This window comes from Magnolia sinica, chromosome 1, assembly GCF_029962835.1.
Source record: "Magnolia sinica isolate HGM2019 chromosome 1, MsV1, whole genome shotgun sequence".
In the NCBI taxonomy this organism is placed as follows: domain Eukaryota; kingdom Viridiplantae; phylum Streptophyta; class Magnoliopsida; order Magnoliales; family Magnoliaceae; genus Magnolia; species Magnolia sinica.
Genome location: NC_080573.1, coordinates 96,266,586 through 96,410,764, shown reverse-complemented (window position 1 = coordinate 96,410,764; position 144,179 = coordinate 96,266,586). Strand labels below are relative to the sequence as shown.

The 144,179-nt window shown below is 38.3% G+C and overlaps 1 protein-coding gene across 2 annotated transcripts; it reads right to left on the bottom strand.

Moving 5' to 3' along the window:
* Positions 1-57,629: 57,629 nt before the first annotated feature.
* LOC131252016 (uncharacterized protein At3g49140-like) lies at positions 57,630-115,708 on the bottom strand. Of its 2 annotated transcripts, XM_058252978.1 has the most exons (11): positions 115,546-115,708; positions 115,342-115,444; positions 115,024-115,243; positions 72,529-72,631; positions 72,346-72,413; positions 72,122-72,256; positions 71,885-72,007; positions 71,255-71,605; positions 69,147-69,299; positions 65,693-65,788; positions 57,630-57,866 (listed from the first exon to the last, which is right to left on the bottom strand). In XM_058252978.1, the coding sequence occupies exons 1-11, from the start codon at positions 115,619-115,621 to the stop codon at positions 57,759-57,761; spliced, it is 1,536 nt and encodes a 511-aa protein (XP_058108961.1). In that variant the 5' UTR covers positions 115,622-115,708; the 3' UTR covers positions 57,630-57,758. The 2 variants fall into 2 exon arrangements, with proteins under 2 accessions (XP_058108961.1, XP_058108957.1); XM_058252974.1 differs by lacking the exons at positions 57,630-57,866; positions 65,693-65,788; positions 69,147-69,299 and having other exon boundaries at positions 70,658-71,605; positions 115,024-115,237.
* Positions 115,709-144,179: the final 28,471 nt, after the last annotated feature.

The following is a 144,179-nucleotide window of genomic DNA, read 5'->3' as shown; positions in this document are numbered from 1 at the left end:
TGTGGGCCCATCTAACAATTATTTTGATTGTTGGATGGGATTCCTATGAAACACTTGTTGTCTGTGACGCCACCTTATTCTGCGTGTGACATCCATTCCACCCACATGATTGTTGGATAGTAGGGCTAGTTTGGATATGTATGGTGAGAATGAGACAACGCTTGATTGATGGAGTGGATGTTACACTCACAACATGGTGGGCCAAAGGGTTTGCTTTTTTACTTATTGCGTACAACAATTGTTGTAGTAGATTCCAGTCCTTAGTTATTTGTCTATTGGGTTTCGCTTTGTATGGGTGATGGAGAGGAACTCTGTTCCATCAAACAATACACCCTAGCCATTTGATTGCTTTTTTACTAATTGCATACAACAGTTGTTGTAGTAGATTCCAGTCCCTAGTTGTTTGTCTATTGGGTTTCGCTCTGTATGGGTGATGGAGAGGAACTCTATTCCATCGAACAATACGCCCTAGCCATTTGATTGGTGAAATTTTGTTTGTTGGATGTATGACCATGAGCTTTAGTAACTATGGAGAGAATTTGCATTAGATAAGATAAACTGATTAATAAATTGATTAGAAAAGATTTGAACCTCCAAAGGAGATAGAAGACATATAAACTTGCGTTGTCTAAATATTGGAGTGCCAATTTACATAGATTTTAAGGCACCTTGCCATCCGCTTTCCTTTTTGCATTTTTCCTTCTGTCTAATAAAATTATCATTATTGTTCAAGCTAAAAATTATTAAAGAAGCCCCAAGGGTGAAAATATATAAGAGTCTAGGAAGGCAATGGATAAGAGTCCCCAATACAGAGAGAAGACCTATAAATTCTTCCCTTAGCTAGTGAATTGACCATACTATTGCCCTCTCAAAGGAGTTGTGAAAAAAGTAATATCCAAACAGAAGGTACCTAGTTTAATACTATTAAGGATAAAAACTAGATTCAAGTTATCGTATTGGTAGAGTCAACCTCCACCAAGGACTTGTATTTGCCCAACCTAGAATAAAATATCTTTGCCGTTAGTTGATGCCAACAACTTTCCTCTATTTGAGGAGCTAACACTCATCAACCCAGAAAAAAGTAAGTTTAATAATGCCTTAATCATCTCTAACAACTCCGACTATGGATGGCCTTGGATTACTAAACAAGCTACTATCCATTTAAGTTTCCACCAACCTTATGGAGGATTCTAGACAATGACACAAGAAGGTGGTAGCTAGAAGACATCAATCACTCTCTCCAATCATGGATGAGGTTTTATTTGGGTGTTCCTTTGAACTCTTCGTTGACCCAATTCCAATTAACCAAGGATATCTTAAATGCCTCCACTATTTGAACAACCCCACTCAAGCTAAAAAATGCCGAGAAAGGAACACCAAGTAGAGGAAGTTGTCTTGTAATAAAGGAAGAGATGGTCAACAGATTCCGTCCTTCAACTTTAGAAGCATTATCGAAAAAGCTTGTTACTACTTACTACACTTTTTCCCTCTCGTTTTGTTAATTATTTAGTCTAATATTGCGAAGGATGATGGCTTACTTGGTGAATGTAAGAAGCTAAATTCATAGAAGTTCTAAAATAATTCTAAGAGATTGATGAAATATGCTTCCTTGTATAGATCCCTTTGTTTATCAAGTATGAGGTTTTGAGTAACGGTTTTTGTGAGCGTATCAACCAGTCCCCAAAATGATAAGATATGGGGCGTATTGAACATACAAACCTGTATTGGTCAAAAAACTTTTCGCACAAAAAATCTTTAAAAAATATTGGGAAAATAAGTGAAAATTTTAAAAATTGTTGAAATTAAGTGGAACCAACTCAAAAAATGCTAAAATTAAGTAGAATCGACCCAAACGTGGGTGCATGTTCCATCGCATGGACCCAATAGACCCGAACCAAAGTCAATTAGACCCGATTCTTATTCGGGTCTGAAAGATGAGATTTGAACCTGATCCAATTTCTCAATGGGTCCAGAAAAGGGGACCCATACCTCTTAATATGAAGTTAGGTTCATCATGTACTTGTGAGTCCTAACTAACAACTCTAAACAAAATTTTGGCTTATTTGATTGCCTAACAACTCTAACAACTATGACTCTGGATGGCCTTGGATTACTAAACAAGCTACTATCCATATAAGTTTCCAGCAACCTTATGGAGGATTCTAGACAACGACACAAGAAGGTGGTTGCAAGAAGACATCAATCACTCTCTCCAATCATGGATGAGGTTTTATTTGGGTGTTCCTTTGAACTCTTCGTTGATCCCATTCCCATTAACCAAGGATATCTTAATTTTCTCCACTATTTGAACAACCTCACTCAAGCTAAAAGATGCCGAGAAAGGAACACCAAGTAGAGGAAGTTGACTTGTAATAAAGGAAGAGATGGTCAACAGATTCTGTCCTTCAACTTTAGAAGCATTATCGGAAAAGCTTGTTACTACACTTTTTCCCTCTCGTTTTGTTAATTATTTAATCTAATATTGCGAAGGATGATGAATTCTTACTTGGTGAATGTAAGAAGCTAAATTCACAAAAGTTCTAAAATAATTCTAAGAGATTGATGAAATATGCTTCCTTGTATAGATCCCTTTGTTTATCAAGTATGAGGTTTTGAGTAATGGTGTTTGTGAACGTATCAACGAGTCCCAAAAATGATAAGATATGGGGTGTATTGAACATACAAACCTGTGTATTGGTCAAAAAACTTTTCGCACAAAAAATCATAAAAAAATATTGGGAAAATAAGTGAAAATTTTAACAATTGTTGAAATTAAGTGGACCCAACTCAAAAAATGTTAAAATTAAGTAGAACCGACCCAAACCTGGGTACATGTTCCATCACATGGACCCGATAGAGCCGAACCAAAGTCAATTAGGCCCGATTCTTCCGGGTCCGAAAGGTGAGATTTGAACCTGATCTAATTTCTCAACGGGTCCAGAAAAGGGGACCCATACCTCTTAATATCAGGTTAGGTCCATCATGTACTTGTGAGTGCTAGTACTAACAACTCTAAACAAAATTTTGGCTTATTTGTTGCCTAACTATTAGTTGATGGACATTCATAAACAAAATGCACCAATAATCATTGAGGTGGAGTAATCTTGATGATATTGGATGCCAAACCATTGATATGTTCGGGCATATATTCATTACTCCAATTAGATGAGGTGATTCAACCCTTGGGGGATGTACAATGGTGAGTTTTCATTTTTCTAGAGACATTGATACGAGATTTAAATAGAATGGGTTCGTTTTCTATCTTCTAAAACTTTATATGTTCCATTTCAATGGATATGAACTGTTCATATGATTTGGCTCTTCTAGGGATCCCAATGCTTAATCTGATTTGTGCCATTTTTAATGACCAAAACTCATTTGGTGATTTTGTCCATTTTTAGTGACTAAGCCCATTGATGTGTTAAGTTGATCTATATCATTCATATTATTGAGGTCGGTTCTTAATGATCCATACCCTTAACTTGGCAATAACATATTCAGTTTTACAAACCATTAGAATGATTAGACCTGTTTTTAGTGATTCAAGCCATTCATAAGATTGCATCATTTACCATGATCCAAACCATCGATATAATGAGGCACATGTTTAGCAAATCAATTAGTGGATTGCATGCAAGTGATCCTAATCATTCGTATGCTTAGGCCTGTTTTGAGTTACCTTTTGGGTTGCTGGAATATAGTAGTTGAATTTTGGATGATAAATCATCACTATGTTCATGCTCATATTCATTAAACTTGTTAGTTGAGCTGATTCGACCCTTGAGGGATGCGGATCCATTTTCTATCATTTAAAATGTTAAATATCATGTGGACCATTTCTAGTGATTCAAGATATTATTATAGTTTGGTCCAATTTAAAACTGTCAATATGTCGGTAATTTTATTAAATTCAAGTAGTTCATATGGTTGGCTCGTATTTAGTGATCCCAAACATTAATATGATTCGGTTTCCTTCCACTATGATCCAAACGTTTCATATGAATTTTCCCATTTCAATGGATAGAACGTTTGACATAATTAGGCCATTTCAATGGCTAGAAACCTTTGACATGATTGGGCCATTTCAGTGGATCCAAACCGGTCAAATGATTTTGCTCATTTGGTGATCCAAATGCATGATTTGTGCTTCTTTCGGTATCCAAAGTCATCATATGATTGAGGCTACTTTCAATGACCCATGCCGATGGATATGTTAAGTTTTTCTATATTATTCATATTATTGAGATCAATTCTCAGTTATCCACAATTAATTTTGTAGTCCTCAACTTTACAAACAATTTAAATGATCGGGCATGTTTTCTCTGATCCTTCATTATTGCTTCTAGTTTAGTTAATTGAGGTGATTCGGTCCATCTTATTTTCTCTTCTTTAGTGATCCAAACTCATCATATCATTGAGGCTATTTTCAGTGACCCATGCCAATGGATATGTTAAGTTGATCTATATTATACATATCTTAGAGGTCAATTCTCAGTGATCCATACTATTAATGTTGTAGTGCCCTCTTTAACTTTATAAACAATTTAAATGATCGGGCCTGATTTTGTCAATCCTTCATCTTATTGGATACAATTTAGTTGGTTGAGGTGATTTGGCCCTTGGGGGATGTACAATGGCGAATTTTCCCTTTTCAGAGACTTTGGTTCAAGAGTCGGCTATGGTTGGTCTATTTTATAATTCAAGCCATTTTAGTGATCCACACCATACGTATTAAGGCATACGCTTAACAAATCAATCAGTGAATGTCGCATGAACCAAAAGTTATTAGTGATTTAAATTTTGGTAATGATTAGGCTCATTTTCAGGGCACAAACCTTTGATGTGCTTTGAACCATTTCAAGTGATCTCAACCGTTCATATGCTTAGTCTTGTTTTATGCGATCCATACGCTACATATGATTAGAGTTGTTTCGATGATGTAAATCCTTCATTAGTTGAAGTATTTTTTAGTGATCCAAACCATTTGATATACTTATGTCTCTTTTCACCAAACCAATCCATTAAGTTCATGTTTAATACTTAGGCCTCTATTCATTAATACAAGACTTGATATAGTCGGGGTTGTTTTCATTGATCTAAACCCTTCATTTGATTGGATCTAGATCGGTTTGATATATTAAGGCCTCTGTTTACCTATCTTATCACTTAATGCTAAATACTCATCCATTAAGTTCATGTTTAATACTTAGGCCTCTATTCATTAATACAACACTTGATATAGTTGTGGTTGTTTTCATTGATCTAAACCCTTCATTTGATTGGATCTAGATTGGTTTGATATATTAAGGCCTCTGTTTACCTATCTTATCACTTAATGCTAAATACTCCTTGTTGGATTGCATGAGCGTAGAAAAATGTTAGGAGAGGAGGTATCTCTCGTCTTAGAATTGTATTCATTTTCAACAATCCAAACTGGTTACATGATTGACCAGTTTTTAATGATTCAAATTATTAATAAGGTAGAGTTTGTTTCCAATAATATGAACCATTCATATGATTTGGTGCGTTTTCCAATAATATGAACCATCATAATCATCTAATACTTATCCCAACTAATTGGGGTTGGCTAGATGAATCCTTTTTCACCATTCCACTAACAAATGCCATTTCAATTGATCCAATTCATTCATGTGGCTGACTGGTATTAACTGACCTAATTCCTTAATATGATTGGGGTTGTTTTTAGTGATCCAAACCCTTCATATGATTGAAGCTGTCAATGTTGTCGAATCGCATATGCAATCATGTGCGATTGCATATGCCTATGCCTATGCACATATGAGATCAGGCAATCGCATGTGCAATCGCATATGCAACCGCATATTTATTTTTATTTTTTTGAAAAAATTTAAAATATGGAAAAATATGGAAAAATTCAAAAAAATGTAAAAAAGAAAAAAGAAATTAAGGGTAACTTTCCTGAGTTAATAAATAGCTAATTTTACATATTTAAAATGCGATTGCATGTGCCTATGCACATATGCAATTAGGCAATCGCATATGCAACCGCATATTTAATTTAATTTAATTTTTTGAAAAAATTTAAAATATGGAAAAATATGGAAAAATTCAAAAATGTAAAAAAGAAAAAAGAAATTAAGGGTAACTTTCCTGAGTTAATAAATAGCTAATTTTACATATTTAAAATATATTTCAGAGAAATAAAATCAATTAAACAATGAATTAAATAATAAGTGCTTGAATCTTGATATTCTACCTTCCAAGAGAGGGAATGTAGGGGGGGGGGGAGAGAGAGAGAGAGAGAGAGAGAGAGAGAGAGAGATTAAAACCACTTGGAATTAAGAAATGTAAGAGAAGAATAGAGTAAAAGAGTTTTGGACTTTAGAGTGAGAATATTGCAAACGGGGGAGGTTTGGAAGCCTTCTTATAGACAAAAAGTTGTTTTTTTTTTTTTTTACAATAAAATAAAATAATGTGCCAATCGTTGGCCAATATGCGATCGCATATGTTGTATGCAATCGCATACATCCCATATGCGATCGCATATTTTCGCATATGCCATGATAGCATATGTGATTTGCATATGGATTCGGATATGTGGTCGCACATGATAACAATGGAAGCCGTTTTGAGTAAGTTGAACAAATTGAGATACTAAGATACGTGTTCAACAATCAAATCTATTGATGTTTTGTAGCGGTAATTGGATGCAAAATGCACCAAAATCACTGGGGTGGGGGAGTCTAGATGTTGAATAATAGATGCCATACTATTGATATGTTTAAGTACGTATTCAGTGATCCAATTAGTTAGAGGTGATTTGGCCCTTGGGGATGTACAATGGTGATTTTTTATTTTTATTTTTTCTTTTTTAGATACATCGATACAAGAATCGTCCATAATGGGTCTGTTTTTTGTGATCCAAAATTTTGTTTCACAAGGACCATTTTAGTGGATCTAAAACATTCATATGAGTTAGTTGTTTTGGTGATCCTGATACTTCATATGATTTGAGTCGTTTTTAGCGATCCTGACTCATCTTATGATTAAGGCCATTTTTGGTGACCAAGCCAATTGATTTATTAAGTTGATCCATGTCGTTCATATGATTGAGGTTGGTTCTCAATGATCTACATTGTTAACATTTCAAGGCCCCATCAATTTTATAAACCATTCGAATGATTGCACCTGTTTTCTGTTATCAAAACCATTGATAAGATTGCTTCGTTACCATGATCCAAACCATCGATATAAGCAGGCATGTGGTTAGCAAATCAATTGGTGCATTGCATGCCCCAAAGTCATTAGTGATTCAAGTAGTTCTAATGGGTGTGCTCATTTTTACTTTCAGTGACAAAAGCCTTTGATGTAATTGGGCCATTTTAAGTGATCCTAGCCGTTCATATGCGTGGCTTGTTTTGAATGACCCATACCCTTTGGGTTGGAGGAATATAGCATTTCAATTTTGTATGCCAAACCATCAATATGTTCAGGCCCATATTCATTAATCTAGTAGTTGAGTTGATTTGGCCCTCGGGAGGTACAATGGCGACTTTTCTCTTTTTAAAGACTTTGGTACAAGAGTTGGCTATAGTGGTTCTTTTTTTCTTTTTCTTTTTTTTTTTCTTTTTTTTTTCTTTTTTTTTTTTTTTGTCTAAAACATAAAGTACCATGAGGACCATTTCTAGTGACCCAATCTATTTTTATACTTTTGTCCAATTGAAAATTGTCAATGTGTGGGCTCATTTAATTAAATTCAAACTGTTCATTTGTTTGACCTGTATTTTGTAAGCTAAATTCTTGATATGGTTGGGTTTCTTTTTACAGTGACCCAATCTATTTTTATAATTTTGTCCAATTTAAAATTGTCAATGTGTGGGCTCATTTAATTAAATTCAAACTGTTCATTTGTTTGACTTGTATTTAGTAAGCTAAATTCTTGATATGGCTGGGTTTCTTTTTACAGTGATCTAAACTCTTCGTATGATTTGGCCTATTTCTAGTCATCCGAACCTTTGACATGCTTGGGCCATTTCAATGGATCAAAACGTTTGATGTGCTTGGGCCATTTCAACGGATTTGGACTTCTTATATAATTCGGCCCATTCAGTGATCCAAATGCATCATATGATTCGTGCAACTTTTAGTGATCTAAACTGATCATCTAATTGAAGCCGCTTTCCATGACCCATCCCAATGGATGTGTTAATTTGATCCATCTTATTCATAATATTTGAGGTTGGTTCTCAGTGATCCACACCGTTAATTTTGTAGGACCCTCTTTAGTTCTATACACAATTCAAACGGTCGGGTTTCTTTTACAGTGATCCAAATTCATATGATTTGGTCCATTTCTAGTGATCCAAACCCTTTGACATGGGCCATTTCGATGAATCTAAAACATTGACATGCTTAGGCCATTCAGTGGATCCAAACTGTTCATATGATTCGGCTCATTCGGTGATCTAAACTCATTCATACGATTGAAGCTACTTTTCATAATCCAAACTCATCATATGATTAAAGTTGTTTTTCATGATCCATGGTAATAGATACGTTAAGTTGATCCATGCCATAAATTTTGTAGGACCCTCTTCAGTTTTACTAATGATCCAAAATGTTCATATGATTTGGCCCATTTCTAGGGATCCAAACCTTTGACACGCTTGGGCCATTTTAATGGATCAAAACCTTTGACGTGCTTGGGTCATTTTAGTGGATCCAAGCTGTTCATATGGTTCAGTTCATTTGACGATCTAAATACATCATATGATTTGTGCTGCTTTTAGTGATCCAAACACATTATATGATTGAAGTCACCTTCCATGACGCATGCCAATATGTCTAGTTGATCCATCTTATTCATATTATTGAGGTCAGTTCTTAGCGATCCAAATAGTTAATTTCGTAGGACCCTCTTCAATTTTACAAACAATTCAAATGATATGGTTTCATTTTACACTGATCCAAACTATTCATATGGTTTGGCCCATTTCTAGTGATCCAAACCTTTCACATGCTTACGCCATTTCAATGGATCAAAACCTTTGACGTGCTTGGATCATTTTAGTGGATCCGAACCATTCATATGATTCGGCTCATTCGGGGATCCAAATACCTCATATGAGTCGTGCTATTTTTAGTGATCTAAACTTATCATGTGATTAAAGCTGCTTTCCATGACCCATGTCAATGGATATGTTAAGTTGATCCATCTTATTCATATTATTAAGGTTGGTTTTCAATGATCCATGTCGTAAATTTTGTAGGACCCCCTTCAGTTTTACTAATGATCTAAAATGTTCATATGATTTGGCCCATTTCTAGGGATCCAAACCTTTGACATGCTTAGGCCATTTCAATGGTTCAAAACCTTTGACGTGCTTGTGTCATTTTAGGGCCCGTTTGGCCGGGTGGATTGGAAGGGATTGAATGGTATTAGGGTGGATGGCATGGATTTCAAGGTAATAATGGTGTTGTCAGTGGATTTTCTTAAGATCCATGGGATTGCTATATCCCGGGATTGCTATATCGAGTCTGTCTGGCACGCCCAGCCAATCCTGGGATTAAACCTTCCCATCCCTTCCAATCCCTCGAACCAAACACGTCCCAAGCAAATTTGAACGGATTAGGATGGATTGGATGGGATTTAAAGGTAATGATGGTGTTTTCAGTGGATTGTCTTATGATCCATGGGATTGCTATATCCCGGGATCAGATCACCCAGTCTGTTTGGCACGCCCGGCCAATCCTGGGATTTAACTTCCAATACCATCCAATCCCTTCCAATCCGCCCGGCCAAACGGGCCCTTAGTGGATCCAAGCTATTCTTATGATTCGGTTCATTTGATGATCCAAATACATCATATGATTCGTGCTTTTAGTGATCCAAACCGATTATATGATTGAAGTCGCCTTCCATGACGTATGTTAATATGTCTAGTTGATCCATCTTATTCGTATTATTGAGGTCAGTTCTTAGTGATCCAAATAGTTAATTTTGTAGGACCCTCTTCAATTTTACAAACAATTCAAATGATATGGTTTCATTTTACAATGATCCAAACTGTTCATATGGTTTGGCCCATTTCTAGTGATCCAAACCATTCACATGCTTGCGCCATTTCAATGGATCAAAACCTTTGACGTGCTTGGATCATTTTAGTGGATCTGAACTGTTCATATGATTTGTCTCATTCGGTGATCCAAATGCCTCATATGAGTCATGCTACTTATAGCGATCTAAACTCATCATGTGATTGAAGCTGCTTTCCATAACCCATGTCAATGGATATATTAAGTTGATCAATCTTATTCATATTATTTAGGTTGGTTCTCAATTATCCATACTGTTAATTTTATAGGACCCTCTTCAGTTTACAAACTATTCAAAGGATTAGGCTTGTTTTCACTGACCCAAACCATTCATACAAATGCTTCGAATATTGTTGAGTTTGTTATAGTGATCCTAACTTTTCACATGATTTGGCATGTTCTGGAGATCCAAACCTTTGACATACTTGGGCCATTTGATTGGATCTGGGCTGTTCATATAATTGGGCTTATTTGGTGATTGAAATGCTTCATATGATTAGAGTTGCTTTTAATGATCCGATCGATTGAAATGCTTCATATGATTGGAGTTGCTTTTAATGATCCGAACGATTGAAATGCTTCATATGATTGGAGTTGCTTTTAATGATCCGAACTAGTTACATGATGAGGCCATTTTTAGTGACCCAAGTCAATTGATATGCTAAGTTGAACCATATCATTCATATGATTGAAGTCGGTTTTTAGTGATCAATTTAATTATTATTGTATGGCCCCTATGAAGTGTCACAGACCCGTTCAAATGATTGGGCCTGTTTTTAGTGATCCAAACCATGCATACGATTGCTTTGTTACCATGATCCAAACTATTGATTTGATAAGGCATATGCTCAGAAAACCAATTAGTGAATGCCACATGCACAAAAAATCATTAGTGATTCAAGTTGTTCTAATGATTGGGCTTGCTTTCCGTAACATAAAACCCCCAAATCTCAGCTCGATCCGATGCACAGTTTGTGCGTGGTGCTCCGCCAAAGTTTCAGCCCTCTTGCAGGGCCAGATTCTGGAAATCTCCTGTAGAGAGAAAAATGGCTGCAATAGATGATGGATTTGAAGCGTAGATGATTATAGGAGAAGAGAAATATGGATGGAAGAAGGTGAGGGCGAATCGGGATAGGTGTGGCTTCCCACCACGGTAGTCAGCCCTTCAAGGAAAGGAGGGTTTCACACCCAATTAAATCTTCACAACTCAGAAATTTAGAGGAGCAGAAAAACGTAGCAATTTTATTAATCTTCCTTGAATAAAAAAGATTACAAGGGGTGCCTATTTATAATAAAACCTTATACCCCAAAACTTGCGCCATGTGCGCAACCTATAACTTGGCGATGAAGTAATAAAAAATAACAACTAATCAAAGCAATCTAAACCGTCCGTGATACTCCTAATAACAATAATAAGCAAAACCCAACATACTAAATTAATTGGAATAGTGGGCCACGATCATGAGAACCCATAGTAGGATTCACATGGCTATCGGGTCCACTCCAATGAACCAAAATGCAGCCCTCTAACTAGGAGGCCCTCCCTGGACATTGTCATCAATCTAGATCGTTGGTGGGGCCCTCCTCCTTGTGTACATGCGCGGGGGGGGGTAGGGCATCATTACTTTTAGTGATATATGCTCTAAATATCATTGATGTCGTTTTCGGTGATACAACATGTAAAATGATACTGCCTTTTAATTGTTCTTTGTGATGGATGTCTTCAAATGGAGGCTAATTTGAATGAACGAAATGTATGAAGAGATACATGAATATATCCATGAGGTCTACCAAAAATTCTAATAGGTGATGCAATATGTACAATGATAGTGCCTTTTTATTGTTAATGGGGAAAAACCCTTTAACTACAACTCCTAACTTCATGAAATTATTATCATCAAAGAAATATCTTGGATAACCTTTATGGTAGATGACCTTGGAATGGGAATTCGTCAAAATTTATGTAAGATATTAAATGAAAAGGTGAGGATTTACCAATGAAGGGTTGTAAAATCAAAGAAACTATGGGAGAAATGATCATTTACCATGTCTATTCTTTTTTGTATGGTCATACAAAGCTCCACCAAGGATGGTGGCATTCGCTTGACTTGTAGAAAGAAAGAGGGTGCTGACAATCAATAATTTGCAAACAAGATCTCTTATCCTTCCTAACATATGTATAATTTGTATGGGAGATGCAGAGTCAATTAATCACCTGATCATTCACTGCATATTTGCTTGAAAGGTGTGGGACTACTTTCTCAATGCTCTCCATACAAGCTTAGGTGAAGCCGAATTCTATAGCGAGCCTTCTATGGTCCTGGCATTCGGTAGGGGCGGGAAAGTGGGGAAAGCTTTGTGGGGATTGTTTTTTTATAGGAGATATTTTCATAATAGGACCTCTTCGCATGTTGTGGTCGTTAGCGAAATTAAATGTAATTTTTGGGTTGGGCTTTTTATGTAAAGGTAGTTAATCTTGCTAATCTCTCATCTGTTTTTCAATTGTAGAGGTGAGTTGTTTTCTTTTGCGCATTTTGTGTGCTTTTAATGAAGCTCTCTCTCAAAAAGTTAACAAAACAAAAGAATGCAAGTTGAAATGATCCATAGCTAAATTCTTTTGTTGGTTTTAAGTTTTACTTAGACAAAAAATACAAAATGAAAAGCAAGAAGTAAGAAGGACATAAAGAAATAAAGAAAAAAAAAAAAGTAAAAAGGTAAAAATGTAACTCTAAACAAAAGATGGTTATTGAGCAAGATTTCAAGTAGGTGAAATAATGCCCCAATTTTTTTGTTGGAATGACCATTTATTAATCAAAGAAACTCCATATACAGATTAACTTACTGATCTCTAAAAAATACATTATTTGAAATTACCAGTTATGAATGATATTTTTGTTCGAGGCAAACCAATCTTCATGCTAAGGGTCTTTCCTGTTTTAGGATACTCTTGATCTTAGTAGGGTTTGACAGTTTACACATATAGCTAATTACACCCTAAACACAGAATACAAAACTTCACTAAATGTCGAATATCAATCCCCTCTAATAAAAGGATAGTCAAATCCATACTCAAAGATGAACCTACCCCAATCATTTTTTTTTTCTCCTTTTACTTGGATCTTTGAAAGATGTAAGGTTTCACTTCCTAAAACCCATCATGATTTTGAGCGAACAACTTTGGTCGTGGGGGGTTGTGTTCATTATGAAGCCTGTGCCCATCCATTCCTTTCAAGCTTGATCTTGCCCCTATAAGCGTAAGCTCGTGACACTTAACAACTGAGTTTGATTCCCTCCCTGCGGGTTACCTAATGCATGTGGTTAGCGGGTGGTTATGTGCATCCCCAGGGAATGGTCTCACCTTAAAGGGGTATATATAAAAGTTCCCTAAATCTGTCACGAGTTTGGGCGAATGGCTTTGGTCCTGGGTTTGCTCCCCACAGACACGAGTAAGATTCCCCTCTCCGTGGATTGCCCAGTCACGAGTTTGGGAGCTTTGGTCATGGGTTTGCTCCCCACAGACATGAGTTCGATTCCCCTCCTTGTTGATTACCCATCATGAGTTTGGGTGAACGACTTTGGTCTTGGGTTTGCTCCCTACAGATATAAGTTCGATTTCCCTCCTCGTGGATTACCTGTCACGAGATTGGGCAAACGCCTTTGGTTGTGGGTTTGCTCCCTACAGACACGAGTTCTATTCCCCTCCTTGTGGATTACCTGGCACGAGTTTGGGTGTATGGCTTTGATCGTGGGTTTGCTCCCCACAGACACGAGTTCAATTCCCCTCCCCGTGGATTACCCGTCATGAGTTTAGGAAAACAACTTTTCTCATGGGTTTTCTCCCCACAGACATGAGTTCGATTCCCCTCCCTGTTGATTACCTGATGCACGTGGTTGACGAGTGATGCATGCATCCGCAGGGAAATAGTCGCACCTTAAAGGGGCAGGGACACCCTGTTGTTATATATATAAAAATCCCAAAACCTGTCACGAGTTTGGGCGAACGGCTTTTGTCGTGGGTTTGCTCCCTACAGACACGAGTTCGATTCCCCTCCTCATGAATTACCTATCACGAATTTGGGCAAACGCCTTTGGTCATGGGTTTACAACCCACAGACACGAGTTCGATTCCCCTTCGTGGATTACCTGTCACGAGTTTGGGTGTATGGCTTTGGTCGTAGGTTTGCTCCCAACAAACCCAGGTTCGATTCCCCTCCCCATGGATTACCTAATGCATGTGGTTGGCAGGTGATTGCGTGCATCCACAGGGAATAGTCTTGCCTTACAGGGGCAGGGACACCATGCCGTTATTTAAAAAATTCTCAAATTTACAAGTATGGTGTTTGTCATCATTGCTATAGCAAAATTATGAGGGTAAGAAAGAGTACAAAAGGGAGAAAACAAAAAACTTGAAGGAGCTAAGAAAATGAAGAGAGCTTAACGGGGTATTTTTAGATGTTGGACTTTACATAGAGCTTAACCTTGAAGTGAGCTTAGAAATTGTCTTTGAAACTATGGAATCCAATGGTTTGTTGGTTATTTCACATCATAATGATTGTTTTTTTGGCCAATTAACCTAAAGGATGTCTAGTTCTAATAGTAAGGGTGCTTTTCTAAACTCCTTCGAAAGTTATTCTTTTTTATAAGACCTTAGGTTTCATTGGTAGTGAAAGACCTTAAGAGTGTCGCAGAAAGTTGTTTATCTCAACTAAAGACTTTCAAAATCTTAACGTCCATTTTGTCATCACTCCTCAATCCTCACTAATGGTGCACTAAAATCATCCTACAACTTGTATCACTTAGTAATTGCTTCAATATAGTAAGAGTACTTTTCTGAACTCCTCACTCATGGTGCGTTAAAATCTCATCAAGAAATATTTCTGATTTCAAGGTCGAATCAAGACCGCAACCAATCTACTTCGAAGGTGTCACTTTGCTTCGTAAACTCTTTGTGCACATGGTGGCAACCATGTTCTTGTCAAGCAATTGTTCATTTTTTGAATGAAGGTCATTTTCTCTTCCGTTTAAAATTTTATTTTATTTTATTTTATTTATTTATTTTTTTTTTTTTTGTGCGCTCATTTGTGCGCTCATGCTTTTGATGTTTCTGAAACAACTAACATCCTACAACTTATCACTGACCAATTACTTCTAAATCGATTATGCATGTGTATCATTTTTTCCTGTTTGACCCAAATATTGAGAAGAACCAACACCGTTAGAGCCTTTGATTCTTATGGGGTGTTTTCAAATGTTGGACTTTACATAGAGCTTAACTTTCAAGAGAGCTTAGAAAATATTTTACTTTTGAAACTATGGAATCCAATTGTTTGTTGGTTTTTTGACATCGCAATGGTGTTTTTTTTCTAGCCAATTAACATGAGGGACATCTAGTTCTAATAATAAGGGTACTTCTCTAAACTCTTTTGAAAGTTATTCTCTTTGTAAATTCGAGCATTTGAAAGTAAGATCATGACCAATCTAACTTAGATAGTGTCACCTTATTGCATAAACTTTTTATACAAATGGTGACACTCCTCTTCTTAAGCAATAGCTTGTTTTTTGAATTAGGATAATTTTCTTTTCCACTTAAATTATTATTTTTCGGGCCCCTTGATGCTCATAATGCCTATTAAACTAACATCACAACTATGATCACCCATTCATGATCATATGGTATTTTCAACAATTGCTCATACTACAACTTATCACTAAGCAATTGATTTGTATGGTCTTTGCTTGTTTGACACAAATCGAAGAAGAAACAACATTGTCGGAGCTTTTGACACTTCTAGAGTGTTTTCAAATGCTATAGTTTACATAGATCTTATCTCTCAAGATACCTTAGAGAGTATCTTACTTTTGAAACTATGGAACTTGAATGGAGTTTTGGTTATTTCACATCGTAATGATGTTATTTTTATTATCCAATTAACCATAAGGATGTCTAGTTCTAAATGGTTACTTTTTCTAAACTCCTTTGGAAGTTTCTCTATGAGAAGTCCTTAAGCAAAAGGCATTGCATTCATTTTTATTCTTGAATCTTTATCCTATCAAGCGTCGAGGAGTGGTAATCCATGAAAGAATTGGTGTATATGAAAACACCACTAATAAACGACCCATTTGTGGGAAATGGTTAAGTGGGCATGAAAATATTAAAATGTGTACCTTTGAATAGAGACGACTTGTGTTGGACATGCACACCACAAAAAAAGTACTACAAGATATTAATCGAATTTATCCCTTTGGCCTTAGTTACTGTAAGGCACTGTTGGAAAACTTTTCTCTTAGTGACAACACTCAGATTTTGCATTGAGAATAATGGCGAAAAATGTAGCGAGTAACTTCATCTAAGAATTCGTCTTCAGACAACACGGTCAAAATGTCGTCTTAATGTCTAGTTAACAACCTTTTTTTTTTTTTTTTTTTCATTTTATACGTACTATTGATACATCTAACATATTTCTGTTCGTCACAATAGTTTTTCTACACCTTATTATTATGAAGAAGTGGTAGTATTGATATCTCTAACATATTTTTGTTCATCACAATAGATTTTCCATACCTTATTAATGTGAAGAAATGGTTCAAGGGCTGGCCGTACCTATTTAAAGTTACCCAGCTAGCAGTTATTCCTACTCCAATATGCATTTTGCTGTATTGGTGCTCCTTTCTACTAGTTAAAACATAGAAAAGTAACAAGTTAAAAAGCTTAAAAAAAAACTTATTTAGGTGAGTTTCTTTTAGCACATAAGTTACTTTTACAATGATGCTTACCAAACTAACTCATGTGAAAAAAGCTCTCTCTCTCTCTCTCTCTCTCTCTCTCTCTCTCTCTCTCTCTCTCTCTCAGAATAAGGAAAAAAGCCAAACTTCTCTTATCAAAGAGCACTGCATTCTCCTATCTCATTTTTAAAAACTGGTAATGGTGGTAGTCTACTAGTTTTCGATTGAGTATTTACACTATCAAGCTAGAGGAACAACTGTTTTCTGCAGTTCTTTTTTTTTCTTTCTTTTAGAAATTTATTAGAGCAAGAGACCTTTGTTATTCTAAGCATCCTATAATGAAGTTTGCTTTGATAATGGGAGAGGACATCGATATAGTAAGTACTACTTGATTTTTAGATCATTGACGTATAGAATGGATTATTTTCATGAAGTTGTAGTTGTTTCTTTATGGCTCCCTTTTGATATCTCTTGAGATTTTTCATGTTGGAAAAAATTATCTCTAACACTACAATTGTCAGAGCATGTTTATGAAAACACTACATTTGCTACCAAGCTTCCTATAATGAAGTTTGCTTCAATAATGGGAGAGGACATTGATATAGTAAGTACTGCTTGATTTTTAGATCATTGACGTCTAGAATGGATTATTTTCATGAAGTTGTGGTTGTTTCTTTGTGGCTCCCTTTTGATATCTCTTGAGATTTTTCATGTTGGAAAAAAGAAAATTATCTTGAAAACTACAATTGTCAGAGCATGTTTATGAAAACACTACATTTGCTACCAATGAATGGTGTCTTTTCGAGTTAGAAGTATTGCATGGTTATCCAATATTATAATTTTACGGAATCTTGTATTCAAGTGGTCAAATATGTGTTTAGATGCCTTGAATGGTGTTGAGTAGTTCTATCAAGGAAATACTGTTGATATCATTTACAGTAGAGTTGAATGGGTATGATTTGATAGTCTAGTTGAGCTGCTAACCTTGAAAGACCATGCCTATACTTGCTAAATCATTTATAATTTCCTTGTTGTTTGTAGATGTTGCATAGGAGGGTCCTTGCATTGGCTCCAGTGGTAGACTCTTAGGAGTTTCAACACCTGGTCAAGGGTTCGAGTACCCATAGGCAGTGAAATCCCACTACGGCGTGAGTGCGGTGGTGTGTGTGCGTGTGTTTTAAATTTTTATTTTTTATTTTTAAAAGAAGATGTTGCGTAGGAAGAATGATGATATGAATCTGAACTCCTCTTGGAAAAGGAGTTAAAAAAAAGGAATTAGTTGCTCTCTCCCTCATACATAAACAAGGGATCATGTATATATGGATGTGAGTGTGTGCACACGCGCAGGGGTGCGTACACACACATGCATATATACATGATCCCCTGTTTATTAGCTGGTGAACTTCCACAATAGTGATGCATTTTCTATTACTTGCATGCTTATGTGAAAGCATGAATCTAGAGCATTTAGCATCCGTTGAGTTCCAATAATTTGTTTCCAATTGGGTATTGAACTTTTTAGAAATTTAATTACGTCACCTTTGGAAGATCAATAGCATGTAATATTTGCTTGGATGAAGCAGTATGTTGTTATTATCATTTACTCTAAGCACTAAACACTATGGGATTTTGGTTTTGTTTGCACCTACTGAAGATTACCTTGTGCTTTTGCCACCTAAAGTGCAGAAAAAGGAGTAATGATTACTTCTTTTGCTGAAGAAGATATTTGTAAAATTCAAATGGATGGTGTGGGACCAAACACTTTCCTGTCAATATCAACGAGACTAGAACATGATTCAAAGTCTAGTCTTGTCAATATTGACAGGAGATAATTAATGTGTGGGTTTTTGCATTTTGAGCTCCATGAACAGTCCTGACACTTGATTGGGTTGGGTTGAGGTTTCGCAGATTCAGACGTTAGGACCCAACTGCACATGTGGGGTTAAGCAAATTCGGGTTGGCTTGGGATTAATCACATGTATTTTGGTCAAGGTTTCATTAGCTTGAAAATCTTTTACATGCTCTCCAGTTTCTATATAAGGCAATGATGCTTTCATAATGACTATTCTTGCTAAAACTTCGGTTTCTTTTTTTCTTTTTTTAATGTTTTTGATATCTTATATAGAAGTCCAAGCAATAGAAATGGTTGGCATATGAGATGCTTCCTTGGTACTTGCTTTTATGGCCTTTATGTGGCCTTCCAATCTCACATGCTATTTGAACATAGATCTTCTTAGTGAAGGAAGCCACAAAATCCCCTCCACAGCCCCAAAATCTTTACTTCACTTAGACTGGCAAAAGTTTTAAGATCGACTGTCCACCAGACATCAACCTTTCTCTTTCGCCCTGATTTTACGAGGCTTGTCATGGCAGAGGTTTGCATTGAAAGCACTCTCATGGCAACATTATCCCATTCCCATCTAATGCTAATATTGTCTCAAATTAACAGAGAAAGGGAGAGAGGCTAAAAATGAATCATGATATTTTCTTTCAGCAAGGATTGGTGGCTGATACAAGTTTGTCTTTTCAAAAATCCTCAATAAATAGTTTGCCTTTCCAAAATAATCAAAAGATAGACACAATGAAATTTATTAATAGTTGTATTACTTGGTTTCAACTGTATGGATTGTGATGATCTAATACGCTGATTATGTTTGATGTAAACCAAGTCTATAACATAAACTGACACAATAATGGTTACTAATGTATATTCTATTTTGGGTAAACAGATTTTATTTTCAGTTTTATGGTCAGTATGCTTGTTTGTAGATCAATCAATGCAGGCTTTTCTGGTTATGAAACTTTTATTGGTCCTGCAGATATTCATACTTCAATTGAAACTTTTAAGATTAACCTGCGTAGCTGATCTTTATGCAATTTTGATATGGATGTCCTGCCCTGGTGAGTAGTTTATTTTGTCCATAATGCATAGTGACAGTGAAGATGTTCTCTGGCAAGTAGATGTGGATTGGATAGTTTTTCTTTTTACGATTCTTCTTAACTACTTCGAAGTTGAGAATGTGAATGATATTTTCATCTTGAATTGCAAGCACGACACAAAAAAGAGCTTAATATGTTTCTGCCTTTATGTGGCCTTCCAATCTCATATGCTATTTGAACATAGATCTTCTTAGTGAAGGAAGCCACAAAGTCCCCTCCACAGCCCCAAAATCTTTACTTCACATAGACTGGCAAAAGTTTTAAGATCGACTGTCCACCAGACATCAACCTTTCTCTTTCGCCCTGATTTTACGAGGCTTGTCATGGCAGAGGTTTGCATTGAAAGCACTCTCATGGCAACATTATCCCATTCCCATCTAATGCTAATATTGTCTCAAATTAACAGAGAAAGGGAGAGAGGCTAAAAATGAATCATGATATTTTCTTTCAGCAAGGATTGGTGGCTGATACAAGTTTGTCTTTTCAAAAATACTCAATAAATAGTTTGCCTTTCCAAAATAATCAAAAGATAGACACAATGAAATTTATTCATAGTTGTATTACTTGGTTTCAACTGTATGGATTGTGATGATCTAATACGCTGATTATGTTTGATGTAAGCCAAGTCTATAACATAAACTGACACAATAATGGTAACTAATGTATATTCTATTTTGGGTAAACAGATTTTATTTTCAGTTTTATGGTCAGTATGCTTGTTTGTAGATCAATCAATGCAGGCTTTTCTGGTTATGAAACTTTTATTGGTCCTGCAGATATTCATACTTCAATTGAAACTTTTAAGATTAACCTGCGTAGCTGATCTTTATGCAATTTTGATATGGATGTCCTGCCCTGGTGAGTAGTTTATTTTGTCCATAATGCACAGTGACAGTGAAGATGTTCTCTGGCAAGTAGATGTGGATTGGATAGTTTTTCTTTTTATGATTCATCTTAAATACTTCGAAGTTGAGAATGTGAATGATATTTTCATCTTGAATTGCAAGCATGACACAAAAAAGAGCTTAATATGTTTATGCCTTTATGTGGCCTTCCAATCTCACATGCTATTTGAACATAGATCTTCTTAGTGAAGGAAGCCACAAAGTACCCTCCACAGCCCCAAAATCTTTACTTCACATAGACTGGCAAAAGTTTTAAGATCGACTGTCCACCAGACATCAACCTTTCTCTTTCGCCCTGATTTTACGAGGCTTGTCATGGCAGAGGTTTGCATTGAAAGCACTCTCATGGCAACATTATCCCATTCCCATCTAATGCTAATATTGTCTCAAATTAACAGAGAAAGGGAGAGAGGCTAAAAATGAATCATGATATTTTCTTTCGGCAAGGATTGGTGGCTGATACAAGTTTGTCTTTTCAAAAATACTCAATAAATAGTTTGCCTTTCCAAAATAATCAAAAGATAGACACAATGAAATTTATTAATAGTTGTATTACTTGGTTTCAACTGTATGGATTGTGATGATCTAATACGCTGATTATGTTTGATGTAAGCCAAGTCTATAACATAAACTGACACAATAATGGTAACTAATGTATATTCTATTTTGGGTAAACAGATTTTATTTTCAGTTTTATGGTCAGTATGCTTGTTTGTAGATCAATCAATACAGGCTTTTCTGGTTATGAAACTTTTATTGGTCCTGCAGATATTCATACTTCAATTGAAACTTTTAAGATTAACCTGCGTAGCTGATCTTTATGCAATTTTGATATGGATGTCCTGCCCTGGTGAGTAGTTTATTTTGTCCATAATGCACAGTGACAGTGAAGATGTTCTCTGGCAAGTAGATGTGGATTGGATGGTTTTTCTTTTTACAATTCTTCTTAACTACTTTGAACTTGAGAATGTGAACAATATTTTCATCTTGAATTGCAAGCATGACACAAAAAAGAGCTTAATATGTTTACCAGTGAGTGCATGATTTTGTTTTCCGATCTTATCTAATAAGTTATTTTGATTTTTACAACCAATGTGGCATGGCTGTTTCCAGCACAATGAAATTGGCCTTTCAGTAATATTCTACAGATACTCTGGTATTCCCTTATCAACTTTGTTTTTAACAGTATTTCCAGTCTTCCTTTAGAGTCATAGATTCTGCTCAATTTTTATCCTTGGATTCGAGTCTTAGTGTGGGGAAGAAAATGTTGATCTTTTCTCCTTTGCTCTGGAACACTTCCTAACATTCATGTGCCCGAACATGCACAAGAGAGGAATGCACCACATTCAGTCACATGCATGCACATGCACAAAAGAGGTATGAACAACCACATTCAGTCACAGGCATGCATATGCCTACACATGCACAAGAGAGGCATGCACAACCACATTCAGCCACAGGCATGCAAGTGCCGTGCCTGCAGCCACCCATTTTTTTAAAACCAATTTGGCTGTACACACACAACACATGCATAAACAGCAGTTAACCCCTCAAAAAGTCATCCGAGTTCAGTCGTATTTTCCTTGAAAATGCTTCTATGTGGTGCAATGCATAGGGATTGCATGGTGCAAGTGACAAACATGGTTTAAATAGGACTGTTGATCTAGTGGGCCATTGTGTGGATCAACTCTGCCAAAAATCTAGGTGATTCAAGACTTCAAGCATCCAATTGTTGTGAGTTTTAATCCATTGTTCTAACCGTTCCTTCAGCAGGTCACTTGCCAGATGGATTCAACAGAGCACTCCCGTTGTGAAGGATCCATAAAAGGCAACCTCTAGGACCGAAAAGAAAGTCCATATGCCAACCTCTTGTTAACTCCGAAACCTTAACAAAAAGGATCTGTAAATGTAACCATGATTGTCAGCATGACTCTGGATACATTTGGTCGCCACAATGAGGAGGAAGGTTAACTGCAATCTGCCATTTTTTTTTTAAATATAAAAATCTCTCCTTGTTGACCTATTAAGGTTTTGATTGGAAACTGGTATATTTTTCTAAATTTTGCCTCTCACCTCTCCTTTGAAAGGCCTAGTTTCATTGGAATTCCACTTGAAGTTTTTTTTTTTTTTTTTCCTGGTCTATTCACTCCTATCTAATGCATCATTATTTTCTATTTACCATCATCTAAGGCTACTCAGGCAATTGAACTGTTAATCTGAGCTGTGCAATTAATTACACACCAATAATTGTTCACTCTCTTCCAACTACATTTCTTTATAGGTCCATCCCTATCAGATCATGTCATTGGAATTCCTCTTGAAGTTTTTTTTTTTTTTTTTCCTGGTCTAATCACTCCTATCTAATGCATCATTAGTTTCTATTTACCATCATCTAAGGCTACTCAGGCAATTGAACTGTTAATCTGAGCTGTGCAATTAATTACACACCAATAATTGTTCACTCTCTTCCACCTACATTTCTTTATAGGTCCATCCCTATCAGATCATGTCATTGGAATTCCTCTTGAAGTTTTTGTTTTTCCTGGTCTAATCACTCCTATCTAATGCATCATTAGTTTCTATTTACCATCATCTAAGGCTACTCGGGCAATTGAACTGTTAATCTGAGCTGTGCAATTAATTACACACCAATAATTGTTCACTCTCTTCCACCTACATTTCTTTATAGGTCCATCCCTATCAGATCATGTGGGTTTTTGTATCTTTTTCTCTACATTACTAACATCTCTTTGTACAGGTGTTGCCATTGGATTTACTTAAGCTCTAATATCGTTCTAATTTTTTTTTTAAAAATAATCTTCGATGGCTGTTTCTAATTTATTAATTTTTGGCAGAGCTATACTGTAATCGGTTACTGCTTTAATTTTTGACATTGTCATTTTCTACATCCATTGATGTGGTTTTAATGGATGTCTTGTTTGCATGGTCATTTTGTGTGAATAACATGTAGTCCTCTCTTGATAGCTAGATATTAGGTTACACATGCAATGTGATACATTGCATATGATATTAGGACTCCTGTGTGACCAATGTGGGTTGTGGGTCACGTTGATTTTTTGTCTTGGGGCTTAAAGTTGAAGTGCACACCCAATGAACGTAGTGGATTGCAGCCGAACGACATGGTGTACCAAATGGAGCTCGATGCTCTACTTGCTTGGTGTTGTATTTGCTGCCTATTTGCCAACCACAGGTGGAGGATGTTGGAAAAAACTTGCCACATGGAACAAGGTACAATTTGTGGTAGGAAATCAACCAAGACCCAATCTTAACAGGTTGGGCTTGGGCTTGTGATATAGATCCACTGACAGGCCTAGGTCTAGATCGGGCCAATCTGAGGGTCAATTGGCCCAACCTGGCTTTAGCAATTACATTCATAAAAAGGATCTTAGCTAGACAAATTTCATTTCAAGGTTGTTATAGTGTGATATTTTCCATTTACAACACCATTGTATGAATCATGTAAAACAACTTAGCGTTGCGGGTGTTGGGATGTGAGGTTCCACTTTCTTTGGCCCCCTTTCTATATTATTCAAAAACCCAAGCAATACAACTCATAAAACATCTAAGCTTTGTGCGGCCACTATGTTGTATGTTTGACGTTTGATCCGTCAATCATGTGGTAAGTTCACCGTACGTACAAAAGATCTCCCAACAAAACACTGAGATGGACACGCCATTGGGAACAATGAAGGCGGTATTGAGGTTCTATCTTTTAGAGAGGGTTGAGATTAGGTGATGTGGTTGATTGACGATCTCAATTGCCTAGTTTTTAGTTTTTAACCATGTATGGGAGTTTAGGCTTTGAAGAACAAACCCAAGGTTCTCACCTTGTATGGTGGATAGATAACAAATAAAATCTTCACCTAGGATTGAATAGATTTTTACGCCATCCCACGTTAGGGATATCAATGGGATAGTTCTATCTAGATAGTTCGACATGCATGCTCCTAATAATTAGATAGAGGAAAGCTCCAGACTGAAACACTTTGATGGACACTTCCCAATCACACAAGTATCTTAGAGTGGTTTCGGACTTTCTGGGATATTTGCTTTGAAAATTTCGAGTTTCCAGCCGCTGTCAAAGAACTATGATTTGGACATAAATTGTCCTGGTAAATTTGCTTGGAACTTTCTTCTCTTGTTTCCTTTGAGGCAGGTGGTGGATCTCTATCCAAACAGAACTTACATCTGAATTCATCCTCTTTCCCTGAATTGGTGAAGCCCTGAATTGGTGAAGCTTTAATATTTTTTTACAGGGTGCTAACTTTGGATAGTTCACGAACTTGTTTTTGAGGTCTCACATACCTGGATGAATGGAAAACACAGATATCAACTTGATTCTCAAATTCTGTGGGCCCAATTTTTGTCAGAAAACCATGGGATCTGAACATCCCCTGTCAGCCTGGGGGTCAAGTTCAAATCCATTCCATACATCTGGTTTTGGGGCGAGACCCATACTATCCAATGTGGACAGTGGGGACACCACCTTATTGTTAGGGGGCCCACCAATGACACAATCTCTCTCTCTCTCTCTCTCTCTCTGAAATATAGGGCCCACAAAGTGGGCCACGATGTGAGATAGCATGCACCCCACCTTGTGGGGTCCACTATGATATTTTTATGTCATCTGACCTGTTTATAAGGTTACTCAGATCTGCAAGAAGGAAAAGTACATATGTCAGCATGATCCAGAATTTCTGTGGGCCCACGGCCACTATAGTAATGTTATTTTTTATCCAACTTGTTGACGAGGTCTCACATACCTAGATGAACGGAAAACACAGATATTAGCTTGATTCTCAAATTCTGTGGGCACCAATTCTTGTCAGAAAACTGTGGGATCTAGACACCCCACTTTATTATTAGGGTATGTATGCGGTGGGCCCCATAGTAGTGAGGGCCCACCACTAACACGGTCTCTCTCTCTCTCTCTCTCTCTCTCTCTCTCTCTCTCTGAAATATAGGGGCCCACGATGTGAGAGCATGCACCCTACCTTGTGAGGTCCACTGTGATATTTTTATGTCATCAGACCTATTCATAAGGTTACTCAGACCTGGAAGAAGGAAAAGTACATATGTCAGCATGATCCAGAATTTCCATGGGCTCACGCCGTGGGCCTCCACCATAGTAATGTTATTTTTTATCCAACTTGTTGATGAGGTCTCACATACCTAGATGAATGGAAAACACAGATATCAGCTTCATTCTCAAATTCCGTGGCTCCCAATTCTTGTCAGAAAACTGTGGGATCTAGACATCCAACCTGAGGGTCAGGTTCAAATCCACGCCATACATTAGGTTTTGGGGCGCGACCCATATTGTCCAACATGGAGAGTGGAGACACCCCCACCTTATTGTTAGTGTATGTATGTTGTGGGCCCCATAGTGGTGAGGGCCCACCTCTTACATGATCTCTCTCTCTCTCTCTCTCTCTCTCTGTGTGTGTGTGTGTTTCTATCCCTGCCTCTCTCTCTCTAAACTATGGGGTCCCACAAAGTGGGCCATGATGTGAGATTGCATGCACCCCACATTGCGGGGTCCACTGATATGTTTATGAGGGATCACGTACACCCCACCTTGTGGGGTCCACTAAGACAGCGTACACCCCACCCTGTGGGATCCACCATGATATTTTCATGTCATCTGACCTGTTCATTAGGTCACTCAAATCCGAAAGAAGGGAAAGTACATATGTCAGCATGATCCAGAACTTCTGTGGGCCCATGCCGTTTGGGCCCACCATAAAGTTATTATTTATTTTGTGGGCCCATGCCATGGGCACCCATCGTAACGTTATTTGTTAACGAACTTGTTTTTGAGGTCTCACATACCTGGGATTAGCGGAAAACACACGTCAACTTGATTCTCAAATTCTGTGGGCCCCAGTTTTTGTTAGAAAACCATGTGATCTCAACATCCCCTGTCAACTTGGGGGTTAGGTTCAAATACATTCCATACATCAGGTTTTGGGGTGGCACCCATGCAATCCAATGTGGACAGTGGGGACACCCCACCTTATTGTTAGGGTATGGGCCCCATAGTGGCGAGGGCCCACCACTGACATGATCTCTCTCTCTCTCTCTCTCTCTCTCTCTCTCTATTTCTATCCTTGTCTCTCTCTCTCTCTCTCTCTCTGTGAAATATAGGGGCCCACAAAGTGGGCCGTGATGTGAGACAATGTGCATCCCACTTTGTGGGGTCCACTGTGATATTTTTACTCTCTCTCTCTCTCTCTCTCTCTCTCTCTCTCTGTTTCCATCCTTGTCTCTCTCTCTGAAATATAGGGGCCCACGATGTGAGACAACGTGCACCCCACCTTGTGGGGTCCATTGTGATATTTTTACGTCATCTGACCAATAATAAAGTTACTCAAATCTGGAAGAAGGAAAAGTACATATGTCAGCATGATCCAGAATTTCTGTAGGCCCACGGCTATGGTAATGTTATTTTTTATCCAACTTGTTGATGAGGTCTTACATACCTGGATGAACAGAAAACACAGATATCAGCGTCAGTCTGAAATTTTGTGGGCCCCATTTTCTGTTAAAAAACTATGGGATCTTCATGTCCCCCATACATCAGGTTTTGGGGCAGGACCCATACTGTCTAGGGCCGATGAAAGTCAGGCAGGTTCAACCCAACTGACCCGACATTGGGTTGGGCTTGGGCAGGATGTACTGGGTTCAGTTTCGGGTTTGGGCTATGCAAAATCAACCCAATAAAACTTGGGTTGGGCTCAAGTTGCCCAAAACCGATCTATATAATTATAAGTTATAAATTATAACTGAATATAGGTCCAGGAAATTCCAGTGCCATTGGGTCTCATTGGTCCACACATTTTCGACAACTCAAGCTAACAAGATACACTGGATTTCTCTCCCAGATAGATTGTGTGCTACAGCACATGACTTTCAAAGTAGTCCTATATTCTAGTTTGTTTGTTTAGAAAAAAATGAAGTTCTTTACGATAAATAATAGCTACATATATAATTAATAAAATTATTTGTAAAAAAATAAGACATGTATTGAAATATAATAGACTAATATAATAAGAAAAAATATTAGCATGTATCCACTCATTGTACTGTTAATGCAGGCTGCAGATTAGGTACTACCGCCTCCTGTTGGGAGCTCCATACAGGTGGCGGCTCCGAGGGCCACCGAGGGGCCACCGTGATGTATGAATTTTATCCACACCATCCAACCATTTTTACATATCATTTTAAATTATGACCCCAAAAACAGTTAAGATTCAAGGCTCAAATGAACCACACATTGGGCATTAAACTCCTACTGTTGAAAACTACTTGGAGACCACATGTTTTGTATCGAGATGATATTTGCTTTTTTTTTCGATTCACCCAGGTTCATATGACCATATCAACAGGTTGGATGGCAAATAAAAAACACTGTAGCCTAAGAAGGTTTCAATGGTGTGCGTCCTTAGCACCACTGATTCCTGTGGTGTGGTCCTTTGAGACTTGGATCTGGCTTAAAGTATTCTAAAATGATTTGATAAAAATGGATGGACGGTGTGGATAATATTCATACATCACGGTGGCCCTTCAGTAGCCCTCAGACCCTCCGCCAGTTCCGAGCTCCGAACATGCAGGGGTAGTACCTAATCCGGCATCCGTTAATGTGAAATCCACCTCAACAATCAGGTGTGTAACCTCATTTTCTATTTAGGACACAAAAATCCTCATTTTCTATCTAGGACACAAAAATCAACCCCATGGTTCAGGTGGAACATAAGATTGAAAACCATGTACATAAAAAACACACCTTCCAAACTATTTTCCATGGTGTGGCCCACATCAATCACGTATGGGGGTACGTTTTGGGCCTCAGGACTAACTTTTGGTGTGCAATTTAATGGTTGATGTGGATTTCAAATGAAGGTCAGGTCTAGGTCCAAAACTCAAAGTGGATTCTTAAATGGGTTGCGTACATGATGCTCCTAAACCAAACCTAGGCCAACCCTAACCGTTGGGCATTTGAGCTTCTAAAAACTCAAGCCCCATTTTAATCGGGCTTGATTTACTAGGTACAATATCCTATAAGCCTGGTCCGGTCGATTAGTGTTTGAAAGGGTAATTTTGTATGTGGTGTGGCCCACACTAGTCATGGATTGACTTGATGTTTAAGCCCAAGGCCCACCATGGAATGGTGTATCTGACTGTTGGGGTAGATGTTCGACACGCATCATGGTGGGGCGCACCTAAAATTTTGATAGGAAGTTCCCATGAGCTCGACCGCATAGAACCATTTTCCCGACCTCATAGGAAATCCTATGAGGTCGAGCTGTCTGGCCCCACCGTGATGCTTGTTGGACATCAACACCGTGCATTGGATGGTTCCCCTTTAAATTATGGGATATTCCAAAAATCAGCCGTATACGAAACTCAGATGGGCCATACCATCTAAAACATGTGAAGACATGCCTAAAACATATAAAAGCACTTGGTGGGGCCCACCTAAAATTTTGATGCATTTGAAACTTGATTTGACCCCTCATCCAAGTGAGACACACATAATGGATGGGCTAGATTTGTGAACCACATCTCAACGGGCCTAACAAATGATTATGAATGTTTCAGTCGGAGGGTAACCCCTCTCAACTTTTGAAAGGGTAATTTTGTATGTGGTGTGGCCCACACTAGTTATGGATTGACTTGATATTTAAGCCCAAGGCCCACCATGGAATGGTGTATTTGACTGTTGGGGTAGATGTTCGTGCATCACAGTGGGGCACACCTAAAATTTTGATAGGAAGTTCCCATGAGCTCGACCGCATAGAACCATTTCCCGACCTCATGGGAAATCCTATGAGGTCAAGCTGTCTGGCCCCACCGTGATGCTTGTTGGACATCAACACCGTGCATTTGATGGTTCCCCTTTAAATTATGGGATATTCCAAAAATCAGCCGTATACGGAACTCAAGTGGGCCACACCATCTAAAATCATGTGAAGACATGCCTAAAACATATAAAAGCACTTGGTGGGGCCCACCTAAAATTTTGATGCATTTGAAGCTTGATTTGACCCTCATCCAAGTGGGACACACATAATGGATGGGCTAGATTTGTGAACCACATCTCGGTGGGCCTAACAAATGATTATGAATGTTTCAGTGGGAGGGTAACCCTTCTCAACTTTTGTATGTCGTGTGGCTCACACAAGTCATGGAATGACTTGATTTTTAAGCCGGAGGCCCACCATGGAAATGTGCATCTCTAATGTGGTAGATGTTCGACTGGCATCGCGGTGGGGCCGCATAGGACCATTTCCCATGTGTGTGTGTGTGTGTGTGTGTGTGTGTGCGTGCGCGCGCACGCATGCGCAAGTGCATGCGTGATCTCATGAAAGTTTTAGGAGTTCTTCATGCACCACTCACAATAAAGTCCACATTATCCCAAGCACTTCCGTACAATTTCTTGGCCTATCCATCATGTGCCTGCTTTCGGTTAAGGTTATCAATGAGTCGGGCTTAGGCTAGGCACATTAAAAATTTTGAATAAGCTCAACTGTCGAGCCCCAACCCAAATAATTGAAAATCTTGCTAAGGCTAACCCAAGCCCAGCTTGTTGACAATTCCATCATCAAACTGCTTATGGACCCCACATGAGAAAACCCCAAAGAAGGCCTACACTAATTAGGTGGTGTTTCCCACTTGCCCCAGCAATGGAGCAGTGATGTGTTGGGTGTTGGGGGGCCACACTACTAAAAATAAATAAAAAGTGAAAGAAAACTGAAGATCAAATGGACCACACCACAGGAAAAGTTGGATAATGACACCCACCATTGAAAGCTTACTAGGATCGTAATAGTATTTGCCATCCAACTTGTTGATGAGAGTTCACAGTCCTAGATGAAGGGAAAACATATCAGCTTGCTCCAAAGCTTGTGATCCATACGAAGTTACAGTGGGTAATTCAATCGCTATACTATGTGGTCTACTTGAGCTTGGATTTACTTAATTTTTGGGAAATGCCCTAAAACGGAGCTAGAAAAACTGATGGACGGCATGGATATACAACACATACATCAAAGTGGGCCCACAATGCCCCCACATCACCACACCAACCCTAGGTAGCGTAGGCAACGCCACCTGATATGCATAGAGTTTCTTTCAGAAAATTTACAAAAATACTACCTCATTTAAAAGTCTCAGCTTCATGGATGGGGATCCGGTGGAAGTGGGTGGGATCCCTCTGACTGTGAGGCCCACTTTTACGTTATGTCTTATATCCACGTAGTCCATGCATTTTGAAAGCTCGTTTTAAGGCATGATCCTAGAACTTGAGCATATCCAAATCTTAGGTGGATTATAATATAGGAAATAGTGGTAATGGATCATTAAAAACTTGAAATGGGCCACAAAGGGTTTTTTTTATTTATTTATTTATTTATTTATTTTTATTTTTTAAATCAAGCTGATATTTGCGTGATCTCTTCATCAAGGTATTTGTGACCTAATCGACAGGTTGGATGGCAAATACATTCTGATGGCCTGCATGAATTTTTTAATGGTGGGAATTCAATCACTATTGTTTCTGTGGTACGGTCCACCTAAGATTTGAATTTGCTTCATTTTTTAGTCCATGCCTTATTTATATTGAGCTTTCAAAATGGATTGAAGGTATGGATGCAAGGAACATACATCACAGTGAGCCCCACAGTTAGAGATCCACCAACCTCTGATCCACCCAAACTATCCCCAGTTTACACGTTTCTTTTTCAGAAAGGCTTTCAACAACTGATTATTAGATTTGGCAAGGGTAGTTAGGGTTGGTTGTGCAAGGGGTGGGTGGCTTGGGTGGGTCATGAAAGCCAACCCGAGCATGTCTGTCATCCCATGTTAGATTCAAGGCTCAAAACTCAGCCATATCCATTATTCAAGTACACCACATGATTGAAAACAAGGTACAAGGCAATGCTCACCCTTGAAACTATTTCCCTTGATGGCACCATTTGAATCACATGTTTGATTTTTGGGCCATAAGCCTATCTGTAATAGATTGGTGTGGCATCTAATAGAGTGGATTTTATATAGCCATTATAGTGGACCCTATAGAAATCAAGGGTGAATGTATCTTTTAATTGCTTTCTTTTGGTGTGGCTCATCTGAATGATAGATCAGCCTAATTTTTTGTCCAGGTGCCTAACGTGGGATTACGTAAATATCTAATGGTCAGATTTCACATGTATATTGCAGTGGCCAGTGGGCCCCTTAAAAAGGTAACATCACCCAACTATTCCTAATTTTTTGGTGATATATTACAAACAAAAAAAGACACCTATAATGTCCGCCTTGATTTTAACTCCATGCAAGATCCACCCCAACTATGGCATGCATCACAAAACGGAATTAGCGACGGTCCTGGTCTGTCGTGCTGTCGCAATATCGAAATGGCAGATTCAATCCATTGCTAAATTTCAACGGTTGACGATGGATTTCTAAAATTTAACGACGAATAGGGTGCATCGCTAGTCACAAGAGTATTTTAGCAAGTCTTGTTCCGTCGCAGTTTTCTATCACAAAAAAGAAACGACGGACGGATCCGTCGCTTTTTAACGACGGTGTTCAAAATTTTATCGACGGGTATGGTCCGTCGCTAGACTCAGGAGAATTAGCGACGGCCTTGTCCGTCGCAAAAAAAACGACGGATAGGATCCATCCCTAATTCACGACGGTGTTCTAAAATTTAGCGACGGGTATAGTCCGTCGCAAAAAATGAACCTACAAATGGCATGTCACTAAAGACGGTATAAAATTTAGTGACGGGTATGGTCCGTCGCTACTCACTGGAGATGACATCCCATTGCGAATTTTTAAAATTTTAGCAAATAAAAAAAGGTTGGCGTCACACCTAATAATCATTTCATCATATCAAATGCATTACTAATCCATTCCTATATATTACAAAATCCATTATTTTTGTGTAAAGTCAATCTTATGTCAGCACACATTATTGGAGCAAACTTCTTGTTCAAGCATATTGATTTTATTTGTCGAAAATAAATTACAGATTAAAAAAAGTAAGAATCTTACCTACTTGTGACACCCAAATCGTATTCCTTGACTCTTATCGAGGCCACTGCCAAGGTAAAATAAAATGTCACAAATCTCAAGAGATACATAGGTAGATTGATATTGTATCTATTTCTTTTAGAATCATCTACTCCACTTGAACATTCAAGCACAAACAAAAAAAAAAGAAAAAAAAGAAGAAGAGGATATCAAGTATGGTTGCCGAAAGAACCTTTTTTCTCCGGTGAAAACCAAAGATTCTAATAAAATTTCAGTTATTTTCACTTATTTTTACCTGGTGAATCTCTTATTTTAATTTTTCCTAAAACCCATTTTAGGATCCGTTATGCTTAACTAATCAACAAAATTCCATGTTTATCCAATCAAAATTGCATGGCACACAACTAGAGTTGGAGAATCATGACGGAAAAAAGATCTTAGAATGTATATTTGTTGCATTTTGAATTCCTTGCACCTGATAAACAAGCAGTTATTGTAAAGAGAAGTAAATGCATATAGCATACAAGTAATAAATAAGACAAGCAAAAGTTAACACCATGACGAGTATGGTTAAGGTTTTAAGTAACACATCCATGCAAAGGAACTGAAACAAGAGCCAAAACTCGGTGGTTATGGACAACAATTCAACTGTTGAAACTTGAAAACTATGAAATTCAGTTAGAACATTAAAGAATAGCAAGTAAGAAGGCATACAAACCTTGTTTGAAGCTGTAACAACAAATGCTACATTCTCTATAAAAAATTTGTAGCCTAAAATGATCTATTAGTAGTAGGCCAATGGAAATGGTATTTATTAGTAAGGGCCATTTTTCACATTTGGCAGCTCAGAAATGGCTGGAAATAGATTCCTTTAGGAACTCATTTCATGTATTTAAAAAAAAAAACATTCTCAGAAGTTGACTATTAGATTCCACAGAGAAAATACAACTTTCTAAAGGGTATTGACTCTCTTGTTGTAGATCCGATCTAAGACTGGTCAGATCTAAACTTCATTAACACCAAGGGCTCAACTTTAGTTTTGATCAAATCTGGTGTAAAACCAATCAGATAAAGTTCACACATCGAAATTATTTGAAAAAAAAAAGTCTTAGAAGAATCTCAAAGGTAGTTTCCTTTTGAAGAAGGTTACACAAAGGACGAGAGACGGGATTAAAGTCCTTTACGAACCTCCAATAGAATCCATCGTGTCTTAAGAAGGATCGCACATCACGTATGCTCTTAGGTGGTGGTAGGTTAGAGAATAGGTTGATTTTCGCTTTATCTACCTCAATTCCATTGGATGATACGATGTGTCCAATGACTATTCCCTTTTGAACATGAAGTGATATTTCTCCCAATTTAGCACAAAGTTCTTTTATTCACGTTTCTTCAGCACCAATTTTAAGTACTCAAGGTACTCTCTGAAGAAAGAACCAAAGATAGAGAAGTTGTCCACGAAGACCTCTAAAAACTACCCCACCATGTTAGAAATAATACTTAACATGCATAACTGAAATGTGGCAGGAGAATACACAATCCAAATGGCATCCTTCGGTAAGTGAAAGTGTCAAAAAGACATGTGAATGTAGTCTTTTCCTAGTCCTTTAGGGCAATCTCTTTCTAATTATAGCCCAAATACTCGTTAAGGAAGCGGTAATATGAATATCTCACTAACCTTTTTAAAATCTGATCAACAAATGGCAAAGGAAAGTGGTCCTTCCTCATGACGGTGTTCAATTTCTGGTAGTTAATGCACATTCTCCAACCAGTAGTGACTTGAGTTGGCAAAAGTTCATTATTTGCATTGGTTACGATGATAATCTCAAACTTCTTGGGTACCACCTGAGTTAGACTCACCCATTAGCTATTAGATATTGGATATATGCAGTGTTCGAGTTGTCGGTATCACTACAAGTTTTGCTGGCTAGAGATAAAGTTATAATATTGTTATCACCGATAACCGGAAATGAGGAGAAAAATGCAAAAACATGGAGATAATGGTGAAATTATTTAATGAAACTTCAGGATATGCCTAAATACACATTCGTATATTTAGAAATTAAAAATTTGTAAAAAAAATGCATTAAGTAATAAGTTTTCATTTAATGGAGCCCAAAAAAGCATATGTTTCCATAAAAAATTACTATAATAATAACCAAAATAAATTTATCGAAGTTTCAAGTTGACCACACTATATGAAACTATGGGAATAATGATTTCCACCATTGAAATCTTCATAGGGCCCAGTGATGTTTATTTGTCATCCAACCTGTTCATAAGATCACAGAGACATGGATGAATAAAAAATAGAAATATTAGGTTGATACAAAACTTTTGTGGCCCCAAGAATTTTTCAATGGTAAACATTCAATTCACACAATTTCATGTGGTGTGGTCCACCTAAGCTTTGGATATGTTTCATTTTTTGGCTTGTGCCTTAAAATCATCTAATAAAATGGATGGACAAAGTGGATCAAATACGTAAATTAAAATGGGCCCACGGAGTTTACTCAGTACACAATCCACTTCTGTTAATTTATCGAGGTCGATGGGTCAGGAAGCAGATTGGCTGGTGTACCTCACACCAACTATTGACGTCCGCAAGTTCTGTGGGTCTGATCATGAGGTATGTGTTATATCCAAACCGTTCATCCATTAGAAGAGCTCGTCTTAAGGCTTTAGACGAAAAATAAGATAGATATAACTATCAAGTGGACCACAATGCAAAAACCAATGGGGGATTGAACGTCTACCATTGAAACCCTTTAAACCTTTTTGGGGCCACAGAAGTTTTGGATCAATATGAAAATTGTTTTTCCTCTTCATTTCGATATTTGTGTTTTTATGAACAGATTGGATGCAAAATAAACATTATGGTGGGCCCTAAAATTTGTTTAATGGTGAAAATCATTATCTTCGCTGCTATGTATGGTGTGGTCCATATAATGTTTGGATATGATTCATTTTTTTAGATAATGCTCTAAAATGAACTCTAAAAATAGATGAACGGTGTAAATATAATAAATACATCACTGTGGGGCTAATGTAACTTTGATCTCCTTTGAACCGTTCGTACAACTCGGAGCTCGAGGAGCATCAGTGCTCGTCTTCGCATGACACATACCTACAGCAGCTATATAGCTGGTGTGAGGTACACCAGCCAATCCGCTTCCGATGGATCCCTAATTGTGGGACCCATTATGAAGTATGTACCTTACATCTGCACCGTCCATCATATATGATAGCTTATTTTAGTGCGTGATCCGAAAAATGAACCAGATTCAAATCTTCAATGGACCACACCGTAGGAAACTGTGTGAATTGAACGCATATCATTAAAAACTTCTTGGTGGCCACAGAAATTTTGAATCAAGCTAATATTTATTTTAACCCTTCATCCATGCCTTTTTATATTTATCAAAAGGTTTGATGACAAATAAACATCATCGTGGGGCCTAAGAAGGTTTCAATGGTGAAAATCATTACTCTCATTGTTTCTTGTGGTGTGGTCCACTAGAGGTGTGGATATGCTTTAATTTTGGGATTTACCCCTAAAATGAACTAGAAAAATGAATGGATGGCGTGGATAAATCACATACATTCATAGTGGGCCCAGAGAGTTTACTCAGTACGCTGAAGTGCACCATGCGCCCGGTCTGCTTCTATGGTTCTGAAGCATAAAAGAGAAAAAAAAAAGAAAAAAGAAAAAAAAAGAGGGGTTTTTGTCTGCGAAGAGGGGGGAATTTCGATTGATGGTTTCAAAATCCTATCTCAATCTCCCAAAATCCCTAATTTTTCGCCGAAATCATGTATTTGTCACATCAATCTTCTAATCGAACAAAGAAAAGGGAAAATTTTAGATTTCTTTACCTCTGTCAAAGACGAGAGCTGTCGATTGTTGCCCACGAGATTCTTTTCATCTGAGTTCCGATCAACCATCAACCAAGTATTACCGAAATGAAAGGTTTTTTTTTTTCAATTTTTTCGCCTTTTACCTATTTTGTCACAAAAAATCCAAAATTATCGATGATATCACCGATATTTTGCCGATTATCGAGAGAGAAACAAAAAATGGGAGTTTCGGTGTCGCTAGTTTAGCGACACTGATATTATCGGCGATATTATCGACATTTCGTCGACAATGCGAACATTGGATATATGATACCCACATCCAATAGCTTTGACACCTCAACCTTAACTACTTCATATTTGGATTTAGACAGCATTGTGGTTATTTAAATGTTTTCGCATTATCTTCAAGGTGGATGCAGTTAGTACAAATCAGAGGGTCAATTTCCTTGAGGTCTGCAATAGTTCATCAAATGGCTCCTTAATGTTCTTTGAGAGTAAAAATTAACACACTCTTGTTCCTTTATCCAAGTGGGAAGAGATCACCATTGTATATTTCTCATCTTGACCCAAAATAGGCATATTTAAGATTACTTGTAACACCCTGAAAATCGGGAGTCGAGCAGGAGCCTAACTCTTGAGTTCCAACACATCACTTATGCAACATAGATAATGATGATTAATTGTTGTCCATATTAGTACATTAAACATGAGTGAGATTATACCAAATTAGTATATCATACTCCAAAAATAGTTAAGTTACGCAAACGGAAGACTGTGATAGTTGTATAATACATATAAATGGATGTGAGTCCCTAGAGTATGAACATTTCACCAGGTCAAATACTTACATGTATAATTCCCAAAATAACAGAATGATAAAATGTGATATCATCTATCTATATCCCTGTAGCCCCGATGCGCAACTCTAGGTCTACATAAACCCACCAGAGAGTTGCATGTAGGAGAACTCTTCCTCATCATCATAAAAGTCAGGCTCCATCTTGTAGGCTTCGATGTCACCTGCAACTACAACAGAGTCTGGTTGGTGTTTTAAAACGTCGTCCCAGAGTCAGAGTGAGTGATTAACTCAGTGGAGCTATAAGGCAAAGGTTAACATGTTATCAATTCAGTCAAGCAGTAATGATAAATCAGTACAACACTCATATCCTAAGTACTCTTGTTAATGCAAGAATGGTATGTTGTAATGATGCATGCCCTCGCCTGCACTCCCTCAACGACATCATCTCACGATCGCACATGGCAAACTCCCTAAACGTGCGCTTTCTCGCCAAAGCACATGCAATGCGGTGCATGGTCGTGTTAGCCAAGTAATTTATTTAAGTTTATTCATACAACAGATTCGGGAAGCTAAGGTACCTCCCTTTATATCGTTTACCCAAATAATGATCTATCTAGGGTCGTCAATCCTAGTTAATCACATACAATAGACAAGTTCTTGGTCACTACGGAGACGCTCGTCACTTCAGCACAGGCTTAGTTTATACTAAGGTCATTATGGAAAGACTCGTCACCTTAGCATAGTCCTAGGGTATACTCGAGGTCACTACAGGAAAGGCTCGTCACTTTAGCGTAGGCCAACAGCTCGAATACAGTGTCCCATACCACCGTATTCGGCTCACGAGTTTGGATTGCTCGCTGGTCACTATGGGGAGGCTCTTCGCCCTAGTGTAGGTCGACAGCACGACCACGGTATCCCATACCACCATGCCCGGCTCATCAGTCTCAGTGGATCGAGGTACCAAGGTTAAACGGGCTTTTCACTGGTGAGTTTAGTACCTTAGATTCAAATAGTGGCGTCCATACATGGTGAACATACATTGGGCCAATCGGGTTACTTGACAAGCTCGACTGGTACGAGCGTACGTTGAATTAATCGACATGGAGCACATAAGCACTCCGCGTGGTCACGACTCAGATTCCTCGCACGTATCCGTCGTGGCTAACCAGTATGGCCACCGATTGTAAACCATTACCATTTGCTTGGACTACATCGTGGCCCCAATCACACTCCAACCAATAGCATTCATATGTGATAATCCAAGACAACATGTGACAACCAAATCTAAACATAAATCTCATTTGAGCATTTCAACAAACACATACTACACATGTCATCATGCATATGTATTTCATTTGTAAATAACATAGTAGTAAAATAGGTTACATAAAGGAAACTGTAAGTATGTATAAGGGGATTAAGAATCCTATCTCAACACCCTCATTAAGTACATTATATCAAGCATTTTCTCATTCAGGCATTTTATCAAACACTTAGACTACACATATTACACATATGTAATAACTTAATTAAAACACATATTATAGCAAATTCTTTCACCAAAGAGTTGTCACACATACAACAATCAGGTATTCCCAAACATCCATCATAACAAGCACAAATCATAATTCCATATTCATTCAAACATTTAAACAAACACATGAAATGCATTATTTTCAACATAGTTCATATATATGTGTAATACGCGGAAACATCATATCTAAGCATATGTGATAGCAATCGAGTTAGTTATAAATCATTAACTGACTTTGAAAGCCTTGAAAACCATAACCCAAAAGTTTATTGGTCGCACCTTTCGCCGGTAGACTCGTAACGAACTCAGTTCGAACACTAATTCTTCATCTACGGTACAACGGCTACCTAAATTATGAAATATGTTAGTTATTTCGCCTATCACTCTATTTGGATATCTACATCAAATTAGGGTTAGGATTTTTTACCCAATAATAGGATCGAAATCGCCAGTATGGCGACACGGATGAGGTGATTAAGCACGTGGAGTGGTGGGATAGAATTCTAGCGACAATCCCTAACTCTCTCTCTTCTCCTTACTTTCTTCTTCTCTCTTGTCTCTTCTCTCTCCTACGGTTTAGAAATTCGTATGGAATAGAAGAGAGAGGGTTTAAGGCCCTTACATAAGCTCAGAACTGATGAGAATGGCCCCAGGGCCATGGTATACTTAGGTTATAGCTAAAAGTTGGCTGTTTTGGTACAACGGAGCACATCTGGAGGCCCCTTTTCTACATACAGTCTAGAGTAAGTTTCTTGACATTGAATCTAGGTCAAGTTAAGTTTTCGGTCCGATCGGATCTACAGATCGACCGCAAAGGATCAGTTCAACGGTCACCGTTACTCGATCAGGGTCACAAGTACACTGACATGTGTTAAAAATTTTCCCAGATCTGAGAGTGTAGTTGGGTTAGAATCTGATGGTCTGAAACCTTAGATTTGGCCTGCAAGCAAATCGCTCAATTCACTTAAGTTCTAGTTCATTTTTAAAGATATTCGCGTTTCTCACACACTTCGCTCCGGGCTCAAGTTGTGCGTTTCTGGATACTATTAGGACTTGATTTTTGAGATGGTCGTCGAACCCAGTAACGCGGTCGTATCCGTATAATTTTGTGGTAATCGGACTTTCGATGCGGGGTCCAGGTCGGATACAAAGTTTCATGATGCTCCTGAGAGCAACGGGGTTTTGAGATTGATCCTATGTTTTTAGGTAATGTAGCGTTAGCGATTCTACTAGTTTTGGGTCTTGTAGTTTATATTTAAAGTAGTTAGAGCTAATTTCATAGATAATCTAGTTTAACACTTAGTTAATTCTCGTCTAATTTCTAAAGAATTTGGTCCTCTGTGATTTCTGCCTGAGGTGGTACTCGGGCCTTTGTACGAATTTTTTCGAGACGTTACATTAGTAGGCAAATGTTTTATAGGTCAAGCTTCGGTGCCTTGACATTAGACGATAGACGTTTTGAGTCAGTTAAAGGTAGTCTTTCAATTTCATGTCTCCACCAGTTAGTTTCGAGTACTGGCATTGCATTAAGCAAGGAATCCATCACCCTAATCATGTCATCTAAGTCAGTGGAGTAGGGCCAAGTATGTCTCTAAGGTGCTAGAGTATAAAGTCAAAAGTTTCCACGAATGAATTTATCAAGTTAATTCGTGGATGTCATCATCATCTTGTTGTTTGCACATATTAAACACGTTTAACTCAAGTGTCATATTCCTAAAGGACAATTTCTCCAACAATTGATTATAGCATTTGATGTGGCTAGGAATGATCAAGGATGACAGGAAATTGAGTGTTAACATCAATGATGGGCTGCGTATCCAAAACAATAAAATCTACTGGATTGTAGAATTTATTGCGTTAGATAAGTATGTCCTCTATCATCCCTCTCGGTATATGAATCAAACAATCAGTGAGTTAGAGTGTGGTCTTTTTGGGTTTTAATTCACCTAGGCTAAGTTGTTTGTAGACTAAGTATGAGATCAAATTCATGCTCGCCCCCAAATCAAGTAGTGCATGCTCAACCTGGTTGTTCCCCATTACAATGAGATATTTGGGCTACCAGGATCTTTATATTTTTGGGGCACGTCTTGTTTGATGATGGCACTCATGTTTCTATCAAAAATATTTTTTCCTGGACATTGTGCCATCTCTTGGCCGTACAGGAGTCTTTTAAGAATTTGGCATATGATGAGATTTGTTTTATGGCATCTAACAAAGAGATGTTGATTTTCACCTATTTTAGAACCTCTAAGATATCCTACGTGTTGGGTAGAAGAAGTTTTGATGAGATCAGCCATTGTGAGAATGGAGCAAGCGACTTATATTTTTTTCCAGTTCTTTCTCATGTGTAGTGTCGCTAGGTCCATCATCTCTCTTGGATTCTTCTGAGAGGCTTCTCAACCCTCATTGAGATACTTTTGTCAATTATTTTTCCACTTCTAAGAGTATGAATGGACTTTACTTCCTCCACATGTTGGGTGGAAGAGTTGGGGTCACTTATCTCACATTGTGATTTCAAGTTAGGTGGAGGTTTGGGCTTAAAGAGTCCCCTTCTCCCTTACAGTTGATTGTGACTCTAATCTTTGAATGGAAGATGCCATAATTCCTAAGGATGTTTTAATATCCTGGAATGCTTGCATATCATTCTGATTGAATTACTCTTGATCGTTCCACCTTCGGTCTAGATCCTCTTAGGCCCTTTTTTGTGTTAATAGTGGAATGACGATCGAAGGAAGAGAACCTTGAGGATTTTTATCTGCATTGGTTATTGGTCCATTCCTCCAACTAAGGTTCAGTGGTTCCACCAACTAGAATTGTATGTGTTTGAGATGAGAGCATTGAACGGCCTTTGATAATTATTCACGGCATTGGATTGCTCATGTAACAACTATTAGAATGTAGGAATTGTAGGACACTTTTGTGTCAAGTGTATGTTTCTTGTGCAAATACCTAAAACAGTTTCAACAGTCTCCTTGGGTTTGACCATTTTTACCTTCTTTAATTCCATGACCTCGACCTTTCTCGTAAGGTTGGCCACCCTAGCATTAACGTTGTCTTCTTCCCTTAAGATGTATATTCCTACATTTTCTTTGGATTGAGTTGACTTGGGATTGGTTGGCTTGGCTGAAGTATTCCATAATTGCGCATTTTCAGCTAGCATATCAAAGTAGTCCCACACGTCATCAATATCTTTGTTCGTGAATTCTTCATTGCATATCATCTCTACGAATTGGCGTATGGGCAAAGTCAGTCCATCATAGAAAAAGCTTATGATTTGCCAAACTTAGTAATCATGATATGGGAAAACACTTATAATATCCTTAAACCTCTCCTAGCATTAGAAAAAAGTTTCTTCCTCTTTTTGCAAGAAGTTCATGATGGCCTTTTAAGAGTATTGGTCTTATGAACCAGGAAGAACTTTTTAAGGAATTCCCGAGTCATCTCAACCCATGTCCTAATCAATCTTGATCTTAAGGAGTGAAGCCATGACTTGACCTTCTCTTTCAGTGAAAAAAGAAACTATTTTAATCTAAGGGTGTCATCCGACACATTGTTGAAATGTAAGGTTGCTACAATCTCATCAAACTCTTTGAGATGTAGGTATGGACTATCAGAATCTAGTCTATGAAATTTTAGAAGTAGTTGGTGTAACGTCTCGGAAAAATCCGTACAAAGACCCGAGTACCACCTCAGGCAGGAATCACTAAGGACCAAATTCTTTAAGAATTAGATGAAAATTAATTAAGTACTAAACTGAATTAATAAGAAAATTAGCTTGAACTACTTTTTATATGAACTGCAAGACCCAAAACTAGTGGAATCGCTAATGCTACATTACTTAGAAACCTAGGATCAATCCCAAAACCCGGTTGCTCTCGGGAGCATCGCGAAACTCCGTATCGGACCTAGACCGCGCGTCAAAAGTCCGAGTAACGCGAAACTATACGCTTATGACCACCTTACTGGACTTGACAACCATCTCGAAAATCAAGTCTAAATAGTATCTCGAAACGCACAACTTGAGCCCAGAGCCAAGTGTGTGAGAAACGCGAATATCTTTAGAAAATAGATTCAAACTTAAGTAATATGGGTCATTCACTTGCATGCCAAACATAAGATTTCAGACCGTCAGAATCAGACCCAACTACACCCTCGGATCAGAGAAATTTTCCTACATAGGTCAATGTACTTGTGGCCCTGATCGAGTGATGACGACCGTTAAACTGAAACAGGTCCACCACGGTCGATCCACTAATCCGATCGGACCGAAAACGTAACCTGACGTAGATCCATTATCAGGGGACTTTCTCCAGACCGTATGCAGGAAATGTGCCTCTAGATGAACTCTGTTGGACTAAAACAGCCACTCTTTGCTATAACTTAAGTATACCATGGCCCTAGGGCCATTGAGACCAGTTCTGGGTCTATATAAGGACCTTAAACCCTCTCACTCCCATGCCATACGAATTCTATAAACCCTAAGGGAGAAAAGAATGAAAAGAGAAGGAGAAAGTGAGGAGAAGTGAGAGAGAGCTTGAGATTGTTGCTGGGATTCAATCTCGCCACTCCACGTGCTGAATCACCCCATCAGTATCGCTATACCAGCGATACCGATTCCATTTTGGGTAAGAAATCCTAACCCTAATCTATTTTAGGTATCCAAGTTTATGAATCGGCAAAATAGCTAACCTATTTCATGATTCAGGTAACCGCTGTGTCATAGACAAAGACGTGGTATTCAAACTGAGTTCGATACAAGTATATCGATGAAAGGTGTGGACTATAAACGTTTAGGTTATGGTTTTCAAGGCTATCAATGTCAGTAATGATTTATGACTGACTTGATTGTTGCCACATGTGCTTAAATACGACGCTTTCCGTATATTACACATATATATAAATCATGTTGAATATAATGTATTCTATGTGTTTATTGAAATGTCTGAATGAATAAAGAATTATGATTTGTGCTTGCCATGCTTATTATGAATATAGAATCCCTTGTGAAAGGATTCACCATAATATATGTTATAACTAATACACTACATGGATGTTGTAATGTGTAGTCTAAGTGTTTGGTATATTGTTTGAATGAGTAGTTGTTTGATGAAATGTGATTATTAAAGGTGTTGAGATAAGATTCTAAATCACCTTAGCGATTCGAATAGATTTCTCCATGTAATTTATGTTAGGCTTAGTGATCCATGTATAAAATACTTATGTATGATGATATGTGCACTATGTGTTTGTTAAAATGCTTAAATGTGATTTATATTTGAATTGGTCGTGAAGTGTTGTGTTGACTACCATATATGAATGCTTATTGTGTTGGAGTATGATTGGGACTGATACGCAGTCCAGGCAATCGGTAACAGGTTCCAATCAAGTGGCTGACTTAGCTTCGCCACACGGACACATTCAATGAATCTGAGTCGTACGGTGATTATCGACAGTGGTTAGGCCACATGGAGTGTGTATGTGCTCCATGTCGATTAGATTAGCGTGAGCTCATACCAATCGAACTTGTAAAGTAACCCGATTGGCCTAATGTGTGTTTACCATGTATGGACGCAACTACTTGAATCTAAGGTACCACGTACTAATGAAAATTCGTTTAACCTTGGTAACATGATCCGCTAAGACTCATGAGCCGGGCATGGTGGTATGGGACACCGTGGTCAAGCTGTCGGCCTACGCTGGGGTGACGAACCTCCCCATAGTGTCCAGTGAGTAACCCAAACTCGTGAGCCGAATACGGTGGTATGGGACACTGTATTCGTGCTGTCGGCCTGCGATCAGGTGACGAGCCTCTCGTAGTGACCTCGAGCATACTCTAAGTCTACGTTGAGGTGACGTGCCTTTCTGTAGTAAACTAGAGTATAAACCAGGCTTGCACTGAGGTGACGAGCCTCTCCGTGGTGACCTGGAACTACTTATCGTATGAGATTAACTAGGATTGACGACCCTAGATGGATCATTGTTTAGGTAAGTGACGTATAGGGAGGTACCTTAGCTTTCCAAATATGTTGTTTGAATAAACCTAATTAAGAAATGGGCTAACACAATCATACATGCATTGCATGTGCTTTGGCGAGGAAGTGCATGTGTCCGAAGTGGTGCATGCCACGATCATGAGATGATGTCGCTGAGGGAGTATAGGAGAGAGCATACATCATTATCGCATACCATTCCTGCATTAGCAAGAGTACTTAGGATATGATTGTTGTACTGCTTTATCATTACTGCTTGATTGAATTGATAACATGTTAATTAACCTTTGCCTTATAGCTCCACTAAGTTGATCACTCACTCCCACTCTGGGATGGTGTTTTAAAACACTAACCAGACTCTGTTGTAGTTGCAGATGATGATGAGGCCTTCGTGACAGAGCTTGACTTCTATGATGACGAGGAGGAGTTCTCATATATGCAGCTATCAGGCAGGTCTATGTATACCATGTTCTGATTGACGAGGTTCTAGGGATGCTGACTAGATGCCATTACACTTTACCATTTTGTATTTTGGGGACACACATGTATATTCATTTTAAACATTTTGGGAATTGTACATGTATACATTTAAACCTGGTAACATGTTCACACTCTGGAGACCTACAATAGTTCACATGTTTTATATATCTATCACAGTCTTCTGCTTACTTAAACTTAATCGTCTCTGGAGTATGATATGCTGATTTAGCTTAATCCTGTTCATGTTTAAATGTACTAATATGGACAACATTAAATCATCATTTTCTATGTCGCATAAGTGATGTGTCGGAACTCGGGTTTTGAGCTTTTGCTCGACCCTCGGATTTTGGGGCCTTACAGTTAGATCACTTCCAACTTAAAATTCATGTTTCCTACATTATGTGGAAAGATCATGTAGGAAGGTGTGCTCGTCCTAGCTAAGTGCAAGTAATCACATAGTATTATAGTTGGAGGACCATTGTGCACATCTTTCTCATCTTGTTGCTTATCGGCACAATAGTGCGGTTGATTCTCGGCCGATTTAAAGGATCTTAGGTATTGTCTAATCCATCAATGGATAGGCAATCTTTCAACTAATCCTCATTCACTTAAGAGACGGAGAGTGTTGTCACGAACTCACTTAGGCATGAACCACTCTCAAACTTAATTTTAAACCTAAACCTGCTAAAATAAAAACTTCAGAAAAATAAGAAAACTGGAATAACTAAAGCAAGATGGTTGGAAGGATAGTACCCGATTGGTAATTCTAGGTTAGATCCCGTAAAATGAACGAACAATGTTAGTATTTAAAAATCTCAGAAAACCTAGTCTAGAAACACAATGAAAACTAATCATAATCCTACACTAATTCTAATACTAAGGTATTTCAAAAAAATGCAGCTAAAGTCATCGACAACGACGCAAAAAACTTATTCGAACCCAAGGGTTGACAACCCCAAGTGTAGGGCTGCGATGTAGTACTAACTTGGTGAGACCGAGGTCGAACCCATAGGGACTTATATTTGTGAGTTTTCTGGAATATACTTTAGAGTTAAAATTAAAACTAAGACTAATTTATGAGATTGAAATTTTAAGAAGTAATGATGTAATTTGAGTAAAGTAAACATAAAAAATCAAATAAAAACATAACATTAGAGTGCTAAGAATCCACTTATAGTCATTCTTAATATCTAATTCACTTGATCCAATTGGATTACTCAACTGGAATCGAAAACCTATCCTATCTAACCAGATAATAGAGTAGTTAAATTATTATTCATATACCAAAATAGATTTGAATTTCATTTGAATTGGTTCCTATATAAAGTACCAAATTATTGATAGTAGGGAATTTAAAACATCTATCGTGCCCTTAGTCTATACGATAGATTAATGGATTTTACAAATTAATCCCTTGCAAAATACATAAGAGATCACTCTTAACTTTTCTAAGCATCCAATGTGCCCGAAGTCAATAATAGATTAAAGTAACCTAAAAATAAATCTTTATTCAAACCAATAACATGAATCAAAGTAAACAAAGACATTAAAAACAACTACGAGCTTCACCTCTTAGCCCTAGCTAAGAGATTTAGCCAACCATATACATGATTGAACTAAACTCAAAAGAAAACATAAAAATCAAAGAATCGAAGGATTTGAGGACTCCATAGAAGCTTCGCAACTCCTTGCTCTCTCTCCTTTATCCTAATTCATATATAGGAAGGCTAGAATCACCCATTTAAATAGAAAAAATTCACACCGACTTGGAACCAACTTCAATTTTATGCACTTATGTTACGCTTTTGTCGCATTGATGATAACCTTCTATTCCAGCCAAGCATACCTTCGATCGCACTGAACCCTATTTCAGTTGTAGCTGAATTTCACCAAAATATGTCTAAAGTCTCTATCTCCTTCAGGTCGCACCAAACTCTCTTTCGGTGGCATCGAACATGGCTTCGGTCACACCTAAGCGTCGAGCCGAATTATCTCTGAAAAGCACAATTTCTTGTTGGGCTGTTCTGTGCACATTCGGTCGGACCGAACCAACCTTAAGTGGGACCGAAAAGTCTATTATTTCTATTAATGCACTTGTGATTTTTCAATATTTTCTCTTTCTCTTTTGCACTTGGTTTTCTTGAATCTTTGGTACTTGAAATATTCATTAATCACCTTCAAAATTTTAAATCTTTAATTAGTCATTCTTTAAGCATTAAATCTTCTTTTTAATCATTCTTTTCATCTTAGCTCTCTAAATTGCCTCACATAAGAGGACATACATAATTAGATCAATTAAGCGCATCTATGCTTATAAAACCAATGCACAATAATGGAGAAATATATAATATTTCACACTCAATAATGTTTGTTTCATAAAGACCTGATATGTAAGTCTAATTTCTCTCTACGATGAGAAGAAACTAGAGATAAATGCATCATGCATCCATTCCCAAGTTGGGATTGAATATGGTGGTATTGAGACGTACTATTTAAAGAACATTCTAGTTAATGATGACCCAAATAACTTACGACTGTATTGCAAAATGTAGCATAATTCTTCATGGCCATGAGGAAATGAATAAAGTTGGAAGAATTAGTACCATTGAAATTATGAAAATTAGGATGTTTAAAATTAAGTGGGAATGGTATACTTATGACTTCTTTGGGTTAAGGCATCTTGTACACAAAATTTTCCATTTTCTCCTCGTCTTCTCTTACTACAGTAAATTGATTTGTAACTATTATGCCCCAAATTTGGTTTCTGACACACATACACCATAATTAAAATATGGTGCTGACAACCTTCATAGAACCCCATTTCTGACACTTAGCAGCCATACACCAAATCCCGAAGGCGACGTTCCACAAGGAGGATTTAGGGATAACTTTCAAAATCGAGCATAACCATAAGAACTCCACAAGTAACACATATCTTTACTAACAACAGGATGATACGGTGCTGATAAAAAGAGGGTCAATAGATTGAAAGTTAAAAAATCTGGACAGAAAATAAAACTCATGCTCTTGGAGATTTTGACCCATGGATGGATTATTTCAACAGGTCGAATGTCAATTTTCACTGGTTAAAAAGAAGGGTTGATAGATTGAAAGTATTAAATCTGGACAAAAAAGAAGACTCATGATCTTGAAGATTTCGACCAATTGATGGATTATTTCGACAGGTCGAAGGTCAATTTCGACCAGTTGAAAAGAAGGGTCAACAAATAGAAAGTGGCAAAATCTAAACAGAAAATAATACTTTATGCCACTTACTCAACCACTTAGTTTTGATCAAGGCAATTATTTAGGGCCGAGTTTAAATAAATTTATGACATTAGCCAATCTCCAAGTCTCACCTGTAGTAGTAAATCGGATATTTCAATAATATTTAAATATTTCTCGCAATTAAATAAGTCACCATCACATTACATTCATACAAAAAATACATTAATGTGCATCACAAAAAATACATTAATGTGCATCTCTATAAGGAAAGTATGATACATTATTTATTTAATATTGGAAACTTGCACCTCCATCAATTATGCCGTGTTTGTTTGCACTTAACAAACTTTACTATTTTTCATTCCTCTCCACGTGAATGAATTCTTGTGTTCTTCGGTCTTCCGGCTAACCTCTTCTGTCGTAAGGGTTTAATTTTCTCACAATACTTCATGAATTCGTTTGATATTTCCTATTCTCTCTGTTACGTCTGAGTACACGGATTCATTATATGTGATTTGGTAATTTTACGCCATATAGAATGGGGAGCAATAGGTATAATGATGAAGATTATACTTTATACATGCTGAAAGAACATGCGAACAAGGCAACCTTTTGACGTCAAACTTGTGATATATACACGAAATCTCACTGAGCTTATCTGTGTCATTATAATCTCCCACAACATAATACTCGTTTCGAGAAACTGTATGACAATGGACATCACGTGCCTTCAGTAGAAGACCATTTAGTTATTCCTTCGCCCATGGTGTCAATGGTCTAGTAAATGATGATGTAGATTCTCTTCTCTTGTAGAACATTTCTTGGATCTTAAATATGATCTTCTCTATTAATATGGCTACAATGTATTATTTTGCTTCTTTGAACAAAGCATTAACACACTTCGATATACTAGTAGTGACCAAGTTGAATCTTTTCATGAAAAATGCAAAGATACCCATATTTTGTATCCTATTTTTGTCAACCATGCATGTATTGAGTGGTTAGCCATTTTGATATCGTGCATATACTTTTCAAGGGCATCCTTTCTGCACGTCACTAATTATACTTTTCCAACAATTTGTCTTTAAATGTGTTAACCAAGTTTTTTTTAGATATAGTAGGCGCAATAGCCATGGATTGCATATCGAAAAACTTCAGAGACTTCTTTCATTAAAATTTTATGTCAGTCTGATATAATGAAAAGACCCGAAAGATACCTTAACGTACAATTGAGGTGGGTAAGGAATCAATTTTAACTGCTACTGTTTTCCAATTTCTCGATATTAAATGTTATCGATAAGATTTGATTGTCTCCACCCAAGGTCGTTGCCATGAATAGAATACCCTTGTATTTACCTTTTAGGTGTGTCCCATCGATGGCTAACACTCTACGTAAAAAAAATTTAAAAACTTCTAACGCACTGTTCGAGTGCAAAAAAAACATCTCTCGAACCTACTTGTCTATGGGTTAACAACCACAACAGTCACCGTCCCTGGGTTGTCCCTCTTCAGCTCATGCAAATAGATTGGGAGTTCATTGTAATAGTATTCATAATCTCATTACGCGCTTGATTACGATCTCCTTAGCCCACTATGTCTTCTTATAGCTGATAAGAATATTATATTTCTAATGTATAGCCAATATAATGTCACTCAACCTTAATCTCATGTGCTGCTCAATGTGACTAATAACCAACTCACTAGCTAATTTACTACTTGCTTGTCAATGATTGCTCTTCATCCATGACATGCCACATCTGTATTTGGACGTGCACATCCTTATCATGAATATCCCCATATCATTTACCCTAGATGCATGTACCCTCCATTCACAATTATCTTCGAAACACACCATGATAAATTTCTTGGATGATGAGTACATGACCTTGTATTGAAAGTTTTTACGAATTGCAAATTGGGTCAAAACATATTGGCACCAGCTATTGTCCTTAAACATTTGTCTAACGGCTATCTCAATCGGGTCATCCAATGAATCTGAATATTCTAATAGATATGCATTGATAAATGCGTCATCCTTGAAAGGCACATTAACTTGACCAGTCATAAAGTTTGATTTTCAAGACAGCTCGGGCAGTGGAATATCGCTTAGACGTATACATTCTTTACCGGTGGTGGATGTTGAAAGCACATGTATTCTTGTAAATAAAGGTGATGCAATATATTCACATTTGAGGTTAAGGTCAGCTACCCAGCTAACATCACGTAGGCACATTAACTTGACCAGTCATGAAGTTTGATGTTCGAGGTGGCTTGGGCAGTGAAATGTTGTTTAAATGTACTTGTAAAGGTGATGTCATATATTCTCATATATTCACATTTCAGGTTAAGGTCAGTTGCCCAGCTAACACCACATTCATCACATGGATTTTCAACTACAGGGGAATCATGTTTAACGATGACATCACCACTACAACCAACGGGGTCTTCGTGTATTGTCTTATTAGTACGATGCACTGTCTCTATGATTAAAGGCATGAATGTATTCGGATGCTCCAATTGTGCTGCCAAGAACACTCACACATCTTCGTCTTCTTCGATTTTAGATTAAGGGATTGATTGGTTTAAGCATGTTTCATCCTAATATCATGATCCTTCGATGTAGTCTTAATAATCTTGTACATTTTAAATAGAAGCTTCTCTGATGTAGTCCTGACACTAAGTAATATTTTTTGACTTTTAACCCTTATACGTGTATCTATTATTTTCACATATTAACTCTCTACTATAAGAGCATACGATGATTCTCATAGCCATTAACTGAAAACAAATACACCAAAATATTCTCAGCGAATCGTTACATATTAAAGTTTTTTTTTTTTGTCAAAAGAAATTGAGAAATTTCCCTCTGTAGACTTCAAAGAGTACAATGAAATTGACTGAGTTCTCTTTGAATATCAATGTACTCGGTCAATTTAGAGAGAACTCAGTCAATATTCACCTGTACTAGGTGAATTTGCACTTGTACTCAGTTAATTTTCACCTATACTCAGTCAATATTTACTCAGTGAATTTTCACATGTACTCGGTCAATATTCACCTGTACTCGGACAATTTTCGTTGTGAAAAAAAATTCATTCTTCATTCTTATCTCCCACAGTCGTTGTTCTAGCGAAACACGAGTTCAAGAAGAAGAAGAAGAGAAGTTAAACACAATTCCAAAATTGAAAACCCTTATTGACAATGATAATAACTGGAGATTTCAGGATGAAAAACAAAGAGAATAAGGTTTTTTAGGTATAGCCAAATGAAAAGGAATATGACCAAAAAAAGAAGAAGGTATTTTTGTCCAAAAGAGGTCAGTCTGTACAAAATAGGTTAGAAATGGAAAATCAAGTTTTGGAGGTTTAGTTAAGCTGGTCAGTTACAACTGAAGCTACATAGGGAAATTTCTCTTACTCAAAACCATCTCTAGCTTTTTCTCAGAGGTGGTGTTGTCCCAGGTGTACCATTGAATAATTGAATTGACCATCTAAATAGTGCTAGGTGAGAAATTGTTAATCGGGTGTTGTGGTGGTACCTACAAGTCACATATGAATGGATCAAATCTCTCTCAGACATCTAAATGCCACACTTAGGAATAGAATTTGAAAAGGCATTATAGCCATAGAATGACTTTTTCTTAGCTTTTGGAGAAAAAAAATGGAAACATGGGTTAAGAACCTAACCAATATGCTATATGCTCCTAATCAGATTAAGAGCAAGAAAGAATCACGTCAATCGAATGATCCTAAAACATTGAATGGAGCCAATTTGCTACAACCTTTGTTGTTTACGAACCATAAATCACATAGTTAGAATCATCAAATCAAAGTGTTGCCTTAGAATCATAAGAAATACCATGTAGGAGTTATCTATTAGATGTTTTAAGAAAGTGATTGGATCTATTTTATTTCTCTGATTAATCTTGACTAGCCATTTTCTTGCTAGTGATTGGAAACTTATGATCATCGGATTGGCATGATTTTGCACCATGGCTTGGTTTTTATTGTATGAATGAATGAACAATTTAGATCAACAATAGGTTACTCAGTGTGCCATTTAAAAAGATTGGGGACATTAGCTTGTATGTGAGTTCCTACATTTTCTTGCCAACCGTTCATTTCAAATGAAGGTGTCAAATAGAGGCATAACACTTACTGGAACCACTCTCCTCATTATTTAGAAATGAGATTTTGACCTCTCAGATCATGTGTGCTCTAATATATACATGAGTGATGTAAGATGTAGATTGGTGATATGAGATACATGATTGACTTTGAACGACTCAAAATTTATGTGCACTTAGAAATGTGATTGGTATTTAAAATTTAACTTTTTAAATTAAGAATAAAAATAAGTCAATAACTGAGTTAGTAAAAATACTATTGGTTGAGAGAGATTGAGGGATTGATTCTTGTTGTCATGACTCTTAGTTGTGGGTGAGGTCGGAGGATTGATTCATGGAATAGTAATAATAACTTTTTACCAAATAAAAACCAAAAGAGAAAGAAAACCTTAGGGAGAGAAAGAGAGATGATATTTTAGGAAGGCTTAATTAGGTAAGCACTAACCCTAGGATTTATTTCATTTTTTGTCATTTTGTTCATCTCTGCCCGATCTATGCGATGGACGGTGTGGATTGGCCACACAATCAATGCATAGAAACATACAAAAATTTTAAGAAAGATATGATTGGAATTTCATATATGGGCAATGTTATTTTAGAAATTAGTTAAATTGTTTGCATCCGACGGTGTTAAGATGGATCTAAATGGATCATTTGATCCTAAGAGCCGAAAGATATCAGAACCCTATTTTTCAAATCGATTTGATCAATGGATGAGCCATATTGATATGATCTAATCATATACATGAAATTATATAATAAGTTGTGTGTGGATCATTAATGGTGTTAGATCTAATATGAACCGTTTATATATTGATCAAATCATATGATGATCATTGTGAATTAGATCTAACTATGGGGATCATTTTATACCTTAAATTCTAAGATGGTGATCGGACGGATCAAATCTGATCTCTACAATTTATGATTAATTTGGGATAGATTTAACTTGTTATACAGAAAGTATGGGTAGATATAACTGTCTGATGGCCATAAGGATGAAAGGTTATGATAGTATTTATTAAACTTAGAATTAGATTTTGAAAGTATGGATGGTCTGGACCTAAACAATCTATTGGCTCATTTCCAATTTGGAATTTTGTGATGTCAATGGATGGTCCAACTATGTCCCTTATAATAAATGAATCATTTAAAACAAGAAGAATTAAGAAAAATAAGGAAACTTTCAAAGTTATAAATTTCAAATCATCTAGAAAATTCCACCAACATCGGTTCGATCAGTCGAGCAATCATTTCGACTGGTCGAAAACAGCCCAAATAGTCCAGTAACTTAATTTCGAAAACCAGAAGGTGTTCGGCCAGTCGATAAGGCATTTCGACCAATCAAATGGTATTTCAACCGATCAAAGATGTACTTTCGATTGATCGAAAGGGACAAAAAATATCTAGCGAATTTTGTTAAAAATCGGATTTAATTTGACCAATCGAAGTAGGTTTCAATCGGACCTCGACCGATTGAAGGTAGTGTCGACCGATTAGGTCGACCATCAACAATACGCTGGAAATTTTTATTTGTTTAGAAATTTGATATTTTCATTTTGAGAGGTAATTTAGTGATAACCCTTGATCATTTAAAGATAATGGGATGGTAAAGCGTTTTGGTTAGTCAAGTGGACCCCACATGAAAAGATGACTAACTATAAGTATTGTGGGTAGGATAAAAGAGAATTCAGAATCTAACGGTTGAATTCTCTGTGGGTTGTCCCAAGTTAAAGAATTGATTAACTAGAAGTGAATTGATCGAATAAGTTAAGTAGATATAATTATGTAACGCCCCGAATTTCAGGACCCGAGTATATGACCCGTGTCCCAAAAACGTATCAGAATCCAAATCACCAGATTTTTGGTGAGTGATCCCAGCATATTTCCTCTCAGTTGTGATTAAAATAGTCATATATTTGGTTTGCTATTTGTGATTCTTTGTATTGAGTGCTTTGTTGAACTTGTTTAAAATTGAAATATATATACTGCTATATATGTAACAATTGTGAATATGATGTATCAGTTATTCTCATACATCCATGTCAAACATCACATATCTGCGCTGAATACTTGGGGGCATTCCCTAGATGACCTTAGGTACTTATAGTATCAGGTGACTTAGGAGACCATTCTTGGATGCCCATAATATGTGGAAGCCTACCCCAAGAAGGGGAGATGCGGGTTGATAGAATCCAACTCAAGCAAATGGATTGATCAACCCACTTGATGTATTCATGCATCTCATAAAATTCATGCATTCCTATTTTAATTATGAAGTGCATGAACTATGATGGGTTCACTCATTGGGCCTGGCTAGTTGACGTTATATTGATGAAAAAATTGTAAAGATTTAGTGGACGATAAAACAATTACTCAAGTTCAAGGCAGGAAGGTGAACCAGTGGTCGATTCACAAGGACAATGGCCTTATCTTGATGAAGACGAGCTGAATGTGTTGAATCAGTAACATTATTTAGCCGAATTATGATTAATTTTGTTTTTGAGCCAAATTTTAATTGGATAGTTGAGAAATCTTGAATATTTTACAGTATATTAGTCAATGGTTTCAATAAGCCCCAACTGAGTGAGTTGTAGTACAATGCTTAGCTTTTGTTAATAATATAGATATGTGGATTGAATGGTTATAATTTCTTGGTGGTTGATATAAATGTATGATTGGAATGATTAAATTAAAGATGTCTTGTTGAATATTGAGATTGTGGAGTAAATGTAAACTGAGCCTTTAGAAAAGGATATGAAGAAACAATTTTTAGTACATTTGGTTTTTGAGTTACATGCCGTAACTCAGATATGAGGGTACACATTCTGTATTCAAATTTTGGGGCGTGACAGACTTAAATTGAAATTTTGAATTTTCTACTTAACCATCTAACTTTTAGATTAAAAGAAGTTAAAGATTTGTTTTTATGCATTTGGTATGCGCAAGCAGACGCAGGCTGTGCTGAGTTGGGTGGAGACATAAACTGTGTTGTACCAGCTGGCATGGGCAATGCTTTGGATTTTTTTAATTATTATTATTATTATTTCGTTACATTGGCTGGGCTTAGGCTAGCCTAAAGTATTTTATGCTGCAATTGGGTAACATAGAGCTCAGCCGTGCCCGGCTGGCCGTTGACAACCCCAACCCTAACCATATGCAAGGTGGGTTGCATACTTGCATAGAGACCTCCCTGAGGCATTACTTTTAGTGACATAAGCAGAAAAACTTCATGTGGATTAGATCTGTCCCGTCCATTAGGTGTGCAATCTTATGTTTGAACCTGAGCCCAAAAATCGGGCCGATTCAACACTCAGATGAGCTACACCATGGGAAAAGTTGAGACAGAAAGTCCTACTGTTAAAATCATCCAAATTGCATGTGGGGGTGCACACACGTTTGTATATGCCATCCAATCCACTCATCTGACATGCCGCGCCAAGATGAATCGATTTCTTGAAATCAGGACATTCTAACAAACCCGTGGGCGACACTATGTGACTTTATAATTTTAGGCATAATTTTACACCGTTCCCTATGATATGGCCCAATTCTTGGATGTGACTGAATTTTAGGATCGATGGTGAAAATATTACGGCGCACCTGATGGACGACTGGATCTGACGCACGTCTCCTTGGTTAGCAGAAGTCAGGCACTTATTGTGCCTACTCAAGTCAGCCCAACACAGTTCCCCCTTTTAACCCATTGCTTTTATACTTCGTTAGTGGGACAATGAGGGAAAAAAGAAAGCCGATTGCGTGGTGTTGCCAACACCAACCTCAGCTGATGTGTGATGTGTTGGGTGCATGGGACAATGTGATGTATTTGTTTTATATCCACTTCGACCATCCATTTTTCCAGCTCAGTTCATGGCATGAACCAAAAAATGAAGCAGATTCTAAGCTTAAGTGGACCACACCACAGGAAACGGTGGGCATAATAACACCCACAGTTAAAACCTTCCCACCTTTGAAACCTTCCTATGGCCCACCATAATGTTTATCTGTCATTTAACCTGTTGATAACGTCGCTCAGAGCTGGATGAAGGGAAAATACAAACATCAACCTCAGCCAAATCTTGTGGCCCCAAGAAGTTTTTAGTGGTGGGCGTTCAGTCTCCATGATATCCTGTGGTGTGGTCCACTTGAACTTCATATCTGCTTCATTTTTGGATTTATGTACTAAAATGAGGGGGGCAAAATGGATGGACGGCATGGAATTAAAACACCTACATCATGTTGGGCCCACATTGTCCAACACATCCAGACACCACCATTAGGGGTGTTTTGCTGAGTTGCAATCGATACTCTAAACACTTTCTTGTCATTTTTTTTATTTTTATTTTTATTTTTTAACATGAGAAGAAAGCAAGAGAAAAGCAAGGAAGCGTTGGGATAATTAAAACTTAATACATATATTAAATTCTCTTTCCACAGTATAACAAGGGTATTAAATGCATGATGCACCTCTGAAGGTTATGAGATGATCAAAAATGAATTTCAGATGCATTCAATACCTCGTTCATATCACTAAGAGAATGCATCTTGCCACATTGCTCTGAATTTCAATATTTTGAACACTGATCTTGAGAGATTAGTAGACCCCACAATTGGACGGTTAAGAAAAAGATCGTGCTTCAATGAAAACAGCAAAAAGTCAACTAATGATTTGGGTAATTCAAATGAAAAAGTACATAGGTAATGTCTACTCAAAGCTCAAAGCCGCACTTTCTCAGGCAGTCCCTTCTCTAGGACAGTAAGGAATGAAAAATGCCAAATCATTTACACAGGCTTTTTGCAATGGCTAATCTGCCCCAGGAATAAACATGAACTTTCTGCCAATAAAAAATGTAATATATATATATATATATATATATATATATATATATAAGGAAAAGGAATTAAAAGCCAGCCACCATGACCAAAAGAATTAAATACAGCCATTTAACTCATAATAATTACAATACAGTGCAAGAAACTGCTACATCCAACCAACATCTCCTACTCTGACACAACAATCCACACATGTTGAGTGGTTATGTACAAATCAATAATCCTTTCGGCGAGCTTCTTGCTGCTTTTGCAGCATGTTTTGATGGATCCTCGGGAACAGTAGATCATGAAGCTGTCTTTCAGCACTGTATTCTGAAGTGGCCTGCAAGTGCTCATTCGAGGAAAAAAGATGATTGGTTTTAGCAAGGAGATTTATCTTGCTTGTCTTCTAAATAAAATACTGTTTCAGATGTACAGTGGAATAACTGTGTTCTTAAGAAGCTGGCGAAACAAGGAAGAGTGTTATTGAAACGTAAAGCAACATAGTAAGAGAATCCATTAGGATGGGTTATATCTATTACCTCATCAAATTCTGTCACCATTTCAATTCAAATTGTACTCTTTTAAATGATGGTGGAAGATGTCAAAAATTGGCAAGTGGTTAGAAGGAGGCAAAGTTGTGGAAGAAGCCCCGAGAGCCATGGTAAGAATGGGATTCAGCAGTATGGTGGCACCCTTCTGCTGATTGGAAAGGATGGCATGAAGAACTGGCATGGTGGTAGATGTCTATACCAAAATATAGACAATCTAGCATGATGAAGGGTTTTGCTTTTGTGAGATTCATACACAGTAGCAAAGCAAAGAATACATTAATTTCATCAATGGTTCCTCTCTCCTCTCCCTCACCCACCCACCCCCCCCTCTCAGTTCCTCCTTTTCGTTCTACTTAGGTGGAGCAATCCAAACTCTCGACAGAATATAAAAGATGACCACATGCCTGTGTAGACACCTCAACAATCTCATGTGGACACTCAAAATGAGGACAATCTCTCAAGGATCCTCCAACTCGTACTGATGATCCATTAACTAAATAGAACAAGGAGTTTCCCTGTAATTGAGAAAGAAATTCAATGGCCTAGGAACGGATAGGGTGGGGTTGGGGAGAATAAACAACTAATACATTCTGACTCTGATATTGATTTAATGACAAGGGGTTGGTTCTTATTCCCACTCTCCGGTTGGTTTTTCTCTATCCCACTCGACATTTTGTAGAAACTAACGGTTGAATATTTGGCCTATCGAAACTCCATACCTCCTTATGCCTTCATAGCTTCCTCACCTTACTCTTTCTTGCTTGGACTGATCCATCTTCAATCCTTCTCAGGATCTTACAAACCTTGGCATGCAAGTTCCCCAAGAAAATGTGCCCCTCTGCCCTTCTTAGCCCTCAGGCTAGGGCGGTAACACCTCACATTCAGGCACAAGGTAATTAGGGATTGTCAGCGTGTAAAGGCCCATCAGATCTTCAGACTTTCCTTCCTAAACTAAAGCCTTCTTGTAGGAGTTACACTTGAGATACACCTGGATGGATACAAGATGCATAGACCTAGGAATTTAAAGTGAGTACCGCCTCCCCAAGTAGAGATGGAGCTACCGAAGCAACGGAACATATGGATACACGACCCACTCCCTATAAATTATCACAAGCCTAGCATAACTTCTCTTTGGTCACCATACGATGACTCATCTCAAAGTTGGCAAAGGGACAACAAAGCTAGAAGTTAAGCGCAGGGCTTCCTCGAGATAAAAGCCCGAGCGCTGACTTCCCTTGCCGCCATTGAGGAGGCAAATCAGAAAGCAGAGCAAGCAAGCATATAGCTTTCAGTAAGCAAGGCAAGAGAGTGATCAACTATCAGGTGTTTAAAATCAATTCCTTCATAGGTTCACTATAACTATGTTGTCCTATACGAGGGAGAGCACAATCCTCAAGCAAGGGATGCGAGGCCTCACCAATTGAGAGTATAGCCTCCCCAGCGACTGAGGGGGTGTTTGTTTTTTCAATTCCCCCATGTAAATACATGTAAATGTGCTCTTACAGGTGTGGGTTCGACTCCCCTCCTTGGCATTATTCAATCCACGTGGTTGTGGGTGATTGCGTGTATCCGCATGGAATAGTGTCGCTTCAAAAGGGGCGGGGACACCTTGTGTCTTCAAAAGGAAATTTTACCAATGTAATTCTTGCAACTTTTCCTATGCTGACAATGACCATTTGCTTTTTTGACACTAAAATCGAGGGGGGTATGAATTTCATGTGAGGCTCACTGGGATATATGTGGCTTATCCACGCCATCCATCCATTTTGCAAGATGATTTCAGGGCACGAATCCAAAATTGAGGTAGATCCAAAGCTCAAGTGGACCACGCCACATGAAACAATGGGTTGAATGCCTACCATTAGTAACCTTTTACGACCATAATTTCCTATGATGTGGGCCACTTGAGCTTTGGATCTGCCTCATTTTTGGGCTCATGCCCTAAAAGGTTCAAGTAAAACAGATGGACGGCATGGATATGTCACATACATCACGGTGGACCCCAAAGATTTAAATCAACCCTTTATGGACCCAAGTTTCAAGGTGGAAATACCCCATGGAAATCAAACGGACGTAAATCACAATAATGAGCTATTTACTGAGGAATTGGAAAATCAAACACCCCCTAGGGGGGTAGGGGCGAGCAACAATTAAGAGGTATAAAATAAAAGAGGAAAGCACGGGATGTGTGGCTTCACCTATTGAGAACACAGGCCTCGCCGCTTATAGTACTTGTAAATAGGATGTCTGAATAACTTATTGATTTGGTTGTTACTAGGAGGGAGCAAACATAGTCATAGCTCAACCCCTGCGGCCCAAAACAAAGAGGGTTGAGCATAAGACGAAGTGAGCGAGCGACCCAATGTTAGGAATGAGGGCAAAGGGCATCCCAGTGAGGAGAAGCCTGAGCAGAGTTCCATTGGTGAAGCAAGGCGAGGGAAGGGAGGTGAAGGTTTGTTGCAAGAAAGAATCATCATTCAGATCTTTGGGTGGTGTTCGGACTTCGGTTAGCCCCTCTTTCTTGCGGGACAATAACAATAGCAGGTAGTATCTGCTCATCTGAATGTCCCAGCAAGCAAACAATGGTTGAAAAGCCTATTAGTAAAACACACTTTAGTTTTGAAGCAAGCTTAGGCTTCAAAGCCGTTGCGCGCTACCATATGCATACATTTGAAGCTGAAAAATGCTTATGACTATCTATTAAAGTCAAAGCCCATTAGCACACATACAGTTGTGCGCTAACATAAGCCTATATATCGAACCAATTTTCAAAACCATTACGTTCACATAGTATCATTACATATGCAAATTGATGTTGCCATTTAATGTTTTCACATCCGAAATTTAAATTTTGAAAATGGAGAGTAAATCATAAAGTTAGATTGTGACAATGGGAACTTGATGATTGGACGAATCTCTCTAATCACCCATACCTAAGAAGGCCAATTCAATATCCTCTAATGACACTGCCAAACAAAGAGGAGATCATATTACCAGTGAATCAACCATCAAAATGTAATTTCCAATACCTTCTTGGTAGAAATATCTGAAATTCTCCTCTCAATTCACTATTAATTGAAGCCATCCAATCTAGAACAAAATCCATAACCAAAATGGCTTTAAAAAAATGTTGATCAAAGCCCATTTGCCGATGTTTCTTTATGTTCAGAACCACCTTTTCTACCAGATTAATTGTGTTGTTGAAAATGTTGTTGTTCTTCCCGAATACTCCAAAAAGCCAACAAAAATAAAATAATAACAGAATTTGCAAGAGGATTTTCTCCCACTTGTCCCTGATTTTGAACGAGAATGCCTATGTTTTCCTCCAACACCCATGTGTAACATCCCAGCTCTCCAATACTTGGTATTAGGTGTCCTCGAGTGTTATCGGAAATTTTTTGATTAAAATATTTAATCATGCGTGCTCTCATGCATGTAAACTAGGAAACATCAAATATGGCTAGTGCCACCTCTATTCTAGAAACCCGAACTTAATTAGACTTCGCGCACAAACAGACCATGCCGTACCACACTGGTCGCGGATCCCCGGATCCAGTAAACCCCAATTGTTTAGCAGGACAGAATTCTCGCGAGATCGCACCAAATTTAGCCTTCTCAACAAAGGGTTAACCAATAGAACATAGAGTAGAACCCTAGTTTCCTAAATCAGTGAAAATATCCAATTATGAGATGAAGTTGTGGTCTGTCAGTTCAACCTACAGACCTGTCGGTCCAACCAATTGTGTAACCTTGGAAACCTGTGAAATTCATGCTTTGTCGGTTCGACCAAAAGTCACTGGAAAGTTGTGCACTTAAAACCACCAAACTCGAAATTTGGGGCTATAAAAGCCCATTCGCCCCTTTCTTCCCATTTCCTAGCTGAGAGAGAGAGAGAGAGCGGATCGCCGCTCCGGATCGTTGCATGCCCTTCAACTCTATGTTCTCTCTTCTTCCTTCCAAATTCCCAGGCAAGGAGAGTGAGGCGGTGTCATGAGGGGACTAACAACTTGAATGCACCAACACATGTACTTTGCATGCCTTCCGTCAACGTGTGCATGTCGCGCACACCCTATCCCCAAACTGGATGTGCATCCCTAGACTAAATGCATTTCATGCATCCATGCGTCTAAACAAGACAAACAATTGTGATTTGTATGAATATTTTTAGGTTCTTACTTACAATGACATTTGCTGACATGTATGAATTATGAGCATAGGAACCCCTTGATTCTATTTGAATACTTTACTGAACTAACATGTTGTGTGCATAATCTTGAGGGTATTTCTTTACTATGTTAGCGACTGACACCTTTCATTTGACTTATACAGATGATCCAGGAGTAGTGCAGGTTAGTGTGGCACTTGGGGGCACCTCGCAGAGTCGATGAAGATCTAGAAGTTGAGGAGGTTGCATTAGTGCAGTTGGGCTAGGTGAGCCCGGCCAGTAGTTATTAGTTTTCCTTTTGTTGTTGCACTTCCAGTACATTTGTGGATATTGTGGCTGTATGGTCCCCAGCTAAGTGAGCTTGGATTTATATTCATTTGGATTTTTGCCCTACCACATCTGATTTAGTTACCTCTACTTATCTCTAATGCCCGTTGCATATATGACTGCTACGTTGATTTGATTTTTGATTATGGGTGGAATGTTAACCTGATTACATGGACACGTGGGAAATAACCCCACATGTGACCCTTCCCTTTGTGGCACTCGGGTTTCCGTGTGAGAGTATTATAATCGAGTAGCAAAAACCGAGGCGCTACAAGAGTTGGTGTTAGAGAGCCCGTTCATTATTAGTTAACACCCTCAAATTCAATATATGAGTCTTAGTACTCAGGTGCAGGGTTTTGGAGCGTTACATCATGACAACTTAAAAAAGGTCTATAAAATGTCAACATGGAGACAAGCCACCCAACAATAATAAATGAGATGATTTGTCATGTCTTTCGTGTCTTGACATATGAAGCACTAATCAAGAGGCCCATGATTCCTATGTTGAAGATGGTTCGACAAATGAAGATTGTCTATTGTAGCAATCCAACAAGGCCTTCTTCACTCTTGGAGGAAGCAAGTTTCCACAAACAAAGGCACAAGGAGATAGCTCCTCCACTTAGCCAAAGCTCAGAAGAAGGATTTATGAGAAGCATCATCCACTTCCAAATTCATTATCCCCATTTCTCACCACGTAAACATCCTCCAAAGCCTTTACAACCCATCAAAGACTTTAGGTTTGTTTTCCCTTAGATTTCTCATAAAGAAAATATTTCACACCTACCATCCAATCCCACCCAAAACATTTTGTAAAATTCATTTAGTAATCATTCCTTCATGGCCATCAACCTTTAGAGCATAGGATGAAAGAATGAGACTGATATATAGCACAACTTGAAAGAAAGAAAGAAAGATTACTTACCAATTAGAAGATCAAATCATCCAAGAAAATGCCTCAAAATTAAAGATTCTTCGCTTACAACAGAACATGGAATAAAGTAAAAGGGAAAAAAAGCATAAATGCATTGATTCACACTACACAACGTGGGGGGGTTACCAAAAGGATCTAGAGCATTGTTGTCATGTGCGACCACATATGCGCATATCCATATGTAGATTGCATATGTGGCATATGCGAAAATATGCGATCGCATATTGGCCAATGGTTGGCACATCAATATATATATATATATATATATATATATATATAAGGCTTCCAAACCTCCCCATTTGCAATATTCTCACTCCAAAACTCTCTTCTTCTCTTACAACATTTCCGCTCTTGGAAGTTAGAAGATCAAGATTCAAGCACTTGAAGTTTAATTCATTTTAAAAAAATGTAAAAAATATAAGAAATTACATTTTTTAATAAAAATTTCAAAATAAAAATAAAAATGCGGTTGCATATGCGATTCGACAACATTGATCTAGAGGCATTTCACTGCTAGAGTCTAGAAGAATCACTTGCCTAGGCTAGATCCCATTATAGGAAACTATTAGAGAATAACTTTCTTCAATAAATATCCAAAGTATCATTCATCATTGTCTCACATGCATTAGGCCACAAAACTATACAAGCAGCTTCTAAAAACAATTGTGTAGAAACTCCTCTCTAGATCCATCTGTCCACATATATTCTTTCTCATAATAACTCTTGCAACAAAAGATAGGAAAGATAACCTAACTAGGAAACTACTTTAGAAACCAAAAACTAGCTGAATACCAACGCCTTCATACAACCGTAACAGTTGTAGTGCTGTATAGATTGTCCAAACATGACAAAAGGGCTCTATAGTTTGCATAAAAGTCATATACAAGGGTATGGTTGGACTATTAGACCCACAGTTCAACCAGTCATCAGTCAAAGCCATCTAATTGGTTGTCCCACAATCCAATCAAACCATTGATCTTGTCCAAAATAACACATCAGTACCTTAGTCATCCATATGATCGATCAAATCAACCAAGAGTCTTATTGCGGTCCATATCATCAATTTGGATGGTTGGATGGTCCACATCTTCAGTTTGTACAGTTGGTTCAGACTGATATGTAATTTGAACCCTTGGATGGGCATGACCTATGATGATATACAATTAGATGTACCTGACCACACAATCGGGCCCTGATTGGACAATCAGAAAGTCCAGGTACATCAAAATTCATTAAGCGTGGAGGCGAAGAAAGGCAATATTTGACAAAGATCAATGGTACTTCCCAATGTGTGCTTTTTGTGCATGAAAGACGAAGAATCGATTGATCATCACATCATCCATTGTGAGTTTGCAGCTGAAGTTTGGGTCAGCTTCCTCGAGGCTGTTTTTGACTCCGTGGGTTACGCCAATGTGGATTGTGGGACTACTTTGGGCCTGGCATGGGGGAAGGTTCGGTAAGGATGCAACCCTTGTGTGGAGGCTGGTTCTTATGGCAGTGTTATGGGCAATTTGGGGGGAGAGGAATAATCATTGCTTCCAGGAGAGACCTAAAATTTCATCCTTTCTACTTAAAGGGATGTTAGTTCTTCGGAGGATGCCTGCTCCTTCCAAAATAAGGCACTCTTCTTAGGAGGACACCAAATCTTTCCTAGAAGATGCTAGTCCTTCAAAGGACGAATTAAAAACTGATGCATTAGGTTGTACGTGAAATTTTATACAATGTACCAATAAAAGAAAAGTAGATATCAGAAAATGTTATCTCAACCTTAAAATGTGTGCTTCAGGTAGCTTTTTCGTTTGAATCCATGCAACATAGGCTAGACATCGATATAAGCCTAAAGATTATTTTGAAACATGGTGCAAGTGTGCTAGAGGCTTCCCTCCTGGGTAACATAACTCTGGAATTGGCTGAAAGGTATACACTTAGAAAAAAAAAAAAAACACAAGCTTCGTAAGAAACCTAGAATATGAGATAAATGCATTGTTCTTTTGCCTTTACCATATACTATTTACCAAACCAGACACCTTAAAACCTAGAATATGAGATAAACAAGCTTTGTAAACAAATATTATTTGAGCAAAGCATCCACCAGAACTGGAACTATCTCTCTAAGAAATCAAAACATAAGGATAGAAGTACAAAAAAAATAAAAATAAAAAAAATACCACCAAGTGACAATAATATCATACCCGCGTGTTAAATGCAAATCGTAACGTTTGAACTTGTGTTCCAGAGCAGATTCTTAAGTCGAAACCAAGACTATCCACCCCAATGAGTGCCACCTCCTGTTTTAAGTTGCAACATAAGTCATGAGTTCTCAACTGAGCAAATCCTCACAGAAAATAAAATGGGATGCACAAGAAAAGCTTCAATGATGCAACATACCTCCAATTAGTGTACCCAATGCCCAAAAGAAACAATATTGAACTCACATGCAATGCCGTCAGTTGCCAGCGCAACTGGAGCATATTTTGAGTACATAAACAGATATTTCTTGCCAATTAATTTTATCAGTTCTAGTTGTACCTTGAACATAGAGGCATAAGAACGTGAACTCTTTGTTTAGAAACGTTCAGAGAAGAAAAGACTTGAAATAGTGTAAATGCAGTGTTCGTAGCATCGGTATCATTACATGCATTGCTGGCTCAAGATACGGACACATGTATCAATATCGCCGATATGATGGTTGATACCCAGAAATGTATCGCTAAGGAAAACATTAGGGAAACATGGGGAAAACGGTGGAATTTCTCAGTAAAACTTTAGAAGATGCTAAAATACACATATTTGCATATTTGGGAATCAAATAATTGCATAGAGGACGCATACATAAAAAGTTTCCTTTTAATGGGAGCCTAAAAGCATGTAATGCTGACTTGGGGAAATGGTGGAATTTTTCAATGATTCTTTAGGATATACTAAAATACACATATTTGCATATTTAAGAATTAAATAATAGCAAAAAAGACGCATATTTGCATATTTAGAAAGAAAATAATAATTTTTTCCTTTAATGGGGGCCTAAAAGCATGCATCGTTGACTCAGGGAAACACTCAGGAAGCATGGGGAAAATGGTGGATCCATCCATCAATGCATGAACATATGTACATGCAAATACGCACCCATGATCCATCCATCCATCCATGCATGAATACATACATACATATTCGCACACATGCATGATCCATCTATCCATCCATCCATGCACGCATGCATACACACATACACACATGTATACATACATCCATCCATCCAACCATCCATCCATACACACACACACACACACATGTATACATACATCCATCCATCCAACCATCCATCAATGATCCATCCATGCATGCATACAAAGTACAAACACACACATACAAACATGTATTTCATCATACAACCATGCACCTATTATAAAAATTTTAAATGGATTTTCTTTGAACAGATTTTGTGACATTATTGAAATATTGCCGATACACTGGCGATACAAGCAACACCTGGAATTTACACAGTTGAAAACATTGGTGATATCAAAACATTGGCAATGCTTAGCAAAATATTGGCGATACCCAGGACTTTTAATAATACCAATGTTAGGGTTATTGCCGAGATGGCAATACTGATAACATTGCCGATAATCAAAACAATGGTTAAATGTCCTTGTATAAGTGAAATACTATGGCATACTTTGATTACATAGCAAAGAGATGGTAGAGAAAGTGTTTGAGCCAATTTGCATATCAAAAATGGATCCTATTGACAAGTGTAACAGTAAAATGGAGGATCCTGCCCTGCTATTGGGGTACCACATGGATGGACATGATGGAATACTTTTTAGAACAAAGAAGAAGAGACGGATGCTGACTCAAGAGATCTGAGACACGCTATGCTAGAACTACTACTCATTTCTTACACTTCAATAGTTAGTTGAGAAACAGTATTTGCTTCTAAACATTTAACATTTTTAATGGCCCTAAGAAACAGTGGTTGGGGAAAGGAAACATCTACAAGGAAGAAGAATATGTTTTGCTCATTGCTCATTAGAATCTAAGGACGAAGAAGAGGGAAACATTATCAAGTGAAGGAAGATTGCAAGATGACAGGAATGGCTCATGATGCTTAATTTTTGCATATGAAGATGATTCCTCATTTATGGATATGGTCATCTTGAAACGGTGCTCAAAGATGCACGGGTCAATTGAGTTTACTTGAAGTAGATCTGTCATATATTCATTTTCGGCTTATCTGTATGAAGATGTTCATACTTCACATAGTAGTCCACTTAGTCGATGGATGTCAAAGGACAATGAATAGTGCATCATTATTTTACTTCTAGGGAATGGCTTATGATGCTTAATGTTTGCATGTAAAGATGTTTCATCATTTACGGATATGATCATTTTGAAATGGTTCTCCAAGATGCATGGGTCAATTGAGTGGACTTGAAGTAGATCTGTCATATATTCATTTTTGGCTATCCGTATGAAGATGTTCATACTTCAGTTCACATAGTAGTCCATTTAGTTGATGGATGTCCATGGACAATGAATAGTGTATCACTATTTTACTTCTAGGACTTCTTATGGCTTTCATTATTATTTTTTTTTCAAAATAAAAGGCCAGGACTCAGGAGAAATGTTATGATTCATAATTGATTCAATTAAATCAGCAGTGGGATGATACAATTCCAATATGCCAAAACATAGGCTCTTTTCTCATCAAAGGAGAAGGACCTACAATGTGAGTTTGCAGAAAGTTTGAAAAAAAAAAAAAAAAAGAAAAGAAAAGAAAAGAAATGAAAAGAAAAAAGAAAGAAAAAACATAGATTCTGTCATCTATTCGCCATGCCAAGATGGAGATTTCCAATCAGCCGTTCTATTTAGTATTTCATGTAAATACTTGATGGAACCTGAATTTTCAGTGCTCATTAATTAATGGATCAATTACCTAATCAAGTGAGCTAGGTTCTAAAACAACTGTACCAAGAACCTTTCCACAACCTAAACTCACTATACCCTAAATAAAGGAAATTCATAATTGTGACCATATGATGTGTACTAAGAAAAGAAGAAGAAGAAGAAGAAGAAGAAGATGATGATGATGATGATGACGACAACAACAACGACAACGTCAACGACAATGATGGCGACGACGACGAAGAAAAAGAAAAGCTCATTCCAAAAAGTCTCTCAATGATCCTAGAGAATCTTGTTGATTCTTCAAAATGCCAATGGCGATCATCCTTGTGAGTATTAATGAAACAGAACAATTTAGCACATGAGAATCCTACGGCAACATCCTTCAGAAACAATCCCAAAACAATGCCTTCTAAAAGGTCAACCATGTTTGCACCACAATTCGTCTCAGAAGAAATTGAGAAAACTGATACCAGCATAAATTTTGAAATGAACTTCCCAAACACTAAGATGTTGACCACAAGTAGATGGTTAGCATATACTATCACTAGAAAAAATGTGGGGAAGAATTAAATTTTTGTTTAATCTTCAAGGTGTGGTGTGTTAAAAAGATATACGGTTCCAAGAACTACAATAGATATAAAACTTTTATGCTCCACTTTCCCATTGAAGTCAAAATTACGCAGAACATTACATGCACAAGATCCAGAACATATTGATGAGCATAAAATGCATCACCTCTACTTGAATACCCTTGATTCTCCAGCAGAGAGATTTGAGGGCATGTACAGCCTTTTCTCCTCCAGCATTTAGACGAGATATAATTTTGGCTGCCGAATGTGCAATAACATCTGGCCGAGCTTTCTGGAAATCATTGACTTCTACCATAGCCTGAAGAGTAGAGGAAATATGGAATACTTGTCACAAACTTTTCATGATGACATCCATGACATGCGAAGTCATTTTCCAATTATCATAAGATTGCTCAGCTTTTAACCCATGGGATAAGGAAACAATAAAATAAGAGTCATGTTCAAATGGTAGAATCATCAGATGGTTTGATAACAGATGACATCCTCAGAAGTAGACACAAAAGTTACATAAAGATTACCATGAACAGGTTCCACAAACCGGAACTAATATTGGGGAACAGAATCAATCTATCTGTTGTTATGAGCTACAAGCTAAAAGCACAAATATAGATTTCATCATAATTTTGCATTGAAAAGTTATAAACTGTCTTAAAAAAGTGAAGTCTGCAATTTTAATTTCTTGACAATGCATCATGAGAAGAATGTATTTTGAATCCAATGGTCATACACATCCATCTATAAGTACAAAAAAGAAACCAAAGTGACCTAAAATGGGTGTGAACAAAATGGACATTTACCAGAAAAGATTACCCATATGGGGCTTCCCCTTTGCAATGTTCTTCAGGAAGACAGGAACAAATAGGTCAAGTTTCAGCCTTCAGCAGATATGGACCCCATCATTTTTCCGAAATCAATGTGAACATGGTAGCAAAGAACATGTTTGATTGCTAAGTGGATGATTTCTCAGCAATATATGTTGGTTAGATTCTAAGGATTAGTAGATGCCTACTCAATTTATAGGATTGTTCTTTTTTATGCATTGACATTTGCCAGACTCAATAGTAGGCAAATGAAAATATGAGCTGCTCACAGACCTCTTTGCATCTGTGTCATTACTTTAAATACATCAACCATTTAAATCTTCTGGCTTCTTCAATTCCATGTTGTATAGTCCAGCAAAATTTCTAAATATCATCCAGAAGATACAAAATCATCCATATATAGCGGTGATGATGACTTCAGGCTCACTTTATCAAATGGAACAACATAGACAAGCAAAAAAGAGTCAAGTTGTGCATCTTTCACCTTGTACTATCCAAGTGATTACCACGGTTTTTCCCTTTATTAATCCAGAAAGTGGTAATTAAGTAATTATTATACATATGAAGGTCTTCTGATCATCACAGATGTCATCGTTATCTACAACTTATCCCAAATAACCGGGTTCAGCTAGACGAAACCTGTTACACCATTCCACTCTTGAGTTATATTGTCAAGATTCATGAAAGAAGTTGTGGAAAAAGTTTCAATCCAGCTGCCAACCTGATGCAAGCCTCCTCTTTATCTGGCTTGGGACGGGCAATGACAGAAAAACTCCCTCAGGTGCTATGAAGGTCTTCTGACGGTGATCTAAAATTTCAATCAAACAGAAATAACTTTGAATCGATTGGCTTCTTGAAAAATTGCACATTCTATCTTGCACAAAGCCATTAGCTTACGTGCAAAAACAAAAGTAGAATAGTTCCCTTTTTAACCCCCTCCCCCAGCATCTACAAGCTGGACTGTAAGGTATTAAATGATGTCTGAAAAGACAATTCATAGATTACAAAACAATTTCTTTTTTTCTTTTTTACTGTTAACCTTCAGTATAAAACTAGTGGGATCAGAAATGAGGATCTCTACTATGATAATTCTGATGAAGTTAACCAAAATGAAACAACAAGAGATACAAACTTAAACCATGAATGGAAGAGGATTACAATAAATAATTTTATTTATTTATTTATTTTTAAAAAGCCAGTTATGCTTCAATTATGTTGAGAATGAAACTATAATCTGGATTCCTAATATTTCAGAGTAGAGTCCATATTTGTCACTGTTATAAAAGCAAAACAGCAGTGTCCAGCCACAATTTTTTTTTAAAAAAGTACCACAATACATGCTTTGAAGTTAGCTAGAAAGTATAATGTCAGAAAGAATATTAGCGTGCAGTGAAATGATGGAAAAAGAAATCTTATAGTGCTCAGAACATGCTTGCTTTCCATATGCAGAAACTAGTTGAATTTTAATCATCTCCAGCTTGTAAAACGAGCTCCCGGTTTGTAGACTTTCATCTTTGTCCAAGTCTTCTGTCCAGATTGCATTATCTTTAGATGAGGTTCTGGAACTTGACTCATGTTCATGACCATTAGGCATTCCAAGACCTTCAGTATTGTCCTCCACAACTTTTGCAGCTTGATTTGCACCATCATTATTGGTCTGCTTTCCTGCTATATGCTTTCGGACAATAGCGTGCTCTTCAATAAAGGCAGGTCTTAAGAGACCTTGGATAGCAAGACCAGTGGAAGGCTGATCCATCCAATCCAAATGGAGATTTGATACAACCTGCATAAACAAAACCAAGTGTAATCAATACCATCAAACATCATTGAAAAGGGGAGGAGGGGGCAGCAAGATCACTAAAGCCACCATATAATTTAGAAAGAAAACCCGACATAAGTACATGTGTAGAAAACAGAATATCAAAAAGCATATCATGTTCCAGACAAAAAGATATATCCTCAACAATGCGACACAATGCCAAGCAGTTTAATGTAATTGCATCCATGAATATTTTTATCATGTTTCTAAATCATCATGAAGCATACACAATAAACTGAATACCTCTGAGATTTTTTTTGCAAAATACATTGGATGAGAAGAACGCATGGTATCCAAGTTTGCCCAATCGCCTAATGCCTCAAAATCCAAATCATCTTCCTCATCATCAAGAATGGCAACCCAATCCTGCCGCAAATATTAAAATCAATAAGGAAGATGTTAATAAGTTCTAAGATATCCCCAACTTTGAAGCTTTCATGAAATGCACAAATTTACACTCATCTAGCAAAAAATCTACACCTCGTCGTTGTCGTCGTCATCATCAATGTTACTATCTTCGTCCATGATTTCTTCAATGTCAAAATCCATATTGGATGGCCCTGATAGTTCCATCTCGGTGAGCATTTCTATGTTATCCAAGCCAATTATTACTTGCTGCATTAAATGCCACATTAAGTAAGCCATTAAAAGGCCAAGATATATATTAGGATGTTATCGACTAGAAGGAGCTAGAAGTTCAGTACCACAAAGTTATTCTCAGCAGTTAAAGTTTGCATGATGTCCTCATCGCTGTGCACCACAAAGTAAATATCTGACCAGATTCCAAAACAGGTAACAATTGAAGAAAAGACTACTGATTCCAAGAAGAGATACTAAACATGAAGATGATATGTATTTTTCAAGCAACATCAGCACATCCTGCATACCTCCACGTTCGTCAGTTACATAAGGCAGATCTGGCCAGAAAACTTTCTCATGAATTTCATCATTGATCGGTCCTGAAAACATCAGCGTTGCTTTGCTATTTACCTGCATGTGGCATGAGGGTTTGATAAACTCAGGGCACTGAACATTCCATATTTATAAAACCTCATTATTTACAATGCAAAACCCAAACTAGCATTAGGGAACAAAAATAGAATATGTATATAAAAGATAATAATAGTAGAAAGACAACAAATGAGGATAATCTTTTTTTAAAAATGCTATTAAGACGTCATTGTTGTCGCCCTCGTAGAGGAGGTGAAAGCTTGTTGAACACCTTTGGGAAAGTAACTCCTGTTGCCACTATCACTATAAGGACAAGGCAATCCTCCCTTAGCACCCTGAAAACCAACAGGGAAAAGCAGTAACTTTACCTCTCATGGAGCCATTAATAGGGCATTCTCCTACTTTGGTCCCTACTTTTTGTAGCTATTAATAGGATGGACCCTGTTAATGGAACTCCACTGGGCCCCAGAGGAGATGATGATCTTGTTGAATTTGTGCAGCAAAATGCCAAATGCCTGCACAAGTCGCACATGAGATTGTACGAGCATAACATTTTTGAAGATGATGGCACCAACTCCTGGAACCTTTTGACTTTGGTTAAGAGACCATCAGATGGACCAGCCTTGCAAAGAAGAGGAATGGTGATTGTACGGGCATAACTGAGAATCAGTGATTGTACAAGCATAACTGAGTGCTCGAGACTCTCAAACAGTAGTGAGATCAACAAAAGCACACCATAATGCTATTGCTGTCTTACCAGAGATGATCCTAGGCAACTAGGGAGCACCTAAAAGATGCACATAGAAGAACTACGACAGGAAGAGATGCAAACAAGATGGGATTAGAACTAAACCCTTTTTCTGTTCTCTTCACTAGATGCAAACTCAAGTAACCACATACAAAATGATCCCACAGCCAAGCTCTCTGCTGCTGCTCTCTTCACTTTTCTCTCATTCAGGGCTACTCAACTCCAACATTGCACACCTTTGTGTGAGATGTTCAAAAGATCTCTAAAGATCATATCCAAAGATCCTCACTCCCACATCCTACCTTGTCTCTTAACATACATGTCCACCAAAGAGTTCCTAGCAGCTATCTCCTATCTACACCTAGAGCTGTACACAAGTCGAGTTAGCTCGGTCAGCTCTCTCAAGTCGACTCGCCTCGGCTCGAAATTGGATTCGGACTGAGTCGTGCTGGTTTTTGGAGCTTGAAAAAATTTCGAGCCGAGTTCGAGCTTGCCCTAGCCTGACTCGACTCGGATCAAACCTCAACTCGGATCAAATCGGCTCAGTGACTCGGTTATTTTGATATTGATGCCACTCACCGAGTGTTTGATGAAATGACTCAACAAAGTGTTGTTTCAGGTGCATACATTCTCCACAGGATCGGCTGGTGGCGAGAAAGGAATGGATACGAAACAAAGCACTACAAAAAAAAAAAAAAAACTTTACATTAGAAGACTGCCCTCATATCTTGATTTTGATGCTGCTTGCCGAGTGTTTGATGAAATACCTGTGAAGTATTGTTACTATTTTGCATTCTGTAAGAAATTGAAGATGCACACACTGTGTTTGAGAAAATGTTGCATAGGCTCAAACTGGCTCGAGTTACTGACCAAACTGAGCCGAGCTAGCCAGTCAGGCTCGAGGACCGAGCCGAGCCAAGTTCGAGCTGGGATTAGCTACTGGCCGAGCCGAGCCAAGTTGTGCCAAGCTTGACTTGGTTCGGCTCGTGTACAGCTCTATCTACACCTAGTCGAAAAGACGATTAAGATATCAAATCAAAATCAAACTCCTATTGAAAACCAACCTCTTACCTTATCCAACTAGGCAGGTTACCAAAGTAAACATACTAATTATAAGATACCTACCTAGCATGTTCATTATTCCTTTATTTATAAGATATAAAAGTGTTGCACATTAACTATTATTCTAGTAATGTCCCATGCACATTCGTTATGCATTTATTACTAAATTATTTTTACAATATAATTATTGAAGTCCTTTATTGTTTTCATTATTGCAATGTATGCGACTATGGAAATCCAAGATTCTAATATGTTGCATCATTTGTTGAGGATGAAGAGGTTGTGTTGGGATGAAAAATGCGATAAAGAGATTAGAGCTTGACTTAGATATGCAAATAAGGACGTTAAATGAAGTGTGTTCAACCCTTCAATTATTGGTCACTACTCATTCATTCAGCACATATTTTATCATCTTGGTGCTTAAAACAAGATGAATATTTCGCAGTAATATCCATAGTTGACAATATATAGACTTCACCAGGGCAGCTTTTCAAATATACTTGCAAAAAGGGCAATTTGCAAACACCTACGGAGAAAAAAGAAGATATTTTATTACTATTATGTAATTGTAAAATTGTTTTATTAGTGATGTTGAGTGGTGCATTTAACAATATTACCTTATGTATATAACATGTTTTTTTCCATATAGCTAATTGATGGCTTCATGGAGAAAGTGCAAAGGCTTTCAAATAAAAGTTTTGAGCCAAACAACTCCTTTCTCTAATTGTGAGAGGAATAGGAGTTATTTTGCATTAATTCATTCAAAACGAAGGAATAGGTTACAAGCTAAGAAATTGGATCAGCTAGTATAAATAATTACATACATCACAACATTAGACTAAGATTACAAAATGAGAAGCAAGTGGCGAACTAGATTAAAGAAGATGACTTTTGTCCAATAAGCTTGGACTACATCTACAATGAATGAATGGGTGATCGATTAACTCCGCATTCTTCATACACAATAAACATATTTGGAAGGATTAAGGATCTCCTTTGAAGATTATCCATGATGAGAACACTCTTTCCCCCAACTAACCAAACAAAAGCTGCAACTCTTGGAGGAGCTCCGTAAAACCACTGATGAAAAGGGTGAGAAGGGTCGGAGTTATAAGGAATGTCGATGGTCAAACCATACAGCGAACGAACTGAAAATCGACCCGAACTATGAGCGGGCCAAAACATCAAATCAAGGTCTGAGGGTCAGGGAAAACACTCTTCAGACGATCTAATAGCGCAACAAAATCCGATATCTCATCATCCATAATGTTCCTATGACACGAGGTATTCCAAACAACCACCCCGCTAAAAGACGCCTCAAGCTCCTTAGAAAGACAACCATGCTCAAAAAATTCTGACATGCAGTCCTTCAAATAGCCTTTGATTACCGACCAAAACATTTGAAAGAAGCGCATCTAAAATCCATCCAAGCCAGGGGCCTATCCCCGCACATCGATTCAAGGACCTCTTTAACCTCATTTTCATAATTGGCGACTCAAGGGAAGAAGCATCCTCACTCAATAATTTATTAAACTGAAGGTAATCCAATTTTGGCTCGTTCCACATATCACCTTATAGCAAGTCCTCGAAAAAATCAACAATAGAAGCGAAAATCTCATTTTGCTCCACTCTCCTCTCTCTGTCAACGATAAGTCTACAAATCATGTTATTGTGGGCCCGAGCACTCACTATACTATGAAAGAAGTGAGGATTTTTACCCCCTTCCTTGAGCCAAACTGATCTAGATCTCTGACACCACCTAATTTCCTCCTCTTTAGAAAGATTAGCATAGTGCCCAAGTAAAATAGATCTCTTCTCTCTATCTTCTTCTGAGAGACATCCAGATTCTTCCAATAAGTCGAGATCATGAATTTGCATAGCCATACTATCAAATTCAGCCTCATGGGTCCCAAGAACTTCATTCTTCAAAAGCTTGATCTTTTCTTTAAAGAGCTTTAGCTTACGTGCAAATCCAAAGCTAGTGTAGCCATCCACAACTAGAGAAGCCCACCAATTAGTGATTTTCTAATGAAATCCCTCTATTTCAAGCCTGGCTAGCTCAAACCGAAAGCGCTTCGGACCCCAATCCTCGATAGGTGTCTCCAATGCAATGGGCGGTGATCAGAGATGGTTCTAGGAAGGCCATTTTGGTTGACCTATAGAAATTTCTCTAGCCAATCCAAAGAAACCAAAAAGCGATTGACACGCAACATGATGGCATTAACTTAACCATTAGACCACATGTACTTTAACAACTATTAATTCCCTATCAAAAGAGGACGAACCAAGCTACATAACGTCGACGCATGCTTCTCTTCGAACCATTGAGTCATTGTGGAATGGGAATAAGGTGATGCTGCGATTCTTCGAGAACAACTGCAAGGTAGTGGGACGTTCGAAGTTAGCAAGCTCAAATCGAGGGTGGGTATTCTCATAAATACTAAAAACCTCCCACGTGTTATCATAAAGCACACGAGTCAGAGAAGGCATTTTCTCCGCACATGATGGGGATAAAACAATTGTCCTCCAGTCCATCATCCCCTGAAGCAATTCCTTCACCTATGAGACCCTCTAGATTTTGAGTGCATCCCCCTTCTACCCTTCTCTAGCCGGTGTCCTCCAAAGAAGACCCCCACGTCTTCTCGAAATCCTCCCTTTCTCCGCCATTCTCCTAGATTTTCTGAAATTCAAGAGATTGGAGCCCACGGTTCAGCAATTAAATCATAAATAAAGAAACCCTACTTAGAGCCTTAGCAGCCTTTTAGGGAGGCTACTTGGGCACTTTCTTGTTGGACTAGCCCTTGATATGTTCCACATAGAGCAGGATGTACGCGATATAAATATCCAAATTTGGATCCGAGTCATTTGTCACAATCATAGTCCCAGACTCAGCTGTACAAACTGTACGGCTATGACTATGGGTCTACCTCTAGCACTGACTATTCTTATTTGACTTTGACACAACAGATGCCAAGTGGTAGTGTTAACTATGAATCCGTCATCCTTGACTTTCATTGACATGGTTTTTCCCTCTGGTTATTATGGATATGTAGTACCGTTCCACAATCAAATGATGACGGCGTTGAGGTTGAGTAAAAACAAGCAGCACAATTTTCTTTCTTGTGGTGACGTGTTGAGTAATATTTTATTATTTACGTTTGTCATATGACATCACTTCATCACTTATAAGTTCACTGCATACTTCATGCATTAACATATTATGGACCTACACAGTTATAATAGTTGTCTATGGTAAAATGATTATATAAATATTAAAGGCCGCTAATGTAACCGTTGAAGGACTAGCCGTTACGGTTATTAAATACCTTATGTCGGCCGTTATCATCATTGAATACCTTGGTTACACTAAGGATGAGTATATCAAATTGTTAATGATCATTTTAACCAACCATCCTCCTCCACTATTACTCTTACTACTCAGTCAAGTATGATTTGTCTTTCCTCCATGAATGCTCCTTGAGTTATTGATTCAGGAGCTATAAATACATGACTAGTAAGTCAGGTCATTTGTTTGAGTTTAGAACACCACTCCTGTAACTTGTATCACATTAGATGATGATACATCAACCCACGTGTTTGGGTAGGTAATGCTCACCTTACATCCACTCTTTCATTATTGGAAACAGTGGTGATTAAGTGCCCCACCATTAAAAATTCATAAGAGCCCATCGTAAGGTTTTGGTAATGTTTATTTGCAATCGAACCTATTGATAATGTCAAGAAGATCTGGATGAAGGGAAAATATAAAGATTGGCTTGATCTAAAACTTTTCTGGCCCACGGTTTTTAATGCTCATTCATCACCGTTTCTAGTGGTATGGTCCATCTGAGATTTAGATCTTCTTAGGGTTTGGTATCACGTCCTAAAATGAGATGGAAAACAGATTGATGGCATGGATGTATAAAAAATACATCAAGATGGGCCCCACACAATTAGGGTAACACCCACTAAGTTGTTGCCGGGGTAACAACTAATCCGCTCTCAGTCCGCTACACACGAACGAGTGATGTGAGTGGGGACCTTGACTGTGGGCCACACCATGATGTATGTGATGTATCCACACCATTCATCCATTTGGATAGATCATTTTAGGGCATCAGCCAAAGAACGAGGCCGATCGAAAGCTCAAGTGGACCCCACCACAGAAAAAAACGGGGTCAATCCGGCCACCGTAAAACTTGAAACCTTCCTAGGGCCCATCATAATATGTATTTGCGATCTAACTTGTTCATGAGTACAGGAAGATATGGACTAAGGGAAAACACAAATATCAACGTGATCGAAAACTTACGTGGCCCTCAAGAAGTTTTTAATGGTAAGCGTTCAATCCCCACTGTTTTCTGTGATGGGGTCCACTTGAGCTTTGGATCTGCCTCATTCTTTGTCCCATGACCTAAATTGATACCTACAAACGTATGGACGGAATGGATATAAAATATATACATCAAGGTGGGCCCCACCGTAAGGGTTGTATCTTCTTAAATGCACCGGAGTCGCACTGTATCTACTCCTTAGTTAAGGAGAGAGCGAGTCGACGAAACCCTCGGCCTGGTCCTTCTTCTCCACAGGCTCTGGAAGGTCCTGCAATTTCAAATCCGTTCGAAAGCCCAAAATTCTCGCCCGAATTCCATCCCTTTTACAAATCTCTCCCAAAAGCCCCATAACCTCAGTAGGAATCTAATTTTTTCCAAAGAATTTCTCTCTGGAAGAAAAAAAAAAAAAAGGGTTCTAAGGTTTTTTTACCTGATCCAGCATGCTCGACGTTTGGCCTACCAAATTCAGTCGAAGGCGATTACCTAATACAGATCTTTAAGGTAAGAGAGATTTTTTGATTTTTTTTTAAAATATTTTTTTCAAATTTGTGGGGTAGTAGCAAAGATTTTGCCTCGCATCACTGAAAACGATGCCTGCTTTATTGTCGATATCGCACAATATTTCACAATATCTTACGACATATCAGCAATATTGCATCATATTTTGCGATATCTTGTGATATATTGCACGCACGATACACAGAATTCCCTATATTTTTTTCATTTCTGAGCGAGTTCTATTGAGTTTCGTTTCACTAGCTAGCGATAACGATAATATCGGCCGATATATTGACCAATAGTATTGATATTACGAATACTAGTCGTGACACCTATTTCAACAGTTTTCACATCTATTTGGTGCAGCTCCAAATCCATATGAGCCACAGGAGCTATTATGATTCTGAATGAGTCTTTCTTAAATACAAGTGAGAAAGTCTCCTTAAAATCAATGCCTTCACATTAATTAAAAACATTGGTAACAAGTCTGGCTTTATATCTTTCGATATTACCTTTAGAGTCCCATTTGGTCTTAAACACACATTTACAACCACTTGACTTAATTCATTTGCCTTCACATTAATTAAAAACATTGGCAACAAGTCTGGCTTTGTATCTTTCCATATTACCTTTAGAGTCCCATTTGGTCTTAAACACACATTTACAACCAATTGGCTTAATTCCTTCGGGTAATTCTACAAGATCCCAAACTTTACTGTCCTTCATGAATTTTAATCCATCGTTCATGGCATCAATCCATTAAGAGAAGTTAGTACTTTGTTTGGCTTGTGTAAAGGATTCAGGATCTTTTTCCACCCCTATGTCAAACTCGTACTCCTACAAGTATACAACATCGGGAATCGCAGGTTGCCTCTCTCTCTCTCTCTCTCTCTCTCTCTCTCTCTCTCTGAGATCTTAATGGTTCATCATCTTGAATTGGGTATTGATTTCCTTCTTCAATAGGTTGTATAGGAAGTTCAACATGGAGATCTGCAATGATTACAGGCTCAACTACAAGATATATACCCACATTGCCATGAATGACCATGACAAGAATCACACCGCTCTTCCTCAAATATAATATTCTTAATGTTCGTGCTCCCACTATTATTAGTGTCCTCAGTGAACCTAGCATTCCTAGTCTCTACAATCCTCATGGAGTAGGGAGGACAGTAGAATCGATAACATTTTGACCTTTCTGGGTATTTAATAAAGAAACAACTTATGGTTTTATGATCGAGTTTTTTTTCATGTGAGTTATAGGGTTTGGCCTCAACAAGACATCCCTAGACATGGAAGTATCGGAGGCTTAGTTTTCTCCCATTCTACGACTCAAAACGGGTTTTCATTATAGCCTTACTAGGGATCTGATGAAGGATATAAACAACAGTTTTAATTGCATCACTCCATAGAGATTCTAGCAATGTCGAATTACAAATCATGTTATGTACCATGTCCATTAAGGTGCGATTGCGGGTTTTCGCTACACAATTTTGCTCTCGAGTTCCAGGCATAGTGTATTGGACAACAATGCCAGAATCATGTAGTTACTTAGCGAAGGGTCCTAGATTGCGACCTAATTTATCTTATATGTCATAGTACTCACCACCACAGTCAGATCGAACAACTTTAATCTTTCTGTAAAGTTGATTTTCACCTTTAGCTTTATAAATTTTAAATGCATCCATTATAGCCTTACTAGGGATCTGATGAAGGATATGAACAATAGTTTTAATCGCATCACTCCATAGAGATTCTAACAATGTCGAATTACAGATCATGCTACGCACCATGTCCATTAAGGTGCGATTGCGCATTTCAGCTACACAATTTTGCTCTCGAGTTCCAGGCATATTGTATTGGACGACAATGCCATAATCATGTAGGTACTTAGCAAAAGGTCCTAAATTGCGACCTAATTTATCATATATGTCATAGTACTCACTACCACGGTCAGATCTAACAACTTTAATATTTCTGTAAGGTTGATTTTCACCTTCAGCTAGATTTTAAATGCATCCAGGGCATCTGATCTTTCGTTTATAAGATAAAGGTACCCAAAGCGAGAGTAGTCATCTATGAAGGTGATAAAATATTTTTGTCCACTCCAAGATACAGTAGTGAATGGACCACATGTCCGTATGTATCACCTCTAAGAGTCTTACACTCCTAGTTGCACATTTCTTCTTGATTCTTACCCTTTATACAATCTATGCAAACTTTAAAGACAGAGAAGTTTAAAGAATGAAGAATTCTTTCCCGCACTGGCCTTTACAATCTCTCACAAGAGATATAGCCTAATTGTTTGTGCCACAACATAAAGGAATTCATAATCCATTCTTCTCTTAGTTCTTATCTTATTTCCATGTAGAACATTCATATTATAGACGTGTGAGGCATTCAAGTCCAGTTGGTATAGGTTATTAACTAGAGTGTTAATGCCAACAATATTCGAATTACAGTAAACACTAAACTTTTTATTCTCAAATTTAAACAAATAACCGGATTTGTCTAAACGAGAAACGGAAACTAAATCACGCCTTATGGAAGGCAGATAAAATGTATCTCCTAGATCTAACGTATAACTTGACTATAACTTATGCCTATAGACTGATTGTCTCCACGTCTACTTTAACGCAATTGTCTACATAGACTAATCGTTCCGCGTCAATTGTGGTCAGCTCTACAGCATGTCCTGCATGGAATTACAAATATGAATAGTTGTACTAGAATCTATCCACTAGGAATCTACCGACGTGTCGGTCAGATTGGATTTAAAATAAACCAAGACAAGATCTTTACCCTTCATTATGAGCCATTGCTTACACTTTATGCAATCTTTGTTCTAATAGCCCGGCTTCTTACAAAAGTAGCGGTTATCGTTCCTTGCCCGCTTTTTACTCGACTGATCTTCAAGTTGTTTGCCAGTTGTAGAACCTGAAGGTCGCTTTTCAAAACTTTGTTTTCTTTTCTTTTTCCCGTTACGTCGTAACGTCCCCATCCTGAGGTTACAAGTTTGACATTATGTGCCTTACCCTGCTTTATGAACTTTTCCTCCTCTTGGAGGCACTAAGAGATAAGTTCTCCCAACGTCCATTTGTCCTTGAGGGTATTATAGTTCACTTGGAACATGAGGTAAAGAGTTCATGACTACGTAAACCAATTAGTCATCTTATATTTGCAAGCCTAATGAGAGTATCTTAGAGACCACTTCAGTCTACTCTGCAATGTATTCCCGAATGTTTCATTGGTCATCATAGCATGAGCAAGTCAATTTGCTTAGTAATTAACTTACTTCAACTTTATCCAATTTCTTGAATCGGTTTCCTATTTCGGTCAAGAAAACTTTGGCCCTATCAACCATGACACCCCTTATTGTCTCATAAAACGTGTGCTTCATGATTTTGATACACATCACCTGTCGATTAACTTTTGACTCAATACTGTTGTCAGATGGTTTAGGAGGTTCCTTCTTTTCCAAGGTAAGGTCTAGTTGCATACACCTCAAGACTATCTCTATGGACTCTTTCCATTTGAGATAATTAGACCCGGTTAAAAGAGGAACATGCTTGGATTGAATTGGAATGTTTACTGTTTGCAAATACACTCACATTAGCAAATATGTTGAATCTAAACAATTCATGAATATAACTAAATATCAGGCAAAAATTATGATAATCATTCAATTAATTAGGGCCTTCAATTGAATTGCCCAGAATGAAAATGGGCCCAACCAATCAATTCCTATGAGAGTCAGACACATCATCATTACTCATCATGTGAGATGAAGTCATGGCACACAAGTAACTCTCCTAAACATGAAGTTAATCAATGCCAATCATGTAAATCCGAGACACTCAACACCTGTGGGTGAGATGGGTCTCTCAGCCTTACATCACCAGCACCATTTACTCCAGACCACTTGCATCCTTGGCAAACAGTAATTGTTTGTGTTTTTGTCACCATCCACATTAAACACAAACGCAACTCTACGCAAACTTACCACAACATCCCAATATCACAAGCCAGAATTCGTAAAATCTTCACCGATCGAGGTCACTATGGTGGCTAACATAACCGATTCCAATCCCCACGAATTTAGACTCAGGATTGCCAATATAATTCTGCCCTCAATGGATTATGAATAAAATGGTCCAATTTGGCACACTGAGTAGCTAGCATTGACCATTGAATGACAACGAATCTTAAAAGAAACAGACAATTAGGCCTCTCTCTCTCTCTCTCTCCTCTCTCTCTCTCTCTCTCTCCTTATAAACCAATGATCCATGTCAGCTCTTGAAGTATGGGTAACAAGCCCATAACTTACCCAAATCGAGACTATATGATCTAAACGTCAACAATGAGCAAACCCGGCCTGGGCATAACATTCACAAGATGGATGGTCCAAATAGAATATTTTTATCTAATTCAAATAGACAATCAAATCACATGCTTTAGTGTCCATAAAGGATGGTACAGATTTCATACTTAAGGTCCACATGATAGAAAATCTAGACACAAATCGCTCACCCAATAAACAATCTAGATTGGTCGTTCAAAATAAACAGTCCAGATCAAAAGATTAATGCCCATAAACAGGCCCAAAAGGGGAGCCCATATTTGAACTTTAAATGAGCCTCAAATAGGCCTTAAAATTGGGTTGAATTAAAATGGGTATGGGCCCAAACAAGGGCCTACAAATTGTCAGCCATCGGGCCTACATTGTGCCTAGAACTAACAGAAGCGGGCCCATGAGGTGGCCCAAAGAAGAATAGCCAAATAGGCCCACAATTGGCCCGAAACCGCTTAAAGAGGCCCAAGGCCCAAAACCAATTAAAAGAGGCCCAAATTGGTCCCTTTTCAAAGAACAAAATGCAAGCCCCAAATGTCTTTGTCTGCTCATTCGAATGAGGTGGAGAAACAAAACCCTAACCCTAACATCTACAATGGCTATCGCACCCATCCCAAAGGTGTTCCAAAACTTTTTTGAAAAACTTGTTACTAGGTCGTTACAGGATCGTTACAGGGCCTTTATGACCTGTTTTTCCTGTAACGGCCATTACAGTCATTTCGACCCTGTAACGCATAACGGTTATAACTGTTACCATTACGTAACGGTTGTTACGACTGTTACGTAACCGATTTTGAATGCCTTGACCCAGCCTCTTCTTCAACTCCCCGTCTGGAAAACGGTGACTGTGCGTTGCCCTTGGCACAAGAGGTGAGGAATTTTGCATCTACAGGTGACGGTGACCTGTCATTATGCAATGCGTTGAACATGATTGGGAAGTGGAGGTTATAGACGCAAGGCCAGGGAAGGATAACAGTTGCCGCAGCATAGAGACCCCTTCCATCAAGGGTTTGAGATACCCATCACTCCCTTTTTTTTTTAAATTGTATTTGATCTTAATGGGTTTTGAAAAAACCCTCTTCTTGATCTCTCCCGGCGTCAATGGCGACCAATGCCACTATCATCACTATATGCCGAAAAATGGGGGGAAAAAAGGAAAACAGGTGTTGCCGCAACCTTTATCGATGGTAGAGGTTACTGTAACGTCTCGGAAAAATCCATACAAAGACCCGAGTACCACCTCAGGCAGAAATCACCCAGGACCAAAACCTTTTAGAAATTAGGTTAATGCTAGCAAGTGTTAAACTAGAGTGCTTATGAAATTAGCACTAATCGCTTTAAATATGATCTGCAAGACTAAAAACGTGCAGAATCATTGACGCCACATTACCCTGAAATCTAGAATCCATCCTTAAACCCGGTTGCTCTCGGGAGTACACCGAAACTCCGTATCGGACCTAGACCGCACGTCGAAAGTCCGATTACCCCGAAACTATACGGATATGACCGCATTATTGGACTTGACAACCCCCTCGGAAATCAAGTCTTAATTGTGTCTAGAACTGCACAATTTGAGCCCGGAGCAAAGTGTGTGAGAAACGTGAAAATATTTAGAAATAAAAATCCGAATTTAAGTAATCTGAGTCGTGTCGCTTGCGGGCCAAATATAAGGATTCAGACCGTCAGAATCTGACCCAAATACACCCTCGAATCAGGAGAAATGTCCCACACATGTCGATGTACTTGTGGCCCTGATCGAGTGACCGTGACCGTTGAACTGAAACTGGTCCGCCACGGCTGATCTGTAAATCCGATCGGAACGAAAACTTAGCCTGACCTAGATCCATGATCAGGGAGCTTATGTCCGACCACACGTGGAAAATGGGCCACCAGAAGTGCTCCGTTGGACCGGAACAGTCCGTATTTGGATATAACCTAAGTATACCTTGGCCCTAGGGCCATTCCCATCAAACCTGGGCCTATATAAGGACCTTAAACACTCTCTCTCATATGCCATACGAATTTTGCAAACCCTAAGGGAAAGACGAGAGAAAAGAGAAGAAGAAAGTGAGGAAAAGAGAGAAAGTAAGAGTGAGAGTTGGAGATTCTTCCTGGGATTCGATCCCGCTACTCCACGCACTCAACCACCACTCCTGTATCACTGTACAGGCGATTCCGATTCCGTTCTTAGGTAAGAAAACCTAACCCTAATCTGTTTTAGGGTTTCAGATAGTGTAAGTTATGAAATAGTTAACCTAATTTATGCTATAGGTTGCCAATCTGCCGTAGACAAAGACTTAGCTTTAAAATGAGTTCGTTACGAGTCTACCGGCGAAAGGTGCGGACTATAAACGTATAGGTTATGGTTTTCAAGGCTTTTAATGTCGGTTAATGGTTTATTATTGATGTGGGTGCAATTTCACATGCCAAATGCGATGTTTGTATCGCGTTTCTGATATATATGAACTATATTGAGTTTAGTGTATTCCATGTATATGTAGAAAGTATCATATACGTATGGAATTTGAACGTGTTTGCCATGATTAATTGTCGTATGTTTATGCTAGTTGTATGTGTAACAACTCCTTGGCGAATGGATGTGCCCTAAGACGTGCTATCACCAACATACATCATGTATGTTGGAATGTGTAGTCTAAGTGTTTGTAGAAATGTCTGAATGAACAAGTGTGTAATAAATTGTACGTTATATAGGCGTTGAGAAGAGATTCTCAACTATCTTAACGATGTGTATGATTTCCTCCATGTAACTTACATTCTTTGTCTGTTTTACTTAGGGACTGCATATGTGTGAATTTATGTTTAAGTTGAAATCCATCAAATGCTCACATGCTTGTATGATTAGAATTGTTGATCCATTACTGTTCTGATTAGCTTGTATGATTATCTGTTATAATTGAATGTGTTTGAGACTACAGAATAGTCCAGGCAATCGGTAACAGGCTTTGAATAGGTGGTTGAGGTTGCTCCGCCACATAGGACGTGATCGATGAATCCGAGCCGTACTTGAGATGTCAGCAGTGGTTAGGCCACACAGAGTGCTTACGCACTTCATGTCGATTAACTCAATGTGCGCTCGTATTAGTCGAGCTCGTCAAGTAACCCGATTGACCTGATGTATGTTCACCATATATGGACGCTACTGCTTGAATCTAAGGTACCAAACTCACCAGTGAAAACCCTTTTTGGTACCTCGATCCGCTAAAACTCATGAGCCGAGCATAATGGTATGGGACACCGTGGTCGAGCTGTCGGCCTACGCTGGGGTGACAAGCCTCCCCGTAGTGACTAGTGAGCAACCCAGACTCATGAGCCGAATACGGTGGTATGGGACACTGTATTCGAGCTGTCGGCCTACACTGATAAGGTGACGAGCCCTTTTTGGTGACCTCGAGCGTACGCTAAGACTACGTAGAGGCGACGAGCCCTTACGTAGCAACAGGAGTACACTAGGCCTGCACTGATAAGGTGACGAGCCCTTTGCAGCGACCTAGAAACCGCAATATCGTATGAGAATTGCTAGGACTGACGACCCTAGAATGGATCATTGTTTGAGAATTGATATAAGGGAGGTACCTTAGATTCTCAATCCTGCTGTATGAAAGGGACTAATAATAACTCGGTAATCACGCTCATTCCATCACACTACATGCGCCTCGGGTTGAAGAGCACAGAGGGAAGAAAGCATGCCGCGACCGTAAGATGGTGTCGCACGAGGGAGTGTAGGCGAGGGCATGCATCATGCTTACATTTCATCCCTGCATTAATAAGAGTATCTACGAATGTCTGATATGTCTGCTTTATCATTACTATTTGACTAAATTGATAACATGTTAAACTTTGCTCTATGGTTCCACTGAGTTGATCACTCACTCCCACATTACGGGACGGTGTTTTAAACACCAACCAGACCCTATCTTAGTTGCAGATGATGATGCGACTCAGGAGGCGGAGCCCGATTACTATGACGATCAAGATGAGTTCTCATATATGTAATTCTCCGGTGGTTTCGCTTAGGCCATCCGGATCGACGGGGCTTCAGGGTTATACTTGTAGTGGACTATCACATTTTTGACGTTTTGTATTTGGAAACAATACATGTAATTATTGACCTGGCAATGCATACATACTTTGGGGACCTATACTATGTTATAACGCTATAAGTATTTGAGTAAGTCTTCCGCTTGCGTATTACAACTGTCCCTGGATTATGTTTTGCTGCTCTGGCTTAATCTTATTCATGTTTTATGCACTAATGCAGACAAAATTTAATCATCATTAAATATGTTGCATAAGTGATGCGTTGGAACTCGGGAGTTGGACTTTTACTCGACACACGATTTTCAGGGCGTTACAGTTACTAATTCGATAAAACCCTACATTGTCGTAAATTGGAATTGTAGCCCCAACGAAACCCCTATCAGCGAAGCATCATGGATTCCGACGTCAATCCCAGGAAGATGAAAAGATGCTTGCTGGATCTCAATGCCTTCCCCCTTTTTTTAATTGTTGAACAATAATGGTGGTTACCCTCTCTTCTCTAGTGACAAAACCCACCCCGGCCACAATCAACCTAGAACAGGGTTTTATCAATTTCACGATTTGTCAGAATCCAACTCCCCCTAGTCAAGATCCGATGATCAACGTTGTTGGTTGTGGCTGTTGGCAACAATATATATATATATAAGGTTTCAATAATCCCTTATTGTGATCTCGATGCCAATGACAATTGTAGCCCATGTTGTTGTCGTTGTGTAATGCTGGATTCCAACTCTGAATGTAATGACCAATTGCCCAGATCTGACCTAGAAAGTCCATGAACGGATAGTTTAGATCTGGCCCAAAGGATGCACCATAGTCGATGCATAGACCGCTCTAATACCAACTGTAAACTTAAATTGTGGAATTGGAAGAATCGAGCTATGCATCGAATATGGAGATCAAATAACTGAATTCAAAATCATACCTATTTGGGAAGCCATTGTTGAAGGGATAGTTGAGATCTTCTGCACCTTACACCTTTCGGGACACAATTGAATGGGAGAGAGCTTCAGATGTTTGTAGGTTTAGGGACCCAGTCCTATTTAAGTAGTTGTAGGATGGAGGAGCTAAAACCCACTGCAACTCCTCTAAGGCTCCACACATTTCAAGGTTTCCAAGTCCATCCTAACACTGAGCGTGTATCGCAATCTAAGCACACCACCCCTTACACAAATTTGAGATAGACCACCACTCCAGTGAGACCCACCAGTATGCCTAATCACAATATCCAACCCTTAGATAGATCGAAACCATTGATCAATTTGGCCCGCCTTATAGAACTCTTACAACATCTACCCATGGGGTGGCTGGAATGGGAAGTAGTGTATAAATGCCAATATTCTGCACATGACGAGTTCACATTGGCGACATCTTGCTACAAACCATTCAACATCACGGAACATGCGGGGCTAGAAGTATTTTAACTCCACCATGGCCAATGTTTTATCTCGCCCAAAGTGTCCACCCAGTCCTCTTTTGTGTGGCTCAGATAGGATCTTTTGTCACAATGATCCTTGGGGAATGCATAGGCGAGAACCCCTAAATAGATATCGATCATGTAAGCTAAATTCACACTTTGGATATCAACCATCCATACATTGGTCAAGTATTTTGTAAAAAATATTAGTTCTCTTTGTATTGTTCTTTTAATGCCTCGAATTCGACCACCTCCATGGCAAGAGTTGTAAGTACAACCACGCTCCTACTCAAAGCATGGTGTGCCATTACAGGGCCATAAAAGCCATTACGTAAAGGTAACGGTTGCAACCATTACACGTTGCGGGGTCATAACATCCGTTGTGCCCCCGTAAAGGACCGATACAACCCCCCCCCCCCCCCCCCCCACTTTTGGATTATTTTTTTTTCATTAAGAAAATATCGTAATTCAAAAGAAAAAAAAAATTTAAGACTGTAACAGCCGTTAAGGGGGATGTAATGGTCGTTACAACCCGTATCGTAAGGGTAATGGTGGTCGTCGTTACGGCCACCGTTACCGTTATGGAATACCTTGTTTGCAGCTTTGTTTTGACTTCCAGCGTTGTGACACAAAAGGAAAGTATATTCTTGCAAGAAAGCCATCCACTTCGTATGACAAGCACTCAAGCTTCTTTTGGGAGTTAAGATATCTTAACACCTCATGGTCCGAATATAGAATGAATTCCTAATTAATCAAGTAATGTCTCCAATGTTTTAGTGCCTAGTCCATTGCCTAGAACTCAAAATCATGTGTACTTTTTGTGCATTATTAAGCTTCTCGCTAAAGAAAACAATCAGTTTCCCTTCTTGACTCAACACCGCACCAACGTCAACATTTAAGTGTTCACTTTCTGCTTCAAAAAAGTGCAAGAACTGGAGCTTCTATCATTTTCTTTTTTATGGCACTAAAGCTTCGATCCTTCGCTTTAGTCCATTCGAATTTGATACCCCACATGCAATCAGTGATAGGTGCAATGATGGTGCTAAACTTCTGGATAAATCTTCAATAAAATGTTGTCAAGTTGTGAAAAGAATGAACCTCCAAAAGGGTTCATGGGGTGGGCCACTCCACAATGGCCTTAATTTCTTTGGATCAACCTTGATCCCTTCTATAAACACAATATACTCCAAAAACACAACACTATCGATAATGAATGAGCACTTTTTCAAGTTAACAAATAATGACTCCCTCCATAGTTCATCTAATATTTGTTGTAAATGATCAAGATAAATAAATGAATCAGGACTAAAAACAAGAATATCATCAAAATAGACAACTAAGAACTTTTTCCATAAATGGGCAGAGTACCTCTATCATCAGCCTCATGAAAGTGCTTGGCGCATTTGAAAGGCGGAATGGCATGAAAAGCCACTCGTACAACCCATCTTGGGTCTTAAATGCGATCTTCCACTCATCCTCGGGCCAAATACATATCTAATGATATCCGCTCCTTCGGTCAATCTTTGAAAAGACCATTGCTCCATAAAGCATATCCAGCATATTGGCCAAGCAAGGAATTGGAAATCGGTACTTGATACTCATCTGATTGACCGCACAACTTTCCACGCACATCCTTCAAGATCCATCTTTCTTAGGGGTTAACAATGCAGGAACAACACATGGTGACATGTTTTCCCAAATTAAACCCTTCTTTAGTAACTCAGTAACCTGTCGATGGAGCTGGGCATGTTTAGCTGGACTCATCCGGTAGAGCGCAAGATTCGGTAGACTCGAACCCAACACTAAATCAATGTGGTGTTGAATGTTCCTCATAGGAAAAATTCCAACTAAGAGTTTTTCTGACACCAAGTCTTTATATTCATGAAGGAGCTCTTGTATAGGAGGTCAAACATATAACTGTTTCATGTCTTGTTTAGTGACCAAGACATAAATGATGCTAGTCTCCTTGCTTTCCTCTTCAAATTTTTGCACTCCGAGTGATTTTGTTTTAAGATTATGCAATATTATTGAGGCAAAAGAACCAAAAAATAAAACAAAACAAAGCAAAAACAAAAAATAGAAAGAAAAAGAAACATACACTAAAAACAAAGAGGAGCTGAAACGCCTCAAACCCCAACCCAAAACTCTCATACTAATGCCACTTAGACACTAAATTCCCCACCCGAATAAAAGCCAAATTAGCAGATGCAAAGAGATTCCAAAAGACCATGTTATTACGTTCAACCAAATCAACCATAAGGAAGCCAGCAAGGATAGCCTCCACCTCTGATAGCCCAAGCAACCTCTCGAATCACCATGTTAGGCCCGACACAAGGGTTCCATCAATTATGGCATCACCCAAAACATGCCCGAGGATCGGAAAATACCAAACCAAACAACACAAGCAAAAGCACAATGAATGAAGAGATGATCCATGGAATCTTCCGCTGCCAAACACAACGGGCAAGCATTCGAGAGAATCATTCCTCTCTTTTACAGATTGTTGATCGTAAGGATTTTCCTTCTCCCCACAACCCAAGCAGAGTTTGCAATCTTAGACAGGACCCCATAAGACCATAACTTTGCTATGAAAAAGCATTCCTCCCTCATTCTCGACTAAGAAAGATTACGGAAGAGAGACCGAACAAGGAATTTCCTAGATTTTCTAAAGGGCCAAACCAAAGCATCCTTCACACCCGAGTTCAGCGAGAGACCCTATAATAAGGATAAAGGACGCGGCAAATCATTGAATTCATAATTATTTAGATTCCTATAGCATGGGGGGTGACCAGACTCCCCAACCCTTGGTTTAAAATTTATATATATATATATATATATATATATATATATATATATATATAAAATATATATATATATAGATAGATAGATAGATAAAAGCCTCAGTGACCCCACAAACAGGACACAAATTGGCCAGATTCGAGAAAGACAATTTCAATGGGGACTTCCCATACCAAACATCTTCGCAAAAACTAATTCTCGAGCCCTCTCCAACTGCGAAACTAAAACCATTGAGGAAAATTGGAGCCACCTGAACAATTTTTTTCCAAATGAACGAAGCCCGGTAATGTGAAGAAACTTTAGTACCATCCCATATCATCAATCGCATATTTAGCAACGATCAACTTTCTCCACATACTGGTGTCCTCCACACCAAACCTCTAAATCCATTTGCCCAAAAGCACGGAATTCACAAGATTCAAAGGTCTGGTTCTCGTTTAACCATCAAAAGGGCGACAGACATCCTTCCAATTAAGAAGGTGAAATTTACCATTAGAAGCACCCCCTTGCCACAAGAAATCTCTTTTGAGTTTATCAATATGATCAAGGATCGTTTTAGGGCATTTGAATAAGGATAGAAAATACAAAGGGAGATTCAACAGGAAGGCTTCAATGAGAGTAAGCCTACCCCCCTAAAGAGAGCAAATTGCTCTTCCAGGAGCTAAGTTTCCGTTCCATTCTTTCCACGATTTCATCCCAGAGATGAAGTGGAGGTTTGCCCACACAGGGGAAGACCCGAATAAGAAGAAGAGAAAGATCCCACTTCACAACAAAAAATCTTAGCGAAACTGGACATCGCTTCCTGAGATAAATGATTCCTTAGGATTTCAGACTTAGAAAGGTTGGCTTTTAACCCCAAAACAATCTCAAACCAAGATATTGAAAGCTTAAGATTAGCAACATCAGATTCCCTAGCTTCACAGAAGAGGATGGTATCATCTTCAAATTGGAAATAATTGATAGGGATAGGGAAAGTAGGAACATAGAAACCTTGAACAACCTAGACTCCTACCTCTAGATAACATTCTACTAAAGGCTGCTAAAGGCTTCAGATACTATAAAAAGGAGGAAATGCGAGAGAGGGTCTCCTTGCCTTAGACCTCGTGAAGATTTAAAGAATCCAAAGGGGGACCCATGATTAGAACCGAAAAGGAAGCCAAGGATACCCAACAATGAATCCTACTTCTCCATGTCAAACCAAAGCCCATCCTCCCTAAGAGAGAATCCAAAAAAGAGAAATCAACATGGTCATAAGCTTTCTCTAAATCCAATTTACAGACCATCCCTCTAACCCCCAGACTTATAACAAGAATCCACACATTCATGAGCTATAAGCGCACTATCGATGATTTGCCTGCCTGAGATGAAGGCACTTTGGTAAGGAGAAATAATATTCAACAATGACCACTAAGCCTTTGACTCAGATCTTTAGATATTATCTTATATAGGCTACCAATCAGACTGATCAGTCCAAAATTTGAGAGGCAATCCCCACCAAAGAAATAAGGAATAAGGGCTAAAAAATTGCAACCTAATTCTGAGGGAATCCTAGAAAAATAAAAAATAAAAAAATTATATGCTGAGAGGCAAAGAGATCCAGTTTCACCAAGTCCCAGGAAGCTTGGAATAAATAAATAAACAAAGGAAACCCATCCGACCTGGGAGCTTTATGACATTGAGTGATTTTTTACCGTCCTCCTTATTAGATTTGTGTGTTGGTGATGTTTCATTAGGTGCAATGTTATATTAACACAATCCTTAACAAAGGAATAGGTGTTGGCCTAGTCAAATGCATCATATATCTCGGTCCCACACTACGGTCTCCCTAACAAAATGTAGCATGCATCCATGGGGACCACATCACATTGCACCTCATCCTTGTACTTGGATCTAATAGAGAAGAAAACTAAGCACCTAAAGTTGATAGAAACTTCTCCCCCTTTGTTGAACCAACGAATCTGATATGGTCGTAGATGCTTATGTTCTTTGAGTTTTAATTTATCCACCATTTCTTGTAAGATAATATTTCCACTACCCTACCAAAATGGTGCATATCTTCCCACAAGAAGTACAAGTGATGTGGAAGATATTGTGGCATAACCATTGCCCCCCATCAACCACCGAGGCATTGATAGCATAGTCGTCGGTTGGATAACCAATGACTCTCACCTATCACCATACACATCTGCTACATCTTTCTCAACATGCATCTTATCCTCATATGCATGTTCTCCATAGTCTATGTCCACTTCCACTTTCGTTTGCATGTGGTCAAGAGTGTCTTCAATATATTCTTCTTCCTCGGCTAAATTTACTTTAATTGCGGACTGATGTTCAGGACGGCGAAAATAATAATAATAATAATATCCCGATTGTCCACACTTAAAGCATGTGAAAGGAGTGTTGTTATGCCCCCATCTTTGGTGTACTACCCCTCATCCATATCCACCTTCCACCTGGTTGGGGCTTGGCTTCATTGTTGGGCATGCCCATCATCCCTCAGCTTATACGAGGTTCTATGGTTGCCTTACGTGGAAAGTTAGCATGCTGCCCCCTTGTTGATGATGGCCCTCGTGAAGCGCCAAATCATCTCCCAAGTCCCCAATTAATTATCCCCTTGGCTTTCAATGCAAGTTATATGCATCTAACATTAGAAATACATCTTTGAAAGCCAATTTATTTTTTATATCCAGGTTCAAACCATTAAAATATCCTGAAATGTTTTGGTTTTCATACTCACGAAACCCTGCCCATGATGTCATAGTATGAAACTCCTCAATATATCCATTTACCAACTTGTTCCCTTGACGTAAATTGTGAATCTTTGATAGAGATCATGAGCATAGGTCACGGGTAGGAACTTCCTTTTTAACTCCTTCATCTTTTCGCAAGAATTTATTTTCTCCTTAACTTGACAGATTTGTTCGGCTTAGAGATCATCCCACCATCTGACACGTGACTGGAAAACTTCATGACTACTAACTTCACCTTCTAATTATTTGCGATTTCCACCTTTTCCACTTTGCTTAGCCAATCGATAAAGTCGTCAACATGCAACCGGCCACAATTTCAGAATTTTTACTTTAATTCCAGCCTCTCTACCATGTTCCGACAATCGAAGGATTCAATCATTGATGTCTTTACAAACCGGGGCTGCCCGTTATGGCGAGGACCTCCCCCTATGATGTGGGATGAATGGGCCCAAGATCCATGGGCTAGGGCCAGGCCCATCAAGCCTAGGCCCAAGCGCCACAGCTGGCCCATCAATAAGGAGGCCCAAGCCTCCTATTTAGGTAGCTAACTAGCAAAATCAATTGACTAGCTCTGCAATAGTCATTTAGTCAAATCTTTTTAAATGCATTCTTATCCCTTAGGCATCTCTTTATTTCTTTCCATTTTTGTAATTAGTCATTGGTTGTTAATGGCATTATGAATCTGCCTTATTTGTACGTCTCCAAGCTTATTTAACAACCTAGCATGAGCAGTATCAAGGCACCTTTGAATTTTATATATATATATATATAAAGATTTCTAAGTGTTTCCAATGTTGATTTATATTTTGGGAATAGATGAGTAAGTCATCTATGTATGAGAGAATGAAATCTTTATAAGGATGAAAGATATCATTCATAATTTTTTGGAATTCAGAAGGAACATTTTTTAGACCAAAAGGCATTACAGTCCATTCGAAATGTCCGAAGGGAACAGTAAATGTTGTTTTATATCTATCTCTAGGATGAATTTGGATTTGCCAAAATCTTGACTTGAGATCAAATTTTGAAAACAGATTGGCTTTATGCAACCTATTTAATAAGTCTTTTTTATTTGGAATTGGATATCTGATTGTTTTTAAAACTTGATTCAACGGTTTATAATTTATAACAAGCCTAGGAGCACCTCTTTCAATTTCAGGAGCTTTTTCAACATAAAAAGCGGCACAACTCCATTGGGATTTTGAGGGAGTTATGAGACCTTTTTGAAGAAGAGAATTGATTTCTTCATCACAGAGTTTAAGAAGCCATGCATCCATTTGGGAAGGGCGAGCTTTTGTAGGAATGTGAATTTCATTAAAGTTCTCTATATATAGTAGAGTAACTAAATGAGTTTTTCGATGCCAAAAGGCATTTGGGACATCAGAACAAAAATGTTCTAATGTTTTTTGGAATTTTGATAATTGGTTTTGGAAATTTGGATGTAGAAGTTGTTTTTGGATTTGAATATGGGAAATTTCATTTCTTAAGAAATGAATCTGGGTCTCCTTATTGGAAACACAATTAACAACTTTAGATATTAAACCATGTTGAGGTGGTTTAATGCATTCAAAGAATAAATCAATTGAATTAATTTTTGTTTGGATTCCTTTACTGGTGGTAGTAAAGGGTTGTATTTTCAGAATGAAAGGAGTACCAAGAATGGCATCTTGTTGGAGATTTTTAACAATAATGAAAGTGAGTGGAATACACACTCTATTTTTGCAAACATGAACATTTGGTATTTTGTATTCAATATGAGATTCTTGGCTATTAGCAGTATAGATTGTGTAATTTGTCTTTTCATAATATTGAGTAGAGATCAATCCTTCTCTAAGACAATTTACATCTGCCCCAGTATATTAAGGCAATTACTTCTTTTTTGAAATTTAGATTTGTGATGGTAATAGGAGTATATCATTTTTGGAATTGGTAAATAGTCAAGGAATTGACAATATTTGGATTAATATAGTTTTCAATTTGATCATTAAGTTTTTCATCAGGAGAAATGAATTGCAAGAGTTCTACTTGCCTTTTGAGAGTAGAAACTTCTGTTTTAAGGATATTTACTTCCTTATAAAGATCTTGCAAATTAATTTGAGTGAGAGAAATATGACGATGGTTTTGAAGACGCTGATATACATCATGCATAGATGTATTAGCAACAATTTTTTGGAAAGGCATTGATTTATCTCTAGAATTTTCTCTAGAATTTTCTCGATTGACTTCTGGTATTAAAGCTTGATCAAGGGCTTGTTTGATATATTTGGTTTTGTCATCAGGATCATGGACTTGATTAATAAGTTCAAGAATCAATTGATCTTTAGCAGTGATAACCATGACTTTTAATTTGGAAGAAGTAGAAGAAGAATAATTCGATTCTTCTTCTTCAGAGAATTTGCATTTGCATGGCGGAGTTTCATTTTTTCCCGGAGAATCGGAGGGGAGATCAGCAGCAATTTCCCTGATTCTACGCTTTGGAGTATTCTTAAAACATTTATTAGCATAATGACCAGGAAGGCCACATTTATAACATTTGGAAGAAGAAGGAGTCCTTCTTTGTTTCGAATACTTGGGTTTTTTGAGTTTTGGTTTTGAGAAGGTTTTTTGAAAATTATCTCTATTTCTTCTCTTAATATGTTTAGGAGGATAATTGACTTTTGATTTAAAATGTTTTCGAGTAGAGGGAGAAATAATGGGATCATAACCGAATTGGTAACAAAACGTACCTAATTCTTTTCGGCCATTAGATTGTTCTCTTTAATTGCTTTTGGAGTTTCATTTCGGTACAAATTCCTAAACCGACTTGGCAAATTGTTTGAATGAGTTCACCAAAAGTGTACCGGTTATAATTTAGTATACCGAAATTTAAATCTTTTAGTTTAGCTTTAACCTTTTCTGAGAACAAAGGAGGAAGACCTAAGATAAATTTTTCTTTCCATATAACATCATTACAGGAAGTAATTTTGTATAATTTGGAGAGAAAAACATCTTTATACCAACGGAAATCAGTTAGGGTTTTACACCTAAGATTCATTAATTGTTCTTTGTTTTTCTCAGAAACATCATCTGTAGATCCTACAAAATGTTGGATTATATTGACAAGGAGACTAATGACTTGGTCATCAATTGGATTTCCTTTATCATCAAGGATTGGATTTCCTTGGGCATCCATTTTAACTGCAAAAAGAATCTCATCTCGTTGATTTTGAGAAAGAAAGGAATTCCACCATCCATATAATTGGTCAGTAAAACCTTGCGTAATAGCACTAGCGATATTGGCAATTGTATGATGGTATATTAAACATGCATTTTGGTAAATTAGCATTTGGTTGCAGAGTTGAAGAATTTGGTATTCAGTCATACCATCTAGATTCCATTTATAAAGATGATTTCCATCAAAATGGAGTCTAGAGAATGTTTGTTGTTCTTCTATCTGAAGATCAACAGGAGTAGGCCTTTGGTAATATTGTTTAGTAGGTTTAACAACACTTTGAATTTGGGGAAGATTTCGTGCTTCGATAAATTGATTTTTTACTTGTGCAATTTCAAAATTTGTAAAAGAATCAGATTCTGAATCGCTTTTTTCATTATCAGATTCAGAGGTAGAATCTAGTTGAATATTTTTAAGTTGATTATTTATTTCAGAAGATTCTTGAAATTCTTAAGAAAGAACATTGACAGAAGGATTTTTTGCTTTCTCAAGTTCTTTGGCTAATTCAGATATAAAATCCGAACATGAATTTGGATTTGGAAATGCTGGCTTGGCAGCTTCTTTGGGCAAAAAGAAAGCAGAAGTCTTTCTTTGCTCTATCGGATATGAAGAAGATGATGAAGAAGATGCTAGAGAGAATGGAATTTTATTCAAATTCATTTGTTCTCCAAGAGTATGAAGAAACGTATTAGTATAGTTGTTTTGTTCAACTATGGGAGCTAAATCTTTTGGAGTAACTGGTCTATCCGCAGGAAATTTTTCTCCTATTTTTATGAGAGATGCTATAGTACCAGATATTTTGATTGATTGGAATGGAGGAAAAGTTTGGTTTAGTTGATTTCCTGCTTGAGATTCCCATTTTCGTGTGAGATTTTGGAGCATAAAAATTTCCTTTGAGGTATTTGGAATTTTTTCATTATTTAGTTTAAACCATGTAAAAAAAGGAATAGTTTTTTTCACTGTTTCCATGTGAAGATACCATTTTTCTTTAAGATCCTTTTTAATTATTTCAGGTATATTTTTAAAATACCATTTAGTTAAAGGATGTCTTTGGAAATCTTGCTTTAGATACTCAGTATCTATAGCAAATGATTTTGGGAGGTTGGATTCAGCGGAAATGACATTTATACTTGGTATAAAATCACTTTCCGTAGGATTATATTCATCCTCTTGGTATCGAGGACTAAAAACATGAGTAGGGATGGTTTTTGGGATAAAGTTTTGTTTTGGAGAAGAAGTATTTTGGGAAGAAGTACAAGGTTCTTTAGAATATTTGGAAAAGAGAATATCGACAGAACCATCATTATTTATTTGTATAATTTCTGGTTCAGTAATTTCTTTTGGAAGTTTTTCATGGGCATCTTCAATATGCCATTTAGCAATATTGATTTCATCCCATTTGATTCTTTTGGGAACCACAATATTGTGGTTAAGATTTGCCATAAAAAGAGTGGTTAAACCTTTAACCCTGTCTTCATAGGCTGTCCCTGGAGCATTTGTTTTCATTAATTTATAATATATACGATAGGTTATCGTAATATTTTCACTTCTTGGTAGCATATTGAATCCTTGGGTATAGATTCCTAATCTGAGAAATCGTGATAACTGCTTATCTGTTAAGGATACAGCATAATTTGGGATGCATATAAAATATGCAGGTCCATCAGTAAGGGTTGCTTCAACCATTCCAATTAAGGAATCATTAAATGCAAGGTGTCTTTTATCTCTTAAAGTCACCAGGCAAGAAGTCTATAAACCCAATCGAGTTAATGGTTTTACAGCAACTTGAACAAACCCTAAATGAAGGTAATTGTATTTGGAAGAATTTTGAATTATTTCTCTAACAGAGAGTAAAGACAAATCTTCATTTTGGTGGGATATCGGAATCGTTTGTTCTACAGTTTTGATGATGAAGTCTGATTCAAGTGACTCATCATTTTGGAAAGACCCTTCAATATATATCTCATTGGTAGGAACTTGTGGTAAATTCCAATTTTGGAGTGATTGTTCGATATCTGAGTATCGAATTTCTTCAAGATTTTTAATAGACATCGTCTCAGCAAAGGCTGTCTTGTCAATGCTAGTAGATTCTATTGTTTTGCTTGTTTTTGCAGATTCTGAATCAAAATTGCTTTGGGTAGAAAACCATCTGGTTATTTTGGATTTTAAGCTTTTGGAAGGGGTAATAGTATTTTGGCTAATAGAAGCAGAGCTATTAGATCTGTCTAGTTTTGTATATTTGGCAGACCTTTCTGAAAGAGATTTTCTTCCTGATTCCATATTTTAACTTTTAATTAAAAGAGTGGCTTGTCAATAATAGAATTCCCTTAAACAGTCTTACGCACAACTGGCTAATGACTAGAGGGTATTACGACAAGGAAGCATCGAACCTCTTTTAACTTGAAGCTAAATATAGAATAAGGGATTGATCTATTCCAAAAAGATTTGTAAAATATACAATAAATAACAAATTATACTAGTTAATTCAACTTCAAACAAAAAATTTTCATATAAAACTTAAATACAAATAAATACAAATACAACTGCTTACAAGAATGACTCTGATACCACTTTCGCCAGGATCCTCTTGCCAGCAGTGTCACACAAAAACGTAAATGAAAGCAAAACAGAAAACAGAGAAGTTGAAAAAGAAAAGAGAAAATTCAGAAAGCTCACAGTTGCTTGCTATTCAAGCACTCTCTTGGACTAAACATTGAATTCGCTATTCGAATTCCTCCCTACAACAAGAAAGCATAACTTATTATATAGAGTTCTGAACAAAACTATTACAAAGTGGATTTACAAAACAGGGAGAAAGAAACTGTGGGCGCACAGTAACTGGATTTGGTACTATATGGTTTTACTATTCTGGAAAGGGAATAGTAAAAGTACTACAGTGAATTTGCGTGCTTCTACAGTAGATTCGCAATAGTAGACTTTTTTGGAGTTTTTTGATGTCGTGTCTTTTGGCAGGTAGCGGAGACAGCTTGGCTTCGGCTTCGACTGTCGGTGCTTGCATTTGGCTTCAATTTTGTTTTTGGCTTCTTGTATCCAAAAATTCCAAAGCGACATTTTAAACCAAAAATTTATTCTTCGCAAAGATTGTCAAGCTGCCAAAGAAGTTTTGAAAAAGGATGTGAAAAACCTAGCTTCAAAACAAACATTTGCAAGATGGCAAGCTATTTTATCAATTTTTTATTTTGATATCGAGTTCATCCCGAGAAAAAAGAATTCTTTGCCTGATTTTTTATCTCGCGAATTTTTACATGGAAAACTGAATTGAGATCTACCCCATACATCCAAAAATGCCACAAAAATTCAAAAACAAGGGAAAAGAAATAATGGAACTCGAAATCAAGAATTCCTTCCTTCCTCTTCTCCAGACTCCTCTCCAGATTGGAGAACAGAAAAAACCTTCAATCCAAATTGTCCCAAAAGATCCATTCCAAACGATCCAAACTCTTCCAAAAACAGCGTTCGCAACCTGTTTAATAAGTCTTTTTTATTTCGAATTGGATATCTGATTGTTTTTAAAACTTGATTCAAAGGTTTATAATTGATAACAAGTCTAGGAGCACCTCTTTCAATTTTAGGAGCTTTTTCAACGTAAAAAGCGGCACAACTCCATTGGGATTTTGAGGGAGTTATGAGACCTTTTTGAAGAAGAGAATTGAATTCTTCATCACAGAGTTTAAGAAGCCATGCATCCATTTGGGAAGGGCGAACTTTTGTAGGAATGTGAATTTCATTAAAGTTCTCTATATATAGTAGAGTAACTAAATGAGTTTTTCGATGCCAAAAGGCATTTGGGACATCAGAACAAAAATGTTCTAATGTTTTTTGGAATTTTGATAATTGGTTTTGGAAATTTGGATGTAGAAGTTGTTTTTGGATTTGAATACGGGAAATTTCATTTCTTAAGAAATGAATCTGGGTCTCCTTATTGGAAACACAATTAACAACTTTAGATATTAAACCATGTTGAGGTGGTTTAATGCATTCAAAGAATAAATCAATTGAATTAATTTTTGTTTGGATTCCTTTACTGGTGGTAGTAAAGGGTTGTATTTTCAGAATGAAAGGAGTACCAAGAATGGCATCTTGTTGGAGATTTTTAACAATAATGAAAGTGAGTGGAATACACACTCTATTTTTGCAAACATGAACATTTGGTAATTTATATTCAATATGAGATTCTTGGCTATTAGCAGTATAGATTGTGTAATTTGTCTTTTCACAATATTGAGTAGGAATTAATCCTTCTTTAAGACAATTCACATCTGCCCCAGTATCTATTAAGGCAATGACTTCTTTTTTGAAATTTAGATTTGTGATGGTAATAGGAGTATACCATTTTTGGAATTGGTAAATAGTCAAGGAATTGACAATATTCGGATTAATATAATTTTCAATTTGATCATTAAGTTCTTCATCAGGAGAAAGAGATTGCAAGAGTTCTACTTGCCTTTTGAGAGTAGAAACTTCTGTTTTAAGGATATTTACTTCCTTATAAAGATCTTGCAAATTAATCTAAGTGAGGGAAATGTTACGATGGTTTTGAAGGTGCTGATATACATCATGCATAGATGTATTGGCAACAATTTTTTGGAAAGGCATTGATTTTTCTCTAGAATTTTCTTTATTTACTTCGGTTGTTAAAGCTTGATCAAGGGCTTGTTTAATATATTTTGTTTTTTCATCAGGCTCGTGGACTTGATTAATAAGTTCAAGAATCAATTGATCTTTGACAGTGATAATCATGACCTTTAGTTTGGAAGAAGTAGAAGAAGAATAAGGCGATTCTTCTTCAGAGAATTTGCATTTACATGGCTAATTCTCATCTTTTTCAGGAGAATCGGAGGGGAGATCAGCCGCAATTTCTCTGACCCTACGTTTTGGAGTATTCTTAAAGCATTTATTGGCATAATGACCAGGAAGGCCACATTTATAACATTTGGAAGAAGAAGGATTTCTTCTTTGTTTTGAATACTTGGGTTTTGGTTTTGAGAAGGTTTTTTGAAAATTATCTCTGTTTCTTCTCTTAATATGTTTAGGAGGATAATTGACTTTTGATTTAAAATGTTTTCGAGTAGAGGGAGAAATAATGGGATCATAACCGAATTGGTAACAAAACGTACCTAATTCTTTTCGGCCATTAGATTGTTCTCTCTTTAATTGCTTTTGGAGTTTCATTTCAGTACAAATTCCTAAACCAACTTGGCAAATTGTTTGAATTAATTCACCAAAAGTGTACCGGTTGTAATTTAGTATACCGAAATTTAAGTCTTTTAGTTTAGCTTTTACCTTTTCTGAGAACAAAGGAGGAAGACCTAAGATAAATTTTTCTTTCCATATAACATCATTACAGGAAGTAATTTTGTATAATTTGGAGAGAAAAACATCTTTATACCAACGGAAATCAGTTAGGGTTTTACACCTAAGATTCATTAATTGTTCTTTGTTTTTCTCAGAAACATCATCTGTAGATCCTACAAAATGTTGGATTATATTGACAAGGAGACTAATGACTTGGTCATCAATTGGATTTCCTTTATCATCAAGGATTGGATTTCCTTGGGCATCCATTTTAACTGCAAAAAGAATCTCATCTCGTTGATTTTGAGAAAGAAAGGAATTCCACCATCCATATAATTGGTCAGTAAAACCTTGCGTAATAGCACTAGCGATATTGGCAATTGTATGATGGTATATTAAACATGCATTTTGGTAAATTAGCATTTGGTTGCAGAGTTGAAGAATTTGGTATTCAGTCATACCATCTAGATTCCATTTATAAAGATGATTTCCATCAAAATGGAGTCTAGAGAATGTTTGTTGTTCTTCTATCTGAAGATCAACAGGAGTAGGCCTTTGGTAATATTGTTTAGTAGGTTTAACAACACTTTGAATTTGGGGAAGATTTCGTGCTTCGATAAATTGATTTTTTACTTGTGCAATTTCAAAATTTGTAAAAGAATCAGATTCTGAATCGCTTTTTTCATTATCAGATTCAGAGGTAGAATCTAGTTGAATATTTTTAAGTTGATTATTTATTTCAGAAGATTCTTGAAATTCTTAAGAAAGAACATTGACAGAAGGATTTTTTGCTTTCTCAAGTTCTTTGGCTAATTCAGATATAAAATCCGAACATGAATTTGGATTTGGAAATGCTGGCTTGGCAGCTTCTTTGGGCAAAAAGAAAGCAGAAGTCTTTCTTTGCTCTATCGGATATGAAGAAGATGATGAAGAAGATGCTAGAGAGAATGGAATTTTATTCAAATTCATTTATTCTCCAAGAGTATGAAGAAACGTATTAGTATAGTTGTTTTGTTCAACTATGGGAGCTAAATCTTTTGGAGTAACTGGTCTATCCGCAGGAAATTTTTCTCCTATTTTTATGGGAGATGCTATAGTACCAGATATTTTGATTGATTGGAATGGAGGAAAAGTTTGGTTTAGTTGATTTCCTGCTTGAGATTCCCATTTTCGTGTGAGATTTTGGAGCATAAAAATTTCCTTTGAGGTATTTGGAATTTTTTCATTATTTAGTTTAAACCATGTAAAAAAAGGAATAGTTTTTTTCACTGTTTCCATGTGAAGATACCATTTTTCTTTAAGATCCTTTTTAATTATTTCAGGTATATTTTTAAAATACCATTTAGTTAAAGGATGTCTTTGGAAATCTTGCTTTAGATATTCAGTATCTATAGCAAATGATTTTGGGAGGTTAGATTCAGAGGAAATGACATTTATACTTGGTATAAAATCACTTTCCGTAGGATTGTATTCATCCTCTTGGTAGCGAGGACTAAAAACATGAGTAGGGATAGTTTTTGAGATAGAATGTTGTTTTGGAGAAGAAGTATTTTGGGAAGAAGTACAAGGTTCTTTAGAGTATTTGGAAAAGAGAATATCGACAGAACCATCATTATTCATTTGTATAATTTCTGGTTCAGTAGTTTCTTTTGGAAGTTTTTCATGGGCATATTCAATATGCCATCTAGCAATATTGATTTCATCCCATTTGATTCTTTTGGGAACCACAATATTGTGGTTAAGATTTGCCATAAAAAGAGTGGTTAAACCTTTAACCCTGTCTTCATAGGCTGTCCCTGGAGCATTTGTTTTCATTAATTTATAATATATACGATATGTTATCGTAATATTTTCACTTCCTGGTAGCATATTGAATCCTTGGGTATAGATCCCTAATCTTAGAAATCTTGATAAATGCTTATCTGTTAAACATACAACATAATTTGGGATGCATATAAAATATGCAGGTCCATCAGTAAGGGTTGCTTCAACCATTCCAATTAAGGAATCATTAAAGGCAATGTGTCTTTTATCCCTTAAAGTCACCAGGCAAGAGGTCTGTAAACCCAATCGAGTTAATGGTTTTACAGCAACTTGAACAAACCCTAAATGAAGGTAATTGTATTTGGAAGAATTTTGGATTATTTCTTTAACAGAGAGTAAAGACAAATCTTCATTTTGGTGAGATATAGGAATTGTTTGTTCTACAGTTTTAATGATGAAGTCTGATTCAAGTGACTCATCATTTTGGAAAGACCCTTCAATATATATCTCATTAGTAGGAACTTGTGGTAAATTCCAATTTTGGAGTGATTGTTCGATATCTGAGTATCGAATTTCTTCAAGATTTTTAATAGACATCGTCTCAGCAAAGGCTGTCTTGCCAATGCTAGTAGATTCTATTGTTTTGCTTGTTTTTGCAGATTCTGAATCAAAATTACTTTGGGTAGAAAACCATCTGGTTATTTTGGATTTTAAACTTTTGGAAGGGGTAATAGTATTTTGACTAATAGAAGCATAGCTATTATATCTGTCTAGTTTTGTATATTTAGCAGACCTTTCTGAAAGAGATTTTCTTCCTGATTCCATATTTTAACTTTTAATTAAAAGAGTGGCTTGTCAATAATAGAATTCCCTTAAACAGTCTTACGCACAACTGGCTAACGACTAAAGGGTATTACGACAAGGAAGCCTCGAACCTCTTTTAACTTGAAGCTAAATATAAAATGAGGGATAGATCTATTCCAAAAAGATTTGTAAAATATACAAAAATTAACAAATTATACCAACTTCAATCACAACTTTTACATATAAAAACCAAAATACAACTGCTTACAAGAATGACTCTGATACCACTTTCGCCAGGATCCTCTTGCCAGCAGTGTCACACAAAAACGTAAATGAAAGCAAAACAGAAAACAGAGAAGTTGAAAAAGAAAAGAGAAAATTCAGAAAGCTCACAGTTACTTGCTATTCAAGCACTCTCTTGGACTAAACATTGAATTCGCTATTCGAATTCCTCCCTACAACAAGAAAGCATAACTTATTATATAGAGTTCTGAACAAAACTATTACAAAGTGGATTTACAAAACAGAGAGAAAGAAACTGTGGGCGCACAGTAACTGGATTTGGTACTATATGGTTTTACTATTCTGGAAAGGGAATAGTAAAAGTACTACAGTGAATTTGCGTGCTTCTACAGTAGATTCGCAATAGTAGACTTTTTTGGAGTTTTTTGATGTCGTGTCTTTTGGCAGGTAGCGGAGACAGCTTGGCTTCGGCTTCGACTGTCGGTGCTTGCATTTGGCTTCAATTTTGTTTTTGGCTTCTTGTATCCAAAAATTCCAAAGCGACATTTTAAACCAAAAATTTATTCTTCGCGTAGATTGCCAAGCTGCCAAAGAAGTTTTGAAAAAGGATGTGAAAAACCTCGCTTCAAAACAAATATTTGCAAGATGGCAAGCTATTTTATCAATTTTTGATTTTGATATCGAGTTTATCCCGGGAAAAAAGAATTCTTTGCCTGATTTTTTATCTCGCGAATTTTTACAGGGAAAACTGAATCGAGATTTACCCCATACATCTAAAAATGCCACAAAAATCCAAAAACAAGGGAAAAGAAATAATGGAACTCGAAATCAAGAATTCCTTCTTTCCTCTTCTCCAGACTCCTCTCCAAATCGGAGAACAGAAAAAACCTTCAATACAAATTGTCTCAAAAGATCCATTCCAAACAATCCAAGCTCCTCCAAAAACAGCTTTCGTACCAAATACCCAAAATCCAGAAGAATACAAACCAAAAGGAAAACATAGGGTATTAGCCCTAGATCCCGAATTTTCCAAACTTCCAGAAGAACTTCTCATTTTAAAACTCTTCCTTCCAAATAATCATTTTCATCCAAGACAACCAAATTTCTCCAGAAACTTCTATGAAGCTATTCTGATCCAAACCAAAAGTGCAATTTTTGAGCATCGCACTAACCAAAACCAAAAAAAAATTCATTTTCCAAAATGAAAATCATCAACATCATTCTCCAAAAAGAATGGGAAAATTCTCTTTCCCAATTCCAAAATATCCATAGTCCTGACAGAAAATCTCATTCCTTTTCATATTGGGATTATATGATAGCATGGAAATATGCTCTTCTATTCCAAAATTCTGAAAATAGTCATTCATGGTTTTTAAACTTTTCAAGACCATATAACAAATCTATTCCATCATGGTTTTATACTCAATGGTGGATTTTATTTGGTGGTCATTCAAACATCCTGCCAGATAATTTGTTTTCTCATTTCTCAAATCTTGAGAAAGCTTAAAAACCTGAATACTCAGACTATTTTCTGATGCAATACTATGCCAAACATGGGATTCCATGAATTCTTCGATGGAAGTATGAGGTTTTACCCTCTGAATATCAAAATGCCAAAGTTTTATTTCAAACCACGTACATCAAGTGATGGAATAAATTTGATTGCTCCATTGTTCTCGAAGCAACAAAGAAGCAACCTTCTTCCAAAAAATTGCCAAAATCTTTCAAAGAAGCTATCATAGCCCCTCCACCTGATGAAACAGCCAAATTGAAGCAAGAGCTGATTGCACTAAAAGCTGCATTCATTGCTTTCCAAGATCAAGTGTCCAGCCGTCAAGGATCAACTTATGTGGAATCTGAAGAATCTTCAACGGCTGCCCCTGATCTTCATCTAGATGACCAAGAAGTGTTCTTCAGAAATCTTAAGAAATCCAAAATGCGATTTCTTTCAAATTCAAGCCAAAATGAAGCCAAAAACAAAATTGAAACCAAATGCAAGCACCGACAGTCGAAGCCGAAGCCAAGCTGTCTCCGCTACCTGCCAAAAGACACGACATCAAAAAACTCGAAAAAAATCTACTATTGCGAATCTACTGTAGAAGTACACAAATTCACTGTAGCACTTTTACTATTCCCTTTCCAGAATAGTAAAACCATACAGTACCAAATCCAGTTACTATGCGCCCACAGTTTCTTTCCCCCTGTTTTGTAAATCCACTTTGTAATAGTTCTGCTCAGAACTCTATATAATAAGTTATGTTTTCTTGTTGTAGGCAGGAATTCGAATAGCGAATTCAATGTTTAGTCCAAGAGAGTGCTTGAATAGCAAGCAACTGTGAGCTTTCTGAATTTTCTCTTTTCTTTTTCTACGAGATGGTATGGGCTAGGACACGGGCCTCACGTATATATATATATATATATATATATATATATATATATATATATATATATATATATATATATGGATTGTCTCTTTCTACTTTGTGTGCGATTCTTATGCTTAATTGAAAGTGCTTACGTTTGGGCAGATCCTTCCCATCAGCTGGCTACGCTAGGTTGGTATTAGAGTCCCAACGACTGGGTTGAAGTCCTAGATCAACAATCCCCATATTTTGTTTCCAGGTTCTTTAATCATAAAATTTTACATCTTTTCCTTTAGCTTCTTCATTACATCCCTCCTTAACCCCCTTCACTTTTTTCATTTCTTTAACAAAACTCAAAAAATCCAATTGACGAGGGGAAACTGCCAAAATTTTGGTAGCCATCTACCCTCCATAATTCAGCCGCACTCTAGTCCATTAAAACAACCAAAATCATCCCTATTCCTGCCCGTTAAAAGCCCCAAAAATCAGCCCTATTCCAGTCCATTGAAACCCCCCAAAATCAGTCATATTCTAGCCCATTAAAAGCCCCAAAATGAACCCCATTCCAGCCCATTAAAACCCCCAAAAATCAGCCCCATTCCAGCCCATTAAAAGCCCCAAAAATCAACCCTATTCTAGTCCATTAAAATCCCTAAAAATCAGCCCTATTCCAACCCCCATTACAACCTGTTAAAAGTTCACAATCTCAAGATACTAACAGTCCTAAATCCAGCCTTATTTCAACCCATTAAAGCCTAGAATCCCAATTCATTAACAATCTTTTGTTCTAAATCAGAAACCGCCCTATATTCTGCCCATTACTTTCCCAACGTCATTCCCTGATACAATGCCTACTTGTGGTGGTCACATCTATCGAGGGAAGCTTAACGATCCATAGCGAGACAATTACAATGCCAAGCTATTCATAAGGGTAGCCAGCCTGGAAACTGTTGTTGTCCAACTACATGGAGAACTGCATGGAGAGCAACCTAATCCCATCGGAATTTCTGATGGTGACCCAAATACATAACAAGATTTCCAACTAGAACCTTCGGTGAATCAAAATGGTATGGGTCCTCTAGAGTCTATTTATGACTTCATGCAACGGCTCTTTGTAGAGAGAGCCCATGACACCTCGATAGAGATGCCCAAGAAAGACAGTCACCAAGAAAGTACGAGTTGAAGTTCCAGACTTTGAGAAGGTAATTGAGGTGAGCTACGACTCTTCCAACATCGACATTGGTGGAGTTCTCAATCAGGAGGGCCATCCACTAGCCTTCTTCAGCGAAAAGCACTTTGATAGAAAGCAACGATACTCCACTTATGACTTAAGAGTTTTATACCATTGTTCAAACTCTACAAAATTGGCGTCACTATTTGGTTGGCAGGGAATTTGTCCTATACTCTGATCATGAAGCACTCAAGTATCTAAACTCTTAACAGAAGATGAGTGCTCGCCCTGTCAAGTAGAATGCCTACTTTTACGAATTCTCATTTGTCATCCATCAAGGTTGGCAAGGACAATCAGGTTGTTAATGCATTGAGTTGTCGTGCGCATTTATTGTTATCGATATTTGTCATTGTTCTAGAATCAAAGAGATACGACATGAGTATACTGACGAAAAGGATTTTGAATGTATTTAAACAGATGTTCTCAGTGAAAAACATGCGAGACACCCACATTTCAGCATTCATAATGGCTACTTATTCTGGGGGATGAAATTTTGCCTACCCAGTATGTCAATTCGCGAGTATGTTGTGAGGTAGTTATGCACCGATGAGTGTAGTGGTCACTTGAGCCATGACAAGACCCTAGCCCTCATTAGAGATAGATATTTTTGGCCCTATCTAAAATCAAATGTCACAAAGATCTGCCAATTATGCAAGGTTTGCTAGCTTGTTAAGGGTCAAAAGAAATACAGTGGATTGTCTCAACCACTACCAATCTGACACGCTCCATGGGAGGATCTCAAGATAGACTTCATCTTCAGTTTGCCAAAGACTGTTCGAAAAGTTGATTCAGTGTCTGCGGTGGTTGACCAATTTTCAAAGATGGCTCATTTCCTACCATAATCAAATACAACAAACGTTCTCAATATTACTAAATTGTTTCTTCGAGAGGTAGTTCATCTCCATGGGCTTTCAAAGTGAATTGTCTGATTATGATGCCAAATTCATGAGTTATTTTTGGAAAACTCTTTGGCCAATAACAAAATCCAAACTTAGTTCTCTAGTGCTTACCACCCTCAAACCAATGATCAAACGAAAGTGGTCAACCGTAGCTTGGGCAAGTTATTACAGTGTCTTGTACAAATGGTTCTGAATGTCGGTATCAATCGGCGTATCAGCCCGCCAGAAAAATGATATGATACAGCATCATGTATCGACATCGGGCCCGTTTCGGTTAGAAATTTTTTAAAGCAAAATAATATGGAAAAATATTAGAAAAATAAGAGGGAAAAATGAGATATCCAAGAATCTATCTTTTTTTACCATGTATTCAATCGTGTATCAGACCATTCTTTGATGAGAATGTTGTCTATTGATTTGACTTGATGAAGGCCAACTAAATGGGCCCTACTTAAACACAAATCAAGTATGATTTGGTGAACAATGGCCCATTACATAGAAATACAACAAAAAGATGAAATATAAAATAAAATAAAAAGTGAAGGTTTATACTTCTTTCCGATTTTTCCCATAATGGTCCACCTCACTTTGATTTTGTCAAATCGCAATTAAGTCATTTATTTTGATCTCAAAATAGGTCTAGATCTAGCCTAAAATAAGTTTTTAAGCTTCTTCCATGGTTTAAATTTAAAAAAAAAAAAAGGGGGGGCGGGGGGGGGTGCTTTTATAGGTGATCGGCCTGTATCGGCCGATACGAACTGATACGGGTCAATTTTTTCGTATCAAACCGATACGACCCCATATTGCATATTAGCTCGTGCCAATATGGATACGATATGGCTGTATCAGCCGATACGATACCGATATTCATATCCATGCTTGTCCACGATCATATAGCTACGTGGGACTTAGTAATACCCATGGTTGAATTTGCATTTAGTAACTCAATCAACAGGTTCACAGGGATGTCACTTTTGTAGCAGTAACCGATATACAATTGTCTCTTCCAATTGATTTGGTTCCTCTAACCACAAAGTTAAGACCAAGCACGGAAGCCAATGACTTCATCCCTCATATGCAACAAGTGCATGACAAAGTTCAACATAATATTGCCGCAAGTAATGAAAGTTCAACATGCAGATACAAGATGTCATTTTGCTGAATTTGTAGAAGGTGACATGGTCATGGCCCATATTCATCTGGAACGGTTGACCCCCCGGTACTCGAAGAAGCTTCATCCTCGCAGTGCAGGACTATTCAAAATCATAAAGAAGAATGGTGTCAATGCTTATGTTTTAGATCTCCCACCAAATTTACCTATTAGTCCTACTTTCAATGTGGCAAATCCATCCATCTATTATGGGCACCATAATGATGATGGTATCGAAGAACAAGCCATCACACTTCCGACCATTTTGCCACCTACAGACATGAACGTTAATATTCTAGATGACCAAATCGTCTCCAGGGGCCAAGGTGTTTATCAAAAGTTTATCGTCCATTGGCAAGGACGACCTCTATCCAATACTACATGGATCACAACTACAAACTTTCAGCAACTGAATCCTAACCTCTATGAGTAAGATTAGGCCATTAACTTACCGGAATCGATTTTTTTCATGCCGAGGACTGATGCAAGCTGAACAGGGCCCACGATCCATGCCCAGGCCCATTAAGCCCAAGCCCAAGCCCTACAGCTGGCCCATCAATAAGAAGGCCAAAGCCTCCTATTTTGTTAGCTAGCTAGCAAAATCAATCAGTTAGCTATGCAATAATCAGTTAGTCAAATCATCTTAAATGCATTCTTATCTCTTAGGCATCTCTTTATTTCTTTTACATTTTCGTAGTAAGTCATTGGTTGTAAATGACATTATAAATCTTCTTTGTTTGTACATCTCAAAGCTTATTTAAGGGCCTAACATGAGTAGTATCAAGACACCTTTGAAATGAATAAATTTCTAGATTTTCTCTTTCTACTTTGTGTGTGATTCTTATACTTAGTTGAAGATGCGTACGTTTGAGCAAATCCTTCCCATCAATCGGTTGCACCACCTTATGTGTTCACGTGCTCCAACTTCGGTCTCTGAATTCCCTCCACATCAAAGCTCTTCCCCCACTTGATTAGTGAGATTGCTTACTATATGCGTGAGTTGCTCTACTTGCTCTGTAAGTGTGCGGAGAAATTGAGTAATCTGCACAAACTCTTCTTGTGTCACCTCCTTTGTAGCCATTAGGAGATGATGTACAGTTGGTAACTCCCTAACTATCACCCACTCTTATACTAAAATGGCACAACCTAGTTATCAAGTCAATGAGATCTCGATACTAAAAAAAAAACACCCGCAAGAACAATGGAGTAGAGAGGGAGAGAACTTTATTGATATCAACCTTCTTCTCTTACAAAAACTTTAAGAATCCCCCTGTCCCCCCCCCCCCCCCTAAATAAATAAATAAAGAGAGATTCAGTTCAAATTATCATAATTTATTTTAAACCAATCTAATCTACCTAAGATGGTAAAAGCCTAATAATATAAAAAGCATACAAAGGAAGTAATCCTAATTACATATTTAAATCAGCCCCATATCTCCAATCACATCCCCTTCAAATTCTCTATCACATCAATCACATCTTCAATCATTTCTTTAAATCAGTCCTTACATCTCCCAAAAATGGTAAATTGCAATCATTGATTTAGGCTCCCAAATCTGTAAATAATTTGTCCAAAAATCAGCACATGTTGGGCTCTACGGTGGGCCATGGGCCTACATCTTGTTGTGCCATACGGTGGGCCTGGATGGGCCTACATCATCAACCAAGTATTTGTTTGACTCAAATTGATATTAATATTTAAATAAAACTATTTATAGCAAAGGTAATTGTTAACACCTCCCCTCTGGTTTGCATTACTACAAGAACCTCATCATTGGTTCACAGGTTCATTGAGATTCCACCCATGGTCTATTAGCAATGTTATCTTTGAGAAATTTATTGTTTTAACCCCATCTAATAGGTAACTAGTTTTACATGTGGGCCTCCCCTAATGTGTGCATGTCATCCCTAATGTGCGTACGTCATCCACCCCGTTCCGTATGTTTGCTCCACTATGAAAATGGGAAACAGCAAAAATCATGCTGATCAAGCTACTTGACCCACTACAATTTTGGAGGTTTTTGTGAGTTTGGCCCACCTAATGAATAGATTAGCCTGATTTGTTTGGTATCCAATATTTGTGGCAGAGGGACCCTGCTGGATGAGTTGGATTACATTTATATATAACATTGGGCCCCACGTAGGAAGAATGAACTCCTAAGATGAGTTTTCTTTAAATTTAGTGCAGATTCCTCTAATCTCTCTAGTAGAGGGGAGGTGCTTGTAATAATCCAAACCAAAGGGGAGGTGTTTACAATTATCCCTTGCACTAATGATATTCAAATTAGTTATGTAATAAGTACCAAAACAGTGGTTAGCATAACAGCAACACAGCGCATAGTGTGCAGGTTGAGATTTCGGTTTTGTTGGTTGGAGGTCATTAGTTTGAAACTCCCTCTCTGCTTTCTTCCCCCGATTGAGAAAGCTTTGACCATCCAGGTAACAACTCGAGTCATAGCAAGTCATGTAAAGTTGGCCGAGTCAGCAAGCTGACTAAACAAGTCTGATCGAGTCAAGAACTGACAGAGTGAATCTAACCAGTGAGTTTTGCAGGGACTTAGCTAAAAATTCCTCCAAGTTGACTCGGGCAAGTTTCAGAATTATGCTTCCAACAGCCATGTGCCTATTCAAAATAAAAACAAGACCTGGCCCAAAGGGGCACCCGGTTGTCTATAAAAAGAAGGGTCTAGAGGGGAGTTTTTGTAATCAATTGAAACATCTTTTGCACTCTCAAATTCTCCTCCTATTTCACAAAATTTATGTCCTAATTACTCCTTTGATATTGTTGATCCATAATCCTATTCATCTACGACAAGATTCGAATCTAGTCTTCAGAGAGATTGGGTTTATCGTATGCTGGAGGCAGGTTTGTTATTAACCCACTTGCAAACCGATCTAACAGTCAATGGGGGGTAAATATCACCATGAAGATAGCGACATTGTAACACAACCAAAGCCTATTTTTAAGCACTTCTTTCGTTTCCATCTCCTTATCCTAACATGTATCTGTGCACATACATATAAGGGATGTCTAGCCCTAATCTGTAACAAGAAAAGGTTCCCTCTTTCCATCTCCATCGTTTCTTCACTTCATTGCAAGTTCTTAATTACATACCAGTGCACTAGCAGTCATTCACAAGGACCACAACCACATCTACTACAAGAATGCTTATGAATCTAAGGATGCATTTGGGTGTACAATCAAATTAAATTGCAATAAATAGTCCAATGAAGTGGAAATGACCAAAGACTTCCAAAAAAAAAAAGGGCCACTACGGAAATCACTAACTTTTGTTATTCTCCTCTCTACTAAAACAACCATTCGCATTGCAATTCAACTGCAGATCCAAACACTTCCCAAATAAATATAAATAACTCTGCCAATATTAGCTAAGTTTGTTATCAAAAGAGAGAGAAAAGGGTACCAACCTCAATTATCGTGCGTGTAATTTCCGCATCCGTGAGCTTGGCGTCATCTTGCTGCAGGGGCACGACAGGCTCCCCCACCTCTTCAAAGGGGTGATAGCACGACTTTTCTCTGCTACTGCATTCCAAGGGTTCCGAATGTTCCTCTGGCGTGGCTGCAGAGGCTCGAACCCTGCTCTTGAGTAGGAAACTATTTCTCTTGGGAAGCCTGTCCCTCCTGAAGCTAAAAATAAAAAATAAAAAAATAAAAAAATCAAGAAGAGATGGGATGGGAAGACAGGAGAGAGATGTAAAAGCAATCAAAATGAGGAGATGGAATACCAGAAGCCGCAGTCGTGGGAAATTCCTCTGCTGCTGGGGAATCGATGTGACGCTCTGCTGCCGACGATCATTGGATCTTCGAAATTACACGAGGAGCGACAGCCTACAAAACGCAGGCAGGCAGCTGAGCATGTATGTACGAATGTATGTGGAATGGTGGTAGTAAGCAGAGGAAAGCATTGGATTAATAACAGTAATACTGACTTGCAATGGCTACGGCAGAGGAAGAAGACAGCCCACTGGTCCGGAATCCAACGGCCAAGGCAGATTCGATCATCATCGTTTTCCTCTCTCTCTCTCTCTCTCTCCCTCCCTCCCTCCCTCTCCCTCGCAATGAATGCAACCACTCTACCTTCGTTTTTCTGCGGAGAACGGATGAGAGGTTCGGACGCTTCCGAGCATAGTGACGTGTTTGTTTTTCATGACTTTCTATGCAAATACTGTACTCGTGCAATCCACTCCGTGCAAGTGGGACCTTCTTTTCATTGATCTAGGCCGTTGATCTAATGGAAACCCATCTTAGATGTAGGCCAACTCTTCCTCATTGGAAGATTCTTTCCATCTAATTTCTCCTTTTTTTGAGATTATTTTGATGTGTTTTCTATTCTCTGTCGGCTTTTAAGCCACTGATCGAAGGGTTTGCTGGAATATCTAATCTAGAGAAATATGGGAGGAATCTCAATCCGTGGAAGGAGCATTGGATCGACGGTTTGGATCGCAGAACCATGTGCCCATCTAATATACTTCCATTTAACGTTCGAATGTAGGGGAGGGGGACCGTACAACTTCATTTCTTTCTTTGATGAGGCACATCTCTCCCGGAGTAGCTGATTGGATGAGCCCGGAAGCATAAGGCACTATAGATAGATAGGTCATGAATAAAAGCTGTGAAATATCTGAATAATTGACACTTGATACATCGAGGCCATTTATTATTTTTTGTTTCATCCTTTCTGTAAAGGGGTATAGATTGCGGTGGCTTTTGCGTGTGCGTAAGGAAATAGTTACGCTACAGGGGCGTAATTACAAAACTGCCTTTAGTTCTTCATCAAAGAGGTTCGCAGATTAGGTGCGGCCTCAGCCTCACCCAAGACGGTGCCGCCCTCACCGTGGGGCCAACCTTGATATATGTATTTTATATCCACGACGTCCATCCATTTTCCCATATCATTTTAGGGCAGGAGCCCAAAAAGTAAGTAGATCTAATTTTCAAGTGAGCCATACGATGGAAAACAGTGGCAATTCAATGCCTACTATTAAAAACATCCTAGGGTCCACCCTCACGTTTATTTGCCATCCACGGTTAATAAGTTCATATAAACTTGGATGAAAGAAAAACAAATATCAACTCGATTCAAAACTTTTGGTTTCAATTAATGGTCGCATTACGGCGGTTTCCTATGATATGATCTCCATGAGAATCAGATTGCTTATGTTTGGCTCATGCTCCGAGAGGATCTGGAAGAACTAATGGATATAGAATACCTACATCAAGGTAAGTCCTGCAGCAAGGGTTGTTCTGTCTTGAGTGAGGAGGGGCTGCACCTAATATGCTCCGCCAGAAAGAGGTTTCAAGAGCTTTTTCTAGCCAATAGCCATGTGGTATTGCATGGTCGTACCTATAGCCTCTCATTTCCAAACTTAAGTTTTTATAATTTTAGGATACTCTTTCATTTTTTTTAAGGATAAAAATGCCCTTTTACCATAGTTGTTATTCCTACTGCGATCTTTTGTTTCAAAAGAAGAAAGGTTTTCTAAAAAATGAGTGGGCTTCATCAAAAATAAGGATTTGGCCCACCCCTCGACTAATCTAATTCATTCATTTAATTCGGACATTCGTGAACTCATAGAATGATTTTTCCAATTTCCTATTTGAATATATTTGTGGCCCACAACTACACAGCATTGTAAGTTAATTCTAAATTGTTTCCTCCAATCTTGTCCATATGTGATAAGTATTTCCATCAAACTTGGGTTGATAATATAAAATTAAAATCCCTTGCATGTTAACAACTTAGATTTGTTCACGACAACCCAGCGGGCCTTACGTAAAATGTGGGATGGTTTAAAATGTGGGACCATTGCCACATGAGGGCCATTTGTTGTTTCCTTCTTCCTTCATTTGTTTTTGTCAATGAGAGGAGGGTGTGAAAGGAAGGATGGTGTTTTTTTTTTTTTTTTTGTTCCCTTTCTTCTTTCTTTGGTTTCCTTTATAGTTGTTTTTCAATTTTTTTTTTTTTAGGTATGAAATGTGGAAGTTTGTTAACAAAATAAGGGTGTGGCGGTTCCCTTTATAATTGTTTTTTATTTTTATTTTCATTTTTGTTGGGTATGAATAATGGAAGTTTGTGAAAGGAATGAGGGTGTGAAAGAATATTGTAGCTAATGAAATTTTATAATTGAGCAATGTTGTAATAGAATAATATTATAATTGATGAATTTTGTACCAAAATGAATATTATAATGGATAAATGTGATGAATGTTAGAATTGATGAATGTTGTAATTGAATACTATTGTAATGGATGAATGTTATAATAGATAAATTTTTATAATGGAAGAATGTTGAAATGGAAGTATATTGTAATTGATGAATATTATATGGTGGATCGCCGATATTTACTATTGTCGATATTCAGTGTGAATCACCGATTTTTATTGTGGACTACTTATATTCACTGTGGACCGTTGATATTAACAGTGGACAGCTGATATTCACTATGGATCATTGATATTAATAGTAGACTGTTAATATTCACTATGGACCATTTATATTAAAAGTAGACCACTGATATTCACTATGGACAGATGATATTATTTGTAAATCATCGATATTTTCCCTGTGGATCGCCGATGATCATATGGGTCACTGATCCCACGAAAATGATCATAACTCCTTCATTATATATCCGATTTTGGTGATTATGTATTTGTTGAAAAGATAATTTAATGAACTTTCAAATAAATTTGGAATTATTTCATTTGGACACTATTTGATTGCTCAAAAGTGAGCTCAAATTTCATCATTTACTACAGATTACAGATATTCACTTTGGGTCACCAATCCTAGAAAACACCCATAACTTCATTGTTACATGTTTGATTTGGGTGATGTTGTACTCGTTAGAAAAGTAATCTGATGAAATTTTAAATAGGTTTGGAATCATCTCATTTGGATACCACTTTGTTAGAAGCGATAAAACAAATCTCATTGTATGTCAAATTCCTTAAGAACTTTTGTACGATCATGAGACGACACAACGTTCAGAAAAAGATATTTTTGATAGAAAAAGTGAGTGTCATCATCGAACTGGATATGGACCAAAAATACAAAGATCTCGGTAGCCCAACCATCTCATGCGTGATTGAGAACCACCGGATTGAGCATACACTACTTGATTTTGGGGCAATTATGAATTTGATCCCTTGGTTTACGAACAACTTGGTTTAGGTAAATTAAAACCAACCAAGACCACATTCCAACTTATCGATCGTTTGATTCGTATACCGAGGGGGATGGTAAAGGACGTGCTTATCCAAGTCGATAAATTCTACTTTGCAGTAGACTTTGTTGCTTTGGATACGTAACCCAACATCGATGTTAGCACTTAGATTCTTGTTATCCTTGGCCTCCCATTCCTAGCCACATCAAATACAATAATAAATTGTAGGAACGGGATTATGAAGCTAATCCCGAAGCTATCCTTTGAGAATATGACACTTGAGTTGAATGTGTTCAATATATGCAAGCAATAAGAGGATGGTGATGCTGTCTATGAAATTAACTTGATAGATTCATTCGTGGAAGACAAGTTACTTTTGGCTCTTTACTTTGACACTCCAGTGACGTGCTTGGCCCACCTTATCGATTAAGATGATGACATTATTTGGGAGATGAATGCCTTACTTGATGCAACGCCAGTACTTAAAACTAACTAATGGAGGCCTGAATTTGAATGACCACATTTAACTAATTCAAAACCTCTACCGTCTAGTGTTAAGGCACCGAAGCTTGACCTAAAACCTTTGCTTATTGATCTTCAATATGCTTATTTGGGTCAAGATGAGACATATCCAGTAGTAATTTCTTTTCACTTTGATAAGGAACAAGAGAGTGTGCTAATTTCTACTCTCAAAGAATATAAAAGAGCTCTTGGATGGACTATTGCGGACCTTAAGGTAATTAACCCATTGATTTGTACTCACCATATCACCTTGAAGAGAATGTGAAAATATCTAGACAATAACAACATCGCCTAAATCCAAATATGAAAGAAGTAGTTAAGGTTGAGTTGTTAAAGCTATTGGATATGGGTATCATATACCCTATATTTGATAGCTAATGGGTGAGTCCAACTCACGCAGTGCCCAAGAAGTCCGGAATTACCATCGTAGCTAATGCAGATAATAAACTCATACTAACTATAGTTACTAATGGTTGGAGAATGTACATTGACTACCGAAAGCTGAATACAGTCACGAGGAAGGACCACTTTCCTTTGCCCTTTATTAACAAGATTTTGGAAAGGTTCATGGGTCATTCATACTATTGCTTCCTAGACAGGTATTTGGGCTTCAACCAAGAAGAGATAGCCCTTAAGGACCAGGAAAAGACTATGTCTACATGTCCCTTTGGCACTTTCGCCTACTGAAGGATGCCATTTGGATTGTATAATTCCCCCTCCACATTTCAATGATGCATGTTAAGTATTTTTCTGACATGGCGGGCCAATTTTTAAAGGTCTTCATGGTGACTTATTTGTATGCGGTTGTTCCTTTAGTAGTGCCTTGAACACTTAAAATTAGTGTCGAAAAGATGTGAAGAAAAGAACCTTATGCTAAATTAGAAAAAATGTCACTTTATGGTTCATAAGGGAATAGTTCTTGGACATATCATATTGTCCAATGAAATTGGGGTGGATAAAGTTAAAATTGATTTAATCTCTAACTTACTACCACTTAAGAGCATACGTGATGTGCGATCCTTCTTAGGACACGTCAGATTCTACCGAAGGTTCATAAAAGGACTTTAGTCTCATCTCTTGTCCTTTGTGCAACATTCTTCAAAAGGAAACTCCTTTCGAGTGGAGCAAGGAATGCCAAAAAGATTTCATCAAAGTTAAAGGCATGTTGACAAGCGTCCCCATCATGCAACCACCCGACTAGAGTATACCTTTTGAAATCATGTGTGTGAGACCCATATCCTAGCCCGTACCATTCCGTATGCTTCCGCAGTCCTCCCAGTCGAATTCCGGCGACCCGCGATCTGTTATCGGCGTTTGCGTGCAATCCTGAGTCGTGTCTCGTATATTAGAGTCAGTTCCAACGCCACGACTCGCGCACCAATCCGATACCCGGGCCAGGAGATGTGGGCCCACATTCATTCCGAAAAAACATCGCGCGTTGCGAATTCCAAGAGAATCTCTACAACATGTCACATCAAATCAAGTCAAGTACACCACCATACCTCAATGTCACCTCATCCCATCACAAGTATAAGCAACCATCACTCTTTTTTCACAAGTCAACTTTCTCTCTCCCCTACCCATCCCTCTTTTACAAAAAAATTAAACAAACCCATGCTTTCCCATTCCCCTTCCTTACAACACCCATCCCATATCAATCCATCATTCTTCTCTCTCTCTCATTCTCTAGCAATTCCCAACTTCCATGAGAGCTCTAACATCCAAGCTCTCTCTTCCAAAAACTAAGTGTGGCCCACTTTCCCACCCTCTCATCTCACATCTCAACTATCAAAACTTCATCATCTTCCGTTGAGATCGAAGCTAAGGTGACTACGAGTCCAAAGAGCTAAGGAGAAGGCCGATAGGTAGGTGATCCATCGTTGATTTCAAGTCTAGGGTCCACTTGTTATGGGATCTACATTGATGTATGTAATGTAGAGAGGGGCCCATAATGGCGGGGTCCCTCTATCTCACAGTTTCTCTCTCTTTCCCTCTCTCTCTCTCTATGATCAAAGGCCCACCTATGATGTGTGTATTTTATCTATGCCGTCCAACAAGTAGGCCACCTTGATCCCGATTTGGGGCCCACATGATCGGATGGTCACCCAGGCCCGAATGAAAGGGAAGAATAAATATCAACTCGATCTAGATCTAGTGGCCCACTACATGGGACCACCATGATGTATGAACATCATCCAGCACCGTCCAACTTACTGGACGGTGGTTGGAAGCTGGAGTCCTCACTCTCTCACACACCCACATATACATTAGATGATATATTATATTATATAATATATTATATAAATAAATATCAAGGTGAGCTACTCCCATGTGGGACCCACGTTGAAGTGGATTTCATCCACTTGATGTGTGCGTGTGTATTGTCTAGCCGTCCATCTGGACGCTGAACGTTGCAACCTTTTAAAATATATATATATATATATGTGTGTGTGTGTGTGTGTGTGTGTGTGTGTGTGTGTGTAATATATAAATAATATAAATATGTATAATATAATAACAGATAGTTATATAATAAATATATATTATATATATGGTGGGACCCACCTGGCGTGAGAAGCGGATTGGCTGGGTGCCTCAAACCAGCCATATAGTTGTTGTTTGAGCTAGGGCCCCACCGTGGCATGTGTTACATCCACCACGTCCACCTGTCAGCGGATCACACCATGATGGTGTGTTGTGATCCCAACATCCATCCGGTTATGAATGGTGGGTCCCCACCATGACGTGATGTATATGTACATCCAAGATCGTCCAGATGGCGGGACCCATTGCTGGACTGACATCAGCAGGTTCTGTGGGTCCCACGTGATGTATTTGTTTCATCCACACCGTCCAAATCATCTGGACAGTGCTGGACCTAGTGGATGGTGCTATGTGGGCCACACCGTGATGTATGTATTAGCCACGCCGCTCATCTGTGTTCTGGACGGGCAGGGCCCACTTGATGATGTGTTGTATATTCACGTGTCCATCTGTTTTTCCCTGCCAGTGGGTGGGACCCACCCTGATGTATTTATTTCATCCTCAACGTCCAGATTTGTACTGGACGGTGCTGGACAAGGTTTGGATGGTGTTGATGCGCTTGGACACAGTTTGGATGGTGTTGATTTATATGGATAATGTTTGGGCAGTACTGGTCCTCATTGATAGGCCATGAGCCCTATGGATTGATAGTGTATAGTGATACACATGTTACACCTACAACTATTGAAATGATTTTGGTGTGGTCCAAGCCCACTTGAGGACCATTGTTGTGGCCCATCCATGAGGCCCATCATGATGTATTTTTATGGCCCATTCATCAGGCCCACTTTGATGTATTTTGTGGCCCATGTGATGCGGCCCACTTTGATATACTTGTGGCCCATCTGTGAGGCCCGCCTTGAAATATTTGTAGCCCATCTATGAAGCCCATTAATGCGGCCCATTGACACAGCCCACTTGATGCGTATGAGGCCTATTAGTGCAGCCCATTGATGCAGCCCACCTGATGTGTATGAGGCCCATGTGCAGGGCCCACTTGTGATATATATTAAGCCCATGTTTAGGGCCCAACCATTGTGTATTAAGGCCCATGGGTTGTGGCCCATTGTGATGTATTTTCGGCCCAAATAACAAGGCCCGATGTTATGTACGAGAGGTCCACGGTAAGGCCCATTGTGATGTAATTCCGGCCCATTTAGTAGGGCCCGTTGTGATGTATTTTTGGTCCATATGTGCGACCTATTGAGTTGTACATGTGACTCAGGAGTGAAGCCCAATGTGATGTATTCGAGGCCCATGGGCGAGGCACAATGTGAGGTATTCGAGGACCATGGGCGGGGTTCATTGTGACGTATTTGTGGCCTATGGGCAAGTCTCATTGTGATGTTTTCGAGGCCCATGGTTGAGGCCTAATGCGATGTATTTCGAGTTGTCGGCTTACGCTGAGGTGATGAGCCTCCCATAGTGACCGCGAGTATAAACTTTGAATTTGCCTATCAACTGTTTTTCATTAGGGGTGATGCCCTACAACTTGCCTATCGTATGTGATTAACTAAGATTGACAACCCTAGAGGGATCCTTCGGTTTGGGTAATGATATAAAGGAAGGTACTTTAGCTTTCCAAACCTACTGTATGAATAAGCTTAATTAAGTACTAAGCTAACACGGCCACGCATCGCATTGCATTAGCTAGGATGTGCTTTTAGCGAGGAAGGTGCACTTTAGGGAGTGTTGACATACGGGAAATTGGTTGTCAGAGTCGCTTGTGAAGGAGCTTTGTGCGAGGGCATACATCATTACTTGCACTCCATTCCTGCATTAACAAGAGTAGTTAGAAAGTAATTGTTGTATCGCCTTATCATTATTGCTTGATTGAATTGATAACATGTTAACCTTTGACTTATAGTATCACTGAGTTGATCACTCACTCCCACCCTGAGACGGTATTTTAAAACACCAACCAGACTCTGGTTTAGATGCAGGTATTGATGAAGTCTATGCAACGGAGCAGGACTTCTTGGATGAGGAGGAAGAGTTCTCCTACTTTTAGCTCTCAGGCAGGTCTATGTAGATCTCATACCAATGCGCAGAGACTATAGGGATATTGGCTTAGTTGGACATCTTACATTCTCACATTTTGTATATTTTGAAACAATACATGTATATATTCAGCCCGGTTATATACTCATACTCCGGAGTTTGTGAAATCTTTTCATATTTAAATACATATGTTTCAGACTTCTGCTTGCTTAATTTAATTATATCTGGAGTATGATATGTTGTTTTGGTATAATCCCACTCATATTTAACTCATTAATATAGACAAAATCTGAACATCATTATCCATATTGCATAAGTGATGTGCTGGACCTTGGGAGTAGAGCTTTGCTCAACCCTTGAAATTCAGGGCGTTACTAGTTGGTATCAGAGCATGATTTAGATTGAAGGAGACCTGAGTTATAGGTAACACAACGTACTCAGACGCACTCTGACTTAAGAAAGGGGCGATGGAATTTAGAGATGATATTAGTATCCCAAAGTTTCACCGACATGCGAGATTGACTACTATAGTGTAGCCCGTATGCGTCCTAGATCAGTGAATTGGTCTCAGTCATCTTTAGGCTGTCAATCGACTGGTTTGAACTGTTAGTTGACAAATATAAAACCTGAAGCAGGCCAGGAGGTGCGAATACGTGCGCGTGTAGCTAGGAAAACATACCGTGCGGGCCTAAAAACCCCAAGGCACAAAATTTAGTAGGACCTAGGGAGCCCCACGCGTCAAAACAACACCCAGGGCGGAGCCACCGTCGGACACCCAAGAGGGGCTTGTCAGCACCGCCCGCCTCCAAAGTGGGGCACAGCGGCACCGCAGCAGCGGCGACGCACCGTCGACTGGCTACCCACGTGGGGCCACTCCCACGTGTGGGACCTCCCACTTAACCCTTTTCTTGCCCCCTTTGCTCATTTCACCCTATTTCCTACCCCCAAACCCACCAACAACTCCCTCTCTCTCTCAAATCCTTTTTCCTATACATTCACATCTCCCATTTCCTCCATATCCTACACTCATTCACCACCATTTCTCTAAAACTATCCCTTACAACTCTCCATCTTCCTTATTTCCACTCATTTGAGCACAAAACCCATCTTTTTATGTCTCATAACGTCCATATCCTCAAATCCACTTTATTCTCAAACTTTTCCATGTCAATGACTCTCTTTGAGCTTGTCACCGCCATTTTCTCCATCTCAACGCCCCTTTCCCTTATGGGAAAGAAGAGAGCGGCCCCGGATGAGGCCGGGCCTAGCCGTCCAAGCCGCTCTAAGAAGAAGACGAGTGCCGAGACGAGGGCAAGCGACGAGCGAAGGTCAAAACAGGACCTCGACCCTCGCGTCCGGATAGAAATGTCTCTGCCAGCGGGCATCGAACTCGGTAAGTTTCATGGTCGCAAAGTTGTGTTTGAAGCTCATGTTGATGAGAAGTTATTTGGGTTATATCCTGTGATCGATCTCCTTCTGGAGAATGGGTGTGGTCCCATATTCGAAGGAAAAGCTCATGTAAGTGAAAGCACCGGATGAGCCTTCTATGCTCACATACGGGACCTAACTCTGGTGCCCCTCTAGTTTATCATACCGTTGGGAAGATCTCATGTTATAGTCGATGTGGATGTCATGGCATGTATCATGGGAATAGAACGTGGAATTGTACATGCCAGTGATACAAATCTCGCTAGTGAACGGGAGAGAAATCACCACACACGTTTCCTATGAGGCCAGCTTGTTAATTGGAGGTGAGGAAATAGCCTCGCATCAACTCGTATGACAGAGGACTTCTGCCTGCTCCATCATATATGCATGTACAACGTGTATCCTAGGTGGAGTAACCGCACAGAATACACTAAATTTATGGTGGACTTCCTATACAGAACTGGACAGGGAGACAAGCTGTGACTGCCTACTCTCGCCTTGACTCAGATAATCAATACTACATGATCTACTAAGGGAGACTCCTCACTCCCTTTCAGCCGACTCATTTGTAAGATTGCCCGAAATTTCGACTTCAGACTCCATTTGGATAACCTCGCCCCGATCCATTTTATCAGTGAAACTACACTCAACAATATGGGCATAAGCCTCAGGCAATGCCAAGTAAGGCTTGATGAGTACGGGGATGAGATAAAAGAAGAGACTGAAGAGGAGGAAGGTAGTGAAGAAGAGGAAGGAAATGAAGAGGAAGAAGGCAGTGAAGAAGAGGAAGGTAGTGAGGAAGTGGAGTAAGAAGAAGAAGAGGCCCAAGACTCAGATGGGGTACCTCCTACTGCTGGTGAGGACTGCAATGATCGAGCCGCCCTAGAAGCTCGCATAGCCAAGATTGAAGAAAGTCAGGCCCATTTGAAGCATAAATTAGAGGAGAACCAGGCCTATTTGAAATAGAAGTTTAAGAGAGTGACTCGCATATGTATGCCAGTTGGCTCGAGGGCTCGGCCTGAATTACAGAACTGACCGTTTCTCAGCAAGAGGCCATGTGTGAATTCACCTCCTAGACAAATGGCTCCGCCGGCTCAGCAGAGGCGATCTGATCTTTGGTGCGTCTACTGTAATAAGACGCGCCATACAGAACCCTTTTGTTTTACCAAGATGAGGGACAATGCCTTTACGCTGCCTTAGAAAGTCAACTGCCAGCCACCACATGTTATTTCAGCTCCACCCTTGCGATCTAAGCCACCAGTATAGCCATTCAATCGACTTCCCGCACCTCGAAATAGGCCGCCTCAATGACCTATGGCAGCGCAACCCAATCATCCACAACAAGCTCGAGTGCATGCGCTCGCCGCTGAAGCATCTGAAACCGCGGTAGCTGTACCGCTAGCTTTCAAAGTTACTGCCCACATCCAAGGTACACTTGTATTTCTGTTGGTGGACATCGGGTCCACTATTTCTGTGATATCGTGCTCTACAGTCAAGCGAGTAGGCCTGAGCACTACCCCTATAGTTGGGGTGAGAGTCATTACGGCAGCAGGAACCTTCACAAATGCCACTAAGCTTTATAAGAATTGTCCGATAGACTTAGAAAGTAGAGTGGTGTGCATTAACCTGATTGTCACCACGATATATCATTACGACATCATCCTCAACATGGATTTGCTCACTGAAATGAGGGCAAAGATTGACTGAGAAACCAGATTGGTGACAGCCCATGGGCCCAAGGGCGCGACCTTCACTTTCCCCGTCCAGGTCAGTTGGCCCTGTCGTATTAGTTGTTATGCTTCCCTGTTAAAGAATTATGATGGTTTGTCACTTAGGGACACACCAGTAGTCCAAGATTTCATAGACGTGTTCAGAACGGTCCTTAGACTACCTCCTCAGCGCGAGATTGACTTTACCATCGACCTTGTGCCAAGTGTGACACCTATCTCCTTGCCGACATACCATATGCCTTCATGTGAAATGGAGGAATTGAGGAAACAGATTGACGATTTGTTAGACTCAGGTTTCATACGACCAAACGTACCTCTGTGGGGAGCACCTGTTTTGTTTGTAAAGAAGAAGGACAGATCGCTGCGGTTGTGTATTAATTATTGCAGACTAAATCACGTCACAACCAAGAACAAGTATCATCTGCCCAAAATAGATGACCTGTTTGATCAGTTGGAGGAGGCACAGTATTTCTCTAAGATAGACTTACAGTCCGGGTATCATCAGTTGCGCGTAAGTAATGAAGATGTATAGAAAACAGCTTTCAAGACCAGCTTTGGGCATTATGAGTTCCTCGCGATGCCGTTTGGACTAACAAATGCACCGACTGTATTCATAGATCTCATGAACAGGGTGTTTTGGACATATCTGTACTGATTTGTCATCATATTTATAGATGACATCTTGATATACTCAAAGAGTCGGAAGGATCACGAAGAACACCTGCGAGCAATCTTTGATACTCTCAGGCAGTATCAATTATTTACACAGTACCTGAAATGCAACTTCTGGAAGGAAGAAGTTAAGTTCTTAGGACACGTGGTTTCTAAGGAAGGAATCATCATAGACTTTGCTAAGGTAACCGCAGTACAAGACTGGGAGCAGCTTGACTCAGTTACAGAAGTGAGGAGTTTCCTCAGACTTACCAGTCATTATCGCCGATTCATTAAAGATTTTTACAAGATAGCTCGACCATTGTCCCAACTCACTCGCAAAGATCTTAAGTTTGCTTTGAACGAGAAAGTAAAAGCAGCCTTTCAGGAGTTAAAGGACAAGCTGATGTTCGCACCCGTGCTAGTACTGTCAGAGCAAGGGGTCAAATATACCATTTACACTGACACCTCTCGAGTCGGTTTGGGTTGTGTACTTATGCAGAAGGATAGGATGATCGCTTATGCATTACGATGTTGAGGAAACACGAAGAAAACTACCCCACTCATGACCTGAAATTGGCAATAGTCATCTTCGCATTAAAGCTCTGGAGACATTACCTTTACGGAGAGGAGTTCGAGCTCTTTTGCGACCACAAGAGCCTCAAGTATATCTTTACACAGAGGGACCTGAATATGAGGCAACAACCTTGGATGGAGACCTTGAAAGACTTCAAGTTTGAGGTCTCCTACCATCTTGGAAAGGCCAACCTTGTGGCCAATGCATTGAGCCGCAAGAAAGCCATTGAATTTGCAGCCCCACTGATGATAGAAGAGTAGAATATGGTGGAATTCGTGCGAGACTTCAAACAGAAGATGACAATGGAGGAGCCATTTGAGAGCGTCGCACTCTTCCACATGCAGTCACTTATCGATGATCGAATCATTATAGCTTAGAAAGAAGATGAACTGTTAAAGAAGATGAGAGAGCGTGCAAGCGACAGCGAAGAGTCCGAATGGAGGATTGACTTGGATGGAGGTTTGAGATATCGCGGCCGCCTATGCATCCCGAACCTCTATGACTTGAGGAGAGAAGTTCTGGAAGTCGCACACAATTCGAAGTTAACAATGCATCCGGGTAGTACAAAGATGTATCGGGACTTGAAGCGTTCATACTGGTGGGACAACATGAAGGCCCACATAGCAGATTTTGTATCCCGATGTCTCACGTGCCAACAAGTTAAGGCCGAGCATCGCCGACCCCCTAGTTTACTTCAGCCTATGCCCATAGCTGAGTGGAAGTGGGATTTCATATCTATGGATTTTATTTTCGAGTTACCAAAAATGAGAAAAGGGCATGACTCCATCTGGGTGATTGTAGACTGGTTGATGAAATCGGCTCATTTCCTCCCAATTAGAATTTCTAATTCAGTCGATGACCTGGTCAAGCTATATATCAAGGAGAGTACGATTGCATGGGGTTCCTATGAAAATTGTGTCAGACCGAGATACGCGAATCACGTCTATTTTCTAGACTAGAATCCAAGAAATAATGGGAGTGAAACTGAAGTTCAGTACGCGTTCCATCTACAGACCAATGGGCAGATGGAACATGTAAATAAAATACTTGAAGACATGTTACTAGCATGCGTACTTGACTTTAAGGATAGCTGGGATGACTGTCTCTCTTATGCTTAGTTTGCTGATAACAATAACTTCCAAGCAAGCATTGGCATGGCTCCTTATGAAACCTTGTATGGGCGCCCTTGCCGAGCTCTACATTGTTGGGCAGAAGTTGGCGAGAAGAGCTTGGTTGGCCCAGACCTGGTTCAAGCGACCTCAGAAAAGATTGATATTATCAGGCATCAACTCCTTACAGCCCAGAGTAGGCAGAAGAGTTACGCTGATACGAGGCGGAGACAATTAGAATTCGAAGTTGGGGACCATGTATTCCTTAAAGTTTCTCTAATGAAGGGAGTCCTTCATTTTAGCAAGAAGGGAAAAATCATGCCAAGATTTATTGGCCCGTTCTAGATTTTAGATTGAGTGGGTGTGGTAGCATACCATCTCGCCTTATCCACACCACTCGCAGGCGTGCACAACGTATTTCATGTATCGATGCTAAAGAAATATGTTCCTGACCCTACCCATATTATCAAATGGGAGCAAGTACAGCTAAGTGAAGATGCTACCTATGTATTGCGACCAATGTGTGTCCTAGATAGGAAGGAGCAAGTGCTATGTAACAAGGTTATCCCACTCGTGAAAGTGTTATGGACACACCACACTAAGGAAGAGAATACTTGTGAAATGGAAGCCGAAGTCCGTAAGAACTACCCTCAGATCCTCGAATAGTACGAAAAGTTACTAATTTTGGGGATGAAATTTTTTCTTTAAGGGTGGTAGATTGTAACTTCTTAAAAAAATTCATATAAAGACCTGAGTACCACCTTAGGTAGAAATACCTAAGGACCGTATCCTGTCGTAATTTAGGCGAAAATTGGTTAAGTATTAAACTAAATAATTAGTGGATTTAGCTCGAACCACTATTTTCACAAAAGAGACGATAAAAAACCATCAATACCACTGACTCAACATTACATAAAGACCCAAGGAAAATCCTAAGAGCCTATCGCTCTCGGGGGTACATTGAAACTCCGTATCTGACCTGGACCGCACGTCGAAAGTCTGATGACCGTGAAACTATAGGGTTATGTTCGTCAAACTGGGCTAGACAGTTACTGTGAGAATTGAGCCCAGATGGTGTCTAGAAATGTACAACTTGAGCCCGGAGCGAAGTGTGTGAGAAACGAGATATCTTTAGAAAATGTAATGAGATTTAAGTGAATTGGGTCATTCGCTCACACATGAAATTGAGGATTTCGGACCGTCAGTTTCTGACCAAACTGTACCCATGAGAAAAGGAATTTTCTTGCACGTATTTGTAAACTTGTGGCCGCGATCGAGTAAATATGACAGTTGATCTGACATAAGTCCTCCACGACCAATCAGCTTATCCGACAACATTGAAATCACATCCTCCCATAGATCCATTGTCAGGGAACTTATACTATGATGTATGTGTGTGTTGGGCCTCCTTATGTGCCCTGTTTGTCAAAAACAGTTGCCCTTTGGATATAACCTACGTATACCAAGGCCCCGGGGCCTTTTGCATCACTTTTGAGCCTATATATAGCCCTTATACCACCTCATCCCTCTCTCATACGAATTTCTCCAAACCCTAAGAGAGAGAAGAGAGAAAAGAGTAAGGAGAGAAGAGAAATCATGGGAGATCGTTGTTATGATTCTCTCCCACTACTCCACGTACTGATTCACCTCCCCATTTTGCTACACGATTGGTTTCGGTTATAATTTGGGTAAGAAATCCTAACCCTAATACCATAGTTGAGATTCAGAATGGTTGTTTGTCAGCCTAGCTAACCGATTTCACTATTTAGGTACCCGAAGTTCTGTTTTCAGGAACGTAGAATTCGAACCGAGTCTGAATCGAATATTCCGACGAAAAGTGTGGACTATAAACATTTAGGTTATGGTTTTCAATGCTTTCAATGTCAGCTAATGATTTATGTCTGACTTGATTGCTGCCGTATGGTCTTAGATACGCCGTTTTCGATATAATATACATGTATAAACTATGTAGAACAAAAGATGCATCTCATGTGTTTGTTGAAATGTTTGAATGAACATGTAAATATGATTTATTCTTGCCATGATTACTAATCTAGGATTTATCATCGTCATATGTATACTGACTTCCTCGTGTAAAGAATTGCCAAAATATATGGTGTAACTAACCTAGTCTATGTATTTGGTAATGTGTAGTCTAAGTATTTGATAAATTATTTCAATGAGAAATTGTTGATGAATTGCATTTATTAAGGGTATTGAGACAGGATTCTCAATTACCTTATTCATATGTATAATTCCTTCATGTAATCCTTATTTCGTCCACGCGATTTATGGATAAAATGCACATGTTAGGTAATATGATCAATGTGTATGATAAAATGCTCAAATGATGAAATTATTTGGATTGTTTGCTAAATGTTGAAATTATTACTACATGTGCTTACCTACTGCATCTGAGTAAGATTAAGGTTATGACGTAGCCCACGCAATCGGTAACAGTCCTCGTTAAGTGGCCGGATTAGTCTCGCCACATTAGATATATTCAATGAATCCGGGTTGCTCGATGATTGTTGACAGTGATTAGACCACGAGGGGTGCTTACGCGCTCCATGTCAATTAAGTCAGCATGCGCTCGTACCAATCGAACTTGTCTAATATTCCGATTGGCCTGTTTTATGTTTACCATGTATGGACACCATTGCTTGAATCTAAGGTACCCCCTACCATTGTAAAGGCCCACTTTAACCATGGTACTACGATCCGCTAAGACTCATGAGCCAGGTATGGTGGTGTATGGGACACCATGTCCGAGCTGCCGGCCTACGCTAGGGTGACGAGCCTCTCCGTAGTGACCAGTGAGCAACCCAGACTCGTGAGCCGGGCATGGTGGTATAGGACACCGTGTTCAAACTGTCGGCCTACACTGAGGTGACGAGCTTCCCATAGTGACCGCGAGTAAAACTTTGAATTTGCCTATCGACTACTTTTCATTAGGGGTGATGCCCTACAACTTGCCTATTGTATGTGATTAACTAGGGTTGACGACCCTAGAGGGATCCTTCGGTTTGAGTAATGATATAAAGGAAGGTACTTTAACTTCTCAAACTGCTGTATGAATAAACTTAATTAAGTACTCAGCTAACACAGCCATGAATCGTATTGCATTAGCTAGGATGTGCTTTTGGCGAGGAAGGTGCACTTTAGGAAGTGTTGACATATGCGAAATTGGTTGTCGGAGTTGCTTGTGAGGGAGCTTTGTGCGAGGGCATACATTATTACTTGTACTCCATTCTTGCATTAACTAGAGTAGTTAGGAAGTGATTGTTGTATCGCCTTATCATTACTGCTTAATTGAATTGATAACATGTTAACCTTTGCCTTATAGTACTACTGAGTTAATCACTCACTCCCATCCTGGGATGGTGTTTTAAAACACCAACTACACTTTGGTTTAGATGCAGGTGTTGATGAAGTCTAAGCAACGGAGCAGGTCTTCATAGATGAGGAGGAAGAGTTCTCCTACCTTCAGCTCTCGGGCGGGTCTATGTAGATCTCGTACCAATGCGCTGGGACTACAGGGATATTGGCTTAGTTGGACATCTTACATTCTCATATTTTATATATTTTGAAACAATACATGTATATATTCAGCCCGGTTACATACTCATACTTTGGAGTTTGTGAAACCCTTTCATATTTAAATACATATGTTTCAAACTTCCGCTTGCTTAATTTAATTATATCTGAAGTATGATATGCTGTTTTGGTATAATCACACTCATGTTTAACTCATTAATATGGATAAAATCTGAACATCATTATCCATGTTGCATAAGTGATGTGCTGGATCTTGGGAGTAGAGCTTTGCTCGACCCTCAAAATTTAGGACATTACACAAACACCTGATACCTAAGTCATGTGTAATGATGGTGTTGGATGATAGCTACGATAATGATGGGGGATGTGAATTCCAGCATGACATGTATTCCATGCATATGCATATTGAAAAACACACAAGCTTGTGATGATATAATAAATGGTGTTAAATTAAATGTGATTGAGGGCTGTGAAATGATGATGCATATGAATAATTGAAATTATGAACCTGGACATTATATTGGCTATTCGAAAGTTGGGCCTAGTTCCTTGGGCTTATGAAAGCCCACTTGCCCATGGAACTTGGGATGCAAACTGGTTACAAATAACCATTGGATGAAAGGCCAAGTGAGCCCACTTCCATGGTCATGGGAATGGTGTTTTGATTATTATTAGTTTGCTAGTCTACTTGGCCAATTGACACCATTATAAGTGAAGCCCATGATGGCATGATATGTACGGTGGATGTATGATGGCATGCTATGTATGGCGAATATATAATGGCATGTGATATGTGGTGAAGAATAATGATGTGTGATGTGTAGCTCACACACAATGATTATGACACATGTTATATAACCAATATGTGATAGATATGGCATGAAATGGGTAGCTTATACATTTGGGTCTCATAAGATCATATTATAAATTGATGATTAAATGTTAGATGGGCCCAAGTTGAGGCCCATTGCTTATGGGTATTAGGGCCATAATTCAGCTCGTATCAAGACAAGATTAAGGGTCTAGATGGACAGTCCCATGGATAATGGGCTATGACCTGAGGTTCTACTATTAAGTATCTGTGTGCCATAGCTTGACAATTTGATCTATCCTGCCTTTGTTTATGTTAGCACCAGCTTGATAGTTTGATATACATAGTTGATTCATAAGCATTCCATGATATGCATGCATAAGCACATCATGAAATTGGGGCCCTTATGTTGGTCCATATACTTGGACGAGATCCAAAGGAGTTAGGGGATTATGGATATTATTTTGATTTGAGCCTCGTGCTGGTCTATATGATTGGATGAGATCCAAAGATGTATTATGTTTAGGCCCTCATGTTGGTCTGTATGGTTACTTGGGGCCCTTGTGTTGGTTCTTGTATGGGATATGGTTATGACATTATTAATTTGAGATACATTATATGGTTGGATGTTTGTATGACAGTATTTAGACCCTTGTGTTGGTTTATATGCTTGGATGAACTCTAAAGTAGTAGGGGTCTGTGAATATGATTATATATGCCTTCATGGTGATGTATTATATGGATGAATGTTTCGTGTGATGGCCACGTGATGGCTGGTTCGGGGAGATGGTTTGTGTTGAGGCCCTGGGATAGCCAAGTGGTTGATATTTTGAGAAGTTTTGAAAAGGGTGCACACTACCAAAAAATCGAGTAAAGGCTATGGAAGTTGAAAGCTTTTAGCTACGGATTAAATCCGTAGCAAAATAGCTACGGATTTAATCCGTAGCCATAGCCTAGGTTCTCTGTAGCTAAAACGTACCTTTCAACCTATAACCTATATGGTGCTTAGGGGGATCCATGAGGTCCACTGGAATATATGTATTTGATCTAAGCCGTCCAAAAATTCGGATATATAATGTTGTTGCATGAGCCCAAAAATTATGTGGATTGAATATCTAGGTGGACCACACCATAAGAAATAATATAAATTAAATGTGTACTGTTAATTTTTTGTGTGGTTACCTTAAAGATTTGATCTAAATGAATTTTTTATCATCCTTAAAATAATAATTTAAATTTATTAGATGGAGTGGATATATGAAATACATCACAGTGGGCCCCATGTAACTAAAATTTTAAAACAACTCAGGGCCGTCCGTCACGCGCCGGTCCAAAACCCCGTCTCCCTCAAAAACTGAAACCCATCTCCATTTTCTCCCGCCTTTCAAAACCGAAACCCGTTCTCCATCTCCGTCTCCATCTCTCTCTCTCTCTCTCTCTCTCTCTCTCTCTCTCTCGCACTCAGTCTCTCTCGTTCCCTTGCCCTCTCTTCATCTCCCGATCTCCCTCACGCTCTCTCACTGTCTCAAGGCCGCATTCCGCATCTCCCGAAACCCATTTCGCTGCATGAAGTAGAAGAAGAAGAAGCATCGTACGGTGAGTATATTTCTTTTTCCCTCTTTATCTCTTTCTCAAATCTTTCAGAAGTTCAATCCGCATTCCCCTCTCTCTGTTTCTGAAATGTAAGGGCCGTTTGGCCGGTTGGATTGGAAGGGATTGGATGTTATTGGAAGGGATTGGAAGGATTTGCCCCTTCTGTTTCTGAAATCTAAGGGCCGTTTGGCCGGTCTGATTGGAAGGGATTGGATGTTATTAGAAGGGATTGGAAGTTAAATCCTGGGATTGGTCGGGCGTGCCAAACAGAGTCGGTGATCAACAGCCAATGCCTGAGACGCGTTTGGCTCGAGGAATTGGAAGGGATGGTAAGGTTTAATCCCAGTATTGGCCGGGTGTGCCAAACAGACTGGATATATCAATCCAGGGATATAGTAATCCCATGTATCTGAAGACAATCCACTGTTAACACCATCAATACCTAGAAATCCAGGCCATCCACCATAATACCTTTCAATCCCTTTCAATCCACCCAGCCAAACGGGGGAACGGATCTACTCCCCGACACCCTTTGGCTGGTGCTCTGTGGGCCCCACCATGATGTATGTGTCTCATCCATGCCGTCCATCTATTTTTACAGATAATTGTAATATTTGAGACAAAAAATGAGATATATCCAAATCTCAAGTGGACCACATTACAGGAGACAGTGTTGAATGAGCGTCGACCATTAAAAATTTTTTGGTGGCCATAAAAGTTTTGGATCAAGCTGATTTTTGTGTTTTCCCTTCATCTAGGTCTGTCTGACCAAATCAACAGATTAGATGTCAAATAAACAGTACAGTGGGCCCTAGGAGGATTTTAATGGTGGATATCCAATCAGTATTGTTTTCATGGGGTGTGGACCACCTGATATTTATATCCTTCTAATTTTTTTGATATGACATCTTTGGCTTTTATTCAAAAAATCAGGCTGTTTTAACTCCTAGTCTGGCCACTTATAAAATTATACCTAAAAATTGTAAATATACATCATATGGTCCACTTCAGTCTCGGAATAATACAATTTTTAGGTAGTTTTTTTCATCATGATGAGCCAATACTATATGAATGGATTGGATGCACAGGAAACAGTGGTAATTCACCATTAAAACTTAATGTGGGTTGAAGAAATTTTGGATAGAGCTGATATTTGTGTGGTTTCTTTGAATGAATTGAACGGTTCCATATTTGGGACCATCCATACAGGGGGCACCTTGACGCACCACTGTTAAGTTGGGAAATTTCCCTTATTTCTTGCATCGAAAGAGGAAATGTCCTCTTATAAAAGAAACAAAACGTACATTCATCAATCTCTTAATTTAAGATTAGTTGTACAAGGCTAGTTACAAATCCTATAATGTAATTAAGATCAATTTATAAATTTTATATATTTACAATGTGAAACCCCCCTCAAGTTGGAGAGTGAGTATTAAGAACACTCAACTTGGAGCTCAACTGTTGGAAATATTCCATCACCATCATTTTGGTAAATAAATCGGGGATTTGGAATCTTGATGGAACATAAGACAGTTGATGAATAAAACTGGATTTGATCTTTTTACAAACATGTGACAATCAAGCTCAATGTGGTTTGTACATTCATGAAAGACTTGATTGTTAGTAATGTGAAGACCGACTTGATTGTCACAAAAAATAGAAGTTGGCTGAAAATTGCAAACTTGAAGATTGTGAAGGAAATAGATATGCCAAGTTAGTTCACAACTGGTAGTAGCCATGGAGCCATATTTTACTTCGGCCGAGGATCAAGAAACAATGGTTTACTCCTTTATTGTCCACCAGAAAGGAGAATTGCCAAGAAAAGTGTAATAACCAGTTAGAGAGCAACTGGTAATAGGACAACTAGCCCAATCAAAATCACAATAGCCTCTCGACATAAGAGAACTGGAAAATGACATAAGTAAACCTTGGCTCGGAGATCCTTTCATAAATCAGAGAACACAAAGTGCGGCACCACAATACATCTCAGGTGAATTGACTAGGATTTTACAGAATATACAATATCTAGCCGAGTAATAGTAAGATAGATAAGACATCCAACCAATCGACAATATGGAATCGAAACGGTGAGAAGATCCCTTTCTACATCCATGAGTTTGAAGTTTGATCCATAGGCAAGTTTGTAGGACGGACACCAAGTAAACCAACATAGGATGAGATATCAAGAGTGTATTTTCGTTGGCTTAGGTAAATGGTCGATGGGAGTGAGAAACTTCAATTTTCAAGTAGTACTTAAACGGTCTGAGGTCTTTAATATGAAATTGATGTTGTAAGGTCTTTAAAACAGAGATGACTTTGTCGTTGCCGCCAATGACAAGGACGTTGTCCACATAAACTAAAACAACAGTAAAAGTGGTACCATGATGCCGAGAAAGAAAGAGTAATCCACAATGAACTAAGGGCCCGTTAATTTGGATTTGTGAAAAGCGTGAGAAAAGAAATTGTATTTCCAAAGAAACCTTGTTTTCAAGAAAATGTGGGAAAGGAAATAGTGTTTATCATGTTTGTTTATCATCACCAACATTTTCTTAAGAAAATTGAGGTTTGTGTGGGGGTGTGCGCGCGTGTAAAAAATAAAAATAAAAAAAATAAAAAAATAAAAAAAATAAAAAAACATTTTCTTAAGAAAATCGAGGTTTGTTTCCAAATCATATATTTGGCAAAATAAAATTCTCTTGAGAAATTATTTTGGTACCATGTGGTGCCTATGTATCCAGCAGTAAGATCTATGGAATTAACAATTAATATTTCCTTTGTAATATGGAAATATTTATTGGAGGGGCGAAGGGTATCTGATGAACAGTTTAGATGGAACGTACTAGACATAAACTGATCATGTTCATCTTGCCCCTATAGTTTCTTGTGGTGTGGCCCACCTAAATTTTAGATCGGGTTAGTTTTTGTCCCGGTACCTAACATTGCAGGATAATCCCGATGGACGGAGTGGATTTGACGAAGAGAATATGGTGGCCCCATTTGAAACTAAGTTAAAGAAAGTTATCATGCCCCTATTTTTTAAAAAATTGGGATGATGACTTCAAACATGAGTTATTTCATTTTTTCAACTTCATTTTAGGGCCAAATCTCAGGTGGACCACACCATAAGAAACTGTGGTGATTGAATGCCCACCATTAGGGCCTGTTTGGCCGGGCAGATTGGATGGATTTAGATGGTATTAGAGTAGATTGTACAAATTTCAAGGTAATGATAGTTGCGTCAATAGATTGGTGCAAGATCTATGGGATTGCTATTTCTGGTCTGTTTGGGACGCCTGGCCAATCCCGGGATTAAACTTTCCAATCCCTTTTAATCCCTTGAACCAAACACGTCCCAAGCAATTTTAAAGGGATTAGGGTGGATTGGATGGGATTTAAAGGTAATGATGGTGATGTCAGTGGATTGTCTTAAGATCCATGGGATTGCTATATCATGAGATCAGGATCCTGCGTCTGTTTGGCATTTCTATGTTTTTTATTTTTTTTAAATTTTTTTATTTACAATGTCTTTTATGTTACTGGCATAGGCATTCATATATATATATATTGATAAATATGATTGAAGTGTTGGACTAGCATGTGCATTTACACCATTTTTTTAAATGTTGGTGACTCATCCACCACATGTGTCATAAAACATGTTAATCCACTGCATTGCATTCATCAGGAATCAAGCTTGGGGGTAAACATTTTTGGCTTTTATTCAAAAACTCAGGCTGTTTTAACTCCTAGTCTGGCCACTTATAAAATTATACCTAAAAATTGTAAATATACATCATATGGTCCACTTCAATCTCGGAATAATACAATTTTTGGGTAGTTTTTTTCATCATGATGAGCCAATACTATATGAATGGATTGGATGCACAGGAAACAGTGGTAATTCACCATTAAAACTTAATGTGGGTTGAAGAAATTTTGGATAGAGCTGATATTTGTGTGGTTTCTTCATCCTAGGTCTTTGTAAGCATTCCATTGCCCTTGTGTGGTGAAGTCTTTGACTGGTACGATCCATCATTTAGCTTGATATATTAGAATTGCATGCGAGACTTTTCATCTATGCAAGTGGTTTAATATTATACTTATTAATTGCATTATTAATTTTTTGTAAAAATATAATGATGGCAAACTCCTTAATACATTGTATTTGGTAGATAATATCTGTATGGGTCCAATCATCTGATAGCACTTTCTTCATTTTCAACTTTTGAGGAGGATGGTGCATTAGGTTAATTTTCAACTTTAATTTTTGGTAAGGTGCAGGTTGAAAATGGACCCATTGGTTAATCGAGATTTGGCTGTAATGAATAGGGAGTGGATGACACTAAGTTTCCCTGACCCATGTTTTCTTTCTGGAATCAGAAGTTTTTCAAAGTTTTCACAAGAAAACCTTCCTGGTAGAGAATTTGTTCCTTGTCCATGCACCACTTGCAGATGTGCACGTTTTCCGGTTTCTTATGATGATATGGAAATACATCTAATGAAAAATGGATTCGACCCAAGCTATAGGGTTTGGAACATGCATGGGGAACATGTATCACCTAAGTGTACTGTATGTGAATCAAGTTCCCAACAATATCATAGTGTCTCGAACTTAAATGAGGTTCACAACGCGATCGTTCAAGAACTTGGTGGTAATAACCTAGATGAAGTTGTACAGGATGAGCCCAACGTGACCCCTATAGTTGAAGGCGTCTTCGGAGAAAATGAAAATAATGAGTTTGAAGCAAATCTACGAGACGCAATGACTGAGCTATACCCTGGGGCCCAAGATTTCACCGTGCTGACTTTCATTGTACAGCTTTTCAAATTAAAGGTGAATCATGGATGGAGTGAAAAAAGCTTTACAGAGCTCCTTCAACTACTAAAGAAGGTGTTACCTTCCGGTAACAAGGCCCCAACTAATACCTACCAAGCAAAGAAGATCATTACAAAGTTGGGTCTTGATTATGTGAAAATCCATGCTTGTCCAAATGACTGCATCTTATACTGGAGAGAGAACGAGATGAAAACCATTTGTCCAAATTGTAAAACTTCTAGGTACAAGACTGAAATGGGTTCTGAGAAAAAAGGATCTACAATACCTGCCAAGGTGTTATTGTATTTTTCATTAACACCAAGGCTACAAAGAATGTTCAGTGTGCCATGGTTGGCGAAAGAAATGTCTTGGCACTCAACCAGAAAATTTCAGCATGAAAAGATGGAGCATCCGGCTGATTCTATTGCATGGAAGAATCTTGATGATGAGTATACAGATTTTTCAGCTGAGCCTCGCAATGTTCGATTGGGTTTGGCTACAAATAGGTTTAACCCATTCGGCACTTTCAGTATGTCGCATAGTTCATGGCCCGTTATGTGTGAGACGTACAACCTTCCACCAAAGCTTTGCATGAAACCTCAGTTTACTATGTTGACTTTGCTCATTGAGGGACCGCGACAACCAGGAAAGGATATTGATGTTTATTTACAGCCATTGATTGATGAACTGCAAAAGTTATGGCGAGAAGGGGTCACGACGTTCGATGCATACCATGAAAATAAATTCAACATACGTGCTGTTCTGCTTTGGACAATTCATGACTTTCCAGCATATGGTAACGTTTCTAGTTGTAGGATAAAGGGTAAGTATGGTTGTCCTGTATGTGGTCCTAACACAGATTCTTTGCGACTCCAATATGGAAAGAAACATGTTTATATGGGCCACAGACGATGGTTGCCAATGTCAGAACAGGCTAGGAAGGACACAAGTGCTGGCACGTTCAACAAGAAGGTGGAGATACGACGTCAACCGATCCGTCTGGATGGGATTGAGGTTGAAAGACAAACCGCGAACTTGAATATGCAGTGGGGGAAGACTAGGAAGAGTAATATAAGGGGTATTGATGGAGGCCGACAAGAGCTAGCGGATGATGTTGAATCACCGTGGTTCTTCAAATGGTCTATATTATTTGATCTGGAGTATTGGAAAGATATTCCCGTGCGTCACAACCTTGATGTCATGCATATTGAGAAAAATATATGTGAAATCCTAGTTGCCTTGATGTTGAACACGCCTGGCAAAACCAAGGATGATGCTAATGCACGCAGGGACCTGAAACAATTGGGAATTAAGAAGCGTCTATGGCTGAAAAAGAACAATGGCAAGGTGATTCAGAAACAAAGTCCTTTCTATCTAAGAAAAGAAGAGAAAAAACTTTTCATCCAGACTTTGCATGAGCTGCGTGTTCCGATCGGTTTTAGTGCGAATTGGAGGACCATCGTAAAGGAAGATTGTGTGGATTTAAAGGGAATGAAGTCTCATTCTTACCATGTGTTGATGCAACATCTGCTCCCAGTTCTCATCCAGCATGCATTCAGGGATAGAAAGGTCATTCGTCCTATAATTACAAGCTTTTGCACCTTCTTTAATGCCTTGTGCTCGACAACCGTAGACCTTCAAACACTCCTTACTCTCGAGAGAGGCATGGCTAGGACGTTATGTCAGCTTGAGACTATATGCCCGCCATCGATATTTGTCATTATGATGCATTTGTCGATCCATTTTGCTTACGAGGCTCGCATATGTGGTCCTGTATACTATCGATGGATGTATCCATTCGAAAGGTACGTTGTGAGCTTAATAAGAATAAATCGGCTTAACATCTACATTTGCATGTATATATAATGTATCATTAACTTTGTCAGGTTCATGAAGACATTCAAGGCCTATGTTCGTAACAAGACACGACCTGAGGGTTGTATTGCAGAGCAGTACATCCAAGAGGAGACAGTTATATTCTGCAATCAATATAAAGGAAAATAGAAAACAAGCCTACTGGAAAAGCTGGAAAAACGGTTTAACAGAGTCATTCCAGGACTACGTAAGTTGGAAGATATCGTTGATGATGACTCTAATGATGACGATGTTGGTCCAGTAGGTACGGGTCAAAGTGTTATCCTAGCGGGTATCGAATACGAACAAGCTCGTAGATGGGTACTGAAGAGTCATCCCAGCTACGACGAGTGGGAATGGTATGTATAATAAGCTCATATATATGTATATATATATATTTATCTTCTTTACTTTATGCGATTTCAATATAACAATGTTATCGAATATCGCGCAGGAAGCACAAAGATTTCTTGCAGCGATGCTATAAGAGGATCAACAGGGTGCCTAACGAGGACGAATTCATATCTTGGTTGAAGAGGCAACCAGAGTTCATTGAATCTGACGATAATAAATTTAAAGATGTTGTGAGAGGACCTCTAGCTTTTTCTATGCAATACAATAAATATTGTATTAATGGTTTCCTCTTTGTCACTAAGGACTATGAGGAGAATAAAACGAACCAAAACAGTGGGGTTAGGACAAAGGGTATGACAACCTTTCGATCAAGTGCTAAGGATATCAATATAGTGGATGAAAATCAACCTTACTACGGAGTCCTTCGTAGAATTATCCAATTGGAGTACCGAACAGGGTACAAGCCCGTCCTATTTAAGTGTGATTGGGTGAAAGTGACACATCATGGTGTTTCTTTTGATGCAGAAGCGAATTTGAGATTAGTAAATTTGGCTAGTCTTTACAGTTCAGACAAAGTCGGTGACGAGCCCTTCATTCTTGCAGAGCATGCCACGCAAGTTTTCTACTCCAGAGATCCAAAAAATCCTGACTGGCATGTGGTCTTGGAGGTTCCCCAAAAATTTTTTGTCGAAGAAGAGACGTGCATTCTATCGGAACGATTAAGGGCTGTAAGTAATGCCGATGCAGGACCTGATCTCACCTCATTAGCAATGGTTGATGAATTGATATTCAATGAATCTGAAGATGTCAGTGTTGTGGTCGAGAAAACAAAGAAAAGAAAACGATCGAAGAGAATCTACTGATTTGTTTGTATTTTCTAAGAATGTAACAGAATGATATTTATTGGAGGAAGTTTAAACAAGGTTTGGATAATATAGTGAATTTTTTGTACTTTATCTGTGATCTAAATTATTTCTTAACTATTAGCTTTTTTTAAAAAAAATCTTTTCTTATCTTTTTATATTAGGGAAGAAATAGGCACATGGATTCACAAGCAGAGGTATTGGGTGCGCAGGTGCTTGGGAGTACAGATTCAAGCAATACCAAAGGTAATAAGATACTTCTCCTTAATTATATATGTAAATTTCCTTTTCCTTATATATTGGCAGTAATCAATAATGTGTATATATAACTGTTATTCTTTTTATGTAATTGTGTCAGCTTCTTCTTCATCTAAAAAAAGAGGCATTACTAGGGGGTTTCTTTACTTGTGCCACCTGATAGGAAAAAAGTCCTAAAGACGAATGAATTCGGGCAACCGAATGAGGACTGTTCCGATCACAGGGACTTTGCATCGCATGTCGGTGTCCTCACCCGTTCTCATATCCCGATCATATACCCGGACTTTCGCCAAGTGCCTCATGAACAAATTCATATGGTCACAGAAAGATTGTCACAGTTTTATGAGTTTGAGGGTCAAAGTTGGGCTGCAAGTCTTGATTACGTTACAAAACGCATCAATGAAGCGTGGAGGAATTACAAGAGAAGATTGACTGCAAAATATATTACAAACAAGGATCCTATTGCTGTAAGAGATGGTCTTGCCCCCCTAGGTATCCCTATGGAGGATTGGAAGGCCTTCGTGGATCAACGTACCACCGAGGAATTCAAGAGGGTAAGCGCAAGGAATAAAGTCAATCGGGCCAAGCTAAAAGGACCTGTGTGTCTTGGGAGGCACAGCATGGCTGTTACTCGCCATAAGATGGTATGTATTTAAAAATAGATATTATAGTTTAAAATTGAATTTAAATTTGAATTATCATTCATCTAAATCTATTAATGATGTAT

Excerpts from the sequence above, each read along its gene's own strand:
- LOC131252016 (XM_058252978.1), bottom strand. The coding sequence starts at position 115,621 with ATGATGATCGAATCTGCCTTGGCCGTTGGATTCCGGACCAGTGGGCTG. Across the intron at positions 72,414-72,528 it reads TGTAACTGACGAACGTGGAG|ATATTTACTTTGTGGTGCAC; the intron begins GTATGCAGGATG and ends GAATCTGGTCAG. Across the intron at positions 72,257-72,345 it reads CTGCTGAGAATAACTTTGTG|CAAGTAATAATTGGCTTGGA; the intron begins GTACTGAACTTC and ends CATTTAATGCAG.